Source organism: Coregonus clupeaformis, chromosome 5 (genome assembly GCF_020615455.1).
Source record: "Coregonus clupeaformis isolate EN_2021a chromosome 5, ASM2061545v1, whole genome shotgun sequence".
Classification (NCBI taxonomy): Eukaryota; Metazoa; Chordata; class Actinopteri; order Salmoniformes; family Salmonidae; genus Coregonus; species Coregonus clupeaformis.
Genome location: NC_059196.1, coordinates 30,880,251 through 31,024,429, shown reverse-complemented (window position 1 = coordinate 31,024,429; position 144,179 = coordinate 30,880,251). Strand labels below are relative to the sequence as shown.

Sequence of the window (144,179 nt, the reverse complement as noted above, 5' to 3'; positions counted from 1 at the left end):
TCTCACCCAATGTTCAAGAAAGGCCTTTTTCCCTTTATTCAGATTACAACCTCTCACTTTCAGTTATTTGAAAAGGAAATAATCTCCCAAATGTCACTATTTCTAAAACAAGCCATAGAAAGTTGGTTGCAATTTCAATTTAATCCTCCAGAAACGACAGAACAAATGATGCAACAAATATTGTGGTTAAATTCAAATATACTAATTGACAAAAAACCTTCTTTTTTGATAGAATGTTTAAAAAAGGTATAATCTTCGTAAATGATATCATCGGTAGGACTGGTGGAGTTATGTCGCACATGCAGCTGACAAAAACATATGGAAATGTCTGCTCTACCCAAAATTACAACCAAATAATTGCAGCCTTACCGCAAAAGTGGAAGAGGAAAGTGGAAGGGGGAGAAAGTAAGGAACTTGTCTGTCGGCCTTGCATTAAAGAACATAATTGGTTAAGGAAAACTGTGATAAATAAAAAGTATATCAGTTTCACTTAAGGACCAAAGGATTGACAGCCGTCCCATATAGATTGCAAAATAGTTGGGAAGAGATCTTTGACGATACCGATCCCATGGCATAGTGTTTATGAACTGACACGCAAAAACGACACCGGATTCAAAAATTAGAATCTTTCAATTTAAATTATTATATAAAATTCTTGCTACCAATATAATGTTATTTATATGGGGGATACAATCTTCCCAGCTCTGCATATTTTGCTGTGAAGAGACAGAATCATTAGATCATTTGTTTTGGTTCTGTCCATTTGTAGCTTGTTTTTGGACACAGGTCCAGGAATGGCTAAAGGATTGCAATATTTACCTAGAACTAACCTTGCAGATAGCATTACTGGGTGATCTGAAAAGTCATAGTCAATCAATCAATAATATAATAATACTTTTAGCAAAAATGTTTATTTTTAATTCACAATCTGTAGAAGCAATGAGAATAGAAAGGTTCAGAACTTTTGTAAAACATCACAGTACGGTTGAAATATATATGGCAAATAGAAATCCTATATGGATGGTGTTAAGAGATAGATGGGAGGTATTGAATAGAGTTGAAGGATGGGACTAATAACAAATAACAACAAATAATAACAAAGATAGCTAATAATGTAAGCATACTGTGTCCATAATAAGTATATAGGTTGTATGTTGGGAGCTTTTGGGAAAGAGCACATTTAGAAAGATATGGCATATAGAAGCAAACCGGATGGACATCATGAAAATGATCGGAGAGGTTGAGAGTAGAAGAAGTTCAGGAGCAATAAAAATAAAATAAAAAAATAAAAAATATATATAATAGAATTATTGTAAAATTAACTCTGTCCATAAGGTGTAGATAGTAAGTATAGACCGGAAGTAGAGGCCTGGGCATTGTTGTTCACTCATTTACTCCAAGTAGGGAAAGGATGGTGGGGTTGAAAAGTAATAAAGGGGAGTATATATATAAAAATAAAAATAATAAAAATAAAAACATGGGGGATTGGAAGTGATGCAGACAATTACATTGATAGAAGATACAATCTATTTGCAATATTAAGCTGATCCATTCCCCCCGAAAAAATAAAAATAAAAATAAAATAAAAATAAAAATATTTAAAAAATATATATATAGAAAAAAATATAAAATATATAAAAATAATGGTCCATGTTCTGAATTGTGTCGCTGTACATTTAAAAAGAGCTGAACAGACTACGTCCGTCCTGGCTCGCTCATTAATGTCTTAATCCAATTTACGGATTGCCTCTTATCCGCTCGTCGTCCCCTTACGCCATAGTTTGTACATCTCAATTGTCAGTAGAAACCACATTTGTTTAAGCAAGTCAGCCATATCAGCTATGTTTTTTTTAAAGGCAGTGAATGAGGTTGAATGAACTGTTTCGCTGCCAGACAAGGCTCCACACCTTGTAGTGAACTAGTGGACACTCTGGTCTCTCACACCATGTAGTGAACTAGTGGACACTCGGGTCTCTCACACCATGTAGTGAACTAGTGGACACTTGAACTAGTGGACACTCAGGTCTCTCACACCATGTAGTGAACTAGTGGACACTTGAACTAGTGGACACTCAGGTCTCTCACACCATGTAGTGAACTAGTGGACACTTGAACTAGTGGACACTCTGGTCTCTTACACCTTGTAGTGAACTAGTGGACAAATGGCCAGTAGATGTAGGGGTGGCAGGTAGCTTAGTGGTTAAGAGCGTTGTGCCAGTAACCGAAAGGGCGCTGGTTCTAATCCCTGAGCCGTCTAGGTGAAAAATCTGTCGATGTGCCCTTGTGCAAGGCACTTAACCCTAGTGGCTCTGCATAAGGGTGTCTGCTAAAAACAATGACTAAATGTAGGCTGCATGTTTTCAATCAGTTATTTTTTATAATTATTTATTTTGTTCCCTCTTATTTCTGTATAGTGTGAAATAAAGTGTGATCTAAAATAATTAAATTTAAAAATAAACAAATAAACAAAATAATATAATATTATATATATATATATATATATATATATATATATATATATATATATATATATATATATATATATATATATATATATATTTATATATACACTACCAGTCAAAGGTGTGGACACACCTACTCATTCAAGGATTTTTCTTTAGTTTTACTATTTTTTACATTGTAGAATAATAGTGAAGACATGAAATAACACATTTGGAATCATGTAGTAAAAAAAATAAGTGTTAAACAAATATATTTTATATTTGAGATTCTTCAAATAGCCACCCTTTGCCTTGATGACAGCTTTGCACACTCTTGGCATTCTCTCAACCAGCTTCACCTGGAATGCTTTTCCAACAGTCTTGAAGGAGTTCCCACATATGCTGAGCACTTGTTGGCTGCTTTTCCTTCACTCTGCGGTCCGACTCATCCCAAACCATCTCAATTGGGTTGAGGTCGGGGAATTGTGGAGGCCAGGTCATCTGATGCAGCACTCCATCACTCTCCTTCATGGTAAAATAGCCCTTACACAGCCTGGAGGTGTGTTGGGTCATTGTCCTGTTGAAAAACAAATGACAGCCCCACTAAGCCCAAACCAGATGGGATGGCGTATCGCTGCAGAATGCTATGGTAGCCATGCTGGTTAATTGTGCCTTGAATTCTAAATAAATCACAGACAGTGTCACCAGCAAAGCACCCCCACACCATAACACCTCCTCCTCCATGCCTTACGGTGGGAAATACACATGCGGAGATCATCAGTTCACCCACACCGCGTCTCACAGAAACCAGAAATCTCCAATTTGGACTCCAGACCAAAGGACAAATTTCCACCGGTCTAATGCCCATTGCTCGTGTTTCTTGGCCCAAGCAGGTCTCTTCTTGTTATTTGTGTCCTTTAGTAGTGGTTTCTTTGCAACTATTTGACCATGAAGGCCTGATTCACACAGTCCCCTCTGAACAGTTGATGTTGAGATGTGTCTGTTACTTGAACTCTGTAAAGCATTTATTTGGGCTGCAATTTCTGAGGCTGGTAACTCTAATTAACTTATCCTCTGCAGCAGAGGTAACTCTGGGTATTCCTTTCCTGTGGCGGTCCTCATGAGAGCCAGTTTCATCAAAGCGCTTAATGGTTTTTGCAACTGCACTTGAAGAAACTTTTAAAGTTCTTGAAATGTTCCATATTGACTGACCTTCATGTCTTAAAGTAATGCTGGACTGTCGTTTCTCTAGCCATAATATGGACTTGGTCTTTTACCAAATAGGGCTATCTTCTGTATACCCCCCTACCTTGTCACAACACAACTGATTGGCTTAAACGCATTAAGAAGGAAATAAATTCCACAAATTAACTTTTAAGAAGGCACACCTGTTAATTGAAATGCATTCCAGGTGATTACCTCATGAAGCTGGTTGAGAGAATGCCAAGAGTGTGCAAAGCTGTCATCAAGGAAAAGGGTGGCTATTTTGAAGAATCTCAAATATAAAATATATTTTCATTTGTTTAACACTTTTTTGGTTACTACATGATTCCATATGTGTTATTTCATAGTTTTGATGTCTTCACTATTATTCTACAATGTAGAAATTAGTAAAAATAAAGAAAAATCCTGGAATTCTTGATTTTTTTATTCACTAATGATTCTATGTATAATTCTATGTTTTCAATAACATTACATAGTGACCAGTAGGGTTTGATTTACAGTGAAATAGTAAAACAATATTAATGTTATACAGTAGTGCTTCCTTGCAGAAAGCAGAAAGCATTCGGTTTTAACTGGCACAATTAACTCCTTCTGGACAGCCCTACTTACAGTTTATTTATTTATTGCTTTGGTACTATTTTCACAAGTATGTGGTAAGATTTTACAACTCTCAGTACAAATCTCAAAACAGATTATCAAAAATGCTGTTTATTCACAACTTTAAGCACATTTTCAATTGACTGAGTACAACACACAAATCCCACAGTAACTTTTTCACCAAACCTAATCAGTGTTTCATCTGGAAATACCTTTCACAATGCAACGCTCATAATACTCTTCATTTGATTCTCTCCTCATTTATTGAAATACATTTGACCATCATTTCATCGAACTGCGCTTAATGGTTAATCACTTAACCATTTGGTAAACCTATAGATTTTAAACTGGTTTGTCTACTATATATATGTATTGTGAGAACTACAGAAATAAAATGTGTGTTTGTACAGTATTAACATCTAAATGACATGTATGATACATGATAACCATACATAATTACTATTCGTTATTGCTAACTGATTTAACATAGTGGTAACCACAATTGGTCACCATATAAAAGGATGTGTGTGAACGCTTGCAATTTCTTTAATCATGGAGCAGGATAGACAGCAAGGGAGAGGAAGAAATCAAAGAGCTTGTGGACAAGGGAGGTGGGCATGGGCCCCTTCAAAGAGGTCAAAGAGGTGGGCATTGGCCCCTTCAAAGAGGTCAAAAAGGTGGGCATGGGCCCCTTCAAAGAGGTGGGCATTGGCCCCTTCAAAGAGGTCAAAAAGGTGGGCATGGGGCCCTTCAAAGAGGTCAAAGAGGTGGGCATGGGCCCCATCAAAGAGGTCGCCGGCTTTTGAAGAGGCACCAGGTATCAATGAAACCCATGTATCTGGTGCCTTTAGAGAGAAACAACGACCGGGTGAAACAACTGTGGGCCGAGTATGTTCAGGTACAGCGCTATATACTGTATTACTGTTACTATGTGATGCACAGCTACTTCACAGTATCATATTGGAACTATACTGTAAAAATAACTAACCAAAATATATTTTTAGAGGGTGATGGTGCTTGATGCTGCTGTGAACCATCATAAGTATATCTTTGTTGATGAAGTGGGCTTCAAACTGGCCCAAACTCGGCGCTGTGTGCGGAACCTCATCGGTCAACAGGAGTCTGTACAACGTGTGGGAAACATCTCCATGTGCGCATTTCTGAAGACGGTTTAGTAGAATATAGGGCTGTGGCGGTCATGACATTTTGTCAGCCGGTGATTGTCAAGCAAATAACTGCCGGTCTCACTGTAATTGACCGTTAATTAGCATAAACAAGTTTAGCATCTCCTGGCTTCCACACATAACCTACAAGCCACTGATGCAGACCTTTGGTACACCTAGATTTTAAAAAGTCTAATAAATCCATTTAATATAGCCTACACCATCACAATAAATCCATTCTTTATTTTTGACGGGTCTAAAGAAACATGATATGAAGAAATGTGGTCTATTTCAGAAGAACAGAATAGCATACTCTGAGTTGTCCTTATGTTAGGCCCTGATCTGGCTATGCCAAATGGTTGTGGGCTACACTAGTTCATTTAGCAGACAAGATTTGCTTAGAATTCCGTGGCATTCTTTTTAAATTATTTTTTAGTATGAAGAATACAATTGAACATAGCTTAATAAAATAGAAAGGATCTTTTCTCCAAACGATTTCAAAGGAAGTGCGCACATGCAGCTATTCTGTGTTGAGCGGTTAACAAAGAAACTGGTCCTATATGGTTAATTTAGAGTTTTTTATGTAACTTTGGTTGTGATACAAACATTGGGCTATATGTTTTGATTTTTAATACATTCTAAGGCTGCAAGACGCAACTCTAATGATGATTTGAAAAAAGTCACAAGCTGTACGTTTCAATATGCTTTGTATTGTAGTCACGACAGACAAAGATATATAGTTAAGCAAACTTTACTATGCATGTTGTTAACCAGCACATCGAGGACATGAAGACGATAAGTAACAACTGGTTTCTGTTTCCTGTGGAACATCAATATGAGTAACATCAATATGAGTTAACATCAATATGTTCTCCACCTAACGTTGGCTTGTAGTCCATGTCTGCAATAAACTTCAATGTGAACTGAATGTTTGTTTAATGTCTCTGACTGTCCATTACATTATTTTGTTTAAAAATGTAGATTCACACAAAGTCATTCAGGTGTATAGGTCTTCGGATGGCCCTACCAGACCTTGTGTGGGGAGTGTTGATTACATCTGGAGGTGCTTGACCTGAGACGTTTGGATCTTCTTGTTGAGGTGCAGCGTCCACCTCTAGGTTGTGTTCCGTACCCTGCTGGGTGTCAGCTGGTGCTCTGTCTACTGGCTCTGTGCCAGGCTCCTCAACAGTGGGGAAATCCTCCTCTAGGTCTCTTCCTCGGGTGCCTCCTGAAGACTTGTCCCTGTTCCGTCTTCAGCTCGTAGGGCGTTTGCTCCACAGGTCTGACTACTGTGGCTCTCTGCCACCACTGTTTCTGTCCTGTGAGTAGCTGAACTCTCACCATGTCATCTCAATGCAGCTCTGTAAGATCCTTAGCAGAGGCGTTACGAACCCCGTGGCTTTAAACGTCTAGGGTGGATGGACAAGAGACCCCGTAGCATAATTCATGCAAATTAGAATCGTGACATGGAAACAGTGAGAACAAAAAAAAAAATACACCGACAACCATAAGCTACCGTCAAACATAAAATGTTTATTTTGAACACACGGTAAAGGTTTGGGAAAAAGGGCTGAGCAGGTCCCAAGAAATGGAACAATAGTGTAAAAAAAAACTAAACTGATCTTGCCTGCCTCAAGAACCGCTAAGCTACTGCTAATCATACAAAAATACAGTGGGTGGTCCGCTCTGGTCTAACTAGTGTTTTTAGACAATTTTCTTACTACGGGTAATGTATGCCCAAGGGCAACTTGCTTAAATCCCCCTTTTCCCAGAAACACACAACAAAGTTACCAGCAAATGAGTGAGTACACAAAATACAGGACACCACAGTATCCATACTCACATACGGAAATAGTCTCTCTACAAACACAACTGACTGGCTTTTAAAACAATGGGATGTGTAAGTGAAAAACCAGAAACAGGTGGTGCAATACAGAGGAATGTCCACTGATTGGTCCACCTCAGTAATCAGCAGCCAAACAGATGTCGGACAGGTGGGACACACCAACGACCACCAATCAGGAACATAAAGGACACCTGTGATTAGGGCAGAAGGAGAGGAAAAACACAAAAACACACACAGGATACCTGTATCTGTAACAAGAGGTGTCGTAGTACTTTGCCTGTCTCTGCTGTCTTTCTTTGAACTTCTCCTGCTGACACTTTGTCATCACCAGTCCCAGCGGATTTTCACTCATGATCAGTAGTGTCTTTGTACGTCTTCCCATGAGCGCCATTGCAGGGCTGCTGTCTGTTCCTTGTGACAGGGTATTTCTGTGATCCAGCATGGCCAGGTATGGCTCAGCACCTGCTCTCTTTGCTTTTGCCATTAGTCTTTTGGCTTTTTTTCACTGCCGATTCCACTTTCCCATTACTTTGCGGGTCTCCTGGAGACGATGTTTTGTGTTTAAAGTCCTAAGCCTTGCTGATACTCTCTAGAGGCTTGTGATCTGACTGCACTTCCACAGTTCTAGAGGCTTGTGATCTGACTGCACTTCCACAGTTCTAGAGGCTTGTGATCTGACTGCACTTCCACAGTTCTAGAGGCTTGTGATCTGACTGCACTTCCACAGTTCGTCCATATGTGAATTGGTTGAACTTCTCCATGCCAAACACCACTGCAAGCAGCTTCTTCTCTATCTGTGCATACCCTTTTTCAGTCTCTGTCAGGGCTCTAATAGCATATGTTATTGGTTGCCCTCCCTGCATCAAGGCTGCTCCTAACCCACTTTCTGAAGCATCACATTGTTGTAGTGGTCCTCTGTAGCTCAATTGGTAGAGCACGGCGCTTGTAACACCAGGGTAGTGGATTTGATCCCCGGGACCACCCATACGTAAAAATGTATGCACACATGACTGTAAGTCGCTTTGGATAAAAGCGTCTGCTAAATGGCATATTATTATATTATTAGTACAAGCTGCTCTGTTGGTTGTAGTATTTTATCACAGGGGTCTGTGCAATGGTATCCCTGATTTAATTGAACGGCAGCTTATGTCTCTCTGACCACTCCCACAGTGAGCCCTTGTGTGTTAGCTGTCACAGTGGCTGCAGAACCTGGCTAGGTTGTAGCGTCCCATTGGTGTAGAGAACGTGGTGAGCTAGCTGGATTCCTCCTCCAGTTTCACATGCCAAAATCCGTTTTTTACATCACAAACACACTCTGTTCAGGTCTGGCAGCGCGTCTTCACTAGTGGGAAGTGGGTAATTGCTCCTCTTGAGCACCTTGTTGAGAGGTTTTTGATCAATACACACTGGTAGTTTTCCAAACGGTTTGTGCACTACGATCAGGCTGCTAATCCAATCTGTGCTTTTTTCAACTGCTTTCATCATCCTCCTTTTCTCTAGACCACCAAGCTTCTCTCTGGGTGGTTTATATAGTGCTACTGGCACTCTCCTCTTTGACAGCTGGACAGGCTCCACGTGTTCATCCACTTCCAGCTTCAGTTTGCCGGGTAAGCATCCATCTCCCTGGACTACATCAGCGTACTCCTGTTTTATTTGTTCTTTAGTCCAGGATCCTGTTGTTTTCTCGATGGCCAGGATGTTGTGATGCTGCACTGTAATCAACTCCATTGCCTGGATAGCCTTACTGCCTAGAATGGGCCTGTGCACGTTCTTGTATACTACGATGAACTCAACTCGGTAGGTTTTCTCATCGCGTGGATTGATCACTTTAAGTGTGCACATCCCCAGTGGCGTCAGAGTGCTCTTGTTATACATCACCAATAGCTGACTGCAGGGCTCTATGTGACTGGCTTCTGTGAGGTTTACATTTACATTTTAGTCATTTAGCAGACGCTCTTATCCAGAGCGACTTACAGTTAGTGCATACATTATATATATTTTTTTTCTCCATACTGGCCCCCCGTGGGAATCGAACCCACAACCCTGGCGTTGCAAACACCATGCTCTACCAACTGAGCTACATCCCTGCCGGCCATTCCCTCCCCTACCCTGGACGACGCTGGGCCAATTGTGCGCCGCCCCATGGGTCTCCCGGTCACGGCCGGCTACGACAGAGCCTGGATTCGAACCAGGATCTCTAGTAGCACAGCTGCCTTAGACCACTGCGCCACTCGGGAGACTAGGGATAACATTACAACTAGCACCACAATCTAGCTCAAATCTGACTGACTTTTTGTTGACCAGCATGGTTGCAAAGAGAGCTGCATTGTGGGGTCTGTGGTTTTCTCCTGCGCCACGTTGATGCTCTTTGACTTTGGCCCTAGTGTGATGCAGAGAACATCCTCACCGCTCTCTGAGTCAGCTGATGCATTTTCCATTGCCAGGACTCTGTTTCTCTTGCTGGCCCCTGCACTTTTGCAAACCGTAGAGAAGTGATTGTGTTTTCCACAGGATTTACATTTTTGTACATATGCAGGGCATTTTTCATTTTTTTCTCTCATGTGTCCGTCCACAGTATCTGCATTGTATAATGCTCTGTCCCTCTGTAGGGTCTCCTCTCCCTCTCGGTCTCTCTTTCTGTGTTACTGCATGCACTGCTACAGGGCCTTATGACTTTAGCTCTCTGTCTGGACAGCTCTGCAGCTCTTCCAATCTGTATGCAGAGATCAGTCTCTGTGAGTAAGCGCTCTCTTAAGTGTGGGTCACACGTGCCACACACAATCCTGTCCCTGATAAGAGAGTCTGTGATTACTCCAAAGTAAAGGCCACTAGAGTCCTCAATTCAGTGAGATATTTGTCTAAATTCTCCTCTTGGCCCTGACTTCGCATGGAAAAATTATATCTCTCAATTGTTACATTTTTCTTCGGATCACAAAATGCATCGTGCTGCAATTACTTCCTCAACAAAGAGATTGTTTTTTGTACTGCCCTACACAGTCTCACAAATCTCTCTGCCTTTTTCCCCAATGAGATAATACAGTAGCTTCACTTTGTAGTCATCAGGTTTTTTTCCCATTGTAAGAGCCATGTACACATTTAATTCCTCTTTCCATCTTTTCCAGGTCAGTGCTAAATTACAATCATTAATATTTTTCCTGGAGGTTTCAGTGCATTTTCCATGGCGATATATTTGTAGAATGGAATGTTAGCTACTCATGAATCTGCTTGTGTCCAATAGCAAGTTAGCTTTTAGCATAGAGTCACTCACGATGGCCAGCTAGCGTTGACGTTAGGCGCGATGACTAGCTTGTAAACGCGGCACTTTTCCAAACTGCCGCCTGGGATGTATTCTTAATTTACATCGATGAGATCCAGGTTATTTTGAGTACCGCTGCCACCATGTTTCAACATGCTTTGTGTTGTAGTCACGACAGACAAAGATATATAGTTAAGCAAACTTTACTATGCATGTTGTTAACCAGCACATCAAGTACATGAAGACAGTAAGTAACAATTGGTTTCTGTTTCCTGTGGAACATCAATATGAGTAACATCAATATTGCTATAGCACACACTTCATCAGTCTCATTCACAATTTGACAAGCACTTGATAATATTCTCACCAGGCCTCGAATTTCCCAGCGGCATCCACCTTGTCACGACAGACAAATATATAGTTAATGCCCCATAACAAATCCATGCCTTTTGTGGCCAAAGTGGCTATTGTGCCATTGGGCTGAATATAATTAATTATTATATAATAATTATTTTATATAATAATTATCCCTTCTCCAGGCTGGCGTGCTCCAAAGCACCTCTTACTCACATGGCTCTCTCAGTTGTAGCCAATGCCCTTCACGTGATCGGGTCCTTCTCACAGGCGTTTCAGCTAAGAAGTAGGCTGTGAATGAAGACTGACACATCCAGGAAACAACTGCATGTCCCTCGTATTGAATTCCGAGGCGCGTATTGAAGATGTTCAAACTGCCCACATTTAGCCTACTTGTCGTCAGCCAACAAGATAAGTAGGCCTAACGAACAGCAAAAGCACTAGCCTATGTCAATCTACTATCCCCCATAATACAAAAGTTGACCTATTCTATTCTGTGCAAGAAATAAATACTCCAAACATACTCTGCGACAGCTGTGGGATGCGATAGATCCCAAATTAACACAACCACTCGCATTAATAAACCTTCTAAAAAAGCAATGAGGCTGATCGTTTAGCTTAAAATGTAGATAAACTATTAGGGTATTTTTCCACGTTATAAGCGAAGCGATGCGCACACGGCAGTAGGTATAAGCGTGAATGTTCCAAAATGCAATAAATTAGCATTATAAAGGTGCATTTTTATGGTGAAAATTATCTTTGCCAAACTTGAAACTCACACGCAGCCTATGAATGCCAGTTAGGCTCTACACCCATTGTAAAGCGGATTAATGTGCTCAGTGGCGATTTTAGCATGTACAAATCTTGGTGGGGCAAACTCCCCAAAAAAATATTGGGATGCATGCCCGCAAAGCCACTACACTACATAACACAACACTAAACAATACATTAGTTGCACTATAACGGTGACAAATGGTGCCCACAACCTGTTCGGGCCTACATAAAGCTGTCCCAACAGCAGAGTCCCAACAGCAGTCCCAACACCTTACCACTGCTACACCTGGCTATCAGCGGAGCCTTGTCTGGCAGCAAAACAGTTCATTCAGCCTCATTTACTGCCTTTAAAATAAAACATAGCTGATATGACTGACTTGCTTAAACAAATGTGGTTTCTACTGACAATTGAGATGTACAAACTATGGCATAAGGGGACAACAAGCGGATAAGAGGCAATCCGTAATTTAGATTAAGAAAATTAATGAGCGAGCTAGGACGGACGTAGTCAATATTTGTTCAGCACTTTTGAAATGTACAGCGACACAATTCAGAACATGGGAACAGAACACCTGAATTTTGGAGCTGCTTTACTCAAGAAAGCAAAAAAGAGACCATGTTTGTATGCAGCTTTACTAACTCAATTATTTTATTTTTTACATTGTTTGCAAACTGATATGTGACACGTATTAATGCTAAAATAACAGGCAAAACAGGCAAAAAACAAAACATAATTATTTTTATTTTTTTTGCTAAACAGGTTGGGCTCAAAACAGCTGGGGCTCTGCCCCTTCTACCCTGATGACGGGTCACCACTGAATGTGCTTAATTTTAAGAAGTTATTTGGCCACTTTAGTTGTGATACAAAACTTATCAAAGCATATTGGCCTATGGGCTAGGATACAGAAGGTGTGTGACTATGATTTGAAAAAGTCGCCAAAAAAAGGTATGAGCTGTTTCTTGCCTTAATGCACAAGCTGGGCATCATTCACAAGTGATAATACATCATTCACAAGTGATAGGCTAATATTGTCACCCATCAGACTATTCTTAATTTAATGTTGTCTTTACATATACTAAATAATGTATGTGTGAAATTAGTTTTGATTTAGAATGGACCATTATCATACCAGCCAGGTAGGCTATGTTCCTGTGTTAAAGCGAAGCAATGTGCTTAATATTAGGAAAGCTTATTAATAAAATGTAGTAGGCTTAGCCTATGTAAACCTTATGGGATCCTCCTCTTTTTAATAGAGGCCATCAAAACTCTGTTTTCTCATGCAATTGCATAGCCTATAGAAAGGTTGCGCAACATGAGCTCATGGACTCTCATGAAGTGTTTGATTAGATTTGCGATTTCACATGTGTATTGATGTCAGAGTGATTAGAGGGACAATAGAGTGCTGAGTACCAGGCAGTTAGCAAGTTTGGTAGGCTACTAATGACCATCAGCAGCATCAGAGCTTGGAGAAGCCTAATTACCGGGACTAAACGGTCACGTGGAATTTGACTGCCATCATGACTCATGACCGCTGGTGTGGCGGTAATACGGTCACCATAACAGCCCGATTAGGACGTAGGCCTTAACTTGGATCCTACAACCTGCACACCTCATTGTGTTTCTAAATGAAATTGAGCAGGCCTGTCAAGGTGAAGGGGTCACCTATGTCATTGTGTGGGACAATGTCGGGTTCCACCATGCAGCGGTGGTTCAGTCATGGTTTCGGGCCCATCCCCGATTCGTGACCCTATACCTGCTCCCATACTCTTCTTTCCTCAACCCTATTGAGGAATTAATAATAATAATAATAATAATATGCCATTTAGCAGACGGTTTTATCCAAAGCGACTTACAGTCATGTGCGCATATATTTTTACGTATGGCTGGTCCCGGGGATCGAACCCACTACCCTGGCGTTACAAGCGCCATGCTACAGAGGACCACAATTGTGTTCAGCATGGAGGTGGAAGGTGTACGATCGCCATCCCCATGATTGTGCCACCCTCCTTCTGGCCATCCTGCCGATGCATGAACAATGAGGACATTCACTGTGATGTGGATGAGAATTTATGGCCAAATGCTCAAGACAGTTTTAATGCAAATTAATGCGTGCTAAAAGCTATGTTTATTTTCATTCATTTAATTTGTTTAATTTAATGTTTTACATTTGATTACAAATCAAATCAAATCAAATCAAATTTTATTGGTCACATGCGCCGAATACAACAGGTGCAGACATTACAGTGAAATGCTTACTTACAGCCCTTAACCAACAGTGCATTTATTTTAAACAAAAAAAGTAAGAATAAAACAACAACAAAAAAAGTGTTGAGAAAAAAAGAGCAGAAGTCAAATAAAGTGACAGTAGGGAGGCTATATATACAGTAAAATAAAGTGACAGTAGGGAGGCTATATATACAGGGGGTACCGTTGCAGAGTCAATGTGCGGGGCACCGGCTAGTTGAGGTAGTTGAGGTAATATGTACATGTGGGTAGAGTTAAAGTGACTATGCATAAATACTTAACAGAGTAGCAGCAGCGTAAAAAGGATGGGGTGGGGGGGCAGTGCAAATAGTCCGGGTAGCCATGATTAGCTGTTCAGGAGTCTTATGGCTTGGGGGTAGAAGCTGTTGAGAAGTCTTTTGGACCTAGACTTGGCACTCCGGTACCGCTTGCTGTGCGGTAGCAGAGAGAAAAGTATATGACTAGGGTGGCTGGAGTCTTTGACAATTTTGAGGGCCTTCCTCTGACACCGCCTGGTATAGAGGTCCTGGATGGCAGGGAGCTTTGCCCCAGTGATGTACTGGGCCGTACGCACTACCCTCTGTAGTGCCTTGCGGTCAGAGGCCAAGCAGTTGCCATACCAGGCGGTGATGCAACCAGTCAGGATGCTCTCGATGGTGCAGCTGTAGAATTTTTTGAGGATCTGAGGACCCATGCCAAATCTTTTTAGTCTCCTGAGGGGGGAATAGGCTTTGTCGTGCCCTCTTCACGACTGTCTTGGTGTGTTTGGACCATGATAGTTCGTTGGTGATGTGGACACCAAGGAACTTGAAGCTCTCAACCTGTTCCACTACAGCCCCATCGATGAGAATGGGGGCGTGCTCAGTCCTCTTTTTTTTCCTGTAGTCCACAATCATCTCCTTTGTCTTGGTCACGTTGAGGGAGAGGTTGTTGTCCTGGCACCACACGGCCAGATCTCTGACCTCCTCCCTATAGGCTGTCTCATCGTTGTCGGTGATCAGGCCTACCACTGTTGTGTCGTCGGCAAACTTAATGATGGTGTTGGAGTCGTGCCTGGCCATGCAGTCATGGGTGAACAGAGAGTACAGGAGGGGACTGAGAACGCACCCCTGAGGGGCCCCCGTGTTGAGGATCAGTGTGGCAGATGTGTTGTTACCTACCCTTACCACCTGGGGCGGCCCGTCAGGAAGTCCAGGATCCAGTTGCAGAGGGAGGTGTTTAGTCCCAGGATCCTTAGCTTAGTGATGAGCTTAGAGGGCACTATGGTGTTGAATGCTGAGCTGTAGTCAATGAATAGCATTCTCACGTAGGTGTTCCTCTTGTCCAGGTGGGAAAGGGCAGTGTGGAGTGCGATAGAGATTGCATCATCTGTGGATCTGTTGAGGGCGGTATGCAAATTGGAGTGGGTCTAGGGTTTCTGGGATTATGCTGTTGATGTGAGCCATGACCAGTCTTTCAAAGCACTTCATGGCTACAGACGTCAGTGCTACGGGTCGGTAGTCATTTAGGCAGGTTATCTTAGAGTTCTTGGGCACAGGGACTATGGTGGTCTGCTTGAAACATGTTGGTATTACAGACTCAGTCAGGGACATGTTGAAAATGTCAGTGAAGACACTTGCCAGTTGGTCAGCACATGCTCGGAGTACACGTCCTGGTAATCCGTCTGGCCCTGCGGCCTTGTGAATGTTGACCTGCTTAAAAGTCTTACTCACATCGGCTACGGAGAGCGTGATCACATAGTTGTCCGGAACAGCTGGTGCTCTCATGCATGCTTCAGTGTTGCTTGCCTCGAAGCGAGCATAGAAGTGGTTTAGCTCGTCTGGTAGGCTTGTGTCACTGGGCAGCTCGCGGCTGTGCTTCCCTTTGTAGTCTGTAATAGTTTTCAAGCCCTGCCACATCCGACGAGCGTCAGAGCCAGTGTAGTATGATTCAATCTTAGACCTGTATTGACTCTTTGCCTGTTTGATGGTTCGTCGGAGGTCATAGCGGGATTTCTTATAAGCGTCCGGGTTAGAGTCCCGTTCCTTGAAAGCGGCAGCTCTACCCTTTAGCTCAGACAGTACACCTACTGTATGTTGCAATTATATCTGAAAAATGTAATGTTTTTTTTGCATGTATGATTGATTGATCACACTTTTGATTACACATTGGATAGATGTTATGGAAATTATAGATTTTCTGTCCATTTTGTTGGGTAATGTAAGTGTATTGCCTAATATGAAAACTGTGTAATCTACTGTAATTTACAGTACTGTAGTATATTACTTTCAGGACTTCTAAGGGTGATTTGAAACATGTATATTGCATTGTTTGCTATTGGATTAACTGGTAGTTAAAATGATTAAATTGAAAATATATCATTAGGTTGTGTTTTGATGATTAAACCAATGTTCGCATTACATTTCACAGTAAACTTATATTTTGAATCAATGGTATGAAAAAAATATATAATGTATGCACTCACTAACTGTAAGTCGCTCTGGATAAGAGCGTCTGCTAAATGACTAAAAATGTAAAATGTAAAAAATTATGACAGGTTTTGAATGAAAAATTGGCTGTGTTACAAGTGTGACCAGTTTGGAGTTTTGTACTAAGAGTTGTGAAAATAGTACCAAAGCGATTACAAAAAACTGTAAATTAACCTTTAGTAATCACTTTCATGATGAACTCTTTAGTCTCTTGATGTGTGGTATGTGTGTGTGTGTGGGTGGGTGTCCTGGTGACGAAGAGCTTCCTGTTTGTGTGTGTATACGTGTGTAATAAAGTGTATCATAATATGTGTATCATAATAATGTAGTTACCCTCTCATGAAGTAATGCTTATCTCACCAGCAGGGAACAGTAATGTATATCTCTCCAGTAGGGAACAGTAATGTCTATCTCACCAGTAGGGAACAGTAATGTCTATCTCTCCAGTAGGGAACAGTAATGCTTATCTCACCAGCAGGGAACAGTAATGTCTATCTCACCAGTAGGGAACAGTAACGTCTATCTCTCCAATAGGGAACAGTAATGTATATCTCTCCAGTAGGGAACAGTAATGTATATCTCTCCAGTAGGGAATAGTAATGTCTATCTCACCAGTAGGGAACAGTAATGTCTATCTCACCAGTAGGGAACAGTAATGTCTATCTCTCCAGTAGGGAACAGTAATGTATATCTCTCCAGTAGGGAACAGTAATGTATATCTCTCCAGTAGGGAACAGTAATGTATATCTCTCCAGTAGGGAACAGTAATGTATATCTCACCAGTAGGGAACAGTAATGTCTATCTCTCCAGTAGGGAACAGTAATGTATATCTCTCCAGTAGGGAACAGTAATGTCTATCTCACCAGTAGGGAACAGTAATGTCTATCTCACCAGCAGGGAGCAGTATCACCCATCTCTCCAGCAGATGGCAGTGATATCCCAGTATGACCTACAGTTATACATCAACACATACAGTACTACATTTACATTTTAGTCATTTAGCAGACGCTCTTATCCAGAGCGACTTACAGTTAGTGAATACATATTTTTTTATACTGGCCCCCCGTGGGAATCGAACCCACAACCCTGGCGTTGCAAACGCCATGCTCTATCAACTGAGCTACATCCCTGCCGGCCATTCCCTCCCCTACCCTGGACGACGCTGGGCCAAATGTGTGTCGCCCATGAGTCTCCCGGTTGCGGCCGGCTGCGACAGAGCCTGGATTCGAACCAGGATCTCTAGTGGCACAGTTAGAGACCACTGCGCCACTCAGGAGTACATACTATACCATACTGGACTTATAAACCATTCCAGGTTCCTAACCTGAACCAGAAGGTACAGTATTTAAACAAAATATGATCAGTGCAGCACACAAACTTAATAGGGCACTAAAATGGAAAAGTCATTGTTTAAACCATGGGAAAATAGCAACCATTATTGTCATCTAATTATGTAGAAAATACAGGAGCAACTTCAGAAAATGCACGTCAGCCCACTTTAATTTAGTCTATAAGGGTCACATAAGATGTAATCAAGGTTCAGCTTTGTTCCAAGATGTTGAATTGTGTAAAGCCAACTGTAGCAATTGCAGCCGCAGGCAAATATAATAAATGCAATTAACAGTGGGAATCAGCTGTGATTGTAGTGTCCTTTTAGAGGAGGTCGGTACTGTAGTGTCCTTGTAGAGGAGGTATGTACTGTATGCAAAGCTGAAACACACTGTCCATAGTGTTAGGAAGTTCTGGGAAAAGGGTTTCAGTGGAAAAATTTGTTTGTTTACCTCTTGGATAATTTAGTGTTTGCCCAAATGAATGAGCGAGAGGTATGTTTTGGATATTTCTCACACAGAGATTTAACCATATAATGACCTCTCCTTCACTAGCAGTCTGACAGCAGTGAAATTCTGCGACTGACCCTGACCCTGATGCTGACCAAATCCCTGACCCTAACCCCTAACTTGACCTCTGTTCCGTGAGAGGTCAGATGTACAGTATGGCTCCAATGAGGGTCATTCAGTCAAGATCATCTGTCATCAGTCATAGAGCTCATCCAATCAGATTTACGTCACTATCCAGGCTCCACCCACATTGGTTATATCAGCAACATATCCATCGTTTCCTGAGCTAATGATGATTGGTAGAGTCAGACCCCATTGAACATCATCTACCCTAGAGCTGGTAGAGTAGTCCATCAGACCCCATAGAACATCATCTACCCTAGAGCTGGTAGAGTAGTCCATCAGACCCCATAGAACATCATCTACCCTAGAGCTGGTAGAGTAGTCCATCAGACCCCATAGAACATCACCTACCCTAGAGCTGGTAGAGTAGTCCATCAGACCCCATAGAACATCATCTACCCTAGAGCTGGTAGAGTAGTCCATCAGACCCCATAGAACATCATCTACCCTAGAGCTGGTAGAGTAGTCCATCAGACCCCATATAACATCATCTACCCTAGAGCTGGTAGAGTAGTCCATCAGACCCCATAGAACATCATCTACCCTAGAGCTGGTAGAGTAGTCCATCAGACCCCATAGAACACCATCTACCCTAGAGCTGGTAGAGTAGTCCATCAGACCCCATAGAACATCATCTACCCTAGAGCTGGTAGAGTAGTCCATCAGACCCCATATAACATCACCTACCCTAGAGCTGGTAGAGTAGTCCATCAGACCCCATAGAACATCATCTACCCTAGAGCTGGTAGAGTAGTCCATCAGACCCCATAGAACATCATCTACCCTAGAGCTGGTAGAGTAGTCCATCAGACCCCATAGAACATCATCTACCCTAGAGCTGGTAGAGTACTCCATCAGACCCCATAGAACACCATCTACCCTAGAGCTGGTAGAGTAGTCTATCAGACCCCATAGAACATCATCTACTCTAGAGCTGGTAGAGTAGTCCATCAGACCCCATAGAATATCACCTACCCTAGAGCTGGTAGAGTAGTCCATCAGACCCCATAGAACATCATCTACCCTAGAGCTGGTAGAGTAGTCCATCAGACCCCATAGAACATCATCTACCCTAGAGCTGGTAGAGTAGTCCATCAGACCCCATAGAACATCATCTACCCTAGAGCTGGTAGAGTAGTCCATCAGACCCCATAGAACATCACCTACCCTAGAGCTGGTAGAGTAGTCCATCAGACCCCTATAGAACATCATCTACCCTAGAGCTGGTAGAGTAGTCCATCAGACCCCATATAACATCATCTACCCTAGAGCTGGTAGAGTAGTCCATCAGACCCCATAGAACATCATCTACCCTAGAGCTGGTAGAGTAGTCCATCAGACCCCATAGAACATCACCTACCCTAGAGCTGGTAGAGTAGTCCATCAGACCCCATAGAACATCATCTACCCTAGAGCTTGTAGAGTAGTCCATCAGACCCCATAGAACATCATCTACCCTAGAGCTGGTAGAGTAGTCCATCAGACCCCATAGAACATCATCTACCCTAGAGCTGGTAGAGTAGTCCATCAGACCCCATAGAACATCATCTACCCTAGAGCTGGTAGAGTAGTCCATCAGACCCCATAGAACATCATCTACCCTAGAGCTGGTAGAGTAGTCCATCAGACCCCATAGAACATCATCTACCCTAGAGCTGGTAGAGTAGTCCATCAGACCCCATAGAACACCATCTACCCTAGAGCTTGTAGAGTAGTCCATCAGACCCCATATAACATCATCTACCCTAGAGCTTGTAGAGTAGTCCATCAGACCCCATAGAACATCATCTACCCTAGAGCTGGTAGAGTAGTCCATCAGACCCCATAGAACATCATCTACCCTAGAGCTGGTAGAGTAGTCCATCAGACCCCATATAACATCATCTACCCTAGAGCTTGTAGAGTAGTCCATCAGACCCCATAGAACATCATCTACCCTAGAGCTGGTAGAGTAGTCCATCAGACCCCATAGATCATCATCTACCCTAGAGCTGGTAGAGTAGTCCATCAGACCCCATATAACATCATCTACCCTAGAGCTGGTAGAGTAGTCCATCAGACCCCATAGAACATCATCTACCCTAGAGCTGGTAGAGTAGTCCATCAGACCCCATAGAACATCATCTACCCTAGAGCTGGTAGAGTAGTCCATCAGACCCCATAGAACACCATCTACCCTAGAGCTGGTAGAGTAGTCCATCAGACCCCATAGAACACCATCTACCCTAGAGCTGGTAGAGTAGTCCATCAGACCCCATAGAACATCATCTACCCTAGAGCTGGTAGAGTAGTCCATCAGACCCCATAGAACATCATCTACCCTAGAGCTGGTAGAGTAGTCCATCAGACCCCATAGAACATCACCTACCCTAGAGCTGGTAGAGTAGTCCATCAGACCCCATAGAACATCATCTACCCTAGAGCTGGTAGAGTAGTCCATCAGACCCCATAGAACATCACCTACCCTAGAGCTGGTAGAGTAGTCCATCAGACCCCATAGAACATCACCTACCCTAGAGCTGGTAGAGTAGTCCATCAGACCCCATAGAACATCACCTACCCTAGAGCTGGTAGAGTAGTCCATCAGACCCCATAGAACATCATCTACCCTAGAGCTGGTAGAGTAGTCCATCAGACCCTATAGAACATCATCTACCCTAGAGCTGGTAGAGTAGTCCATCAGACCCCATAGAACATCATGTACCCTAGAGCTGGTAGAGTAGTCCATCAGACCCCATAGAACATCATCTACCCTAGAGCTGGTAGAGTAGTCCATCAGACCCCATAGAACATCACCTACCCTAGAGCTGGTAGAGTAGTCCATCAGACCCCATATAACATCATCTACCCTAGAGCTGGTAGAGTAGTCCATCAGACCCCATAGAACATCATCTACCCTAGAGCTGGTAGAGTACTCCATCAGACCCCATAGAACATCATCTACCCTAGAGCTGGTAGAGTAGTCCATCAGACCCCATAGAACATCACCTACCCTAGAGCTGGTAGAGTAGTCCATCAGACCCCATAGAACATCATCTACCCTAGAGCTGGTATAGTCCATCAGACCCCATATAACATCATCTACCCTAGAGCTGGTAGAGTAGTCCATCAGACCCCATAGAACATCATCTACCCTAGAGCTGGTAGAGTAGTCCATCAGACCCTATAGAACATCATCTACCCTAGAGCTGTTAGAGTAGTCCATCAGACCCTATAGAACATCATCTACCCTAGAGCTGGTAGAGTAGTCCATCAGACCCCATAGAACATCATCTACCCTAGAGCTGGTAGAGTAGTCCATCAGACCCCATAGAACATCATCTACCCATAGCTGGTAGAGTAGTCCATCAGACCCCATAGAACATCATCTACCCTAGAGCTGGTAGAGTAGTCCATCAGACCCCATAGAACATCACCTACCCTAGAGCTGGTAGAGCAGTCCATCAGACCCCATAGAACACCATCTACCCTAGAGCTGGTAGAGTAGTCCATCAGACCCCATAGAACATCATCTACCCTAGAGCTGGTAGAGTAGTCCATCAGACCCCATAGAACATCACCTACCCTATAGCTGGTAGAGTAGTCCATCAGACCCCATAGAACATCATCTACCCTAGAGCTGGTAGAGTAGTCCATCAGACCCCATAGAACATCATCTACCCTAGAGCTGGTAGAGTAGTCCATCAGACCCCATGGAGATTTTAAGAAGAGAACATCATCTACCCTAGAGCTGGTAGAGTAGTCCATCAGACCCCATAGAACATCATCTACCCATAGCTGGTAGAGTAGTCCATCAGACCCCATAGAACATCATCTACCCTAGAGCTGGTAGAGCAGTCCATCAGACCCCATAGAACACCATCTACCCTAGAGCTTGTAGAGTAGTCCATCAGACCCCATATAACATCATCTACCCTAGAGCTTGTAGAGTAGTCCTTCAGACCCCATAGAACATCATCTACCCTAGAGCTGGTAGAGTAGTCTATCAGACCCCATAGAACATAATCTACTCTAGAGCTGGTAGAGTAGTCCATCAGACCCCATAGAACACCATCTACCCTAGAGCTGGTAGAGTAGTCCATCAGACCCCATAGAACACCATCTACCCTAGAGCTGGTAGAGTAGTCCATCAGACCCCATAGAACATCATCTACCCTAGAGCTGGTAGAGTAGTCCATCAGACCCCATAGAGCTGGTTTGATTCAGACGAGGAGAGGGGAAGAGAACATCATCTACCCTAGAGCTGATCTGATGAGTTAAACTGGGGAGTACAGAGAGGAGGATGAGAGGAGGAGAAGGAGGGGATCCTTAATCCACATTCCATGAAATGAATCATTCATTGAGAGATAATCTTTCATTATTGATGTTAGAACTTTCTGAATGTCTTGTAATATGACTTGAGAGATTTCATAAACAGTTATATGTGTTCCTGGCCTTAAGCTGTTCGCAGTCGAAGACAGCCATTGCATAGGCTCTGTAGAACTGTGTAGGGACTGTAGATCTATGTGTTGGGGTGCGAGGGCAACCAAGGAATGTCTCTCCTTCCTCTCCCACATTATCATCTCTTCGCAAGTCTCTTTACCTCCTTTCTTTCACCTGTTCACTGTGGTGAAAGACAATAAGACCATTCACCTGGGCTCAGTGTGTACTGTTCCCCCTGTAGGACTGATAGTGATACCAGGGCCTCCGATGGGGCCTCTAATGGGGCCTCTAATGGGTTCTCTAATTGGTTCTCTAATGGATGGGGCCTCTGATGGCACAGAGAAACTTCCCTGATAATGACCTGAGGCCCTGATATCTTACTGGACCCAGAATGCTGCTACTGTTCTGAACATGGATATCTAAGATAAGCTGATACACTGTATTGTATTAGAGGTAAAAGAGTGAATCTTTGTGATGCAGACTGTCTGGAGATGTAAATGTGGACTGTTGTGGTGGAGCTCTACCCGTTGTGGTGGTTATGCTGTGTAGTAACTCTACCCGTTGTGGTGGTTATACTGTGTAGTAACTCTACCCGTTGTGGTGGTTATGCTGTGTAGTAACTCTACCCGTTGTGGTGGTTATACTGTGTAGTAACTCTACCCGTTGTGGTGGTTATACTGTGTAGTAACTCTACCCGTTGTGGTGGTTATGCTGTGTAGTAACTCTACCCGTTGTGGTGGTTATACTGTGTAGTAACTCTACCCGTTGTGGTGGTTATGCTGTGTAGTAACTCTACCCGTTGTGGTGGTTATACTGTGTAGTAACTCTACCCGTTGTGGTGGTTATACTGTGTAGTAACTCTACCCTCCGTTGTGGTGGTTATACTGTATAGTAACTCTACCCGTTGTGGTGGTTATACTGTGTAGTAACTCTACCCGTTGTGGTGGTTATACTGGGTAGTAACTCTACCCGTTGTGGTGGTTATACTGTGTAGTAACTCTACCCGTTGTGGTGGTTATACTGTGTAGTATCTCTACCCGTTGTGGTGGTTATGCTGTGTAGTAACTCTACCCGTTGTGGTGGTTATGCTGTGTAGTAACTCTACCCGTTGTGGTGGTTATACTGGGTAGTAACTCTACCCGTTGTGGTGGTGCTACTGGGTAGTAACTCTACCCGTTGTGGTGGTTATACTGGGTAGTAACTCTACCCGTTGTGGTGGTTATACTGTGTAGTAACTCTACCCGTTTTGGTGGTTATGCTGTGTAGTAACTCTACCCGTTGTGGTGGTGATGCTGTGTAGTAACTCTACCCGTTGTGGTGGTGCTACTGGGTAGTAACTCTACCCGTTGTGGTGGTTATACTGTGTAGTAACTCTACCCGTTGTGGTGGTTATACTGTGTAGTAACTCTACCCGTTGGGGTGGTGCTACTGGGTAGTAACTCTACCCGTTGTGGTGGTTATACTGTGTAGTAACTCTACCCGTTGTGGTGGTTATACTGTGTAGTAACTCTACCCGTTTTGGTGGTTATACTGTGTAGTAACTCTACCCGTTGTGGTGGTTATACTGGGTAGTAACTCTACCCGTTGTGGTGGTTATGCTGTGTAGTAACTCTACCCGTTGTGGTGGTTATGCTGTGTAGTAACCCTACCCGTTGTGGTGGTTATACTGTGTAGAAACTCTACCCGTTGGGGTGGTGCTACTGGGTAGTAACTCTACCCGTTGTGGTGGTTATACTGTGTAGTAACTCTACCCGTTGTGGTGGTGCTACTGGGTAGTAACTCTACCCGTTGTGGTGGTTATACTGTGTAGTAACTCTACCCGTTGTGGTGGTTATGCTGTGTAGTAACTCTACCCGTTGTGGTGGTTATGCTGTGTAGTAACTCTACCCGTTGTGGTGGTTATACTGTGTAGTAACTCTACCCGTTGTGGTGGTTATACTGGGTAGTAACTCTACCCGTTGTGGTGGTTATACTGTGTAGTAACTCTACCCGTTGTGGTGGTTATACTGGGTAGTAACTCTACCCGTTGTGGTGGTTATACTGGGTAGTAACTCTACCCGTTGTGGTGGTTATACTGTGTAGTAACTCTACCCGTTGTGGTGGTTATACTGGGTAGTAACTCTACCCGTTGTGGTGGTTATACTGGGTAGTAACTCTACCCGTTGTGGTGGTTATACTGTGTAGTAACTCTACCCGTTGTGGTGGTTATGCTGTGTAGTAACTCTACCCGTTGTGGTGGTTATACTGTGTAGTAACTCTACCCGTTGTGGTGGTTATACTGTGTAGTAACTCTACCCGTTGTGGTGGTTATGCTGTGTAGTAACTCTACCCGTTGGGGTGGTGCTACTGGGTAGTAACTCTACCCGTTGTGGTGGTTATGCTGTGTAGTAACTCTACCCGTTGGGGTGGTGCTACTGGGTAGTAACTCTACCCGTTGTGGTGGTGCTACTGGGTAGTAACTCTTCCCGTTGTGGTGGTTATACTGGGTAGTAACTCTACCCGTTGTGGTGGTTATACTGGGTAGTAACTCTACCCGTTGTGGTGGTTATACTGGGTAGTAACTCTACCCATTGTGGTGGTTATACTGGGTAGTAACCCTACCCGTTGTGGTGGTTATACTGTGTAGTAACTCTACCCGTTGTGGTGGTTATACTGTGTAGTAACTCTACCCGTTGTGGTGGTTATACTGTGTAGTAATTCTACCCGTTGTGGTGGTTATACTGTGTAGTAACTCTACCCGTTGTGGTGGTTATACTGTGTAGTAACTCTACCCGTTGTGGTGGTTATACTGTGTAGTAACTCTACCCGTTGTGGTGGTTATACTGTGTAGTAACTCTACCCGTTGTGGTGGTTATACTGTGTAGTAACTCTACCCGTTGTGGTGGTTATACTGTGTAGTAACTCTAGCCGTTGTGGTGGTTATACTGTGTAGTAACTCTACCCGTTGTGGTGGTTATACTGTGTAGTAACTCTACCCGTTGGGGTGGTGCTACTGGGTAGTAACTCTACCCGTTGTGGTGGTGCTACTGGGTAGTAACTCTTCCCGTTGTGGTGGTTATACTGGGTAGTAACTCTACCCGTTGTGGTGGTGCTACTGGGTAGTAACTCTTCCCGTTGTGGTGGTTATACTGTGTAGTAACTCTACCCGTTGGGGTGGTTATGCTGTGTAGTAACTCTACCCGTTGTGGTGGTTATACTGTGTAGTAACTCTACCCGTTGTGGTGGTTATGCTGTGTAGTAACTCTACCCGTTGTGGTGGTTATACTGTGTAGTAACTCTACCCGTTGTGGTGGTTATACTGTGTAGTAACTCTACCTGTTGTGGTGGTTATACTGGGTAGTAACTCTACCCGTTGTGGTGGTTATACTGTGTAGTAACTCTACCCGTTGTGGTGGTTATACTGTGTAGTAACTCTACCCGTTGTGGTGTTTATACTGTGTAGTAACTCTACCCGTTGTGGTGGTTATACTGGGTAGTAACTCTACCCGTTGTGGTGGTGCTACTGGGTAGTAACTCTACCCGTTGTGGTGGTTATGCTGTGTAGTAACTCTACCCGTTGTGGTGGTTATACTGGGTAGTAACTCTACCCGTTGTGGTGGTGCTACTGGGTAGTAACTCTACCCGTTGTGGTGGTTATACTGGGTAGTAACTCTACCCGTTGTGGTGGTTATACTGTGTAGTAACTCTACCCGTTGTGGTGGTTATACTGTGTAGTAACTCTACCCGTTGTGGTGGTGCTACTGGGTAGTAACTCTTCCCGTTGGGGTGGTTATACTGTGTAGTAACTCTACCCGTTGTGGTGGTGCTACTGGGTAGTAACTCTTCCCGTTGGGGTGTGTATGTGTACCGAGGTAGCAGGGCAAGGGGAGCGCTTGTGTCTCTGGGGGGCTCTGTGGTTGAAAGGCAGGGAGATGGAGAGAGGAGGGAGGGAGAGCTGGAGAGAAGAGGGAGAGAGGAGGGAGAGATGGGGAGAGGAGGGAGAGATGGGAAGAGGAAGGAGAGAGGAGGGAGAGATGGGGAGAGATGGGGAGAGGAGGGAGAGAGGAGGGAGAGATGGGGAAAGGAGGGAGCGATGGGGAGAGGAGGGAGAGAGGAGTGAGAGAGGAGGGAGAGATGGGGAGAAGTGGGGAAAGGAGGGAGAGATGGGGAGAGGAGGGAGAGATGGGGAAAGGAGGGAGAGATGGAGAGAGGAGGGAGAGATGCGGAGAGGAGGGAGAGATGGAGAGAGGAGGGAGAGGAGGGAGAGATGGAGAGAGGAGGGAGAGGAGGGAGAGATGGAGAGAGGAGGGAGAGGAGGGAGAGATGGGGAGAGGAGGGAGAGATGGGGAGATGGGGAAAGGAGGGAGAGATGGAGAGATGGGGAGAGGAGGGAGAGATGGAGAGAGGAGGGGCTCCCACAGTGGGTAAGCAGACTGTAGAATGTGCCTGAATCCATTTTAGTGTATGATGACGGACACACACACCCATACACACACAAACACGCACACACACTGACTGGGTGATGAAGGAATCATGTGTAGGGGGTCTGTCAGTGCTGTCAGACTGTCAGACACAATACTAACTCTTCCACCATGAGTAGACACTATGTCATCTTTATTGGTATTGTTGAGTTTATATAGACGTATTTCATTCTGACACATTATAAGAACACATACTAATATTAACAAAGCAATATAGTGAAGATATAGCAGGAAATTAATGTTTTCAAACAGAGGACATTCCCCCTGTTGAATTGAATATCAACGGGCCCTAAATCATGATATGAACATGTGTACGTTCATATTTGGACATCATGTGTTTCTTGGTGTTTTCTATTTTTCCATCATGTGTTTCTTGGTGTTTTCTATTTAGCCATCATGTGTTTCTTGGTGTTTCTCTCTGGTCTCAGGAGGATGATGAAACATTTTGGAGCAAACAGACAGAACAGCAGCCCAAAGCTGGAGGCCAGGATGGCAAAGATCTCTACAGCTACTGTGTACTTCCCAGGAGAGCTGACGTAGGCTGGGATGAAGGAGATCCACACGGCACAGAAGATCAGCATGCTGAAGGTGATGAACTTGGCCTCGTTGAAGTTGTCTGGGAGTTTCCTGGCCAGGAAGGCTAAGAGGAGACAGATAGAGGCCAGCAGGCCGATGTAGCCCAGCACCAGAGAGAAGCCGACCACAGAGCCCACCTCACACTCCAGGACCACTCTCGGCCCCCGACCCTCTCTGCCCCCTCTCTCAGCAGGTCGGGGTGGAGCTAGGGTCAGCCACAGCACACAGATCAGCACCTGTGGAAGGTAAAGTGTTGGAAGGAAATAGCAAGCGCAGTTACCATAACAACAAATAATATGGTCAGTGAAGGAAACAATTACATTCCAATAGAATATAGTAAAAACTAGATGTTCACCTGGATGAGTGTGCAGAGTGAGATACCCATCCTCTGCTGGGCGGGGCTGAAGTATCTCATCAGGTTCTCTCCAGGCAGAGAGGCCCTGAAGGCCACCAGCACCACCACAGTCCTGCTGAGCAGGCAGGAGATGCACAACACAAAGCTTATACCAAACAGGGTGTGTCTCAGCATGCACGTCCATGGCTTCGGCTGGCCAATGAAAACCAGCGCACACAGGAAGCAGAGCTTGAGTGACAGCAGGAGCAGGAAGCTGAGCTCAGAGTTGTTGGCTTTCACCTGGAACGAGACAGAGAAAGATAATTTAGACTGAGTTACATCAGAAATATCCTCCTTATATGACACAATCTCATCTCTGTCCAGTACCTCTATATATGATCATATGATTCAACTCACCAGGGCCGTGTGACGGTGGTAGAGGAAGGTGGCCAGGGCACCGGCTGTGAGTGTTGCCCCGGAAACTGAGATGACGGACAGGATGACACCCATGGTGTCGCTGTAGGAGAGGAAGTCCACCAGCTGGGGTATGCAGGCCGTATGATCAGGGTTGGACCAGAACCGCTCTGGACACCTAATACACTCAACTGACCCTGATAGAGAAGGAAGAAGAAGGAGGAGTCCAAATCAGGACCAGTCAGGATTCAGGAAAAATATGAATTGGAATCAGAACCGTTGATAGACTACCTGTTGTGTTGCTGATCTCTCCCTCAGCGCAGGACAAACAGTCGAAGCAGCACACAGGCCTCCCCTTCTGTACCACATGCCTGGAACCAGGGGGACAGGCAGCACTGCATACAGACACAGGGACCTACCAGAGGATGGAGGGGATGCAGTCATCATCTTCATCATCATCATCGTCAGCATCATTACACACACACACACAGGCAGGCTCGCTGGGCCCCTCTGGAGACTATGTCAGGAATATGACCAAACAAATATCTCACATTCAGTAGCATGTTGATGTCAGAGCTTTGTCTCTAAGCTAACATTCAGTAGCATGTTGATGTCAGAGCTTTCTCTCTGAGCTAACATTCAGTAGCATGTTGATAACAGAGCTGTCTGAGCTAACATTCAGTAGCATGTTGATGACAGAGCTTTCTGTCTGAGCTAACATTCAGTATCAGGTTGATGACAGAGCTTTCTCTCTGAGCTAACATTCAGTAGCATGTTGATAACAGAGCTGTCTGAGCTAACATTCAGTAGCATGTTGATAACAGAGCTGTCTGAGCTAACATTCAGTATCAGGTTGATGACAGAGCTTTCTGTCTGAGCTAACATTCAGTATCATGTTGATGACAGAGCTAAAATTCTCCTGTTATTTGGGTGGTCTTTTTTTGTCTCTTTCTTTGCTGTATGTCTGCCTCATGGTGATATACTAAATAAGTCACTCTCACTCACACAAACACACACACACACACAAACGCACACACACACACACACACACACACACACACACACACACACACACACACACACACACACACACACACACACACACACACACACACACACACACACACACACACACACACACACACACACACACACACTCCTCTCTGCCTCAGAGAAACCAAACTGAACAGTTCTCACCTCATCTCCGCTGCCCCCACCCCACACCACTTTCTCCATATCGATGTGAAACTGGCCTTCCGATCCCTCAGAGGTCAGAAAATGGCCGACCTGGACGAACTCTGCCGTACCCTCGGGGGTCACATGCCAGTTGATGATGTCATAAGAGGCAGGCGGTTCACCATTCATGTCAAAGTGGAAAGATTCCCCCACAGGAGTGCTGAAGTTCACTCCCCTCAGATAATGAACAATCTCAAAGAGAAAAGGGCATTGGAACAGTATTAAGAGTTAGAACCAACTGTGGCTTTGGGCCTTTAGTACTCAAACCTTACAAAGTGTTTTCACTGTATGCTGACTGGAAACATTAGTGCTGTTAACTTGAAAACAGATTAATATGGCATTGTCACCTGGCTGGGCTGAAGCTTCCTGATATCAGGGCACTGTCCATCATTAAAGGCTCCCTCCCCTGGTCGACAGGCCAACATGTCCTGTATGGCGTAAGCGATGGCGTACACAGCCTTGTACACATTATAGCTGGCTCTCAGCTGAGACACGTCAGCGTACTGGCTCTCCCCCTCACCTAGGATTGACACTTTATTTTACTGTGACAACATTGGGAATCAGGACACAAAAACAGAGATTTAGGTGTAAACTCTCCCTCACGTATGACCTCTGACCCAGTACACTGTCGCCTGGACGACTGGGTCACGCTGAGGTCAACCCCCAGAGAACAGCCAAACATCTCCTCCCACAATTCCCTCAGGAAGGGATCAGACTTCTGGTAGTCCCCATCAGGATGGAGGCGTGTTAGGAAAGGCCCCAGGCCGGGAATGACAGCTTTCTTCAGGGCAAAACCGATCGTCCCGGCAAGAGAGGGCAGGTTTTTAGGGGTGGAGAGAGTAGAGTAGGTTACCCAGGCCTCTGAGGCTATCCACTGCCTATCTGTTATGTTCTGACGGACAACCTCTTCCATCAGGGCCTGGAGAATGAGATGGTTAAAAAGATCAAGATAGTTAAGCTGAAATACAAGATTATCAATTAGGAAATGCTTGTGTCTATAAAGGGCATCATTACATGGTAAGACACAAGGACACAGCTACAGCTGTTTAACAAATAATTAACAATACTCTGACCAGTCACTGCTCACCCCTGAATCACCCGTGAATCCTACGAATGTCACCACCACCCTAGCAGTAGATCCTCTGATGGTGTCCACGATGTGCCTGATCTGTCTCTTAGACGGTGCCTTGGGGATGACCATCAGTGAGAGAGAGGGAAGAGAGTCAGAGAAAATCAGAGAGAGGGTTTCTGTTAGATTAGAAGAGAGGGGGGGTCAGAGTAAAAGAGAGAGAGAGAAAGAGAGAGAAAGAGAGCGCAAAAGAAAGTGTATATTGTCGTACCTTGGGGATGACCTCAGAGTAGGCGACACACACCCCAGACCCCTGGAGCTCTTGGAGAAGCACCTGAACCCCAAACTTGCCATAGTCACCATCCCCAGACACCAGCCCCACCCACACCCAGCCCAGCCGACGCAGCAGCCTGGCCATGCCCAGAGCCTGGAAGGCATCGCTGGGTACCGTACGGAAGAACGAGGGGTACCTCCAGTTGTCACTCAAACACGCACAGGTGGCAAAGTAACTCACCTGGGAGAGAGAGAGAGAGAGAGAGAGAGAGAGAGAGAGAGAGAGAGAGAGAGAGAGAGAGAGAGAGAGAGAGAGAGAGAGAGAGAGAGAGAGAGTGTCAAGGATAATTGTTATTTGTAGGAGGCAGAGAGCAGAGAACAGAGGGAGTGGGAAAGTAAACGTTAGAGAGAGAGTCATTTAGATGTATGTAACATGAAGAGCGTCATCATCTCATCACAGCCCAGTCTGTAATCCAACCCTAAGCCTCACCATGGGTAAATCAAATGGCCCGAGGGTCTGTGCCACCACAATGGAAGCTGAGGAGCGGGCATCCCCGATGATGACGGGAACCTCAGGGGTTGCGCCACACTCTGTGCCCGCCACGGAGGCCTCCTGGCCGGTCACCATGGCTAGGGCTGCCCCCAGGGTGGTGCCCTCTGCCAGACATGTGTCAGCAGCCAGGAACCCCAGGGTGAGGTTAGGCAGGAGGGTTGGGTCACGGTTAATTTCCTCCACTGCAAAGATCATAGTCTGGAACCAGCGGTAAGCACGCTGGTTGAAACTGACAGACGGAAGAAACGGGAAGATAGGAGGTAACTGAATACACTGTACACAAGTGAAAACACAATGACACAAAGCTGTTATCACACAAGCTGCGTACATTGTACATGTAGCATTTCCCGTAATGCTCCTGAACTCCTGCTCTGGCAGAGGGGCTTCCACATGGATGGGGAACAGGCCCCCAATGACAACATCTCCTGCCCGATAAACACTGCCGGAGACGGGCTTAGCCATCAGCCGACAAGCCCCCCCTCCATCTCCAGCCAGACCCCAGACAGACCCAGGGACATGGAGGCAGTAGAGCAGCCCCAGCCAGCCACACAGGCACATCACCTGGAGAGAGACAAGGCCGAGGACTGGGAGAGTACCGTCACCTGGAGGAGAGATCAAACCAAGACCTTACAGACAGAACACTGAGTAGATAGAATGACATGAACAAAAAGTGCTATCAATGAAGAGATACACCATACACCACAGACACCTGTCACCAGACATGTATGAAACAACAGTTATAGACACACAAAACCTTGTTCTACCTCTGCCCTACCTAGCAACAGTAAACCTGATCCTGGTAGACAGACAGACAGACAGACAGAGAGAGAGAGGATGGAATGTCTGTCAGTCTGTCATCTCCTTCAGAGAGTGTGAGAGTGAAAGAGGGAGAGGAAGAGGAGAGAAGGGGAGCTGTTGATATAGGGAAAAATGAGCCCCCGGCTAAAAAACAAGTACACAGCCACCAGGGGGTGCTTGTAGGGACGGGAGGGGCAGGATGGTGTTAATTGGGGCTTGTTATTGGAGGATAACTTTGGGAACAGGTAATTGGGGGTAATTGGAGAAAGCCTATGAGGTTGATGTTATTGAAGGTAATGTAATAGCACAGGAGATACAGTATCTGTTCTTCAACAACATCTGATGGCTCCATTGAGGCAGATGTTACATCATACTGTAATATGAATGATTTCCTTAAATTAAAAAGTGAAATTGTGATTAGATGGATTAGAGAAATGCATGGAGAGAAAGAGAGAGAGAGATATAGACAGAGAGAGAGAACGAGAGAGAGAGAGAGAGAGAACTAAAGAAAGAAAGAAAGAAAGAAAGAAAGAAAGAAAGAAAGAAAGAAAGAAAGAAAGAAAGAAAGAAAGAAAGAAAGAAAGAAAGAAAGAAAGAAAGAAAGAAAGAAAGAAAGAAAGAAAGAAAGAGAGAAAAAGAAAGAGAGAGAAAGAGAGAAAAAGAAAGAGAGAGAGAGAGAGAGAGAGAGAAAGAGCGAGAGAGAGAGAGAGAGAGAGAGAGAGAGAGAGAGACAGAGACAGAGACAGAGAGAGAGAGAGAGAGAGAGAGAGAGAGAGAGAGAGAGAAGAGAGGGAGAGATTTTCTTCCTCTAAACATTCAGTGTTCTCTGAGCTGTACCAGTTACAGCAGGTGGTGGTGGGATATAATTGCAAACAGCAAGCTATTCTTAGTGCCTCTCATGACTCTGTAGTCTGTACAGTACAATGGGCAAGAGGAAACTACTTTGATACAGCCAAGGTTGATAGTCAACTGTACACAGCACTGCATGTGTGTGTTTGTGTGTGTGTGAGTGGGAGAGAGAGAGAGAGAGAGAGAGAGAGAGAGAGAGAGAGAGAGAGAGAGAGAGAGAGAGAGAGAGAGAGAGAGAGAGAGAGAGAGAGAGAGAGAGAGAGAGAGAGAGAGAGAGAGAGAAGAGAGAGAGAGAGAGAGAGAGAGAGAGAGAGAGAGAGAGAGAGAGAGGCAGAGAGAGAGAGAGAGAGAGAGAGGCAGAGAGAGAGAGAGAGAGAGAGAGAGAGAGAGAGAGAGAGAGAGAGAGAGAGAGAGAGAGAGAGAGAGAGAGAGAGAGGGAGAGAGAGAGAGAGAGAGAGAGAGATGTTCTTCCTCAAAATGTTCAGTGTTACAGTTACAGCAGGTTGTGCTGTGATATAATTGCATGTAATTGAAGAGTGACTGTGACAATGAAGTTAATCACTTTAATTGTGGTGACGATGTTGGTATTAGTGTGTGTGTGTGTGTGTGTGTGTGTGTGTGTGAGTGTGAGTGTGTGTGTGTGTGTGTGTGTGTGTGTGTGTGTGTGTGTGTGTGTGTGTGTGTGTGTGTGTGTGTGTGTGTGTGTGTGTGTGTGTGTGTGTGAGAGTGTGTGCTTTTGGTTTTACAAGGACAGTAAAACAAGGAAAATACGGACAACTGGGGACATTTCGCCGGACCCCACAAGGAAAAATACTATTTTAGGCTTAAATGTGGTTATATATGGTTTAGGGTTAGATTACAATATGGTTTAGGGTTAGATTGCAATAAGGTTTAGGGTTAGATTACAATAAGGTTTAGGGTTAGATTACAATAAGGTTTAGGGTTAGATTACAATAAGGTTTAGGGTTAGATTACAATAAGATTTAGGGTTAGATTACAATAAGGTTTAGGGATTAGAGTTAGGGATTAGGGGTTCGTTTTAGGGTTAGGAGTTAGGGTCCGTTTAGGGTTGGGGTTTGGAGTTTGGGGTTAGGGTTAACGTTATGGTTAGGGTTAGGTTAAGGTTTAGGGTTAAGGATTAGGGAAACTAGGATGTGTGTGTGTGTGTGTGTGTGTGTGTGTGTGTGTGTGTGTGTGTGTGTGTGTGTGTGTGTGTGTGTGTGTGTGTGTGTGTGTGTGTGTGTCCTGGTGACGAAGAGCTTCCTGTTTCCTCTCATGTTTGCTGTGTTCACATGTTTTGAAATACATTTGCTGTGCCATCCTTCTCACAAGTACTGTGTGTTCAATCATTGAAGTGTGAAATCTCACGTGTGCTACCAATAACTAATGTCCTAAATTCTCACGTGTGCTACCCCATATGCATGTTCTAAAGGGGTGTGTACTCCGGAGACAGAGAGCGCTGCAGCTGGCTGTGGACAGCTAAGTCACGTGAGTGTGAGGAGAGCAGCACATCATGATGTAACACTAGCTAGCTACGTACTTCTCCCTCAGAATTATTTGTTGCCTCTTTCTTTGTTTCAGTCCTACCAATCATCACAGACAACACAGTGAGAGAAAACTGATAAATAATAATAACCCAACAGGTTCAGAGAGGAACGAACCATGTGCTAGTTAGCTAGCTGACGTTTGCCAGAAAGTTGAAGTCAGAGGAGAGAGAGAGAGAGAGGGGCGCGCGGCGGCGCAGAGGTGAGGACAGAGGAACCGATTGGATACGCTAGCTTACTGGCTAGACACAATTATACTGTCAGAATGTCAGGTAAATGGGCAAAATATGGCCTAGGGGGTTGAGGGTTGAGGGTTCTAAACTGACATGACATTTTTTACGATGGTCATACTATGGGTCATTTAGCAATTTCATTAAAAAAAATTGGACTCCTTTAGGTATAAAAAATATATAGATCAAAACTGTATTTGATCAAATATAGATTTTGGCCTTTACTACTAAAGCCCATAGAAACGAATTGAATAACACATTAATTGAATAACACATTAATTGAATAACACATTCATAAATGACGAAAAGGATAGTCATAAAATAAATCATAAAAAACAGAAGTTGGCACATCGACGGTACCGGCTTCAAACAAGTCTCCTGACACTTGTGGGGGTCGTAGAGCAAAACGGAGAACACCAACTCCAGAATTGCAACTATTGTTCACCTAGGATGTTTTGTTGAAGACATTGCAAAGAAAGGAATCAATATTCACAGAATGCACAGCACTCATAAATGCAGTTATAGGGCCTGCAGTGCATGAGGAACTAATAAAGGACATTGGGAATGAGTCTTACTCATTGATTATTGATGAAAGTACTGATGTCACGACTAAGAAGCAGCTGGAACGACCTAGCGAACAGACGCGAACTGGCTGAGTCGATTCAGTGGCTAGCTTTGCACTTGGCTGGCTAACAGTAGCTGCTAGGGGTAAGTTATAACATACATTTGTGTTTTGTTTTTACTTACTGGTAACCAGAGTCGTTCAAGGGAATTCGGGACATGGGTGACTAGTTAACGTTAGCTTGGCTCTCTCTGTGTGTTTGTGCCGTGGGAGGAGTTTTTTTTTTTCGTTGGCAGAGAGCAATGGCTAGCTAGTATGCTAACTATCCTAGCTAACTAACTGGCTGAATAAGTTGACGACGGACTCGCTCAAGCTGTTGGGACTAACCCAGAACTTTACAGAACGTTAGACACGGACACGAATTATCTGCTTGGCGTGTTGACACACTGGTGGTTTGTTGTTACTGAGTATTGGTGCTAAACCGTGTTGTTGGAGGCTGGCATGCTAATTGGCTGTGGCGTCATAGGATTTGGTGCCCTGGACGGTTTTCACGGAAGAATACTGTACCAAGTTAGCTAGCTGAATAAACTAAGTTAGTCTATTCCTAGAAAACATTGAACCGCTGTAGTTTACAACAATTATAGTTTCTGAGGTGGAAGCTGGGAGAGTTATATTTGGGTGTTTCAGTGAAACGTAAGTGAGGGAGGCCCCGCTCTCTCGCTTTCCCAGATGTTTAGTTCATTTCATTCCGATCTCCTTTGCATTATTGTAGCCATTTTCTGTAGCCTGTCAACTATGTCTCTGTCTATCCCTTTTCTCTCCTCTCCGCACAGGCTATACAAACGCCTCACACCGTGTGTCTGCTGCCACTCTAACCTGGTGGTCCCTGCACGCACGACCCACGTGGAGTTCCAGGTCTCCGGCAGCCTCTGGAACTGCCGTTCTGCGGCCAACAAGGCAGTTCATGCTACCCTCCAGTCCCTCGACTTCTTGGCGCTGACGGAAACATGGATTACCACAGAAAACACTGCTACTCCTACTGCTCTCTCCTCGTCTGACCATGTGTTCTCGCATACCCCGAGAGCATCTGGTCAGCGGGGTGGTGGCACAGGAATCCTCATCTCTCCCAAGTGGACATTCTCTCTTTCTCCCCTGACCCATCTGTCTATCTCCTCATTTGAATTCCATGCTGTCACAGTCACTAGCCCTTTCAAGCTTAACATCCTTGTCATTTATCGCCCTCCAGGTTCCCTTGGAGAGTTCATCAATGAGCTTGACGCCTTGATAAGTTCCTTTCCTGAGGATGGCTCACCCCTCACAGTTCTGGGTGACTTTAACGTCCCAATGTCTACCATTGACTCATTTCTTTCTGCCTCCTTCTTTCCACTCCTCTCCTCTTTTGACCTCACCCTCTCAACGTCCCCCCATATTCACAAGGCAGGCAATACGCTTGACCTCATCTTTACTAGATGCTGTTCTTCTACTAATCTCACTGCAACTCCCCTCCAAGTCTCCGACCACTACTTTGTATCCTTTTCTCTCTCGCTCTCCTCCAACACTACTCACTCTGCCCCTACTCAGATGGTAATGCGCCGTTGCAACCTTCGTTCTCTCTCTCCCGCTACTCTCTCCTCTTCCATCCTATCATCTCTTCCCTCTGCTCAATCCTTTTCCCTCCAATCTTCTGATTCTGCCTCCTAAACCCTCCTCTCCTCCCTTTCTGCATCCTTTGACTCTCTATGTCCCCTATCTTCCCGGCCGGCTCGGTCCTCCCCTCCTGCTCCGTGGCTTGACGACTCATTGCGAGCTCACAGAACAGTGCTGCGGGCAGCCGAGCGGAAATGGAGGAAAACTAGACTCCCTGCGGACCTGGCATCTTTTCACTCCCTCCTCTCTACATTTTCTTCCTCTGTTTCTGCTGCTAAAGCCACTTTCTACCACTCTAAATTCCAAGCATCTGCCTCTAACTCTAGGAAGCTCTTTGCCACCTTCTCCTCCCTGCTGAATCCTTCTCCCCCTCCCCCCCCTCCTCCCTCTCTGTGGATGACTTCGTCAACCATTTTGAAAAGAAGGTTGACGACATCCGATCCTCGTTTGTTAAGTCAAATGACACCGCTGGTCCTGCTCACACTGCCCTACCCTATGCTTTGACTTCTTTCTCCCCTCTCTCTCCAGATTAAATCTTGCGACTTGTGACGGCCGGCCGCCCAACAACCTGCCCGCTTGACCCTATCCCCTCCTCTCTTCTCCAGACCATTTCCGGGAGACCTTCTCCCTTACCTCACCTCGCTCATCAACTCATCCTTGACCGCTGGCTATGTCCCTTCCATCTTCAAGAGAGCGAGAGTTGCACCCCTTCTCAAAAAACCTACACTCGATCCCTCCGATGTCAACAACTACAGACCAGTATCCCTTCTTTCTTTTCTCTCCAAAACTCTTGAGCGTGCCGTCTTTAGCCAACTCTCTTGATATCTCACTCAGAATGACCTTCTTGATCCAAACCAGTCAGGTTTCAAGACTGGTCATTCAACTGAGACTGCTCTTCTCTGTGTCACGGAGGCTCTCCGCACTGCTAAAGCTAACTCTCTCTCCTCTGCTCTCGTCCTTCTAGACCTATCTGCTGCCTTTGATACTGTGAACCATCAGATCCTCCTCTCCACCCTCTCCGAGTTGGGCATCTCCGGCGTGGCACACTCTTGGATTGCGTCCTACCTGACAGGTCGCTCCTACCAGGTGGCGTGGCGAGAATCTGTCTTCGCACCACGTGCTCTCACCACTGGTGTCCCCCAGGGCTCAGTTCTAGGCCCTCTCCTATTCTCGCTATACACCAAGTCACTTGGCTCTGTCATATCCTCACATGGCCTCTCCTATCATTGCTACGCAGACGACACACAATTGATCTTCTCCGTTTCCCCTTCTGATAACCAGGTGGCGAATCGCATCTCTGCATGTCTGGCAGACATATCAGTGTGGATGACGGATCACCACCTCAAGCTGAACCTCGGCAAGACGGAGCTTCTCTTCCTCCCGGGGAAGGACTGCCCGTTCCATGATCTTGCCATCATGGTTGACAACTCCTTTGTGTCCTCCTCCCAGAGTGAAAAGAGCCTTGGCGTGACCCTGGACAACACCCTGTCGTTCTCCGCTAACATCAAGGCGGTGACCCGATCCTGTAGGTTCATGCTCTACAACATTCGCAGAGTACGACCCTGCCTTACACAGGAAGCGGCACAGGTCCTAATCCAGGCACTTGTCATCTCCCGTCTGGATTACTGCAACTCACTGTTGGCTGGGCTCCCTGCCTGTGCCATTAAACCCCTACAACTCATCCAGAACGCCGCAGCCCGTCTGGTGTTCAACCTTCCCAAGTTCTCTCACGTCACCCCGCTCCTCCGCACACTCCACTGGCTTCCAGTTGAAGCTCGCATCTGCTACAAGACCATGGTGCTTGCCTACGGAGCTGTGAGGGGAACGGCACCTCCTTACCTTCAGGCTCTGATCAGACCCTACACCCAAACGAGGGCATTGCGTTCATCCACCTCTGGCCTGCTGGCCCCCCTACCTCTGCGGAAGCACAGTTCCCGCTCAGCCCAGTCAAAACTGTTCGCTGCTCTGGCACCCCAATGGTGGAACAAGCTCCCTCATGACGCCAGGACAGCGGAGTCATTCACCACCTTCCGGAGACACTTGAAACCCCACCTCTTTAAGGAATACCTGGGATAGGATAAAGTAATCCTTCTACCCCCCCTACCCCACCCCCCCAAAAAAAATGTTTTTCTTGTAAAGTGGTTGTCCCACTGGCTATCATAAGGTGAACGCACCAATTTGTAAGTCGCTCTGGATAAGAGCATCTGCTAAATGACAAAAATGTAAATGTAAAATAAAATACCACAGCAAGAAACTCTTTCAAATCATAAGCACATTTGGAGGAATAATAAACATTCCAGCTGATGATTCACTGATGCCTTGTTCAAGTTTCTTGATGACAATACATTTCCCAATAACAACTGCATCTAGCCACAGATGGCTGAAACACAATGTTTGACAAAAACAGTCCTGTCTGACAAAATTTCAAGCACAGAATCCGAATATCGTCTGCATTAAATGTGTGTGTCATTCCCTGCAACTCCAAAGCAGTAAATGTTCTTCCACAAAATGTTGAATATATGGTGTCACAGACATATATATCATTTTCCAATGCCATCCAGCGACTGTCAAAATATGAGGACATACAGTGCATTCTGAAAGTATTCAGACCCCTTGACTTTTTCCACATTTTGTTACGTTCCAGCCTTATTCTAAAATTGATTAAATTGTTTTCCCCCCTCATCAATCTACACACAATACCCCATAATGACAAAGCAAAAATAGGTTTTTAGACATTTTTGCAAATGTATTAAAAATAAAAAACTGAAATATGACATTTACATAAGTATTCAGAGCCTTTACTCAGTACTTTGTTGAAGCACCTTTGGCAGTGATTACAGCCTTCAGTCTTCTTGGGTATGATGCTACAAGCTTGGCACAGCTGTATTTGGGGAGTTTCTCACATTCTTCTCTGCAGATCCTCTCAAGCTCTGTCAGGTTGGATATGGAGCGTCGCTGCACAGCTATTTTCAGGTCACTCCAGAGATGTTAGATCGGGTTCTAGTCCAGGCTCTGGCTGGGCCACTCAAGGACATTCAGAGACTTGTCCCGAAGCCACTCCTGCGTTGTCTTGGCTGTGTGCTTAGGGTCGTTGTCCTGTTGGAAGGTGAACCTTTGCCCCAGTCTGAGGTCCTTAGCGCTTTGGAGCAGGTTTTCATCAAGGATCTCTCTGTACTTTGTTCCGTTCATCTTTCCCTCGATCCTGACTAGTCTCCCAGTCCCTGCCACTGAAAAACATCCCCACAGTATGATGCTGCCACCACCATGCTTCACTGTAGAGATGGTGCCAGGTTTCCTCCAGACGTGACGCTTGGCATTCAGGCCAAAGAGTTCAATCTTGGTTTCATCAGACCAGAGAATCTTGTTTCTCATGGTCTGAGAGTCCTTTAGGTGCCTTTTGGCAAACTTCAAGCGGGAATTCATGTGCCTTTTACTGAGGAGTGGCTTCCATCTGGTCACTCTACCATAATGGCCTGATTGGTGGAGTGCTGCAGAGATGGTTGTCCTTCTGGAAGGTTCTCCCATCTCCACAGAGGAACTCTGGAGCTCTGTCAAAGTGACCATCTGGTTCTTGGTCACCTCCCTGTCCAAGGCCCTTCTCCCCCGATTGCTCAGTTAGGCCGGGCGGCCAGCTCTAGGAAGAGTGTTGGCAGTTCAAAACGTCTTCCATTTAAGAATGATGGAGGCCACTGTGTTCTTCGGGACCTTCTGAATACTTAATTATGGGGTATTGTGTGTAGATTGATCAGGAAAAAATATAGATTTTCTCCATTTTAGAATAAGGCTGTAACGTAACAAAATGTGGAAAAATTCAAGGGGTTTGAATACTTTCCGAATGCACTGTAGGACAGACACTTTAATACATACTTCCTTTAGATTTATTTTTTAGCTATCTGTTTTACCATATATGAATATGTTATTCAATGCGTGTCACACCCTGACATAGAGATCTCTAGTTGGTTTGTTCAGGGTGTGAATATCTAGAATGTGTATATCTATGTTGGCCGGGTGTGGTTCCCAATCAGAGGCAGCTGTCGATCGTTGTCTCTGATTGGAGATCATACTTAGGTAGCCATTTTGCCTACCTATGTTGTGGGATCTTGTTTCTGTTTGGCTTGTTGGATATTTAGCCTTTTGAACTTCACGTTCTGTTGGATTTTGTTATTTTGTCTGTGTTTATATAATAAACGACTATGTACGCATACCACGCTGCACCTTGGTCCAATCCTTTACTCAATGAACGTGACAGAAGATCCCACCACCAACGGACCAAGCAGCGTGAACAGGAAGAGCAGACAACATGGACATGGGAGGATATTTTGGACGGTAAGGGATCCTGGACTTGGGAAGAGATCCAGGCACGTATGGATCGCCTTCCTTGGGAGCAAACGGAGACAGCGAGTGAGAAATAACGGCGACTCAAAAGGTCCCGATCACTAAGGAATCCCGAGAGGCAGCCCAAATATTTTTTTTTGGGGGGGGGCACACGGGGTGGTGGGCGATGCAGCAGGAGGCCCTGAAAGACCTGCAGCTCAGCACTCTGAGAGAGGAGAACACCACCTAACGGGGGCTGATAGAGAAGAGGGAGCAGGAGCTCTCCCTTCAGAAGGAGGCGCTGCAGGAGGCCCACAGGGAGAAGGAGTCAGTGGATGCACAGAGAGAGGAGCTGGCTAGGCAACAGGAGGAGCTGAGAGAGGAATTAACCCTAGAGAAAAGGAGAACGCAGTCCTTAGAGCAGAGGCTGGCGGAGCCAGGTTTCAGAGTAGAGCCAACTCCCCGCACTCGTGTTAAGGAGTATGGGACCATACAGGTACCCTGTTATGCTGTGATATGCACTGTATCTCCAGTGTGCATTCACAGCCCGGTGCGCTTGGTGCCCATGCCCCGCTCTTGCCGGGCTAAAATGAGCGTTCAGCCAGGACGGGTTGTTCCTGCTCCTCGCACCAAACCAGTGGTGCGTGTCCCCAGCCCGGTACGCTCCGTACCTGCTCCCCGCACCAAACCAGTGGTGCATGTCCCCAGCCCGGTACGGCCCGTGCCTGCTCCTCGCACCAAACCAGTGGTGCGTGTCGCCAGCCCGGTGCACCCCGTGCCTGCTCCTCGCACCAAACCAGTGGTGCGTGTCCCCAGCCCGGTACGGTCCACTCCAGTGCCAGAGCAGTCCGCTCTACTGGTGCCTAGTCTAGATCCGGTCAGCTGCTCCACTCCAGTGCCAGAGCAGTCCGCTCCACCGGTGCCTAGTCCAGCTCCGGTCAGCTGCTCCACTCCTATGCCAGACCAATCAGCTCCACCGGTGCCTAGTCCATCCCCGGTCAGCTGCTCCAGTCCAGAGCCAGAGCAGTCCGCTCCACCGGGGTCCAATTCAGTTCCGGTCAGCGGCTCCACTCCAGTGCCAGAGCAGTCCGCTCCACCAGTGCCTAGTCCGGGTCCGGTCGTCTACTCTCCCACACCAGGGTCCAGACAGGACTTGGTGCATCGCGGGAGGACTGCAGAGCCAGAACCAGACGTCAACCCCTCTCCAGGGTTGGGGCCTCCCACACCAGGGTCCAGACAGGGCTTGGTGCATCACGGGAGGATTGCCGGTCCAGGCCCAGACGTCAGCCCCTCTCCAGGGTCGGGGCCTCCCACACCAGGGTCCAGACAGGGCTTGGTGCATCGTGGGAGGACTGAGAGGGGAAGCATCGCGCCGGGGTCCAGACCGGACCAGGTGTGCAACGGGGAGCCAGAAAAGGAGAGGACAGTAAGGTTGACGTCACGCCCGGGAGCCGGAGCCGCCACCGAGGCTAAATGTCCACCTGGACCCTCCCCTAAGGAGTCAGGTTTTGCGGCCGGAGTCCGCACCTTTGGAAGGGGGTACTGTCACGCCCTGACATAGAGATCTCTAGTTGGTTTGGTCAGGGTGTGAATATCTAGAATGTGTATATCTATGTTGGCCGGGTGTGGTTCCCAATCAGAGGCAGCTGTCGATCGTTGTCTCTGATTGGGGATCATACTTAGGTAGCCATTTTGCCTACCTATGTTGTGGGATCTTGTTTCTGTTTGGCTTGTTGGATATTTAGCCTTTTGAACGTCACGTTCTGTTGGATTTTGTTATTTTGTCGGTGTTTATAAAATAAATGACTATGTACGCATACCACGCTGCACCTTGGTCCAATCCTTTACTCAGCGAACGTGACAATGTGTTTCTCTTGGCAGTAAGGACAAATTGGGAGACTAGTAAGGACACATTTAAATGTTTTAAATATTTTTTGTATATATATACTTACAGGGGTCCTAAAATTCCAAATCAAATGGCTAAATGAGACTGGGTATGACCATCTTAAAACAATTCCATATGTTAGCTTAGTAGAAACCCAGCCCCGGGCCTTTAGACCTTAGGGATTATCAACTAGATTCAGTTGCGGGCCGATTTTTCTTTGAGTGGATGGTCAGGGTTCTGGAACATAATTACAAATAATTTGTAGACTGCAAATTGACCGCAGAAGCCCAAATGGATATAATATTTGACAAAAATATAATCATTCCAAACCTTGCTTACAATCACATATTAGCAGACACTCTTATTCAGAGTGACTGACAGGAGCAAATAGGGTTACAAGCCTTGCTCAAGGGCACATCGACAGATATTTCATCTAGTCGTTTCTAGGATTCGAACCAGCGACCTTTCAGTTACTGGTCCAACACTCTTAACCACTAGGCTACCTGCTGCGATATGTACAGGTTATCTCCCAATTAGGTGTGGGAATACTTTGGAACATATTTCTAAAATTAAAAAACGCTGAATTGCTGGTGTTTTTACAGTCTTTTATGTAAAATATAAATAGTACCTCAGATTTTGAGAAGACTAGTTAGCATGACTCGTGACTACCGGTGTGGAGGTAACTACTCCCTATTGTTATTAGGTATTCACTGTGTATTTATTAGTATTATTATTATTTATTCCTCAAGTCACTATTTCTATATATTTTTTCTTTAACTGCATTTTTGGAAAAGGACGAGTAAGTAAGCATTTCACTGTTAGTCTGCACCCGTTGTTTACCAAGCATGTGGCAAATAAAATTAGATTCTATTTTATTTGAAGAGGGAGTGATGGGGAGTGGAGAGGTTCCCACAGTGGGTATGCAGACAGTGGAATAAGCCTGTTTTCATTTTGGTGTACGATGAGGGACACAAACTCACACACACACGCTCAAACTCACACACACACACACACACACACACACACACACACTGACTGGGTGATGAAGGAATCATGTGTAGGGGATCTGTCAGTGCTGTCAGACTGTCAGACACAATACTAACTCTTACACCATGAGTAGACACTATGTCATCTTTATTGGTATTGTTGAGTTTATGTAGAGGTATTTCATTCTGACACATTATAAGAACACATACTAATATTAACAAAGTAATATAGTGAAGGAATAGCAGGAAATTAATGTTTTCAAACAGAGGACATTCCCCCTGTTGAATTGAATATCAACGATACCCTAAATCCCGATATGAACATGTGTACGTTCATATGTGTTTATTGGTGGTTTCTATTTTTCCATCATGTGTTTCTTGGTGTTTCTCTCTGGTCTCAGGAGGATGATGAAACACTTTGGAGCAAACAGACAGAACAGCAGCCCAAAGCTGGAGGCCAGGATGGCAAAGATCTCTACAGCTACTGTGAACTTCCCAGGAGAGCTGACGTAGGCTGGGATGAAGGAGATCCACACGGCACAGAAGATCAGCATGCTGAAGGTGATGAACTTGGCCTCGTTGAAGTTGTCTGGGAGTTTCCTGGCCAGGAAGGCTAAGAGGAGACAGAGAGAGGCCAGCAGGCCGATGTAGCCCAGCACCAGAGAGAAGCCGACCACAGAGCCCACCTCACACTCCAGGACCACTCTCGGCCCCCGACCCTCTCTGCCCCCTCTCTCAGCAGGTCGGGGTGGAGCTAGGGTCAGCCACAGCACACAGATCAGCACCTGTGGAAGGGAAAGGGTTGGAAGGAAAAAGCAAGCGCAGTTACCATAAGAAATAATATGGTCAGTAAACAAGTTTCCATCCACAGTTTTTAAGCGAGTAAAGTCATACCGTATAATTTTTTTTACGACAGCTGTGATGGAAACAGGACGTTTCGGTACAATTTTATAAATGCAGACAGATAATTGTTCGTTCGACAAAGTGGGATCTTTTTGAGTCGAGAAATGGTGGTAGAAACAACTTTATTAGCAAATATTGATATAATAACCATCATATCAAAGTAAACTTGGAGTCACTCAATTACGTGGTGTGTGGTCCTCCATGTAGTTTATTAGGCTACAGATAAAATAAGTTATGATGAATTTAGCTAGGACTGTCTGGGAGTGGTCTGAGTGGGGAGGGGAAAACTGAAAACTAGATGTTATTGGCTGAGAGATTCGGAGCTCTCTTTCTTTATGGTCTAGCAAAGTTGATGTCCTCGCCCCCGTGGAAATCGAATTAACATTTATTTACATACACTCAATTCGTATTTGGTAGCATTGCCGTTAAATTGTTTAACTTGGGTCAAACATTTCGGGTAGCTTTCCACAAGCTTCCCACAATAAGTTGGATGAATTTTGGCCCATTCCTCCTGACAGAGCTGGTGTAACTGAGTCAGGTTTTTAGGCCTCCTTGCTCGCATACGGTTTTTCAGTTCTGCCCACACATTTTCTATAAGATTGAGGTCAGGGCTTTGTGATGGCCACTCCAGTACCTTGACTTTGTTGTCCTCAAGCCATTTTGCCACAACTTTGGAAGCATGCTTGGGATTATTGTCCATTTGGAAGACCCATTTGCGACCAAACTATATCTTCCTGACTGATGTCTTGAGATGTTGTTTCAATATATCCACATAATTTTCCTTCCTCATAATGCCATCTATTTTGTGAAGTGCACCAGTCCCTCCTGCAGCAAAGCACCCCCACAGCATGATGCTGCCACCCCCTGTGCTTCACGGTTGGGTGGTGTTCTTCGGCTTGCAAGCTTTCCCCTTTTTCCTCCAAACATATCGATGGTCATTATGGCCAAACAGTTCTATTTTAGTTTAATCAGACCAGAGGACATTTCTCCAAAAAGTACGATCTGTGTCCCCATGTGCAGTTGCAAACCTGTAGTCTGGCTTTTTTATGGCGGTTTTAGAGCAGTGGCTTCTTCCTTGCTGAGCTGCCTTTCAGGTTATGTCGATATAGGGCTCGTTTTACTGTGGATATAGATACTTTTGTACCTGTTTCCTCCAGCATCTTCACAAGGTCCTTTGCTGTTTTTCTGGGATTGATTTGCACTTTTCACACCAAAGTACGTTCATCTCTAGGAGACAGAACGCGTCGGTATGACGGCTGCGTGGTCCCATGGTGTTTATACTTGTGTGCTATTGTTTGACCAGATGAACGTGGTACCTTCAGGCGTTTGGAAATTGCTCCCGAGGATGAACCAGACTTGTGGAGGTTTACAATTTTCTTTCTGAGGTCTTGGCTGATTTCTTTTGATTTTCCCATGATGTCAAGCAAAGAGGCGCTGAGTTTGAAGGTAGGCCTTGAAATACATCCACAGGTACACCTCCAATTGACTCAAAAGACGTCAATTAGCTTATCAGAAGCTTCTAAAGCCATGACATCATTTCCTGGAATTTTCCAAGCTGTTTAAAGGCTGCATCTTGTTATGCCCTCCTCTTCTACAGACTGTGGGACTGGCTTTACTGCCTCTGTGCTCTGCCAGTCTGACGGGTGGTGGGATGGAGAGCGAAATAAAGTGTGAAGGTATTCAACCTAATATAACCTGTCATTAGTCACATAGTTGTAAAGTCACTTGTGGAGCTTGTATTGCACATATTGTGAAGTTTATTTCCATGATAGTTAATGGTCTCCATGCTCCTCTTCACCTGCCTTACTGTTTGTCTGTGGCCTCACTAGGGTTGGAGCTCCACGCCTCCCTGGGGAAAGAGAGGGGAGTGCGCCCCAGCTGGAGGTGCTGCTCCTGAGGGAGATCTGAAGGGGAGACCTGGGTCTTTCACAACTGGGACCAGGCCCACAGAGAAATGGTTGTTATGGAAACAGCTATCCTCCCTTTAGATTTCCAAAACTATGTTTTGCTGTGATCCCTGATACACTCAGACACACACTTTAAGTTCTGGCTGTCTGCTGTTCATTTACTTGACCTTTTCACATGGTCTCCCACTGTAGGCCTACAAGTGTGTTGGTGTGTGGTGTAATTGTTTGTGTGTTTTTCTAGAGATAGTATCCTCTAGAGGTGTGAGAGCCATTTCAGTTTAGAAAATGAGGCCAATGGGGACGTGTGTGTACTCTCCATGTGTCAATCTGTGTGTGTGTGTGTGTGTGTGTGTGTGTGTTTTCTGTCTGAGTGTGTGTGCGTGCGTGCCAATGTGAGGTTAGTCTCATTTTAGAAGCTGTATCCAGTGGGGACTGAGGGTGTATTCACCCCCTGCTCAGTCCATAGCTGCCCTGGCAGATGTAAACATCAAGTCAACACTGCTATTATACAGTAGGATCCAAGGTGACCAGAAGGTCAGTGAGGAGGAACCATGGCGCCAAGAGGTAAGAAACCTCTTCAATACTCTCTCTTCAAAACTATGTAGTGAGTGAGTAAATGAGTGATTTTCTTTGGCTCTGATAAACACTTGTATGTTATGGATGGTATGCTTACCAAGCATCTGTTTCATAATCCCTGGGATAAATATATGACTTTGGACAATAATTGGGTTTTAAATGTACATTTACTAACGAGCTATCGTTACGAGAAACATCCATGATTATAGTTTGGTCATATTCCAAACTAGCTCTCACAAATCAGAATTAGACGTTCATCCATGTTTCCCAAATGTCAAATGTCGAAGCTGTTGCAAACTTGAAATATTTAAGAGTTTAAGGTTAAGTTCAAAATATTGAATTAACTCCAAATGGTTAAGGTAAGGGTTAAGGTTTGGGCTAGGCTTAAAACAAAAATCACAAAAACTTCATTTATACTTTATTTTTGAACCTTTGGAATTAGAGGCAGATGCTTACACCCATCGACAACACCCTCGGAAAACCAAAACCTACTTGAAGTTCACAGCGCTCACTGTTGCCCCTAGTGGCCAGTTTACACATAATCTTCCGACTTCCTCAGACATGGATGGACGTTGAATACTGACTTTTAGCAACTTTGAGGATTTGTGGGCTGTGTTTTATTTTGGTTGAACCCTTTAGAGTCGATCTAAGTAACATAAAAAAAAAATCCTCTTCAAAATCCGTCAGTTTAAGATAGAGATATCTGTATCCACTGTATCTGGCGATGTTGCACTTCCTCATCTGCGATGTTTGTCAGACCATGAGGCATCCCGAATATCGGACTTCTCACAAAATTGTCTGTAGCGTCTGAACGGTTTGACCTACAAACTATTATGACCACTGTATGGAAAGGGGAGACTCTCGTTTTGCTCTACGAACCCCTACAAGTGTCACAGGACGTGTCTGAAGGTAACCGGTACCGGTTTAACAAAAAATAGTGGAAGTATGAAGGTCGTTTTGTGCCTACCCAAAAAAGGGCTTAAATATGTGTAATATATATATATATATATATATATATATATATATATATATATATATATACATATCCTGAACTTTCTTATATCTCCTAGACATAGGACAAACACTTCAAAACCTTGTTTTTATTATTTATTTTTTGACTGTCTTTTCTGCCATTTATGAACGTGTTATTCAATGCGTTTCTCCGGCTATACTAGTGAAGGTGTGTGTGTGTGTGTGTGTGTGTGTGTGCGTGTGTGTGTGTGTGTGTGTTGAGGTGTTCTGATGTGTTCTGTCATGCAGCTTCAGGTCAGGTGGAGTCGTCCTGCAGGCTGTTTCCTGCTCTACTGATGGTGGCCTGGATCGTTGGCTGTGCGGTGGTCATCTACTTAGTCTTCGCCTAGGTATGCTGTGTCTGTGTCTGTGTGTGTGTGTCTGTGTCTGTGTCTGTGTGTGTGTCTGTGTATGTGTATGTGTCTGTGTATGTGTCTGTGTGTGTGTCTGTGTCTGTGTGTGTGTCTGTGTCTGTGTCTGTGTCTGTGTCTGTGTATGTGTCTGTGTGTGTGTCTGTGTCTGTGTATGTGTCTGTGTGTGTGTGTGTGTCTGTGTATGTGTATGTGTCCGTGTGTGTGTCTATGTCTGTGTGTGTGTCTGTGTCTGTGTGTGTGTCTGTGTCTGTGTGTGTGTCTGTGTCTGTGTGTGTGTCTGTGTCTGTGTGTGTGTGTGTGTCTGTGTGTGTGTCTGTGTCTGTGTCTGTGTATGTGTCTGTGTGTGTGTCTGTGTATGTGTCTGTGTGTGTGTCTGTGTCTGTGTGTGTGTCTGTGTCTGTGTGTGTGTGTGTGTGTGTGTCTCTGTGTGTGTATGTGTATGTGTCTGTGTGTGTGTCTGTGTCTGTGTCTGTGTCTGTGTGTGTGTCTGTGTATGTGTCTGTGTATGTGTCTGTGTGTGTGTCTGTGTGTGTGTGTGTGTGTCTGTGTCTGTGTCTTTGTATGTGTCTGTGTGTGTGTCTGTGTATGTGTCTGTGTCTGTGTCTGTGTATGTGTATGTGTCTGTGAGTGTGTCTGTGTCTGTGTCTGTGTGTGTGTCTGTGTATGTGTCTGTGTATGTGTCTGTGTGTGTGTCTGTGTCTGTGTGTGTGTGTGTCTGTGTCTGTGTGTGTGTGTCTGTGTATGTGTCTGTGTCTGTGTCTGTGTCTGTGTATGTGTATGTGTCTGTGTGTGTGTCTGTGTCTGTGTGTCTGTGTGTGTGTCTGTGTCTGTGTGTGTGTCTGTGTGTGTGTCTGTGTCTGTGTCTGTGTCTGTGTCTGTGTATGTGTCTGTGTGTGTGTCTGTGTATGTGTCTGTGTGTGTGTCTGTGTATGTGTCTGTGTGTGTGTCTGTGTCTGTGTATGTGTATGTGTATGTGTATGTGTCTGTGTCTGTGTATGTGTCTGTGTGTGTGTCTGTGTGTGTGTCTGTGTGTGTGTATGTGTCTGTGTGTGTGTCTGTGTCTGTGTATGTGTCTGTGTGTGTGTCTGTGTGTGTGTGTGTGGACGTGTTTAACTATACCAGAAGTCCCCACAAGAAAAGTAAACCAAGAAAAATGTCATCAACTGGGGACCTTTTGTTTGTCCCCACAAGGTCACATGCTATCTCTAGGGGGTTTAGGGTTAAAATTAGGGTTAGGGTACAGGTTAGGGTTAGGGTTAGGGTACAGGTTAGGGTTAGGGTTAGGGTACAGGTTAGGGTTAGGGTTAGGGTACAGGTTAGGGTTAGGGTAAGGGTACAGGTTAGGGTTAGGGTTAGGGTACAGGTTAGGGTTAGGGTACAGGTTAGGGTTAGGGTTAGGGTACAGGTTAGGGTTAGGGTTAGGGTACAGGTTAGGGTTAGGGTACAGGTTAGGGTTAGGGTACAGGTTAGGGTTAGGGTTAGGGTAAGGGTTAGGGTTAGGGTAAGGGTACAGGTTAGGGTTAGGGTTAGGGTACAGGTTAGGGTTAGGGTACAGGTTAGGGTTAGGGTTAGGGTACAGGTTAGGGTTAGGGTAAGGGTACAGGTTAGGGTTAGGGTTAGGGTACAGGTTAGGGTTAGGGTACAGGTTAGGGTTAGGGTACAGGTTAGGGTTAGGGTTAGGGTTAGGGTACAGGTTAGGGTTAGGGTTAGGGTACAGGTTAGGGTTAGGGTTAGGGTACAGGTTAGGGTTAGGGTTAGGGTTAGGGTACAGGTTAGGGTTAGGGTACAGGTTAGGGTTAGGGTTAGGGTTAGGGTACAGGTTAGGGTTAGGGTTAGGGTACAGGTTAGGGTTAGGGTTAGGGTACAGGTTAGGGTTAGGGTTAGGGTACAGGTTAGGGTTAGGGTTAGGGTACAGGTTAGGGTTAGGGTTAGGGTACAGGTTAGGGTTAGGGTTAGGGTACAGGTTAGGGTTAGGGTTAGGGTTAGGGTTAGGGAGTTAGGGTACAGGTTAGGGTTAGGGTTAGGTACAGGTTAGGGTACAGGTTAGGGTTAGGGTACAGGTTAGGGTTAGGGTTAGGGTTAGGGTACAGGTTAGGGTTAGGGTACAGGTTAGGGTTAGGGTTAGGGTACAGGTTAGGGTTAGGGTACAGGTTAGGGTACAGGTTAGGGTTAGGGTTAGGGTACAGGTTAGGGTTAGGGTACAGGTTAGGGTACAGGTTAGGGTTAGGGTACAGGTTAGGGTTAGGGTTAGGGTACAGGTTAGGGTTAGGGTTAGGGTACAGGTTAGGGTTAGGGTTAGGGTACAGGTTAGGGTTAGGGTACAGTAGGGTTAGGTTAGGGTTAGGGTACAGGTTAGGGTTAGGGTTAGGGTTAGGGACAGGTTAGGGTTAGGGTACAGGTTAGGGTTAGGGTTAGGGTACAGGTTAGGGTTAGGAGGTTAGGTTAGGGTACAGGTTAGGGTTAGGTTAGGGTTAGGGTACAGGTTAGGGTTAGGGTTAGGGTACAGGTTAGGGTTAGGGTACAGGTTAGGGTTAGGGTTAGGGTACAGGTTAGGGTTAGGGTTAGGGTACAGGTTAGGGTTAGGGTTAGGGTACAGGTTAGGGTTAGGGTACAGGTAAGGGTTAGGGTTAGGGTAAGGGTTAGGGTTAGGGTACAGGTTAGGGTTAGGGTACAGGTTAGGGTTAGGGTTAGGGTTAGGGTTAGGGTACAGGTTAGGGTTAGGGTTAGGTTAGGGTTAGGGTACAGGTTAGGAGGTTAGGGTTAGGTTAGGGTACAGGTTAGGTACAGGTTAGGGTTAGGGTTAGGGTACAGGTTAGGGTTAGGGTAAGGGTTAGGGTTAGGGTTAGGGTACAGGTTAGGGTTAGGGTACAGGTTAGGGTTAGGGTTAGGGTACAGGTTAGGGTTAGGGTTAGGGTACAGGTTAGGGTTAGGGTTAGGGTAAGGGTTAGGGAAATAGGATTTTGAATGGGACTGAATTGTATGTCCCCACAAGGTTAGCTGTGCAATACTGTATGTGTGTGTGTGTGTGTGTGTGTGTGTACAGTATGTGTGTGTGTATACTGTGTGTGTGTGTGTGTATGTGAAAATGTATGTTACAGAATGGATATAATGAAGTTGGGTATGAACACCTCCCCTCTCTCCCAACAGAAGAGACTCCTAGTCTGTGTGCTTCATGTTGGAACTCACCTCCTGACTACAGGAAGCTGAACAGAAGGCAAAGCAAAGTACCAAGGGAACTGTGTTTTTCTGTCCATTGTGCATGTCCGTAAATAATCAGCAGCATCTACCGCACGCCCAAATTACTCTTAGGCCAATCAGATCAAGCATTACGTTTGTTTAAGTTTTGTGCGTTGGAGCTGCCAAATCGGTGAGAAGCTGCTCTTGTGATCACTGTCATGAAGCCACACCCATCCCAAATCGCGTTAGAGAAGTTCGGAACAAGAGTGTGTCGTCTATATAGAACTAATGAAGCTCAAATAGGAACTCATTACATGTAGTAATAAGGATTTCCATCAGCCTAATCGAGGTGTAGATTACATCACACATTACAGTGTTCCAACTTGTAAAGAAGGCTGCATGGGATTTGTCTTTTAACGCAACTCCGAGCAGCCAATGGCATTGTCCGCTTTAGGGGTGATGATGGGAGCCACTTGTGGATCTGACAGCTCTAACACAGTTCCACATCAGACACTGCCGGCTAGCATGGATCTGGTAGAATCTAGCCCTTGCTGACTGTCAGTGTCAATGTGTGATCTTTATATTGTTTCCCTATCTGTGGCTCACACATGATATTTCATAAAGGATCTGTCTGTACTCAATCTGTACAATCTGTACATAGAGATGGATGTTTCTGTAGTATAAGGCTGTGTTGCCATACAGTAAAACAACCCTTCTGTACCAGATGCCTATGACCCTGAATGCCCCACTATCTTGTGAAATTGTGGCAGCTGTGGTGGTGTAATGAGTGGTGATGAACCCACCATGGTTCAGCTGTGGTTATATAAAGTCCTTGAGTGGTGATGAACCTTCAGCTATCCATTATCACAGTTGTTCTTGTTACATGATGTGCTAAAATTATAGGTTTTGTAACTGTGTGTGTGTGTGTGTGTGTGTGTGTGTGTGTGTGTGTGTGTGTGTGTGTGTGTGTGTGTGTGTGTGTGTGTGTGTGTCACACATTTGGTAATACCCATCTAAAACATCAGATGTGATGATGTGGTTTCCATGGTTACTGAAAGTCCCCCATCAGTTCTTTTTTTTTACTTCCCATAAGCAAGAGTGTGAGCACTTCTCTTGATGGAGGAGGTTACGGATGAAGAGGGAAGAGAATAAAGTTGATGTCTGGCCTTTTAAAAGCACTATTGCTCACAATTATAGTTGTCAGTTACGTTACCAGCAAAATTATTGTAATCAGATAACGATACTTTTGAAGAACTAAATGATTACTTAATGGATTACTTTTAAATTCAGAAAGGATGTTTGAAAAAACTAATATGACACCTTTCGGTTATCTCAATGATATTCAATTAATCAAAACCAATGGGGGGCCCCTGGAGTTCAAGGCCCCTGGAGGTCAGGGCCCCTGGGCAAGTGCCCTTCGTGCCTGGTCGGTAATTCGGCCATAATTACTACAAGTTTAGATAGCTGGCTAGACTAACTTACCAATGAAAACATTTTTGGGCTGACATGGGCTAATTGAGTGACTGACATAACAAGAGGAAAACTGCTGATGCATAACCAACATTTCGAAACTGCACCTTGTGAATTATGTTATTCTAACTCTCAACAGTAAGTTAAAACCCAGACTGAGTTCCTACATTTAAAAAAAAGTATCTAAATAAACTTGGTCGGGGGGCCCTAAGTGACCGCTTATATCGCTTATGTCTAGGGCCGGCCCTGAGTACACCACGTTACTGTGTAATAAAAATACTTCCAGTTGCAGGGCCTCAACACCTACATTGAAGTTCATGTGTTAATTCATGTTTATTACCTTGGATTATTCACACAGGAATGCACACGTCGGTGTATAAACGCCTCAGGCCAAAGCTGTTCCTTCAAAACATAATGTACAGTACGTGTCATAAACACTGTGTTGGTGTTAGGCACCTCAATGAAGGTTAAGTGTGTTGTTCCTATCTGTAACCAGGGTGGAAAGTGCCCCACGGAGTGCTGATCAAGAATCAGCTGAGGTCATCACTTAAAGTCATGTAAAACTACACTGACACAAGAACATAAAACTGATGTCAGGTCTGCCGGGCGTTCTATGGTCTGTCTCCATAAAACTTAGTATGGAGAATGTTGTCTTGATCTTTAGTCCCCATTGATAGGTGTTACCAACTCATGTTACCATTCTCAAACAGTCGTGAGATAACGCTGCCTTTTGAATCATCATAAATTAAAGATTTTAGTTCCTCAAGAGAATTAAGGAAGTGGCAACAGTCATCAGAGGTGTTAGAATAAGTGGGAGTGTTAAAACGTATGGTATTTGGTGCAGTGTTGCTTACAGTGATATTCTGCGAACACAGTCTGCAGAGGCTAAATGAGTGATGACTAGAAAAAAAAAGCTTTGGCAAGTTAATTGATGATCAGATGATTAGCAGGCACTGTGGATCTTGGATATGATCACTAGCTGCACCAGTTTTAAAAACTCAATTCTGCATGCAGTATTTTAACTAGCCACATGGTGTCCCTGTTTTGCCAGACTCCTACATGGTTGCACTGAAGGTTGAGTTACACCAAGAGGAAAGCTTTTTGTTCTGTGTAAGGCAACAGGCCAGGATTCAATCAAAGGCGCGTTACAGAGCAGGCCACTATAACAGGCTTTTAAAAGTAATTTATACTTGAGCTGACGGTAGTGTTTACCATGAATGCGATCTCTGCAAACGTCAGAGAATTTTTTTTTTTTAAAGGCGTATTGTAGGCTGTCTAGTGCGCTGCTCTATAATGTTTCTTGAATTAAAACCTGGCCAGTCATTTAACATGAGCTTTGTAATAATTCCTGGGGGATATGTCATCATGTGGAGTGTCTGTGACCGGCAGTATTCTACTGTCTGTTGTCATGGTTACCATAGCATCAACACCACAGCACCCAGCCATATTGGCCGCAGATGTCCATTTTCAGTCACATACATTGTCAATGATCTGTGTCTACAGTAAGAAACATGACATCATTACACGATGAAAGACACAAATGAGATTGTCCACATTTCATTTCCTACTTTGATGCACGCTGTAAATCATCATAGCAGTCGCGCTCATGGCTCCTCCTGGCTACGATCCCTCCTCCTCTGTTTCCAATGTGCTGTCTGTCTGTCTGTCTGTCTGTCTGTCTGTCTGTCTGTCTGTCTGTCTGTCTGTCTGTCTGTCTGTCAGTGTGATCACAGTGTTTACTTCATAGTAATGGTTGAGGTCATGGCTCCTCTCCTCTGTGTCTCTCTCTTCTGACATCTGTCCCTACTGCCGGCCTGCCTGCCTGCCTGCCTGCCTGCCTGCCTGCCTGTCTGTCTGTGCTGTAAACGGCAGCTTTTTCTCACTAGTCATTTAAACCCTACCGGTCCCCCACTTTCTGTGAAGAAAGCATCCCTGGCTGAAAGACAGACTGCAGTCAAGACGTGTAGTCTAGCTGTAGGTAAGTATGAGAGTGAGAGGCCCTGTGTCCTGCTGTGAGACATCGATTCAGACGGAGGTTACATTGGGTGATTATGCTTGGCCTTCCTTTTATAATATGTGCACTTCAACGTAGGTATGCACACTTCAACGTAAGTGGGTTCTCCACAACAAGTGTAAAGTAAAGTGTCTCTTTCCAAGCAAATCGGCACTCCAGAGTAAGTGTACACTTCACTGTGGTCTGTATTCTAAAGAGTAAATATTCCTGCTGAAGTAAATATGCACTTCACACCCAACAGTAAATGTGCACCACCTCCCACGCAGTAAATACGTGCCCATGTCAGTTTGTGCGCCTGGGCCAGTATGTGTGTGTGTGTGTGTGTGTGTGCCAGTATGTGTGTGTGTGTGAGTGTGCGTCACTGTGTGTGTGTGTGTATGTGTGTGTGTGTGTGTGTGAGTCACTGTGTGTGTGTGTGTGTGTGAGTCACTGTGTGTGTGTGTGTGTGTGTGAGTGTGCGTCACTGTGTGTGTGTGTGTGCCTGCGTCGGTTCCCTCTCACATCCCAGTGTGATGTCTAAAACACCAGGAGCTGTCACACGACGGCTGCCAGGGCATTCCAAACATTCTGTGAGCGCTAGCCACACACAGACCACAGACCCCACTCTGAGGAACACCCAGAGGCCACCCTACAGGGACAACACACCAACACACCAACACACCACCCCTCTCCAGAGGCCACCCTACAGGGACAACACACCAACACACCACTGGAGAGGAACACCCAGAGGCCACCCTACAGGGACAACACACCAACACACCACTGGAGAGAACACCCAGAGGCCACCCTACAGGGACAACACACCAACACACCACTGGAGAGGAACGCCCAGAGGCCACCCTACAGGGACAACACACCAACACACCACTGGAGAGGAACACCCAGAGGCCACCCTACAGGGACAACACACCAACACACCACTGGAGAGGAACACCCAGAGGCCACCCTACAGGGACAACACACCAACACACCACTGGAGAGGAACACCCAGAGGCCACCCTACAGGGACAACACACCAACACACCACTGGAGAGGAACCCCAAGAGGCCACCCTACAGGGACAACACACCAACACACCACTGGAGAGGAACACCCAGAGGCCACCCTACAGGGACAACACACCAACACACCACCCCTCTCCAGAGGCCACCCTACAGGGACAACACACCAACACACCACCCCTCTCCAGAGGCCACCCTACAGGGACAACACACCAACACACCACCCCTCTCCAGAGGCCACCCTACAGGGACAACACACCAACACACCAACAAACCAACACACCACTGGAGACGAACACCCAGAGGCCACCCTACAGGGACAACACACCAACACACCAACAAACCAACACACCACTGGAAAGGAACACCCAGAGGCCACCCTACAGGGACAACACACCAACACACCAACACACCAACACACCACTGGAGAGGAACACCCAGAGGCCACCCTACAGGGACAACACACCAACACACCACTGGAGAGGAACACCCAGAGGCCACCCTACAGGGACAACACACCAACACACCACTGGAGAGGAACACCCAGAGGCCACCCTACAGGGACAACACACCAACACACCACTGGAGAGGAACACCCAGAGGCCACCCTACAGGGACAACACACCAACACACCACTGGAGAGGAACACCCAGAGGCCACCCTACAGGGACAACACACCAACACACCAACACACCACTGGAGAGGAACACCCAGAGGCCACCCTACAGGGACAACACACCAACACACCAACACACCACTGGAGAGGAACACCCAGAGGCCACCCTACAGGGACAACACACCAACACACCACTGGAGAGGAACACCCAGAGGCCACCCTACAGGGACAACACACCAACACACCACTGGAGAGGAACACCCAGAGGCCACCCTACAGGGACAGCACACCAACACACCACCCCTCTCCAGAGGCCACCCTACAGGGACAACACACCAACACACCACCCCTCTCCAGAGGCCACCCTACAGGGACAACACACCAACACACCACTGGAGAGGAACACCCAGAGGCCACCCTACAGGGACAACACACCAACACACCACTGGAGAGGAACACCCAGAGGCCACCCTACAGGGACAACACACCAACAAACCAACACACCACTGGAGAGGAACACCCAGAGGCCACCCTACAGGGACAACACACCACTGGAGAGGAACACCCAGAGGCCACCCTACAGGGACAACACACCAACACACCACTGGAGAGGAACACCCAGAGGCTGGAATGATGACGAGAGGAGGGAGGGTGTGGCCAAGGGGCAAAGGGGCATAAAAACATGAGGTAGTTAACCTCCCACCTCTGCCCTTTGGAAGAATTTAGGGGAAGGAGGAGGCAGGGGAGACATGGACATTGTATCGGTGACTGGAAAGTTCCCACCCGTCATGGTTCAACCTGATGCTGACCACCTGTCTTCCTCTCATCCCCTAAACTGGACATTACACTGGACTGAATGTTATGTTGATTTACTTAATTCTCAACCATCATCCCAGCTGGTTTATTATCATCTGTCTGTTACTGCTGACTACAGGGCTGACCACATGGCTGACTACATGGCTGACCACAGGGCTGACTACATGGCTGACTAAATGGCTGACCACAGGGCTGACCACAGGGCTGACTACATTGCTGACTACAGGGCTGGCCACAGGGCTGACCACAGGGCTGACTACAGGGCTGACCACAGGGCTGACTACATGGCTGACCACAGGGCTGACTACATGGCTGACTACAGGGCTGACCACAGGGCTGACCACAGGGCTGACTACATGGCTGACCACAGTGCTGACGACATGGCTGACTAAATGGCTGACCACAGTGCTGACCACAGGGCTGACTACATGGCTGACCACAGTGTTGACTACATGGCTGACCACAGTGCTGACGACATGGCTGACTAAATGGCTGACCACTGGGCTGACCACAGTGCTGACCACAGGGCTGACCTACTCTGCTGACCACAGTGCTGACCACAGTGCCAACCACAGTGCTGGCCACAGTGCTGAGCACAGTGCTGACCACAGTGCTGACCACAGGGCTGACCACAGTGCTGACCACAGGGCTGACCACAGTGCTGACCACAGTGCTGACCACAGGGCCGACCACAGTGCTGGCCACAGGGCTGACCACAGGGCTGACCACAGTATAATAAAGGTCAAACAGACACTGTGACAATCTGTCCAGATCTGACCATCTACGCTTCCTTTTTCACTCTCTCTTAGTTCCTCTGTTTAGTCCAGTGTAAAGTCCCTTGAATACTACCTCTGAATACTACATCTGAATACTACCACTGAATACTACCACTGATTATTACTGTTGAATGCTACAACTGAATACTACCGTTGATCATTACCACTGAAACTCTCAACGCTCTGAGTTGCAAACATGAAAATGGACTGGGACTGTGTCTACCAGCCCCAACCAAACTACTCTGACTTGGTCACAGTGACTCAGCAAGCCAAATGGCAGGCAGCTTGCCGGGAACATGCTGAGGTGTTGTAATGCTAGCTGTGATGCTAGGTAGCGTAGCCACTAATAGCACTGAAGGTGTGAGTGGGAATGGTGTGGAAACGCTGCTGCTGCCATAGGGTTGCGGGTGGTGTTAACCTACAGCAAGCTACCAAGCAGTGAGAGAGAGAGAGAGAGAGAGAGAGAGAGAGAGAGAGAGAGAGAGAGAGAGAGAGAGAGAGAGAGAGAGAGCTACATATAGTAAGAGAGAGAGAGAGAGAGAGAGAGCTACATATAGTGAGAGAGAGAGAGAGAGAGAGACGAGAGAGAGAGAGAGAGAGAGCTACATATTGTAAGAGAGAGAGAGAGAGGGAGGGAGAGACAGAAGGATGAGGGTCAGAGGTCGAGTCACGTAGAGATATGCTGAAGTTCACTGATTGCTGACCTGGGTATGAAGGGAGGGCTGGAGGTTCATATTTCATTCTCTCTCTGCTGGCTGTCAAAACTGTGCCAATAAATGTATTGCTAGGGCTGCTATCTCCCTGTCTCTTTCTGTATCTCTTGCTCTTTATTTCTGGCTCTTTTTCTTTCGGTATATATATTTTTCTCTCTGCATTTCTCCCTTTATCTACCTCTTTTCATGTATCTCTCTCTCTCTGTCAGGCTCTCTTCTCTGTAAGTGTATCTCTCTCCCTCTCATGTGTCAGTGTCTCTCTCTGCAGGCTGTCTCCTGAGTGCCAACAAATGTGCTTCTAATCAGGTGCAGGACAGTCTGGGGTATATTTAACATGTCCCCGGGGCGGCCATTAAGATACCCGCTCCACAAACCAGGCTCAGGGGAGGGAGGGCTCACACTGTGAAATTATGGGCGCGTTCCTCTGCCCAGGCGTTGCTGACACATGCCAGATCTTACAATTCCTGGATAGCTGTTTTACGTATCAGCTAACCACACCAATAATGTTACAGCAATCTGTCAGTAGAAGACACAGTCGATGACATGGCACGAAACCATTGGTTGATGCATGCAACGTCTGAGCAGGGGACACGACCCACGTCTCTCAACACAGCCAAAACGCCCTAAACACTCACCTAGTGTCAATGGTGAACAACTTGTTGTAGATGGACGCAGTCCTGGAGTCATGTCTCTCCCTAGGACTTAAATGAACAAACGATGTCACAATCAAGCCAAAACCAATGACTTAGGTCAACGGTACAACACTTCGCTCGTATTGTGACTGTTGACAAGACGGGATGGTATAACAGTTGAGGAATGACTTAAGTCAGTTCTGGATGGTCAGTCCTGCTGGTTTTTGTTTGTCCCTTCCTGCACACTTCATTTCTGAATTAAGGTCATTGATTGGCTAAGGGCTCTGTACACACACACACCTGGTTGGCCAGGTCTAAACCAATCAAAAGAGGTGGATGAGAGCCAGCATCCAGGGCAGGAGGAAGTAGCTGTGTAGCCCTGCTTTGAATCACATAGGACCTCCTCAACCAAACACAAGGTAAGCCTATGCCAGCGCCACCATTGTAGATGGCACAACGAGCTTATAGGGAAGAGCAGTGTTGGATCTCACAGAGCTGGGCCGTCTCAGAGATGAGGGAAAAGCCAAGGAAGGCCCTGTGTTGCCTGGCAGTGCTAACTGGCTGTACGTTATGTCCATGTCCATCCACTGGTTTCCATCTCAGATAGACCCTGGAGGCACAGTAACACACCCTATGTCTCTCTACCTAGCTCTCATGTACCACACACACACACAATAAGTCATAAACATACCACTTTCTCTTTAAAGGATTAAATTATTACAATTAAAAAAAAAGTCAGTTCATTATGGTCATCGTGATTTTTTTTTTATTACAAAGTATGTAAATAACTGAGGTATATCCGTCTGTCCTTCTACAGGTGAGATGGTTGTGTATATGGGTAAGGGAGGAAGGAGACCATGCACAGAGAAAGCTGTGTGAGTGGACATGGCAACATAAAACGGGTGACATTTTGAGAAACGGTGTGTTTTTGAGTCGCATGACACATTGTGGACTGAACCTCATTTTCCCTTACAAAATAAAATCTAAGGATACAGTGTGTTTCAACCTGGATTTACCTATCACCTTAACAGGCACAAAGATTGAATCTGCTTTTCCCCAGAATGGAATAAAGAGCCAAAAACTAAACACTTAGTACATCTGTCCCTTAAAGACACCATGCTAATGATCAAATCAACAAGGAGAACACGTTTGATTTGTTTGCCGTGTCTGTGTGAAAAGAGAGAGCGAGAGAGAGCGAATCAGAAGGGGGGGTCCAGCTACAAACCAGACTTCCTCTGCATCCCACCCCCCCCACACACACACACACAAAACAGCAGTAGCACCATGGTTCATGTAAGGCTTCCTCAGTTTGTTGAAAAATGTAGTGGTCACATTCGGACAAAAACACACACATATCACAAATACCCACACACACCCCGAACCCCAGAGGAGGCTGGTGGGAGGAGCTATAAGAGGACGGGCTCATTGTAATGCTTGGAATGGAACCAATGGAACGGAGTCAAACACGTTGTTTCCATGTGTTTGATACCATTCCATTGATTCCATTCTAGCCATTACAATGAGTCCATCCTCCTATAGCTCCTCCCACCAGCCTCCTCTGTTGGACACAGAGCAGTTTGAATAGAGGTCACATTCTTACTGTAAAATAAAAATATGAATATGTTTGGTGTATGTCAATTCCTGACCAGCTAGGTCACCCAACTGATTGCAAGGCAAGAACTTCATTTTGGTTTTATGCTTGTAGACATAAATAGTTGGCACCCATTTTGAAACATTTAACATATACAGAACAACATTTATGCAATTCTTATTATACTCATTGATATATATATATTTTCAGTCAAATCAAATGTGATTTTCTTAAATATACAATAAAATAGAATCCCCCTAGTGTGACTGTATTGATTACTGTCAATGTATATTCATCTAGAACGTATTGATATACAGTATACATTCTGGTTAATATTGAGGCCCACTTCATAGAGTAAAACAAATAGCATTTTTGGACTTACAGAGACAGTTTAGAATAAGTGGATATTTTCCTGTGATTCAAGATGCTCAAATTAGTCTCACATTTTGTATACAAACAAAATAATGAATCATAAGTGAAATGCAGAGGGAAAAAAGTATAATTGAAAAGTACATTTAACGAACACAACAAAAAAAAAGATTGTGAATTGCCGTGACTGTATCCAGTGAAAGCAGTGACTTGGCTGATTGGGTGAAGAGTCTGGGAGCTGGCTATGAACAGCACTCTGTAGTCCCTTGAATGAAGCTGGTTGTTCTGTACGGTCAGTGTAGCAGTCCTGGTCCCACCCTGCAGTGAACTGGGGGACATCGACCATACCCCTGTCCCAGACTAGTGCTGTAACAGTCGGGGGGAAAGGTGACCTCAGGGCAGGCGAGCGTCAGGACTACAGTATCACCAGACTTGGCAGGTCTTCTCAGGCAACATGTAGCTGTTCTTGGGACAGTTGAAGGCCTTGGCAAACTCAGGGAAGTTTTGGAGGGACCCCAGGACCCTGGACAGGAAACAGGAAACGGTCATCACTGGCCAGAATTACTTGGCAATCCCCACACTTGGTGTCCCAGGTCTAAACCAGAGACACTGAGGGCCACAAATAGTTCATATGGACAGAGATGGTGTGAGTAAAAGAGGAAGTGGCATTGAGTTGAGATGGACAGAGATGGGGTGAGTGGAAGAGGAAGTGGCATTGAGTTGAGATGGAGTGAGTGGAAGAGGAAGTGGCATTGAGTGATACAGGAGAGGATGGCATGAGAGATGGTATGAGAGATGGCATGAGAGACGGCATGAGAGACGGCATGAGAGACGGTACCTGAACTTCCCTGGACTGTGTACATCTACTTTGATGGAGTTGACAGCTTGTTCTGGTCGATGTGTTCCACACCACACCTGGAGGAAGAGACGGGAGTGAGAGAGGGTGTGACATCCATCCACTTATCCATCCATCCACCCATCCATCCATCCACTTATCCATCCATCCATCCATCCATCCACTTATCCATCCATCCATCCATCCATCCACTTATCCATCCATTTATCTATCCATCCATCCATCCATCCACTTATCCATCCATCCATCCACTTATCCATCCATCCATCCATCCACTTATCCATCCATCCATCCATCCACTTATCCATCCATCCATCCACTTATCCATCCATCCATCCACTTATCCATCCATCCATCCATCCACTTATCCATCCATCCATCCATCCATCCACTTATCCATCCATCCACTTATCCATCCATCCACTTATCCATCCACTTATCCATCCATCCATCCATCCATCCAGTCTGACCTGGGCGAAGTTGAGAAAGAAGAGTTGTTGATGGTTGAGGTTTATTCCAGGCAGGAGAGGCTCATTCCCATTCTTCTCCACATAGTTCTGGTAGGCCTGAAATCATTAAAACACCACTTTAATCCTCTCTGGCCTGAAATCATTACAACACCACTTTAATCATCTCTGGCCTGAAATCATTACAACACCACTTTAATCTGACTACATAAGAGTTAACCTTCACACCCTTCAACTTTTTCCACATTTTGTTGTGTTGCAAAGTGGATAAAAATTGTTGTCATTTTTTGTCAACAATCTAGACAAAATACCCTGTAATGTCAAAGTGGAAGACAAATTCTAACAAAAAAAGTATGAAAAATAAAACACTAATACATCTTGATGAAATAAGTATTCACCCCCGTGTCAATACATGTTAGAATCACCTTTGGCAGCGATTACATCTGTGAGTCTTTCTGGGTAAGTCACTAAAAGCTTTCCATACCTGGATTGTACAATATTTGCACATTATTATTTAAAAAATTTGTCAAGCTCTCAAGTTGGTTGTTGATCATTGCTAGACAGCCATTTTCAAGTCTTGCCATAGATTTTCACGCCGATTTAAGTCAAAACTGTAACTATGCCACTCAGGAACATTCAGTGTCATCTTGGTAAGCAACTTGTGTATATTTGGCCTTGTGTTATAGGTAGGGTTGGGCGGTATCCAGATATACATATCCTCATACCATCCTGTTCTCATCCCGGGATTTACGGTTTTACCGGCTTAAAAACGCAAAACAGCCCATTGGGCGTCTATTATCATTATGCTAACAAAATTAGCACAAGTAATAGCTAAATATGCTAACAAGCGCAAACAAAAATAAACAAATTGCAAAGACAGGCAATCAAGCTCATAAAGTTATTAATGTATTGCTAGGAGACACCGAATGTCATTTTTCGTGAGTTTGAACGAGAGACATTGTGCAAATGAACAAAGTTTTGAAGCATGCTTGTCTGAAGGTAGAACAGTACTGCTCTGGGGCAGTATGTGTACACGCTGTGTCTGTGTGGAGTCTGGAGTCATGTTATTACTTTAGTGCCTTGCTGCAAACAGGATGCATGTTTTGGAATATTTTTATTCTTTACAGGCTTCCTTCTTTTTCACTCTTTCAGGTTAGTATTGTGGAGTAACTACAATGTTGATCCATCCTCAATGTTCTCCTATTACAGCCATTAAACTCTAACTGTTTTGAAGTTACCATTGGCCTCATGGGGAAATTCATTTGGCCCTAATCTATGGATTTCACATGACTGGGAATACAGATAGATACTTTATTTAACGCCAACAACATCAGATGAGTACATACATCTCAGACTCTCCCACTTTCTTAGAAAATGATTAAAGTAAACTGAAGTGTCCTTCATCCCTCTGGACACTAACCTGAGACACCCGGTTGGCCAATCACGTCGCTCAACACTCACACCATGCTCCGGGAGCATGTCTAATGGTCCAATCAGAGAGCTGGCAGGAGGACATGGTAATTACTACTATAACTGGCAGATGGCAATTACCCACAAGTCCAGCCGATCTCATTTAATCTCACAACAGGTCACTCAGATTTATAGCTAATCCTCAAATGCTAAAACAATGTACATGCGAGGGAAAAATTGAGAAAAACATGGTCTAACAACAGGTTACTGGAATCGATTTTTCGCCTGGGGTAAAGGACTCGTCTTCAGATTGTGTGTGCGTGTTTTTTTGCTGTAAAGTCTGTCTTTCCGCAGTGTGCATCCCTACCTGGTATGACTGGCGGATCCCACCGTTGTCTGCAATGTTCTCTCCCAGAGTGTTATTCCCGTTGAGCTGCTTACAGAAAAGAAATACACAGATCAATACAGGCTATATTGATCTACAGTGAGCTCCAAAAGTATTGGGACGGTGACATTTGTTTTGTTGTTTTGGCTCTGTACTCCAGCACTTTGGATTTGAAATGATACAATGAGACGTGCAGACTGTCTGCTTTAATTTGAGGCCATTTCCATCGATATCGGGTGAACCGTTTAGAAATTACAACACTTTTTGTACATAGTCCCTCCATTTTAGGGGAGCAAAAGTATTAGGACTAATTCCCTTATATGTGTATTAAAGTAGTCCAAAGTTTAGTGTTTGGTCCCATATTCATAGCACGCAATGACCACATCAAGCTTGTGACGCTACACATTCGTTGGATGCATTTTCTGTTTGTTTCGGTTGTGTTTCAGATTATTTTGTGCCCAGTAGAAATGAATGGTAAATAATGTACCGTGTCATTTTGGAGTAATATTTTATTGTAAATAAGAATACAATGTGTTTCGAAACACTTCTATATTAATGTGGATGCTACCGTGATTACTGATAATCCTGAATGAATCGTGAATAATGATGAGGGAAAAAAGTTAGACGCCCAGGACATGCTAACCTCTCACCATTACAATAACTTGGGAGCTTAGCATTTTGGGGGGGTATGATATTTAATAATAATAATAATAATAATAATAATAATATGCCATTTAGCAGACGCTTTTATCCAAAGCGACTTACAGTCATGCGTGCATACATTTTTGTGTATGGGTGGTCCCGGGGATCGAACCCACTACCTTGGCGTTACAAGCGCCGTGCTCTACCAGTTGTGTGTCTAACTTTCTCACTCATCATTATTCACGATTCATTCAGGATTAATCAGTAATCACGGTAGCATCCACATTAAATATATTCTATTCTTCTTTACAATACAAATTACTCCAAAATGACAATACATTATTTACCATTCCATATCAGATTTCACACTGCTGGCAACATTTTCTCAGATGATGAAAAATACTATTGTTCACGGCAACAAGTCAAGGGAGGACAGGAAATGAGCAGACGTGATTAGACAAAAGAGGGGTAGAAATGTGAACCGAGTGTGTGTTTCCTGGAGGAGGAGAGAAGAAGAGAGAAAACAGATGCAAAGGAGGAGAGGAGAGGAGAGGAGAGCATACATTCAGTCCGTTGGCCAGGTCCCAGGAGAAGTTTCCATACTGGTCCACCATGCACTTAGACAGCTCCACAAAGTTCTGGGTGGAGCTTGGCGTCCACCAGTCCTTCAGGTCACCATCTTTATCATAGTTACGACCTGGCAACCAAACAAACCATTTCTGCTTAGGACAGCTGACCAGCTAGTCCACATGTCATGAAACAACACTTTGAATTGGACTGTCCATTCTAATAAAGCGAATTCTATGTGCACAGCCTCTTACCGTTGTCATCAAACCCGTGAGTGATCTCATGTCCGATCACCATGCCGATACCGCCAAAGTTCAGAGACTTGGTCTGGCCCTTACCGAAGAACGGAGGCTGTAGGATGCCTGCTGGAAACACTGAGAGGATAGGAGGAGGAGGAGGCGAGAGAAAAAGAAAGGATCTCACATCATATATCAGAGGTGACGGGAGGTGACAGTAGAGGTGACGGGAGGTGACAGTAGAGATGACGGGAGGTGACAGTAGAGGTGACGGGAGGTGACGGTTGTGACAGTAGCGGTGACGCGAGGTGACAGGAGGTGACAGTAGACGTGACGGGAGAGGTGATGGGAGGTGACGGGAAGTGACAGTAGAGATGACGGGAGGTGACAGTAGAGGTGATGGGAGGTGACAGATGTGACGCAAGGTGACAGATGTGACGCAAGGTGACAGATGTGACGCGAGGTGACAGAAGTGACAGTAGAGGTGATGGGCGGTGACAGTAGAGGTGACGGGACACGATGGGAGATGACAGTAGAGGTGACGGGAGGTGACGTTAGGTGACAGTAGACGTGACGTGACAGTAGACGAAACGGGAGGTGACAGTAGAGATGACGGGAGGTGACAGTAGAGGTGACGGGACATGATGGGAGATGACAGTAGAGGTGACGGGAGGTGACGTAGAGATGACGGGAGGTGACAGTAGAGGTGACGGGAGGTGACAGTAGAGGTGACAGGAAGTGACAGTAGAGGTGACAGGAAGTGACAGTAGAGGTGACGGGTAGTGACAGTAGAGATGACGCGAGGTGACAGTAGAGGTGACGGGAGAAGACAGTAGAGGTGACGGGAGAAGACAGTAGAGGTGACGGGAGAAGACAGTAGAGGTGACGGGAGAAGACAGTAGAGGTGACGGGAGAAGACAGTAGAGGTGACGGGAGAAGACAGTAGAGGTGACAGTAGAGGTGACGGGAGGTGACAGTAGAGGTGACGGGAGGTGACAGTAGAGGTGACGGGAGGTGACAGTAGAGGTGACGGGAGAAGACAGTAGAGGTGACGGGAGAAGACAGTAGAGGTGACGGGAGAGGTGACAGGAGGTGACAGTAGATGTGATGCGAGGTGACAGGAGGTGACAGTAGATGTGATGCGAGGTGATGGGAGGTGACAGTAGAGGTGACGAGAGAAGACAATAGAGGTGACGGTAGAGGTGACGGGACATGACAGTAGAGGTGACGCGAGGTGACGGAGGTGACAGTAGAGGTGATGGTAGAGGTGAAGGGAAGTGACAGTAGAGATGACGGGAGGTGACAGTAGAGATGACGCGAGGTGACGCGAGGTGACAGTAGAGGTGACGCGAGGTGACAGTAGAGGTGACGCGAGGTGACGCGAGGTGACAGTAGAGGTGACGCGAGGTGACAGTAGAGGTGACAGTAGAGGTGACGGTAGACGTGACAGTAGAGGAGATAGGAGGTGACAGTAGAAGTGACGGGAGATGACAGAGGTGATGAAGGTGACGTGGAGGTGACGGTAGAGATGACGGGAAGTGACAGTAGAGATGACGGGAGGTGACGGTAGAGGTATCGGGAGGTGACAGTAGAAGTGACGGGAGATGACAGAGGTGATGAAGGTGACGGTAGAGGTGATGGGGGGTGACAGTAGAGGTGACGGGAGGTGACAGATGTGACGCGAGGTGACAGATGTGACAGAAGTGACAGATGTGACAGAAGTGACAGTAGAGGTGATGGGCGGTGACAGTAGAGGTGACGTTAGGTGACAGTAGATGTGACGTGACAGTAGACGAAACGGGAGGTGACAGTAGAGATGACGGGAGATGACGTAGAGATGATGGGAGGTGACGGGAGGTTACGGGAGATGACTGTAGGTGACAGTAGAGGTGACGGGACATGACGGGAGATGACAGTAGAGATGATGGAGGTGACCGTAGAGATGACAGTAAAGGTGACGGGAAGTGACAGTAGAGATGACGGTTATGACAGCGATGACGGGAAGTGACAGTAGAAATTACGGGAGGTGACAGTAGAGGTGACGGAGGTGACAGGAGGTGACAGTAGAGGTGACAGTAGAGGTGACGCGAGGTGACAGTAGAGGTGACGCGAGGTGACAGTAGACATGACGGGAGATGACAGTAGAGATGATGGAGGTGACCGTAGAGGTGACAGTAGAGATGACAGTAAAGGTGACGGGAAGTGACAGTAGAGATGACGTTATGACAGCGATGACGGGAAGTGACAGTAGAAATGACGGGAGGTGACAGTAGAGGTGACGGAGGTGACAGTAGAGTTGACGCGAGGTGACAGTAGAGGTGACGGGAGAAGACAGTAGAGGTGACGGTAGAGGTGACAGTAGAGGTGACAGTAGAGGTGATGGGAGATGACGGTAGAGGTGACGGGAGGTGACGGTGAGTGACAGTAGAGATGACGGGGGATGACAGTAGAGGTGACGGGAGATGACAGTAGAGATGACAGTAGAGGTGACGGGAGGTGACAGTAGAGGTGATGGGAGGTGACAGTAGAGGTGACAGTAGAGATGACGGGGGTGACAGTAGAGGTGACGGGGGATGACAGTAGAGGTGACAGTAGAGGTGACCGGAGGTGACAGTAGAGGTGATGGGAGGTAACAGTAGAGGTGACGGGAGGTGACAGTAGAGGTGATGGGAGGTAACAGTAGAGGTGATGGGGGATGACAGTAGAGATAACAGTAGAGGTGATGGGAGGTAACAGTAGAGGTGATGGGAGGTAACAGTAGAGGTGATGGGAGGTAACAGTAGAGGTGATGGGGGATGACAGTAGAGATAACAGTAGAGGTGATGGGAAGTAACAGTAGAGGTGATGGGAGGTAACAGTAGAGGTGATGGGGGATGACAGTAGAGGTAACAGTAGAGGTGATGGGAGGTAACAGTAGAGGTGATGGGAGGTAACAGTAGAGGTAACAGTAGAGGTGATGGGAGGTAACAGTAGAGGTGATGGGAGGTAACAGTAGAGGTGATGGGAGGTAACAGTAGAGGTGATGGGAGGTAACAGTAGAGGTGATGGGGGATGACAGTAGAGATAACAGTAGAGGTGATGGGAGGTAACAGTAGAGGTGATGGGGGATGACAGTAGAGGTGACCGGAGGTGACAGTAGAGGTGATGGGAGGTGACAGTAGAGGTGATAGTAGAGATGACGGGGGTGACAGTAGAGGTGACGGGGGATGACAGTAGAGGTGACCGGAGGTGACAGTAGAGGTGATGGGAGGTAACAGTAGAGGTGACAGTAGGTGACGGGAGGTGACAGTAGAGATAACAGTAGAGGTGATGGGAGGTAACAGTAGAGGTGATGGGGGATGACAGTAGAGGTGACCGGAGGTGACAGTAGAGGTGATGGGAGGTAACAGTAGAGATAACAGTAGAGGTGATGGGAGGTAACAGTAGAGGTGATGGGGGATGACAGTAGAGGTGATGGGGGATGACAGTAGAGGTGATGGGAGGTAACAGTAGAGATAACAGTAGAGGTGATGGGAGGTAACAGTAGAGGTGATGGGGGATGACAGTAGAGATAACAGTAGAGGTGATGGGAGGTAACAGTAGAGGTGATGGGAGATAACAGTAGAGGTGATGGGAGATAACAGTAGAGGTGATGGGGGATGACAGTAGAGATAACAGTAGAGGTGATGGGAGATAACAGTAGAGGTGATGGGAGATAACAGTAGAGGTGATGGGGGATGACAGTAGAGGTGATGGGGGATGACAGTAGAGATAACAGTAGAGGTGATGGGAGGTAACAGTAGAGGTGATGGGAGGTAACAGTAGAGGTGATGGGAGGTAACAGTAGAGGTGATGGGAGGTAACAGTAGAGGTGATGGGAGGTAACAGTAGAGGTGATGGGGGATGACAGTAGAGATAACAGTAGAGGTGATGGGAGGTAACAGTAGAGGTGATGGGAGGTAACAGTAGAGGTGATGGGGGATGACAGTAGAGATAACAGTAGAGGTGATGGGAGGTAACAGTAGAGGTGATGGGAGGTAACAGTAGAGGTGATGGGAGGTAACAGTAGAGGTGATGGGGGATGACAGTAGAGATAACAGTAGAGGTGATGGGAGGTAACAGTAGAGGTGATGGGAGGTAACAGTAGAGGTGATGGGGGATGACAGTAGAGGTAACAGTAGAGGTGATGGGAGGTAACAGTAGAGGTGACGGGAGGTAACAGTAGAGGTGATGGGAGGTAACAGTAGAGGTGATGGGGGATGACAGTAGAGATAACAGTAGAGGTGATGGGAGGTAACAGTAGAGGTGATGGGAGGTAACAGTAGAGGTGATGGGGGATGACAGTAGAGATAACAGTAGAGGTGATGGGAGATAACAGTAGAGGTGATGGGAGGTGACGGTAGAGGTGACGGGGAATGACAGTAGTGGTGACAGTAGAGGTGACCGGAGGTGACGGGAGGTAACAGTAGAGGTGATGGGAGGTAACAGTAGAGGTGATGGGAGGTAACAGTAGAGGTGATGGGAGTTACAGTAGAGGTGATGGGAGTTACAGTAGAGGTGATGGGGAATGACAGTAGTGGTGACAGTAGAGGTGACCGGAGGTGACGGGAGGTGACAGTAGGTGACGGGAGGTAACAGTAGAGGTTATTGGAGTTACAGTAGAGGTTATTGGAGGTGTGTCTGTTACCTATTTGGTTTTTGCTTGAAGAGTAGAAGGCATTGACAATGGCTGCTCCTGTTACCCATCTGAGGATGAGACAGGAAAATGTTTCACATTAATAATTAATGAAAGAGTTCATAATTCATCTGAAGTTAATAACTACTCTAATCTTAGTGCTGTGGCTGCTATTTTAGCCAGCGCTGACAATGGGTTTTGGAAAGGGAGGATCTTACTCTTCTTTGTTGACTTTGACCCGTAGCTTCCTCAGACGTTTCTTCTGTACATACTCCAGGTTCTGAAGGATGTTCTCAAAGTACTCCTCTGCATTGTAGCTCAACTAGCACCCCCACACACACACATTGCATTGGTGTCAATGGCAGATAAAATAGTTTGAACCCTGTATCCACTGTATCACGTCCACTGATGAAATGCATAATATTGATCTTTCAACACTCACATTTTTATACTCGTTGTTCAGGTAGGTGTCATTTTTGATGTTGTCGGAGTAACCAATCCGCTCTCGGATAGCTTGTGCCTATTGAGGATTGGACAGTTTGAGGGTGATAGCGACACTTGTAATGGTTTTAACAGAGACCGGTAAAACAGAGACCGGTAAAACGTTCAGCTGGAGGTCAACAGGTAGAAATCAATGGCAGGTGAGTCTCACCTTCTCCTCAGCAGCCTTCTTGGTCTCTACATCCATCCATCTTAGGTGGTCTAAGTTACTGATGAACACCTCCCGGATCACAGCGATCATCTCTTCCATCTAACACACACACACACACACACACAGATCAGCATATACTGATAATTTCACTATTGTGGATCTCAGACCAGGTTCCTCTGAAACAGAATGTGATAGACGTCTCCTTTCAGAATTTAAAAAAAAAATATTTTACCTTTATTTAACTAGGCAAGTCAGTTAAGAACAAATTCTTATTTACAATGACGACGCTGGGCCAATTGCGCGCCGCCCTATGGGACTCCCAATCACGGCTGGTTGTGATACAGCCTGGAATCGAACCAGGGGGTCTGTAGTGACGCCTCAAGCACTGAGATGCAGTGCCTTAGACCAATGCGCCACTCAGGAGAATGTTAAGGAAATAAATGCTTTAGAGTGAGCATTGAAATGTTATGATTGTCATCATGAGTTTAAAATAGCTGGGTACGTATGAGGGGCCTGACTGAACGTTTGATAGCAAATATGTGTGTTTGGATTATGATTTGTGTGAGCGTAAGCTCAATGGTATGAGACCCTATTGTGTCAGCCAACAGGTCATCTGAACAGGCTTACGCACACACACACACACACACACACAGTGCATGCTGCCTCTGCATGCTGCGGTTCATTCGGACAGTTAAGACTCACAAGAGGGGAAATATGCAGTGAGGCACACATTTAACAAAGGGTAGCCATGCAATCAGACACCTGTACACACAGTCGTATTTAAACACACACACACTCCTGCGACATGTGGTGGAGATGAGGGTGTGAAAGGAGCTTCAGGAGTTACAGTGGCCAGTGGCGCCAGGGGTTACAGTGGCCAGTGGCTCCAGGGGTTACAGTGGCTTCAGGAGTTACAGTGGCCAGTGGCGCCAGGGGTTACAGTGGCCAGTGGCGCCAGGGGTTACAGTGGCCAGTGGCGCCAGGGGTTACAGTGGCCAGTGGCTCCAGGGGTTACAGTGGCCAGTGGCGCCAGGGGTTACAGTGGCCAGTGGCTCCAGGGGTTACAGTGGCGCCAGGGGTTACAGTGGCCAGTGGCGCCAGGGGTTACAGTGGCCAGTGGCGCCAGGGGTTACAGTGGCCAGTGGCTCCAGGGGTTACAGTGGCCAGTGGCTCCAGGGGTTACAGTGGCCAGTGGCGCCAGGGGTTACAGTGGCCAGTGGCGCCAGGGGTTACAGTGGCCAGTGGCGCCAGGGGTTACAGTGGCCAGTGGCGCCAGGGGTTACAGTGGCCAGTGGCTCCAGGGGTTACAGTGGCCAGTGGCTCCAGGGGTTACAGTGGCCAGTGGCGCCAGGGGTTACAGTGGCCAGTGGCGCCAGGGGTTACAGTGGCGCCAGGGGTTACAGTGGCCAGTGGCGCCAGGGGTTACAGTGGCGCCAGGGGTTACAGTGGCCAGTGGCTCCAGGGGTTACAGTGGCCAGTGGCGCCAGGGGGTTACAGTGGCCAGTGGCGCCAGGGGTTACAGTGGCCAGTGGCGCCAGGGGTTACAGTGGCCAGTGGCGCCAGGGTTACAGTGGCCAGTGGGGCCAGGGGTTACAGTGGCCAGTGGCGCCAGGGGTTACAGTGGCCAGTGGCGCCAGGGGTTACAGTGGCCAGTGGCGCCAGGGGTTACAGTGGCCAGTGGCGCCAGGGGTTACAGTGGCCAGTGGCGCCAGGGGTTACAGTGGCCAGTGGCTCCAGGGGTTACAGTGGCCAGTGGGGCCAGGGGTTACAGTGGCCAGTGGCTCCAGGGGTTACAGTGGCCAGTGGCTCCAGGGGTTACAGTGGCCAGTGGCTCCAGGGGTTACAGTGGCTCCAGGGGTTACAGTGGCCAGTGGCTCCAGGGGTTACAGTGGCCAGTGGCTCCAGGGGTTACAGTGGCGCCAGGGGTTACAGTGGCCAGTGGCTCCAGGGGTTACAGTGGCCAGTGGCTCCAGGGGTTACAGTGGCCAGTGGCGCCAGGGGTTACAGTGGCCAGTGGCGCCAGGGGTTACAGTGGCCAATGGCGCCAGGGGTTACAGTGGCCAGTGGGGCCAGGGGTTACAGTGGCCAGTGGCGCCAGGGGTTACAGTGGCCAGTGGCGCCAGGGGTTACAGTGGCGCCAGGGGTTACAGTGGCCAGTGGCGCCAGGGGTTACAGTGGCCAGTGGCGCCAGGGGTTACAGTGGCCAGTGGGGCCAGGGGTTACAGTGGCCAGTGGCTCCAGGGGTTACAGTGGCCAGTGGCGCCAGGGGTTACAGTGGCCAGTGGCGCCAGGGGTTACAGTGGCCAGTGGCGCCAGGGGTTACAGTGGCCAGTGGCGCCAGGGGTTACAGTGGCCAGTGGCCCAGGGGTTACAGTGGCCAGTGGCGCCAGGGGTTACAGTGGCCAGTAAAGCCAGGGGTTACAGTGGCCAGTGGGGCCAGGGGTTACAGTGGCCAGTGGCTCCAGGGGTTACAGTGGCCAGTGGCTCCAGGGGTTACAGTGGCCAGTGGCGCCAGGGGTTACAGTGGCCAGTGGCGCCAGGGGTTACAGTGGCGCCAGGGGTTACAGTGGCCAGTGGCGCCAGGGGTTACAGTGGCCAGTGGCGCCAGGGGGTTACAGTGGCCAGTGGGGCCAGGGGTTACAGTGGCCAGTGGCTCCAGGGGTTACAGTGGCCAGTGGCGCCAGGGGTTACAGTGGCCAGTGGCGCCAGGGGTTACAGTGGCCAGTGGCGCCAGGGGTTACAGTGGCCAGTGGCGCCAGGGGGTTACAGTGGCCAGTGGCCCAGGGGTTACAGTGGCCAGTGGCGCCAGGGGTTACAGTGGCCAGTAAAGCCAGGGGTTACAGTGGCCAGTGGGGCCAGGGGTTACAGTGGCCAGTGGCTCCAGGGGTTACAGTGGCCAGTGGCGCCAGGGGTTACAGTGGCCAGTGGCGCCAGGGGTTACAGTGGCCAGTGGCGCCAGGGGTTACAGTGGCCAGTGGCGCCAGGGGTTACAGTGGCCAGTGGCCCAGGGGTTACAGTGGCCAGTGGCGCCAGGGGGTTACAGTGGCCAGTAAAGCCAGGGGTTACAGTGGCCAGTGGGGCCAGGGGTTACAGTGGCCAGTGGCTCCAGGGGTTACAGTGGCCAGTGGCTCCAGGGGTTACAGTGGCCAGTGGCGCCAGGGGTTACAGTGGCCAGTGGCGCCAGGGGTTACAGTGGCCAGTGGCGCCAGGGGTTACAGTGGCCAGTGGCGCCAGGGGTTACAGTGGCCAGTGGCGCCAGGGGTTACAGTGGCCAGTGGGGCCAGGGGTTACAGTGGCCAGTGGCGCCAGGGGTTACAGTGGCCAGTGGCGCCAGGGGTTACAGTGGCGCCAGGGGTTACAGTGGCCAGTGGCGCCAGGGGTTACAGTGGCCAGTGGCGCCAGGGGTTACAGTGGCCAGTGTGTGAGAAGACCAGCACAATAACAGATGAGTAATATCCATCCACACACGAGATTGACGGTGTGTGAGGCTCAGCATTGTAACAGGCAGTTAGGAGACACTACGCCACTGCTGCTGTAGCATAAGTAAACACATAAGGCTGGGATACACACAAACACACTCCGCAGTGTCACACACACACACTCTCCCCCCACCCCCTTGTTAACCTCACCAGTTCTTTGCTCTCCCCAGAGAAGGCCTCCTCTACGTACAGTCTTCCCACAGCGTTGTCCATATTGTTGTTGACATAAATGGCACACTGCCGCCACACCGCAGCCTCCGACGTGGTACCGTACAGCGCCTGCAAGGGGGGGGGGGCAACGCAGCATGGCTCACACTGATGACATCACACACCAGAGCGATAGTGAGATGTAGGAAGAAAGGGTTGAGTAGAGAGGAGGGAGGGAGAATGAAAGGAGGAGTAGATAGTGTGTGTACCTTACGGAAGGCTTTCCTGGTGTCCCTGTACTGCCTGCTCAGACCCACCACCATGTTCATGACAAAACGCCACACCATGTAGTTCTGCAGGTCTCTGGAAACAACAACATGGAAGTACTACACCAGCAACTATAGTTGATCTACAATGTACTAGATTAGAACGTTTGTTTAACTGATGCTTATCATCACATTATAATTCTGTGCTTTTCTCAATGTTCTCACCTCTCAGTGTACTTGGCTAGGACAGGGTGGAGTCAATGTTCTCACCTCTCAGTGTACTTGGCTAGGACAGGGTGGAGTCAATGTTCTCACCTCTCAGTGTACTTGGCTAGGACAGGGTGGAGTCAATGTTCTCACCTCTCAGTGTACTTGGCTAGGACAGGGTGGAGTCAATGTTCTCACCTCTCAGTGTACTTGGCTAGGACAGGGTGGAGTCAATGTTCTCACCTCTTAGTGTACTTGGCTAGGACAGGGTGGAGTCAATGTTCTCACCTCTTAGTGTACTTGGCTAGGACAGGGTTGAGTCGTCTGTAGTAGTTAGGTGCGTAGTTGATGACACGCTCTGTGTCAGGCACAGTGACGCCGACCGTCCCCATGATCTTCCTGGTGAAGTAACTCCAGTCAAAAACCTGAGAGGAGGGGTTTATCATCAGACATAGTTAACAGAGCAGACAACACACGCACAGCATGCACACACCCACACAGAGTCGCTTACTTGTGTGTCCACCTCCAGGCTGAAGTTAGCATTGAGAACACCCAGCTCCATGTTGTTGTAGAGGAGAACTGGGTTGTTACGGTCCTCTGGAGTATCAGTGGCCTGGAGGGGGGGCAATTTGCCAATTCAGTACTCAACACCATTAACTGTATGTATATCAAATAATGATAACTTTGTATATCATTTCTATACGTTTTGTTTGACGATCTGCCCTCTGGTTGTCACAGAGCACAATAGTCAAAACAGGCACTGCTGGCCACATCATAAATGCCTGTCTGTCAATAAACACACACACACACTGCAGTGTATGTCCAGGCACACCTCCAACAGCAACAAATAGCCTTTTTGGAGGCCCAGGGGTCCTAAGACTGTACATTTCAGTACCAGAACAGCCTGGGTGTATTGTAAAAGGCAGCAGTTGTAGCACTGAGCAATGGGACCTATTGACCTGTTACAAATCTGTTTAGAAAGAGCGCATGGGCTCAGGGCTTGGTTAACACACCAACTGGTAGGAACCAGCGCCGCTTGGTTAACACACCAACTGGTAAGAACCAGCGCCGCTTGGTTAACACACCAACTGGTAAGAACCAGCGCCGCTTGGTTAACACACCAACTGGTAAGAACCAGCGCCGCTTGGTTAACACACCAACTGGTAAGAACCAGCGCCGCTTGGTTAACACACCAACTGGTAAGAACCAGAGCAACACAGTGATGGAGAGGTGGTAAGGGCTGAAGTCTGGCTTCATAAACACAGTGATGGAGAGGTGGTAAGGGCTGAAGTCTGGCTTCATAAACACAGTGATGGAGAGGTGGTAAGGGCTGAAGTCTGGCTTCATAAACACAGTGATGGAGAGGTGGTAAGGGCTGAAGTCTGGCTTCATAAACACAGTGATGGAGAGGTGGTAAGGGCTGAAGTCTGGCTTCATAAACACAGTGATGGAGAGGTGGTAAGGGCTGAAGTCTGGCTTCATAAACACAGTGATGGAGAGGTGGTAAGGGCTGAAGTCTGGCTTCATAAACACAGTGATGGAGAGGTGGTAAGGGCTGAAGTCTGGCTTCATAAACACAGTGATGGAGAGGTGGTAAGGGCTGAAGTCTGGCTTCATAAACATCACTATCTTTCACTCATCTTTCCAGTCATTTGTTACTAAACTAAAGCAGATCACTAGTAAAGCAGGTGTTCCTAGAGTAGAAGTGTTGAACTTACGTTGGCAATCTCCTTCTCCAGCTCAATAACCCTGGTGACCTCCTCTCTGATCTGGGTCTCGTTGACCACCAGGCTGCGGTCGGTACGGATCAGCTTGGCTACATCTATCATGAACTGTTCATATGCTCTACATGGCTGGGAGGACACACACACACAGACACATTAAAAACATGTATTGTAGTATCAACAGAAAAAAGCAGTCATAAGTAGTTGGGTGGCTGAGGGAGAATGAGATATACTGTTTTCACATCACTGTAAATATAAATTAGGCTCTATGATCTTCTGTTTGGTATTAAGAGACAGGAAGAGAACACCATAGGAGATTCACTCTAATCCAAAATGAACCTCAAAGCACCAAACACACACACCTATCCCCTCCAGGCCAAGCTTGGCAAGTACAGAATAGCAATCAGTGGTGGTACTTAGTAAAGTGAAACCATACGGGAGAATGTCCACCTCAAACACATCTGGTTTGGGTTGGGTTGTGACCAAATCTGTCCCATCTCACTTCTATGATTTGAATGATCACATTGCTCAAGAGGGTCTCTCTCACACAGAGAGACACACACACACACAATAAACACCCACAAACTAACATACACACACATCCATCCACTCACACCCCAGCTAGTCACATTGACACGAATAACAGTAAAATACGTTGAAACACGGGATATACTGGGGTTGATTGTTTTTCCATAACGTAGACCTCCTCAGGCAAACAGGTTTATCTGGAGGTCTGTGTAACACACACTAAGGCAGGAGGTTCAGAACCCATTAGAGCATGTCTATGCTGATGATTAGTTCAATCATTAAACTAAACTAATATCCTCAGGTTCAAACCTCACAGCTTTAGACTTCTTCACATCTAGTTCTGAAGTTCATTAACCCACACTGGAGGTTTGGATCCGGTGCCAGCATAATGATCTAGAGAGGATGTTGATCTTATGCTAAACTGATGCAGAGGGCTTGGAGTCTATGCTGTTGTGGTTGTTATGTGTTCTGGATGGATGGACCAGCGAGCAGAACAACAGGAAACCCAGAACCCGACATACCCGGCCAGATAACTAATTTCCTACTACAGCTCCAGACAGAGAAATAGTGTCGATATCGTCGATGTATGTGGGTGTGCATGTGTGTGCGTGCTTAGCGGGCAAAGGCCTACCTCTGCATAAGGCCCAGTGCAGGTATAGTAATCTCTGGATAAGAGGCCAAGACTGGTTTGCTGGTCAAACTGGCAGGAGAAAGAAAAAATAATAATAATAATCAGGTCACAAGCAGCCATTCATTCAACAGCACGAGAAAGCCAATACACTCACTGAACCATAAACGCCTGGACCATAAAGCCTATCCATAACATTCATGGGTCAGAAACCTGCATCGTTTGATAGTTGTGATGACTGGAAAACTGAACAGGACACTTAAGGAATACAGTGGCTCATTCGTGGACATGTAATAAGGTTTGGTAAGTACATGTAGATGGATGTGTGTCACGAGTCAGAGCATGTATCGATGCTGTAGGAGGTTCAGAGAGTTCAGTGTGTGAATACTTAACACTGCTAAAAGGTTAGGATTTAAGGTATACAATAGAGTCACAGTAGTTTATTGAGCAAATAGGTACACTAAATCCCTACCTGAGAGAGGGTTAAAGGGTGCATGTGAAGGGGTATAGGTGTGTTCATGTGTCTGTAATTATCATCAAATCTAAATTTTATTTGTCACGTGTGCCGAATACAACAGGTGTAGACCTTACAGTGAAATGCTTACTTACAAGCCCTTAACCAACAATGCAGTTTTAAGAAAGAATACCAAAATACCAACAAAAAACACAATATTAGAATACAATAAAATAATACATAATAAAAGTAACAAATTATTAAAAGAGCATGTGTCTGTAACTATCATGTGATGGGGTATAGCTGTGTCCATGTGTCTGTAACTATCATGTGATGGGGTATAGCTGTGTCCATGTGTCTGTAACTATCATGTGATGGGGTATAGCTGTGTCCATGTGTCTGTAACTATCATGTGATGGGGTATAGCTGTCTCCATGTGTCTGTAACTATCATGTGATGGGGTATAGCTGTCTCCATGTGTCTGTAACTATCATGTGATGGGGTATAGCTGTCTCCATGTGTCTGTAACTATCATGTGATGGGGTATAGCTGTGTCCATCTGTGCATGTGACCACTATATATGCACACCTACATGAATGATGTGTGAATTGGAGTCTTTGTCATCAGTGCCGATAAAAAAATTAACCAAGACATGAGTTCCGTATTTCTCATTTAGTCTGGCAATGGCATCCTCCAACTTCCATTTGTTACCTAAGTAGGAGAGGAGAGAGGAAGAGAGGACAGAGGAGGATTGAATTGGATTGGGTTGTGGATAGGTAAACAAAAAATGGGTGTAGGAAACAGTGGTAGAAGTGTATAGTGTAGTTTACCATAGTCAGTCTCCCAGTTGTCTGTAGCTATTGGCCACTCAAATACATTAGGGAGCATGTCTAGTAGAGGAGCTCCGCCCCTTTTCTCAATCTGACCTTCAGAGGGGGGAAAAAAACACACACGAAGTGACCAAGGTTAACTCACAGCTTAAAAGGTAGACAACTAATTGGACTGAAATGACTGTCTGTCTGTCTGTCTGTCTGACTGAATTTAAATGTAATTGAACACCAACAAAACAGACCAGCAGACTCACTCTCATTGGTGCAGGATCTGTAGAGGGTCTTGGCTTTAGTGAGGGCACTGGCCTCCCCCTCCACGGTTCTCTCCAGAACATCTACAAGGGGGAGATCAGTTCAGCTGCGAGTGTTGTGAGTGACATGGAGCATGTGAGCTGTGTTTTGGAGGACAGAGAATGTCCCCCTCAGAGAGACCGTAACAGGTCTCTCCAGACCAGACAGAAGCCAGCCAGACCCCAGGCCATGGAGACGTATGTCTGCTGGCACCACTGCTTTTCACCACATAGAAAACATTGAGAAACATCACAGAAAAAGCAGGGTAAAAACAACGCTTTAAATCTGAGGTCATTCCCACATGCACTAGTAGCGGTAATAATAATAATAAATGCCATTTAGCAGACGCTTTTTTATCCAAAGCGACTTACAGTCATGTGTGCATACATTTTTTTGTGTATGGGTGGTCCCGGGGATCGAACCCACTACCCTGGCGTTACAAGCGCCGTGCTCTACCAGCTGAGCTACAGAGGACCACAGTAGGAAGAAGCCCATTTGCCAGAGTTAGGGCAAATCTCTCTCTCTCTCTCTCTCTCTCTCTCTCCCCCTCTTTTCCATGATTCCCTCTTCTCCTGCTCTTTTTATCACACCCTCTTCTGGTTAGGGCAGAACCCCTGCTGTCTCATTGCCTAGTGTGCACACAATGTATCTGCTCATGTAATCTTAATGAAGCTCTGGGTTAGGAACTCTTCATAGGGTGCTTCCTGCCAAAGGGCACAGATCGTGTGTGTGATTGGATTAACAACTGACTGGTGTGTGCGTGCGTTTGGATTAAAGACCACCTGATGCTCGTGAGGCACACACAAACTTAAATAATGTGACCTTATCTGGCCCCAACATCAGGCCCCATCCTGATAAAAAAAAAAAGGAACTGAACAGGAAGTGTGTCTCCCCAGAGCCAATCCTCCATGTAAATGTCCGTCAGACCCAGGCAATATACTGTATAATAAGAGCTGTACATTATTCAACACAGACCACTGCAGAGTCTATGCCCTCACATCCACCACACGGACTCAACTAGGGTACAGAACACTGGGAACAACTGCAGTATTGCCGACAAGCTGAACACGGAGCACAGATCCGTCTGACTTGACTTCTGACTTAGTGCTGTTTGACCCTCTATGATGTCATGTCTGACTTAGAGACATTCTGTCTAACCCTTTGTAATGTCATAAGATGCCTGACAGACAAACACGCGGTAAAGAGATCAAATTGTTTTGGTTGGCTTTGATTGAAGTGCCATGGAAACGCTTGGGAAAAGATCCTGTGCGGCAAAGATCCCGAGTCTCTTCATTGCCCCCCAGCAAAATTAGCCTACATGTATGCTATTGTTTTAAAATGTGTATTTCACACCATGTGGTGGTTAAAATCGGAGTATAATGCTTGTATGGATGTCAAACCCAATACATGTGTCAGTCACCAATCTACTGCATTACAGTTAAAAACAACTGACCACCACCACCGATTTCTGTACGCTAGCAGCTTATACGAATGGGGAGTTAGCATTTAGCAGTCACTTCTAAATCTGAAAAAAAGGGACAACTTCTTAATGTTATGCAGCGAAAACAGCCATATATATATATCCAAATCGGACTTTAGTAACAACATAGTGGGTCTGTAACAATACAATAAAATCATGACAGACTTTACGAATATCCACTTTGTTAGATCAGGTTTGTTGAATGTGCTCCAATCCGGCATCCTTCTATCCTGCGTTCCATTGACCTCTTTACTGCATCTATTGGTCGCTTTCCCCTGCTTAGACGTTGTATGCATCAACCAATGGTTGCGTGCCACACCAACGACTGTGTCATCGACTGACGGATTGCTATAAACATATGTGGTTAGCTGCACGTAAAACACCTATCCAGGCATTGTAAGGTCTGGCATGGGTCATCAATGCCTGGGCAGAGGAACGCGCCCATTCTCTCACATCCTTTGTGATGTCATAAGATGTCTGACTGAAAAACATTCTGGGTGTGTTTGAGAGGTAAGCCTAAAGGAAGCCCAAGTGTGTGTCCGTGTGTGTGTGTGTGTGTGTTGGAGTGTCAGTATAGTATGTGTGGGTGTGTGCTTAGGGTCCAGTGAGTGTACATCGAGCATGTGCAAGAGAGTCAGCGCAAAGAATTATAATAAATAAAAATTAAATACCAAGCGGTGATGCAACCAGTCAGGATGCTCTCAATGGTGCAGCTGTACAAATCTTTTCAGCCTCCTGAGGCGTCATGCTCTCTTCACGACTGTGTGTGTTTGGACCATGATGTGGACACCAAGGAACTTGAAGCTCTCGACCCGCTCCACTACAGCCCTGTCAATGTGAATGGGGGTGTACTCAGCCATCCTTTTCCTGTAGTCCACAATCAGCTCCTTTGTTTTGCTCACGTTGAGGGAGAGGTTGTTGTCCTGGCACCACACTGCCAGGTCACTGACCTCCTCCCTATAGGCGGTCTCATCATCGTCGGTGATCAGGCCTACCGTCGTCGTGTCATCGGCTAACTTAATGATGGTGTTGGAGTCGTGTTTGGCCACGTAGTCGTGGGTGAACAAGGAGTACAGGAGGACATTAAGCATGAACCCGAGGGGCCCCCATGTTGTGGGTCAGTATGGCGGATGTGTTGTGGCCTACCCTCACCACCTGGGGCAACCTGTCAGGAAGTCCAGGATCCAGTTGCAGAGGGAGGTGTTTAGTCCCAGGGTCCTTTAGCTTATTGATGAGCTTTGGAGGGCACTATGGTGTTGAATGCTGAGCTGTAGTCACCGAACAGCATTCTCACGTAGGTGTTCCTTTGGTCCAGGTGGGGAAGGGCAGTGTGGAGTGCAATAGAGATTGCATGATCTGTGGATCTGTTGGGGCATTATGCGAATTGGAGTGGGTCCAGGGTGTCTGGGATAATGGTGTTGATGTGAGCCATGACCAGACTTTCAAAGCATTTCACAGCTACAGATGTGAGTGCTACAGGGCGGAAGTCATTTAGGCAGGTTACCTTGGTGTTTTTGGACACAGGGACTATGGTGGTCGGCTTGAAACATGTAGGTTTTACAGACTGGGTCAGGGAGGGGTTGAAAATGTCAGTGTAGACACTTGCCAGCTGGTCAGCGCATGCTATGCGTCCTGGTAATCAGTCTGTGAATGTTATCCTGTTTAAAAAGGTCTTACTCACATTGGCTAAGGAGAGAGTGATCACACAGTCATCCCGAACAGCTGGTGCTCTCATGCATGGTTCAGTGTTGCTTGCCTCGAAGCGAGCATAGAAGGCATTTAGCTCATCTGGTAGGCTCGCGTCACTGGGCAGCTCGTGACTGTGTTTCCCTTTGTGACCCGACGAGGGTCAGAGCCGGTGATGTAGGATTTAATCTTAGTCCTTTATTGACGCTTTGCCTGTTTGATGGTTCGTCTGAGGGCGCAGCAGGATTTCTTATAAGCGTCCGGATTGGTGTCCCGCTCCTTCAAAGAGGCAACTCTAGCCATTAGCTCAGTGCAGATGTTGCCTGTAATCCATGGCTTCTGGTTGGGATATGTACTTACGGTCACTGTGGGGACGACGTCATCAATGCACTTAATGAAGCCGGTGACTGATGTGGTATACTCCTTAATGCCATCAGATGAATCCTGGAACATATTCCAGTCTGTGCTAGCGACAAATAGTGCCTCCCACAATGCAGGTAAAAAACTGCATGACCTTTGATCACATTATTTTTGTAAAGTTCATGCAGTCGACATGTAGGCGCAAGTCAGACCATTTTTTATAACCGTAATGCAACACACTTTGAAAGGCGGTGACCACTTGACAGAAGTGATCCGCTAGAACGCGCCCTCTGTCGAACCCTCTGATGTCACTGCTGTCTGTCTGACAGACATTTTGTCTGACCCTTTGTGATGTCACTGACAGACATTGGGCTTATTTGACATGGCAGCCGACAGTGCAGGCGACTGACTTACAAATCACCTAGCATCATGAATACCTACTCAGTATTTGTAGATCAGTCAGTCACCAATGCATCATGGATTTGATGCTCTCGAACACGGCCATTGTGTGACCCTCTGATGTCACTGCCGTCTGATTGACAGACCCCGCTGAACCTTGTGATGTCACAGCTGTCTGTCTGTCTGTCTGTCGACACAGTGTCTCAATGTAATGTCTGTCTTTCCCAGATTTCCCATAAGCAGTGAGTAGATCTGTTTCCCTTTAATGTCTGTCACAGCAGTCATACAGTGCAGTATCACTTAGACCTTCCCACAGAGATCACAACCACGTCACCTCCCATTTCCTCACCTCCATCCCTCTCCCTTTCTCTAAGTTTATCCACATCTTTCTACATTTCTCTCTTTTGGACTTGCACCAGCCTCTCTCCCTCCTTCCCATTTCCCCCTCGGCACATTTTACATTTTAGTCATTTAGCAGACGCTCTTATCCAGAGCGACTTACAGGAGCAATTAGGGTTAAGTGCCTTGCTTAAGGGCACATCGACAGATTTTTCACCTAGTCGGCTCGGGGATTAGAACCAGCGACCTTTCAGTTACTGGCACAACGCTCTTACCCACTAAGCTACCTGCCATCCTCTGGCACAAACAAGGTATAATTAAAAAGCTCACAGTCAATTGGGCAAATTATTACAGAGTATGCCATACCTGAAACAAAGAGAGAGGTGGAAAACTGTCCCTCCCACACACAGCTGTGGTTAAGAGCCAAGAGCAGTGCCTCATTAACCCCATCAAAACAGTTTGTGCATATATTATGACAAGATGTTGTACTTTTTGTTAGTTTTGGTGTTCGGCATGAGTTTTTTCAGCTGTTCAAGCACACAATTGTTTTAAAATTAAGGCTCTAGTTTTAACTGAAATGTTTTTTTCAGCTCAGATTTACTCAAGAGCTGTGTGTTGCCGCTTTCCATGTCTGTAACTTGTGAGGTGTGGAAACACTGTTGCTTTTATGAATTTTGTCTTGCTGCTTTTTGTTCTATGTTGCTCGGTCTGTATGCTACGTCTTGTTTGTCCTATGTTGCTATGTCTGTATGCTATGTCTTGTTCTATGTTGTTATTGTCTATATTGTAATTGTTTTTAATAACCTGCCCAGGGACTGCGGTTGAAAATTAGCCGGCTGGCTAAAACCGGCACTTTTACTGAAACGTTGATTAATGTGCACTGTCCCTGTAAAAATAAACTCAAACTCAAGAGGCGTGCAATGCAGCGTAGGCTTAGCCTATAGGCCTAGTGTATTAATTTGGGTCACAGTGCAGACCAAACCGAGTTCTCTTTGGGAACTTGTTGTCATTAAATGAGAGATGAGTAGTTTTCATGCACATTCTTTATCTTGAGAAATACTGGACCAAACATCTTAGTTAGATTTAAAATTGCACGACTAAGACCTCCTCAGCAGAAACGTCTAAATTATTATTTATCTTTAGATTAATTCACACTATTTTGAGGAAGTGTATACTGGCTATGTTGTTATTACGGTGTCTCAAGGAGGGACAAACGGTAATATTGCCACTCCTTTTATTTAAGCGAAGGTCTTTTAAGGGAGTATGCGAGCCACAGACGTTCGCGTCGCCATAGCCAAGCGGACCGAACCTAGTACGTGGGCGCCTTTAGGAATTTTTTATTGCAGTGGAGAACAATGTGAGGCATTTATGAGGGGCCGCAAACCCACGCACACACTTAGGCCTACACACATAGAGATACAGTACAGATACAGTACAGGTTATTTACTGCTGTTAACACCGGATGTGAGTGGCTGTCCAGGTGTGGCCAGCGCAGCGCCCTGCAGGCAGCTGTTAAAAGATACAGGATATGTTGACCAGGCAGGACACTTGACCTCAGGACCATGGAGCCTGACTGACTAGTTACCATGGAGCCTGACTGACTAGTTACCATGGAGCCTGACTGACTAGTTACCATGGAGCCTGACTGACTAGTTACCATGGAGCCTGACTGACTAGTTACCATGGAGCCTGACTGACTAGTTAATACAGGATGTGATAGAAACCAGAAAACCCCCACAGACATGGCAGCACATACATCTCTGTCAGTCAGGATTTGAAACGTAATATTCTTCCTTTGGCACAAAGCGCGTTTCATCACTCAATTTGATCCGGCCTGAAAAACACCACGTGGATTCAATGTGCCACAGCAGAAGACTAGACCATCAGGACAGGAAGGACAAACTAACACAACCTTATTTTGCACCTCTTACCTTTTCATAACAGTTAAGGTTAAGACAAAATTCCTGTGAATTTTGTCTTAACCTTAACTGTTATTCGATGACACATACCCGTCTGTTAACAGGGTGGGATTTTTTTGGGACAGCATTGTTCTGGTGATAATGACGTGTGATAGAGAAAGTGTGGAGACTGATTACTGTAATTCAAATCAGAGACATAAACCTGAGAATCAAACACTCACACACACCAATTTAATCAGGCTTTGGCAGTGGACAATCATGCCTATTCACTCAGACAAATTTGGACCCCCCAAGAGTACTCTACCGCTGATTTACAGTACGCTTTAAAAAGCCATACAAGTTAACCACAGATACTTGAGACTTGAAGAGATAGAAAGAGAGGAGGAGAGGCGGAGGAGAAGCAGTGAAGAAGCAGTGAAGAAGCAGTGGAGAAGCAGTGGAGAAGCAGTGGAGAAGCAGTGGAGAAGCGGAGGAGAAGCAGTGGAGAAGCGGAGGAGAAGCAGTGGAGAAGCGGAGGAGAAGCGGAGGAGAAGCAGTGGAGAAGCGGAGGAGAAGCAGTGGAGAAGCGGAGGAGAAGCAGTGGAGAAGCGGAGGAGAAGCAGTGGAGAAGCAGTGGAGAAGCAGTGAAGAAGCAGAGGAGAAGCAGTGGAGACCATAACAGAGGGAGGCGGATGAGAAGAAGAGGAGAGACAGATCTAACTAAGATGTTTGGTGCAGTATTTCTCAATGAAAAAATGTGCATGAAAACGAGTCGTCTCTCGTTGAATAACAACAAAGACTTTATTGAAGAATCCCTACTGTTGACCAATAACGTAGACTTCGGCTAGCTTCCAGAAAAAATGTGTGCCCGAACAGCCGAAAGAACCCTCACCGAAGTCCAAAATGAATAATACTGTATATAATAATACTGTGCACGAACTCTTGCGAACTGTTTTGGCTGGGAAGCAATCTCCATCGCACTCCACACTGCCCTTTACCACCTGGACAAAAGGAACACCTATGTGAGAATGCTGTTCGGTGACTACAGCTCAGCGTTCAACACCATAGTGCCCTCAAAGCTCATCACTAAGCTAAGGTCCCTGGGACTAAACACCTCCCTCTGCAACTGGATCCTGGACTTCCTGACGGGCTGCCCCCAGGTGGTAAGGGTAGGCAACAACACATCTGCCACGCTGATCCTCAACAAAGGGGGCCCCTCAGAGATGCGTGCCTAGTCCCAACCTGTACTCCCTGTTCACTCACGACTGCGTGGCCACACACGACTCCAACACCATCATTAAGTTTGCCGACGACACAACGGTGGTAGGCCTGATCACCGACAATGATGACACAGCCTACAGGGAGGAGGTCAGAGACCTGGCAGTGTGGTGCCAGGACAACAACCTCTCCCTCAACGTGAGCAAGACAAAAGAGCTGATCGTGGACTACAGGAAAAGGGGTCAGAGCACGCCCCCATTCACATCGACGGGGCTGTAGTGGAGCGGGTCGAGAGCTTCAAGTTCCTTGGTGTCCACATCACCAACAAACTATTATTGTCCAAACACACCAAGACAGTCAAGAAGAGGGCACGATAACACCTATTCCCCCTCAGGAGACTGAAAAGATTGGCATGGGTCCTCAGATCCTCAAAAAGTTATACAGCTGCACCACTGAAAGCATCCTGACTGGTTGCATCACCGCTTGGTATGGCAACTGCTCTGCCTCTGACCACAAGGCACTACAGAGGGTAGTGCGTACGACCCAGTACATTACTGGGGCCAAGCGTCCTGCCATCCAGGACCTCTATACCAGGCTATGTCAGAGGAAGGCCCTAAAAATTGTCAAGGACTCCAGCCACCCTAGTCATAGACAGTTCTCTCTGCTACCTCACGGCAAGCGGTACCGGTGTGCCAAGTCAAGGTCCAAAAGGCTCCTTAACAGCTTCTATCCCCGAGCCATTAGACTGCTAAACAATTAATCAAATGGCTACCCAGACTATTTGCGTCGACCCACTTTTTTACGCTGGTGCTACTTGCTGTTTATCATCTAAGCATTGTCACTCTATCCCTACCTACATGTACATAATACCTCAACTAACCTGTACCTCCGCACATTTTTACATTTTAGTCATTTAGTAGAGGATCTTATCCAGGGCGACTTAGAGGAGCAATTAGGGTTACGTGTCTTGCTGAAGGGCACATCAACAGATTTTCCGGCTCGGGATTCGAACCAACAACCTTTAGGTTACTGACCGAACACTCTTAACCGCTAGGCTACCTGCCCCATGTATATAGCCTCGTTATTGTGATTCTTATTTTCTTACTTTAGTTTATTTAATTTTTATTATAATTTTTTTTGCAAATATTTTCTTACTTTAAAAAAAAATTCTGCATTGTTGGTTAAGGGCTTGTAAGTAAGAATTTCACGGTAAGGTCTACAGCTGTTGTATTCGGCGCATGTGACAAATAAAATTTGATTCGATTTGACACACATGCAGGGACATAGATAGACCTCCCAGCCCCCCACCTCCACCCACCCCTCCAGGTGTAAGGGTGCCTTCCTGTAAATCCACTGTCAAGATGGTGTTAAAGGCCTCCGACTATTCTAAGGCCAGGATTTCATCAGATGGCACTTTGTCCTCTACGCACCTTTTAAAAGAAATGTTACTGCGTTGGCTGAGACTGCATTCACAGTAAACGCTGCAGATAGATGCCCCCATTAACACCGGTGACTATTCCTAGAGCCCCCATCTTTCCCTGAAGGACAAGCTGCTTTAACCCCAGTAAATCCTCCAACAACACCAAACCTAGCCTCACTTCCACCTCCCTGGCCAACAGATCCAAAACTAGCCCCCTCTCACACCTCCCTGGCCAACAGATCCAAAACTAGCCCCCTCTCACACCTCCCTGGCCAACAGATCCAAAACTAGCCCCCCTCTCACACCTCCCTGGCCAACAGATCCAAAACTAGCCCTCACTCACTCACACCTCCCTGGCAAACTCACTGAATTCAAACCACGCCACGCTACAAAACTTCTCTGACCTGGACACACATTCAGCTTCCTAGCAAAATAGTATGAGTCTGTGTGTGTCTCTAACCTTTGAGGACCACCTCCAGTTCATCTCGTAGGATGTCGAAGGTGCTGTACCGGGAGCTTGTCTCTGGGATGATGTTCTTCTTCAACCAGCCTCCACAGGCGTACTGGTAGAAGTTGTCACACGGGTCCACATTGGCATCCATGTTCTCTATCAGACGAGATGCTGCAGACAGACAAATACAGCTCATATTCTACCTGTGTGTGTGTGTGTGTGTGTGTTAGTGTATTTACCTGACTGAGTGCAGGTGTGTGTGTGTGTGTGTTAGTGTATTTACCTGACTGAGTGCAGGTGTGTGTGTGTGTTAGTGTATTTACCTGACTGAGTGCAGGTGTGTGTGTGTGTGTGTGTGTTAGTGTATTTACCTGACTGAGTGCAGGTGTGTGTGTGTGTGTGTGTGTTAGTGTATTTACCTGACTGAGTGCAGTCCGCCGTGGTGCAGACAGCATCTAAAAAGGGAGAAAAAAACATAAACCAGACTGTTTATTCATCACACTGGCATCTTGAAGGAGAATTGTGTTTTTTTTTACAACCAAATGTCAATGTTTGATGTAAATGGCATGTTATAGAAGTGTCCAGACACTTTTCTTTGCGATTTCACTTGTTTTCAAGCGACTTGAGCAATACCTCTTCGTCCATTCTAGCAGCAGGCTACACAGAGAATGGAACAGCTGGATAGGGGAAACGGCTCGAGTCGCACAAAATGGAATATAATGTTGCGGATAAAGTTCAGAATGACAATTTCATGTGTACAACATCTAAAAGACCTGCATCACTATACTGAGAGCATTTCTAAAAGGACATATCAAGGGGTTTATGGATCATTTGTTCATGTTTTTTCAGAGCCCCCGTACCGCACAATGAGGAAGTGAAATCGCTGGTTGGGGTACGTTTTTCAAAAACAAGTGAAATCAACAAACAAAAAAGTGTCCGGACCCTTCTATGAAACATGCCATTTACATCAATAATAGAGATTTGGTTGTGAAAAAACTAACTTCTCCTTTAAGCACTCTAAACGTATATTACATAATCTAGAACAGGGTTGCCCAAACCTGTTCCTGGAGAGCTACCCTCCTGTAGGTTTTCGCTCCAACCCCAGGTGTTACTAACCTGATTCATCTTAGCAACCTGCTAATTATTAGAATCAGGTGTGCTAGATTAGGGTTGGAGCAAAAACCTTCAGGATGGTAGCGCTCCAGGAACAGAATAAATTGAAGATGGATCACATTGTCATAATCCTCAAGATAATACAGGAAGTATATGCACATCTCAGTGAATGGAACTGAATTAAATATTTGACTTGGTTGAATGAACATTTGGCTCCTGAGCGCAATTCATGGTTTATTTGTAATGAATGTTTGGCATAATCTACGTCTAATCCTTGTTGATCCCCTTCTAGGAAATAACCAGGAGGGAAACCATGAACTGTGCTTTGGTTTCCTGTAGTGTAATGAAAGGATTACAATAGAACAGCGTTTCCCAAACTCTGTCCTGGGGCCCCATCTTGGTGCACATTTAGGTTTTTGCCCTAGCACTACACAGCTGATTAAAATAACCAACTCATCATCAAGCTTTGGGAAAAAAAAAAAAACATTTCTTTCTCTTTCCTTTTCTCTACTAAATATGCTAATGTTGATAAATTCAAATTGAACACAGATAAGTAGTTTTAAAATGTGAATTAAATGGTGGGTGGGCTCCAAATCAGACTTGGAGTAAATATTTACCCTTTTAGGCTGTTTTCTCATTGGCTGCGTCTACACAGGCTGATTTTCTTTTCTCACTAATTGATCTTTTGACCAATCAGATTAGCGCTGAAGAAAATCTGATGTGAAAAGATCTGCTGTGATTTGTCAAAAGAGCAATTAGTATAACAAAATATCAGAATTGGGCTGCCTGTGTAAACAGTTAGTGCTATGTCGAATCCAAGGGACATCCCTACCCTAAACTAACCCTTTTAAATGTGAACTTCAATGGGGTAGGGATGTCCCAAGGATCCCAGATATCAAGGATCAGCCTTCTGTGGCAAATTTGTTTTGAAATGCCACAAAATGATGACCCCCCCCACACACACACACACACTGTACTGTCCTCCATAGGCTGTGTTCAACCGTAATTAGACAGACAACCAAACTCCATTAAAAAAAAAACATGTCAAGAGTCAGGATTAACCTTTCTCCAAACCTCCAGTATTTAATGAATCGGTGTGAAACTTCAGAGAATACTGAATAAATGCAATGAATGTTCAGCTCAGACATTACCCATGGTGCAACATAATGTACAATAGAATGCTCAGGTAAAAGCTGTATCCAATAAGCATATTGAAATGAACAAGGTTCTAAATTCAAACACTGCCCAAATAGACCCATATGCTAGCATAAGGCATGAAGAGATCACATATAGCAAGTGACACTGTCCGCTACATAGTCCCGCTGTGGAATGTTACAGCATAGCCACGCACAATTACATAGAAAAAAAACAAATGTCTCTCCTCTGTCACGAATGTTGTCTAACATTATATTTTAACTTATTCTGCTGATTGTTCGTGGGGTTCGTCCTTCAGTGGGTTGAAATTTGAGACAGACTATCCAGAGGAAAGTATAATTAAACTGACGTCAAAACACAAGCCTCTGTGTGTGGCAATCAAGATTTGTTTGCTCATGACCAAAGGCACCTGCACAAGAGGATGGTACACACAGGTGATGCATCCTAACTGCAGTCTTGCAGGCGTTTACGTGGTTTTGCGCATGTGTCAGGTGATAGAAATGTTAACTCCAGTCCCGGCGGGTAAATAATACTTTCCTGTGGATATTTTGTTTCAAATTTCAACCCACTGAAGGCCCAACTGCACAGACAACCCCGTTAGAGTAAGTTCAAATGTCATTATATTCAACATTCTGGCTTGTAAGGAAACTTTCCACGTTTTTTGCAGTGCTTTGTTTCAGACTGTATCCCAATAATTGGTATCACAGTGTGATTTATTAGGCAAGCTGCTAAACAGCAATGACCAGGCAGGCTAGCAGGGCTATCAATGCAAACAACTGACATTGAACCCAAATGACATCATCATCTGTAAAAAAAAAAACTTCTGATATAGCAAGATGAACATACAGACAATGTGTTATACTTACGGACAATGCTTTCGCAGGCAGACACAACAAGGATGGCAAGAGATAACCTGGAGTACATGTTACTGTGAGGAAATGTGGTCAACTGATCCCAATGCACCACAGAACAAAGTACCATAGAATAAATGCAGTTGACAGGCTGTAATAAAACAAAGAGCGAGCAGGTGGCGCTAAATCGCAAAGCGCATACAAACACCATAATGAGGCAGAACATACACAGTGACGCACGCACACAGAGGGGTCGCGGAGGCTCCTCCCTGTTTGCATCCTTCCTGCTGTGACCGTTTAAAAATGTATCCACTATAGTAGGCCGGGCAAGATTTCTGGACTGTTATCAAAAATCAATAAACCGTAGCGCGTTTTGGGGCTCATTCAGTAGCTTTTTACCTTATTTTTTTTTCTTAAAGGGCAATTCCACCACTTTTCGACCTCATTTTCATTATCTCCAGCACAATACCAGTGTTTACCACAGGCGGCTGGTGTCACCTTAATTGGGGAGGATGGGCTCATAGTAATAATATAATATTAATATAATATATGCCATTTAGCGATTTATGACTTATAGTCATGAGTGCATCCATTTTAAGTTAGTCCCGGGAATTGAACCGACTATCCTGGCGTTGCAAAAGCCATGCTCTACCATCACACTACCAGCATCATGCTTGACCATTGGTATGAGGTTCTTGCTGTGGTATGCAGTGTTTGGTTTTCGCCAGACATAATGGGTCCCATGTCGTCCAAAACAATAATCCAAAACACACAATGAAGTCAATATGAAAATGACTAAAAAGCAACACATTTGATGTTTTGGAATGGCCTAGTCAAAGTCCAGACCTAATCCCAATTGAGATGTTGTGGTAGAACTTGAAACGAGCAGAGTTCATGCTTGAAAACCCCCACAAAAGTTCTGCATGGAAGGGTGGGACAGAAGTCCTCCACAGCGACGTGAGAGACTGATCAATAACTACAGGAAGCGTTTGGTTGCAGTCATTGCAGCTAAAGGTGGCACAACCAGTTATTGAGCGTAAGGGGGCAATTACTTTTTCACACAGGGGAATTGGGTGTTGCATAACTTTGTTTATGAAATAAATGAAATAAGTATGTAATTGTTGTGTTATCTTTTCACTCAGGTTACCTTGATCTAATATTAGGTTTTGGTTGAAGATCCGTTAACATTTAGTATCCCAAATTTGCAAAAGTAGAGATAATTAGAAAGGGGGTAAATATTTTTTCACATCACTGTACATCTACCTCTGTGCCAAATTTGGTTCACTTTTAAGTCCACGTTTTCAGCTTAGCCCCGCACCACTAGTGTAATTTTTATTTTATTTTTTCTCTCAGATTTTGTGCACAAATTTGTTTACATCCCTGTTAAAATATTTACTAAATAAACTAAAGTAAAAAGAAAAAGAAAAAAAAAGTAACACAACAAAATAACAATAACGAGGCTATATACAGGAGGTACCGGTACCGAGTCAATGTGCGGGGGTACAGGTTAGTCGAGGTTTCCCACTCACAAATTATTGCAATAATGGCATCTATTTAGAGAATTTAAAAAATGCTCTCAAAGCCAGTTTAACCAGGTGCTCTAGAGCTTCCATAGCGACCGTGCAGCAGGCCGAACGTTCGCAGTCACTAACTATAGCTCTGACATCACTGATGAGCAGGAAGAGACTATCTAACTACTGCTGGACAATATGGACCAATCCATATCGAGATAAATTGATCCATTTTTTTGTTCTAGACAATTTCTTTCCAGTGCCAAGTATGACAACTAAGATGGTAGCCTTTGATTCCAAAAGTAAGCTTTTTCTTCTAACATATCCAGGAAATGCTGATTTATATTTTGATGTGCAACCTGTCAAAATAGGATCCAGAATTATCCTACTTATTTTTTTTGCTCCATCTCTATCTATGAATATTATCCACCACCTGAGGAAGTGGGAACTCAAAACACTTAGCTACATTTCTAAATGTAAATATTATATTGTTGCTATATAGCCTTGTTGGCTAATTGATTAATCTATCAGTAAATGTAGGCTTATGTCCTACAAAAACGTTCCAGCAATAGGCCTAGGCTACCTATTCACTGCAAATGGCGCGCTCTGCTCCACTCTGTGTGTGCATCAAAACCATACCAGGCTACAGCCTACTGCGGTTGTTGAGTGGTGCTCACAGAAAGCTCTCTGTAACTAGAACAACAGTAGTTGCTTTGAAAACCGCATTTGTCCCACAATTGCATTTGAGCAAAGGTCATATGCTTGTGCTTCTCATAATGCATCTCTCCCTCCTCTGTGCGCACAGTGGTCAGAGAGAGTGAGAGTGGCTCGCTCACACGGCAGCCGACAGTGAAACAGGAACAGGCTGATACTCTCATAGCAGGAATCAACATAATGGATAGGGTATTACTGGTGTTGACCAAACCATGGTTTTAATCTACAGGAACAATATGTAGCAAAATCACAGAAAATTACCGACATACGCTAAATGCTTCAGCAAGGAGAAGACAATGTCGGTGTCTGTAATTTTCGGTCTATCTGAGACTTGTCAGAACCTGGACTATGGGACGCAGGGGGGAAAGGGGGAGGTTAGAGCGAGAGGACAGGTTACTTTTCTATCCTCAAGGAGAGAGAGAGAGACAAATAGTTAGACTGATGTTTACTGTTAAACTCCATACTACCGTTGTTTTCAATTTCATAAAGCCGTTTGTGTTTCTTAACCAGGCAAAGCTAAATAGTAGGCTGGTGACTGGTGGTTACGGGGAAGCAAGGGGGAAGCTTGCCTGATGTTTTGCCTATGTTGCCTGCTGTCCTTTCCACTGCTAGAGAACAGAACCCTCGCTGCTCTGCGCACCCAGTGCTAATATTCAGCTTATCACTGCAGCCTATCCAGTCCAGGTACAAATAGTTACAAGAAGACCGGTCCGAGTCCGAGTCACCAATTATCGAGAAGGCGAGTCCAAGTCCGATTCACCAATGGTCAAGTCCAAGTCGAGTCACAAGTCATGAAAATCAGGATGAGTCGGACTCAAGTACTATAACACTGGGAAACAGTACTGGTAGTCGTCAGTAGTATAACTAAGCAATAAGGCATGAGGGGGTGTGGTATATGTCCAATATACCACGGCTAAGGGCTGTTCTTAGGCACAACACAACACTTAGCCGTGGTATATTGGCCATATACCACAAACCCCAGAGGCGCCTTATTACTATTATAAACTGATTACCAATGTAATTAGAGCAGTAAAAATAAATGTTTTGTCATACCAGTGGTATACAGTCTGATATACCATGGCTGTCAGCCAATCAGCATTCAGGTCTCGAACTACCCGGTTTATAATCTTTAATATATTATATATATATATATAGCATAAACAATATTGACTTGTGTGTTAAAAACTGTAACCTGCACTTGCATGCCGATGATACTGTTGTGTATGCTATTGCCCCCACGGTTGACCAGGCTCTATCTGAACTACAGTCTGCCCTCATTGTATTACATAAAAACTTTATTGCCCTGAAATTAGTGTTGAATGCAGGTAAAACGAAGTATATTTTGTTCTCTAGAGCACATAAAAATAACTTTGATGATTTAAACACATGTACTTTGGATGGTGTCCATATTGATAGTGTCCGTGCTTACAAATATCTGGACGTCTGGATAGATGAAAAGCTGTCTTTTAAAAAGCATATAGTTGAGTTAGTAAAGAAGCTGAGAATAGAAATGGTCTTCTTCCATAGAAACAGGTCCTGCCTCGCGCTAAATAGTAGAAAGCAGATTATTCAGTCAACGTTCCTATCGGTCCGAGACTATGGCGACATCTATATAAACGCAACTGCCACTTCATTAAGGCCGTTAGATGCCGTTTATCATAGCGCACTGCACTTTATTACGGGTGACAGTTTTAGTGCTCATCACTGCATTCTCTACCAGGAAGTTGGTTGTCCCTCTACGATGTCACGTAGGTTGATACATTGCTATGTTTTCATTTATAAAGCCCTTTTACAAAAAAAAGTCCCACTGTACCTAATGTCTTTACTAAACTTTAGACATACGAGTTACCACAACAGGGATGGTTAGCTCTGGAAATTCCTTTGGTCTCTACTGAGTTAGGTTAAATCAGCTTTTAGTTTACTTGCACCTTATTTGTGGAAAAATCTTCAAAATGTTCTTAAAATTTGATGTTTTGGTGTCTCTATTACTGTGTTTATCTTTCTGCTGGCATTTTGTATTTATATTGATGTGAGTATTTTCTGTAATTTATGTAATTTGGGGCTCATTTGTAAAAATAGACTTTGGTCTCCCTGATATGACTCCCTGATAAAATAAAGGTTAAATAAATAAATTGAACCTTGTGTAGCTTAGTTGGTAGAGCATGGCATTTGCAACGCCAGGGTTGTGGGTTCGATTCCCACGGGGGGCCAGTATGAAAATGTATGCCCTCACTAACTGTAAGTCGTTCTGGATAAGAGTGTCCGCTAAAATGACTTAAATGTAAATGTAATACATTTAAAAAATAGTCGAACTCTACTGAAGGAAACAGTACCACTGGTCAGACAGTAGTCATCAGTGGTAGAACTCTACTGAAGGAAACAGTACCGCTGGTCAGACAGTAGTCATCAGTGGTAGAACTCTACTGAAGGAAACAGTACTGCTGGTCAGACAGTAGTCATCAGTGGTAGAACTCTACTGAAGGAAACAGTACCGCTGGTCAGACAGTAGTCGTCAGTGGTAGAACTCTACTGAAGGAAACAGTACTGCTGGTCAGACAGTAGTCGTCAGTGGTAGAACTCTACTGAAGGAAACAGTACTGCTGGTCAGACAGTAGTCATCAGTGGTAGAACTCTACTGAAGGAAACAGTACCGCTGGTCAGACAGTAGTCATCAGTGGTAGAACTCTACTGAAGGAAACAGTAACGCTGGTCAGACAGTAGTCGTCAGTGGTAGAACTCTACTGAAGGAAACAGTACTGCTGGTCAGACAGTAGTCGTCAGTGGTAGAACTCTACTGAAGGAAACAGTACTGCTGGTCAGACAGTAGTCATCAGTGGTAGAACTCTACTGAAGGAAACAGTACTGCTGGTCAGACAGTAGTCATCAGTGGTAGAACTCTACTGAAGGAAACAGTACCGCTGGTCAGACAGTAGTCGTCAGTGGTAGAACTCTACTGAAGGAAACAGTACTGCTGGTCAGACAGTAGTCATCAGTGGTAGAACTCTACTGAAGGAAACAGTACCGCTGGTCAGACAGTAGTCGTCAGTGGTAGAACTCTACTGAAGGAAACAGTACTGCTGGTCAGACAGTAGTCATCAGTGGTAGAACTCTACTGAAGGAAACAGTACTGCTGGTCAGACAGTAGTCATCAGTGGTAGAACTCTACTGAAGGAAACAGTACTGCTGGTCAGACAGTAGTCATCAGTGGTAGAACTCTACTGAAGGAAACAGTACTGCTGGTCAGACAGTAGTCATCAGTGGTAGAACTCTACTGAAGGAAACAGTACTGCTGGTCAGACAGTAGTCATCAGTGGTAGAACTCTACTGAAGGAAACAGTACCGCTGGTCAGACAGTAGTCATCAGTGGTAGAACTCTACTGAAGGAAACAGTACCGCTGGTCAGACAGTAGTCATCAGTGGTAGAACTCTACTGAAGGAAACAGTACCGCTGGTCAGACAGTAGTCATCAGTGGTAGAACTCTACTGAAGGAAACAGTACCGCTGGTCAGACAGTAGTCGTCAGTGGTAGAACTCTACTGAAGGAAACAGTACTGCTGGTCAGACAGTAGTCGTCAGTGGTAGAACTCTACTGAAGGAAACAGTACCGCTGGTCAGACAGTAGTCGTCAGTGGTAGAACTCTACTGAAGGAAACAGTACTGCTGGTCAGACAGTAGTCATCAGTGGTAGAACTCTACTGAAGGAAACAGTACCGCTGGTCAGACAGTAGTCATCAGTGGTAGAACTCTACTGAAGGATACAGTACTGCTGGTCAGACAGTAGTCGTCAGTGGTAGAACTCTACTGAAGGAAACAGTACTGCTGGTCAGACAGTAGTCGTCAGTGGTAGAACTCTACTGAAGGAAACAGTACCGCTGGTCAGACAGTAGTCATCAGTGGTAGAACTCTACTGAAGGATACAGTACTGCTGGTCAGACAGTAGTCGTCAGTGGTAGAACTCTACTGAAGGAAACAGTACCGCTGGTCAGACAGTAGTCGTCAGTGGTAGAACTCTACTGAAGGAAACAGTACTGCTGGTCAGACAGTAGTCGTCAGTGGTAGAACTCTACTGAAGGAAACAGTACCGCTGGTCAGACAGTAGTCATCAGTGGTAGAACTCTACTGAAGGATACAGTACTGCTGGTCAGACAGTAGTCGTCAGTGGTAGAACTCTACTGAAGGAAACAGTACCGCTGGTCAGACAGTAGTCGTCAGTGGTAGAACTCTACTGAAGGAAACAGTACTGCTGGTCAGACAGTAGTCGTCAGTGGTAGAACTCTACTGAAGGAAACAGTACTGCTGGTCAGACAGTAGTCATCAGTGGTAGAACTCTACTGAAGGAAACAGTACCGCTGGTCAGACAGTAGTCGTCAGTGGTAGAACTCTACTGAAGGAAACAGTACCGCTGGTCAGACAGTAGTCGTCAGTGGTAGAACTCTACTGAAGGAAACAGTACTGCTGGTCAGACAGTAGTCGTCAGTGGTAGAACTCTACTGAAGGAAACAGTACCGCTGGTCAGACAGTAGTCATCAGTGGTAGAACTCTACTGAAGGAAACAGTACTGCTGGTCAGACAGTAGTCATCAGTGGTAGAACTCTACTGAAGGAAACAGTACTGCTGGTCAGACAGTAGTCGTCAGTGGTAGAACTCTACTGAAGGAAACAGTACTGCTGGTCAGACAGTAGTCGTCAGTGGTAGAACTCTACTGAAGGAAACAGTACTGCTGGTCAGACAGTAGTCGTCAGTGGTAGAACTCTACTGAAGGAAACAGTACCGCTGGTCAGACAGTAGTCGTCAGTGGTAGAACTCTACTGAAGGAAACAGTACTGCTGGTCAGACAGTAGTCATCAGTGGTAGAACTCTACTGAAGGAAACAGTACTGCTGGTCAGACAGTAGTCGTCAGTGGTAGAACTCTACTGAAGGAAACAGTACTGCTGGTCAGACAGTAGTCGTCAGTGGTAGAACTCTACTGAAGGAAACAGTACTGCTGGTCAGACAGTAGTCATCAGTGGTAGAACTCTACTGAAGGAAACAGTACTGCTGGTCAGACAGTAGTCGTCAGTGGTAGAACTCTACTGAAGGAAACAGTACTGCTGGTCAGACAGTAGTCGTCAGTGGTGGAACTCTACTGAAGGAAACAGTACTGGTTGTTGAAAAGTAGCCATCTCAAAGCACTTGAGAGACATTGACCCTAGCTATAGGAAAGACCTTAAAATGACTAAAACCAAATCTAAACTGTGTATAAATGATAATGGACCTATGTTCATACAGTTTCTTGACTGTCTAGCTCGTTAATAATCACTAGACACTCAGGGAGCATCGAAAATTGCAAAAATGATGGATAGAGGACTATTCTTTGCAAGTTTTGACGGCAAGGAAATTGAAGACCGAATGTGGCAACCGGGGCAAAATGAGTTCGACACCCCTGCTTTAATTCATCAACTCATTATTTTACTGTCACATAATCAATACCCAACACTTTATGACTGCTGTAAAGCTGCTGGGATATCTTAATAAAGTGGTGCCTTTCAAAACCCATCAGTTATATCTCACTATCAATCATGAATCACCAACAGACACATCACCTGTTGCACACTGTCACGTTTGTAATAATCTATTGACAGTCATGTACTGCCCATGTTGAGTTATCCATAGTCATGGATTAGTAAACATGAAGGCGTCATGTCTCCGTCTTCTGTAACTAAACCAGTGTGAACAATGGCCTGGTTCTATTTTATTCCCAAAACCCCATTCCTAGCTCCTATCACTTCAGTGTTTAATGGCCTGTAAAGGACTAGGAAGACTCCACCTCCAATGTCCATAAGCTCTCAACACGCTTTACGTGAATAGATCTACGCGTTGGGTGGAATGTTTTGTTGTTGTTGCAATGCGCACCTTTTGGTAACACGATACCTCGCTGTTCCAGGTTTTCTTGTTGTCTTCTCATTTGTGGTGAAAGCAAAATAAGTCTCTCTTGTTGACTTGTTGTCTTCCCTTGCTAGCAAGTTGGCTAAACACTGCAAGCTAGCCGGCCTTTTATCTTCCAAAAAAAAAAAGGTTTGATTTAATGTTTCAAAATAGCCTAGAGTAACGTTAACACTTCTAAACAAAGACTCTTCTTTTTGGGGGATTCTAATAAGGCTACAATTTTTTTATTTTTTTATTGTTTGAACAGTCGCTGAGATTATATTTGGTTATCAAAGCAAAACAGGCTACTTATTTAATGTCAAGCTAAACCAAGACAGCAATCTTGAAGTTGAAGTGATTTTGAAGTTGATTAGCTTCCCATATCACCATGTGAAATAATCAGATTTATAATTCAATAATATGCCCTGGCAAATATTCTTATACCTATATCCCAGTTTGATATGCAGCTTGAATGTATCAATAGCCTGGAATCACTAGTTATCACTTCTAAACAAAACACATTTTTGTAGGGATTCTATTAAGGCTACAAGGTTGCTTGGTTTATTGTTTGAACACTCGCTGAGATCATATTGATTTATCAATGCAAAATGGGCTACTTTGATGCATAGCCTATAGCCTATAAATCAGATCAAGGAACCAAGCGAGCGTCACCGCCTACACAACACTGCCCCCACGGTTATGCAAAGGAATGATACGGTGCGTTACAATTTTAATGTGACACAGGAGTACCTCAAATGTCAGGGCACGCTACAAGGAGCCGACCCTTTTGTGACAAAAAATCTACACTCTGCTATGTTCTGAATCGTCCATCTCCGTAGGGTATAGATTGGTCTTAAGTAGACCTTCTGCCATAGGGCCTACAGTACATCAATCATAGCCCCTGATCACCAAAGGGGTAGGGTCATAAGGGAAGTCGCTAGGGACTGAAATTGAACATTACCTGTAGCAACAAAGACATTTACACACTTGGCCATTAATTAACCTCCCTTTCCATGCCTCATTGATTGTCCCGCTGTACTGGCCATCCAAAACAACACTCAAGAGGCCTCTAGCAGCCTGTTGAAAGCCCTGCTCCTTAGTGGAGTGGGTTTCAGTATTCAGGCCACTATACGCTTCAACGCTCCCCTTGAGCTGACAAACTTTAAGGGGGCAATCTGCAGTTTGAACAATAATAAAGCTGACTCCCCGCTACACTGTTTTGGTAAAAAGCTGTGGGATAGGGGCTGGAGAAATGTAACAACTCTCAAATTCATGGGCAGAGCTATGGATGCTAAGGACTGACCATCCATGATATCAAAATTATCATTTTAACCATGTTTTAGGCTATTCTGTGTTTGTTTACAACTTAAATGTTTACAAACAAAGGAGCAAAACAATCTTATATTTTGTGTCCCGATGGGGTACGACAGTTGACTCAAGCTAATGAGGCATCTATAAGTTATATTCTTCAAGAATCAATGGGTAAATATCGTTAATATAAAAGTCAAAAAATGTATGTAGCAACGCATATTGCCCCTTTAAGTCTGAAACCCACATATTAAATGTGCCATAACATTTGACTTAACAGTATGTTTTAGGGTTCTGGCTGCCAGAAAGTTGGCTACACAAGCGCACAAGATTGCAACCGTAAGAATAGTAAACTCATCTGTGATTTTTTTCATTAATCATATCTCCCGAGTGGCGCAGTGGTCTAAGGCACTGCATCGCAGTGCTAGCTGTGCCACTAGAGATCCTGGTTCAAATCCAGGCTCTGTCGTAGCCGGCCGCGACCGGGAGACACATGGGGCGGCGCACAATTGGCCCAGGGTAGGGGAGGGAATGGCCGCCAGGGATGTAGCTCAGTTGGTAGAGCATGGCGTTTGCAACGCCAGGGTTGTGGGTTCGATTCTCACGGGGGGCCAGTATGAAAAATAAAAAAATTATGTATGCACTCACTAATTGTAAGTCGCTCTGGATAAGAGTGTCTGCTAAATGACAAAAATGTAAATATCACCATAACATTTGTTGAGGCTAAATGCACTTTACATAACGTTTTAATTCCATTTGATTTGTCTGACTGACTGTCTAACTGATTAACAGATTCATTGCTTGCTTGATTGATTGGCATATTGATTGCTCTGTGAGTTTCTCCACTCACCGCTGTCAGTCCGCTGTGTGGCGAAGAGGACGATGAGGGCCACTATGACGATGAAGAGGAGGGAGACGACGGTGAGCAGGCCGATCTCCAGGGAGGTCCAGCGGGGCTTCTTAGCCGACTTAGGGGGGACGGTCTCTGCCATGCTCAACACTCCTTCAGCTGCTGGCTGTAATGACTCACCTGGAGGGGAGGGGAGACAGGAGACAAGGAAGGTTTTAACTCTGAAATAATATAATAATAATAATAATAATATGCCATTTAGCAGACGCTTTTATCCAAAGCGACTTACAGTCATAATAATCTCCTTGAAGAATATAAACCAACTAAACATGATATCTAATAGAAAGATGTGGCAACAACTCAGCCGTAAAACTAAAAGGACAACCCTCCTCAACACCACGATAAAGGACAACCCTCCTCAACACCACGATAAAGGACAACCCTCCTCAACACCACGATAAAGGACAACCCTCCTCAACACCACGATAAAGGACAACCCTCCTCAACACCACGATAAAGGACAACCCTCCTCAACACCACGATAAAGCACAACCCTCCTCAACACCACGATAAAGGACAACCCTCCTCAACACCACGATAAAGGACAACCCTCCTCAACACCACGATAAAGCACAACCCTCCTCAACACCACGATAAAGGACAACCCTCCTCAACACCACGATAAAGGACAACCCTCCTCAACACCACGATAAAGGACAACCCTCCTCAACACCACGATAAAGGACAACCCTCCCCAACACCATGATGAAGAGAGAAGTGGAAGGGAAAAGAAGAGAAATAGAGAGAGAGGAATAGAGAGAGAGAAATAGAGAGAGGTATAGATAGAGAGAACTAGAGAGAGAGATATATAGAGAGAGAAATAGAGAGAGAGAAATAGAGAGAGAGGTATAGAGAGAGAGAGAAATAGAGAGAGAAAAATTGGACAATTCTAAGAGAAAGACATGGAAAGGGAGAGGGGTCGCACAGTAAGGTACAAACCTTATAAAAGCCCACAAAATGGTCCAGATGAAAATATACTACCCTACCTGTAATATGTGCAGCAGAAAGAATACAAGGCTCCAGAACCAGAAAAGAGAAAGAGAGAATGTTCCTCTCACCAAGTTATAGTTCAACTCCTCAGCAAAGTGCACTTAGCAAGTAGTAAACTCTTCCTCAACAGGCAATTAATCCTTGATCCCCGATTGTCAAGTACACACACACACACACCACACACACTTTTACAAGCTGGTTGAGATGAGAGCACCCAACCAGGGGACAAAGTCTCTCTGCCTCCCTTTCAACCACAACAACATCACACACACACACACACACACACACACACACACACACCACACACACACAGACACACAGGTGCGTGATGTCTACTTGAAGTACGGCTTTTAGAACGGTTGAATACGTAGATGGAACAACACTGTTCTACATCTGTAATCTGGTCCTATTAGGCACCTACTGTTACATTAGGAGGACAGATAACTGGCCATTACAGCCGGGGAGCAGAGAAGACCAGACACTCTGACACCACTTTTGCTGTAACTCATGATAATTGAGATGCTAACTGTTAGAACACTTATGCATCCACACCTATTCCATCATCCCAGTCGGCTCCAGTTCAATGATTGACAGCCAGGAGTGGCATGTCACTGCAGCTATATTTTACCTGGAAAAAAATACATTCCATACAAGATATAGGCTGATAATACACAGACAGAGAGACAGACCGACCGACAGACCGACCGACAGACCGACCAGGAAGACCAGAAAGACCAGACAGACCAGAAAGACCACACAGACCGAGATCGAGACCGACAGAGACAGAGAGACACCGATAGAGAGATATGGAGGGATGAGGGTCACTGGGTATTCTGAAAAGAGAAGTGGAGAGAGGAAGAGAGGCAGAGGAAGAGAGAGGAAGAGGGGCAGAGAGAGAGAGAGGCAGAGAGAGAGGCAGAGAGAGAGAGAGGCAGAGAGAGAGAGAGAGAGAGAGAGAGAGAGAGAGAGAGAGAGAGAGAGAGAGAGAGAGAGAGAGAGAGAGAGAGAGAGAGAGAGAGAGAGAGAGGCAGAGAGTGAGAGGCAGAGAGAGAGAGGCAGAGAGAGAGAGAGAGAGGCAGAGAGAGCGAGAGAGAGGCAGAGAGAGAGGCAGAGAGAGAGGCAGAGAGAGAGAGAGGCAGAGGAAGAGAGAGAGGAAGATCAGTGTTATGTTTGACCTACTAATCAGAGCTTACTGTTACTCTAGCCTGCAGACTGCACAGCACATGAAACTGTTTCAACACACACACACACACACACACACACACACACACACACACACGGAAAGGGATTACATTTGGTGACGACAGCAGCCATGTGTGCTTTCACAATGTCACACCACGAGGTGTATGTTGGAGGGGGCGGGGTCTCCATATGGGGGTGTTGCATGAGGTGTGTGTGTGTGTGTGTGTGTGTGTGTGTGTGTGTGTGTGTGTGTGTGTGTGTGCGAGAGAGCCATAATCCTGCCACGCACGTCAAGTCTAAGCACTAGGATAGAATGACTTCTGACATATGCAAGAGAGAGAGAGATGTAAGAAGAGAGATGGTAGGTAACATGTAGGAGTGAGACAGTGTGGGATCTTACTGTAGGAGTGAGACAGTGTTACCTCTTACTGTAGGAGTGAGACAGTGTGACCTCTTACTGTAGGAGTGAGACAGTGTGACCTCTTACTGTAGGAGTGAGACAGTGTGACCTCTTACTGTAGGAGTGAGACAGTATTACCTCTTACTGTAGGAGTGAGACAGTGTGACCTCTTACTATAGGAGTGAGACAGTGTGACCTCTTACCGTAGGAGTGAGACAGTGTTACCTCTTACTGTAGGAGTGACACAGTGTGACCTCTTACTGTAGGAGTGAGACAGTGTGACCTCTTACCGTAGGAGTGAGACAGTGTGACCTCTTACTGTAGGAGTGAGACAGTGTTACCTCTTACTGTAGGAGTGAGACAGTATTACCTCTTACTGTAGGAGTGAGACAGTGTTACCTCTTACTGTAGGAGTGAGACAGTGTGACCTCTTACTGTAGGGGTGAGACAGTGTGACCTCTTACTGTAGGAGTGAGACAGTGACCTCTTACTGTAGGAGTGAGACAGTGTGACTTCTTACTGTAGGAGTGAGACAGTGTGACCTCTTACTGTAGGAGTGAGACAGTGTGAGATCTTACTATAGGAGTGAGACAGTGTGAGATCTTACTGTAGGAGTGAGACAGTGTGAGATCTTACTATAGGAGTGAGACAGTGTGAGATCTTACTATAGGAGTGAGACAGTGTGAGATCTTACTGTAGGAGTGAGACAGTGTGAGATCTTACTTTAGGAGTGAGACAGTGTGACCTCTTACTGTAGGAGTGAGACAGTGTGACCTCTTACTATAGGAGTGAGACAGTGTGAGATCTTACTTTAGGAGTGAGACAGTGTGACCTCTTAATGTAGGAGTGAGACAGTGTGACCTCTTACTGTAGGAGTGAGACAGTGTGACCTCTTACTGTAGGAGTGAGACAGTGTGACCTCTTACTGTAGGAGTGAGACAGTGTGACCTCTTACTGTAAGAGTGAGACAGTGTGACCTCTTACTGTAGAAGTGAGACAGTGTGACCTCTTACTGTAGGAGTGAGACAGTGTGACCTCTTACTGTAGGAGTGAGACAGTGTGACCTCTTACTGTAGGAGTGAGACAGTGACCTCTACTGTAGGAGTGAGACAGTGTTACCTCTTACTGTAGGAGTGAGACAGTGTTACCTCTTACTGTAGAAGTGAGACAGTGTGACCTCTTACTGTAGGAGTGAGACAGTGTGACCTCTTACTGTAGGAGTGAGACAGTGTGACCTCTTACTGTAGGAGTGAGACAGTGACCTCTTACTGTAGGAGTGAGACAGTGTTACCTCTTACTGTAGGAGTGAGACAGTGACCTCTTACTGTAGGAGTGAGACAGTGACCTCTTACTGTAGGAGTGAGACAGTGTGACCTCTTACTGTAGGAGTGAGACAGTGTTTACTCTTACCGTAGGAGTGAGACAGTGTGACCTCTTACTGTAGGAGTGAGACAGTGTGACCTCTTACTGTAGGAGTGAGACAGTGTGACCTCTTACTATAGGAGTGAGACAGTGTGACCTCTTACTGTAGGAGTGAGACAGTGTGACCTCTTACTGTAGGAGTGAGACAGTGTTTACTCTTACCGTAGGAGTGAGACAGTGTGACTTCTTACTGTAGGAGTGAGACAGTGTTACCTCTTACTGTAGGAGTGAGACAGTGTGACCTCTTACTGTAGGAGTGAGACAGTGTGACCTCTTACTGTAGGAGTGAGACAGTGTGACCTCTTACTGTAGGAGTGAGACAGTGTGACCTCTTACTGTAGGAGTGAGACAGTGTACCCTCTTACTGTAGGAGTGAGACAGTGTGACCTCTTACCGTAGGAGTGAGACAGTGTGACCTCTTACCGTAGGAGTGAGACAGTGTGACCTCTTACTGTAGGAGTGAGACAGTATTAACTCTTACTGTAGGAGTGAGACAGTGTGACCTCTTACTGTAGGAGTGAGACAGTATTAACTCTTACTGTAGGAGTGAGACAGTGTGACATCTTACTGTAAGAGTGAGACAGTATTACCTCTTACTGTAGGAGTGAGACAGTGTTACCTCTTACTGTAGGAGTGAGACAGTGTGACCTCTTACTGTAGGAGTGAGACAGTGTGACCTCTTACTGTAGGAGTGAGACAGTGTGACCTCTTACTGTAGGAGTGAGACAGTGTGACCTCCTACTGTAGGAGTGAGACAGTGTGACCTCTTACTGTAGGAGTGAGACAGTGTGACCTCTTACTGTAGGAGTGAGTTGTAGGGATCACTTGTAGTAGGCCTATGTCTCTCACACACACACACACACACACACACACACACAGAAACACACACACACACTGTCTCACACATATTGTTTCGCACACACCTCTGTTCGTGTGTGATGCATGGGGTCTCCAGATGGGTTTAAGACTCCACACACACACACACAAACACACAGGCTTTGTTTATGATTGTTGTCTGTTACTCTGATGAATCTGAAACATCGCAATCCCCTGAGACCTCACAAACCCCTTCAAAATGAAACTCATGTTTCACTGTAACCACAACACACACACGTAACTTAACTTAAGCCTGAAGTTATGGTTCCTCTAAGACATTATTGTTTACCATCAAAATGTCCAGATGATACCAAAATTAAATTACTGAAATGCATCCTTCAAATAATGGCTAAACACTATAAAACCATGTGGTCTGGCGGCTATCCTTCGCAGAACCCAACCCCCTATTGGGAATCATTACAATGGAGACAGCACATATGTCCATGACTGCCCCCAACACAACAACTCAAATTGTGTTTTATTTATAGAAATGTCAGCGCTGGTATCAAATATGTCCACATATATATCTTTTTTAAAGATCCATCCCAAACACATTCTAGTCTGTGCAAAGCATGTCCGAAGGGTAAACTAGTCATATTAAAACATGTATTTTGTGTGCAAAAATCTGTCTAAAATGATGACATCAATAAACACATTATCATATCTGGCGAGAGAGACTGAATGGCCTAGAAGGGAATGGAGGTGAAAGCACATAGGCGACTGAATGAATGTCCTAACTGTTGCACATCAAACAAGAGTAAAGAAAACTCCGTGGGATGACATGATGATCAACCGGTGAATGCCACTTGTCTCACACACAGACCAAGCATCAAAGAGCAATATTTAGAATAGCTTTGACACGCGTAACCGACTTACCAGGTGTCTCTGAAAATTTTCGGTCGATGATGTATATGGGCATTACATCAACCAATCAAACGTCCATCAAACGTCAATCAGATGAGCGGAGAAAATACGACCAGGAAATTGATGTTGGTGAGAATGTAGGCTTCCTGTTTAGATTAGTTTATTAGGATCCCCATTAGCTACTGCACATGCAGCAGCTTCTCTTCGGTTCTCGCTGCCTGTCTGTGGGTTTCAAGAACAATCCGCCTCTGTCTTCCTTTGCTGGCACAGAATGTGCACACAAGCTTATCTCGCCTACCTGTTAACGCCACGAGCATACAACATCCCCAAGCCAGAGTCCAAGATAGTTGTATTTCTATTGTATCTCTACTGAACGGACGCTTGAGCGAGAAATGTAGGATAAATCAACGGAAAAGTCTAATGACCGGGGAGTGAACGTGTGACCTGTCAGTGAAGTATCCCGGTGAAGTTCCCCACTTAGCGGTTACCGATACGTTGCCTCTCTATAAGGCAGCGCTTAGAAGAGAGCCTGTCAACGAAGCTCGAGCTGCGAGCAGATGAGGAGCGCGCCACAAGTCGCTCCTAAATAGCTGGGCGACCGGATTTCGCCATGAGCGAATAGGCTGCCTAGACCGCAGTTCGGTCAGTCACTGATATGATGATGGTTGCCTCTTGCATTATTCGTTGATCAAACTCCCCTATCTCAATATCTTGCAAGTTGCAACAAACCTTGGGTCAGGGGGGCAGGCTAAAATTGACGTTAATTGACTCATCCTCAGTCTATAACCATGTTTCCATTCACAGTTTTTATGTGAGTGAGGTATAAAAATGACAGCTGTGATGGAAACAGGTAGTTTCGGTACAATTGTATAAATGCCAACAAATAATTTGTTCGTTCGACATGGTGGGATCTTTTTAGGTTGGTAAAATTAATTATGCGATAAATGGTGGTGGAAACGCCTTTAGGTGCAAATATTGATATAATAACCATCATACAGTATCAAAGTAAACTTGGAGTCACTCGATTACATGTTGTGGGGTCCTCCCACTCAGGAAACCATGCAGTTTATTAGGCTTTATGATGAACTTCCCAGGGTGATGAAAGTGCATGGTGATCTTGATGCTCCTTTCCAATAAATGGCAAGGGTATTATTCTGGTGACTTGATGATTGATTATTGTCTGCCGTTTGACAATTAAAAATGTTCTCGCTCTTATCCATAATAATCTCATCATGTAGACTAGCCTACCCGCACTGTATATGAAAGGTGTTGGCTAGAGCTCAGGTGCCAAGACCAGAGTTGGCACGTTGCTATTTAACGCAACAGTTTTTTGTGACAAAACTATCAGCAGAGTGGAAAATGTGATGGAAACACATTTACTTTTTATTCGGTACATTAAAACTTAAACGAAATGTATTTTTATGTGCACTACGTCATCACACACAGCCTTTTATCCGCAACAAGTCCGTTTGGTGGAAACACAACACTAGTGGAAAAATGCTCATATTTTGTTTCAGATTTTTGAATACTCACATGAAAAGCTGTCGCCAATTGAATGGAAACCTAGCTTATGACGGTGATATGTGGTTGTCTCACCTAGCTATGTGGTTGTCTCACCTAGCTATCTGTAAATTGCTCTGGATAAGAACATCTGCTAAATAACTAAAGTGGAGATCTGGCTTATGAGGCCTATACTACCTGGTCTTTATAATGGATGAATAGCTTACAAATGCAGACAGTCATTTAAATTGAGGAATCACAAAGTTGTCACACTGGACACATAGCCCACTTTTAAAACCACATTGCTGCACAATCTGCAAAGTGCTAGGGTACAATTTTTTATTTATTGATATCAGTTGATGTAGGCTACTTTGCATTGCTCTTAGAGTTAGTGTGCCTCTTGTCTGAATAAAATACTTAGTTATAATTTAGTTATTTGTCAGAAGCTCTTATCCAGAGCGATTTACAGATAGCTAGGTGAGACAACCACATATCACCGTCATAAACTAGGTTTCCATCCAATTGGTGACAGATTTTCATGTGAATATTCTAATATCCGCATAAAAACAATATGAGCATTTTCCCACCAGAGATGTGTTTCCATTAAATGGACTTGTTGCGGATGAAAGGCTGTGTGTGATGACGTAGTGCACATAAAAATACCCTTTGCAGTTAAATTCCCATGTACCGAAAAAAAAAAAAAAAAAAAGTTAAATTGGTAAAAATGTTGCATTATATACATAGCCTCGGGAAGTAGGGGTGCTGAGGTTACCGCAGAAACCCCTGATAAATCACAATTAAAATATAATGAATACAAAAAAATATCCTTTATTACTCCTGTATGAGCGGGGAGGAGCAAAAAACTGGTCAGCAGAGCGGAAGATCATCATAACTTATTTCATCTGTAGCCTAATAAACTGCATGCTTTCCCGACGAGTCGTAGTGGGAGGACCACACATCATGTCATCGCGTGACTCCAAGTTGACTTCGATATTATGGTTATTATATGAATGTTTGCGCATAAAAACGTTTCCACCGACGTTTCTCGCTAATTCATTTTGCACAAAAAGATCCCACCTTGTCTAGCTTTTTTTTTTTTGTCGGACATTTGGAATGTTCTGTTTTCATCAGGCCTCTCCTGTCGTTTTTGATCCGACATGTACTTTACTCGCATAAAATATTTGGATGGACACCTGATTATAGTAATACATTTTTCCTCAATAAAAGAAAGTGATTGCCCCATCATTCTCTCCTGCATAGCAACACATATAATCTGACCATAACTCTATCCTCCTGATTCCTGCTTATAAGCAAAAACTAAAGCAGGAAGCACCAGTGACTCGGTTAATAAAAAAGTGGTCAGATGACGCAGATGCTAAGCTACAGGACTGTTTTGCTAGCACAGACTGGAACATGTTCCGGGATTCTTCAGACAGCATTGAGGAGTACACCACATCAGCCACTGGCTTCATCAATAAGTGCATCGATGATGTCGTCCCCACAGTGACCGTACGTACATACCCCAACCAGAAGCCATGGATTACAGGAAACATCCGCACTGAGCTAAAGGGTAGAGCTGCCGCTTTCAAGGAACGGGACTCTAACCCGGACGCTTATAAGAAATCCCGCTATGACCTCCAACGAACTATCAAACAGGCAAAGAGTCAATACAGGACTAAGATTGAATCGTACTACACTGGCTCTGACGCTCGTCGGATGTGGCAGGGCTTGAAAACTATTACAGACTACAAAGGGAAGCACAGCCGCGAGCTGCCCAGTGACACAAGCCTACCAGACGAGCTAAACCACTTCTATGCTCGCTTCGAGGCAAGCAACACTGAAGCATGCATGAGAGCACCAGCTGTTCCGGATGACTATGTGATCACGCTCTCCGTAGCCGATGTGAGTAAGACTTTTAAGCAGGTCAACATTCACAAGGCCGCAGGGCCAGACGGATTACCAGGACGTGTACTCCGAGCATGTGCTGACCAACTGGCAAGTGTCTTCACTGACATTTTCAACATGTCCCTGACTGAGTCTGTAATACCAACATGTTTCAAGCAGACCACCATAGTCCCCGTGCCCAAGAACTCTAAGATAACCTGCCTAAATGACTACCGACCCGTAGCACTGACGTCTGTAGCCATGAAGTGCTTTGAAAGGCTGGTCATGGCTCACATCAACAGCATTATCCCAGAAACCCTAGACCCACTCTAATTTGCATACCGCCCCAACAGATCCACAGATGATGCAATCTCTATTGCACTCCACACTGCCCTTTCCCACCTGGACAAGAGGAACACCTACGTGAGAATGCTATTCATTGACTACAGCTCAGCATTCAACACCATAGTGCCCTCTAAGCTCATCACTAAGCTAAGGATCCTGGGACTAAACACCTCCCTCTGCAACTGGATCCTGGACTTCCTGACGGGCCGCCCCCAGGTGGTAAGGGTAGGTAACAACACATCTGCCACACTGATCCTCAATACGGGGGCCCCTCAGGGGTGCGTGCTCAGTCCCCTCCTGTACTCTCTGTTCACCCATGACTGCATGGCCAGGCACGACTCCAACACCATCATTAAGTTTGCCGACGACACAACAGTGGTAGGCCTGATCACCGACAATGATGAGACAGCCTATAGGGAGGAGGTCAGAGACCTGGCCGTGTGGTGCCAGGACAACAACCTCTCCCTCAACGTGACCAAGACAAAGGAGATGATTGTGGACTACAGGAAAAAAAAGAGGACTGAGCACGCCCCCATTCTCATCGACGGGGCTGTAGTGGAACAGGTTGAGAGCTTCAAGTTCCTTGGTGTCCACATCACCAACGAACTATCATGGTCCAAACACACCAAGACAGTCGTGAAGAGGGCACGACAAAGCCTATTCCCCCTCAGGAGACTGAAAAAGATTTGGCATGGGTCCTCAGATCCTCAAAAAATTCTACAGCTGCACCATCGAGAGCATCCTGACTGGTTGCATCACCGCCTGGTATGGCAACTGCTTGGCCTCCGACCGCAAGGCACTACAGAGGGTGGTGCGTACGGCCCAGTACATCACTGGGGCCAAGCTTCCTGCCATCCAGGACCTCTATACCAGGCGGTGTCAGAGGAAGGCCCTCAAAATTGTCAAAGACTCCAGCCACCCTAGTCATAGACTGTTCTCTCTGCTACCGCACGGCAAGCGGTACCGGAGTGCCAAGTCTAGGTCCAAAAGACTTCTCAACAGCTTCTACCCCCAAGCCATAAGACTCCTGAACAGCTAATCATGGCTACCCGGACTATTTGCACTGCCCCCCACCCCATCCTTTTTACGCTGCTGCTACTCTGTTAATTATTTATGCATAGTCACTTTAACTCTACCCACATGTACATATTACCTCAACTACCTCAACTAGCCGGTGCCCCCGCACATTGACTCTGCAACGGTACCCCCCTGTATATATAGCCTCCCTACTGTCACTTTATTTTACTTCTGCTCTTTTTTTCTCTCAACACTTTTTTTTGTTGTTGTTTTATTTTTACTTTTTTTGTAAAAAATAAATGCACTGTTGGTTAAGGGCTGTAAGTAAGCATTTCACTGTAATGTCTGCACCTGTTGTATTCGGCGCATGTGACCAATAAAATTTGATTTGATTTGATTTGGGAATCACAAGCGTGGAATGACCCCATCATTCTCTCCTGCATAACAACACATCTAATCACAAGCGTGGAATGACCCTGTGTTCCTCATCTGTTCCTCTGTGCCCATGTCCTCATTCATAGACTCTTTCTCATACATGAGATGACCCTAATACTATGATTAGTCTCTGATGCATACAGCCCTTATCAGACTGATGATGTCATCCTCTGTTCCTTTCAGTTTGATAGAGACAGGTTATACTGTAGAGGACATGTTTGAAACGTATCATTGGCTGTAACTTTCCCTGTTCTCTGTACTTGAAAACATGTCCACTTCTTGATAAGACCGATCAGCTCTGTTCTGTTTTAGTGAAATGATTAGATATGGAAACACATTGTGAATAGACAACATGACAGAGAGACAGTGTTGATTCTGTAGCAACAGTCAGTGTTTGTAGAACCCAGTAACTAATATCCAGTTAAAAGTCTGACACACCTGTGCGTCAATCTAAGTAACCTAATAGAAAATCTGGCAGTTTAACCTAGAGATATCTTTACATATTTATTTATTTTATACCTAAAGGGGTCATACAATTCTAAATCAAATAGCTAAATGATCCATGGTATGACCATCTTAAAACAATTCCATATGTTAGCTTAGTAATCTGGCAGTTTAACCTAGAGATATCTTTACATATTTATTTATTTTATACCTAAAGGGGTCATACAATTCTAAATCAAATAGCTAAATGATCCATGGTATGACCATCTTAAAACAATTCCATATGTTAGCTTAGTAATCTGGCAGTTTAACCTAGAGATATCTTTACATATTTATTTATTTTATACCTAAAGGGGTCATACAATTCTAAATCAAATAGCTACATGATCCATGGTATGACCATCTTAAAACAATTCCATATGTTAGCTTAGTAGACCCCCCCCCAGTATCCAGTTAGAGGCCTAATGAACCCTATAGTATATGGCCATCCCCAGAAACAATCCAGAGTTCACCAAAGGGTCGTGCCATACCAATTAACTTAGCAAACAAATGAGGTCTCAGAGCCATCCGGGTGAGAGTCTTGACATGGGTGTGAGAGGAAGGAAGAGTATTTGGATACATATGTAGTGAACTGACAGAGTAAATGACCACTCCACTTTTGGCCTGAGGGTATTAAGAAGAATTAGGACTCTTATGTTTGACATTTAACATCGTTTTATTTTATTTTACATAGGGGTGATGTTTTATGATTCACATGACGTGGGCCCCAGACACTGGTCTAAAGTCAGCTTTGTGTTGCCCTAACTAATGATTAAGGTTATGATATGGGGAGGATAAGCTTATCCCAGGTCTGTGCTGAAGTCAGTCCAAACACAGCTCACTCACTATTTCTGCCGGAGAGACTCTCCTTCCTTCTCTCTCACTCTCTCTCTCTCTCTCTCTCTCTCTCTCTCTCTCTCTCTCTCTCTCTCTCTCTCTCTCTCTCTCTCTCTCTCTCTCTGTCTGTCTGTCTGTCTGTCTGTCTGTCTGTCTGTCTGTCTGTCTGTCTGTCTGTCTGTCTGTCTGTCTGTCTGTCTGTCTGTCCGTCTGTCTCGCTCTCGCTCTTTCTCTCTCTTTATCCCCCCCCATGAAAGGAAGTTAGGCTAGCGAGCAAACATTTTAGCCAGGTAGCCTAGGACAACAAAAACTAAAAGTGTGTACTGTATAACAGAGTGATAAACAATTTAGTCAGCATGAAAGAGGAGGATGGCATTGGCATTTCTTTAGAAGTAGGGTGAGTCACTCCTACAGGAGGGTAGCTCTCCAGGAACAGGGTTGGAGAGTCCTCAGATAGAGAATAGGAAAGTCAGTTCGTCAAATTTCTGCCCTGCTAGAGCTGCCCAGGTCAACTGTAAGTGCTGTTTTTGTGAAGTAGAAACATCTAGGAGCAACAACGGCTCAGCCGGTGAAGTGGTAGGCCACACAAGCTCACAGAACGGGACTGCCGAGTTCCAAACTGCCTCTGGAAACAACGTCAACACAAGAACTGTTCGTCGGGAGCTTCATGAAATTGGTTTCCATGGCCGAGCAGCCACACACAAGTCTAAGATTAACATGCGCAATGCCAAGCATCGGCTGGAGTGGTGTAAAGCACCTTTGGGATGTATTGGAATGCCGACTGTGAGCCGTGCCTAATCACCCAACATCAGTGCCCGACCTCACTAATGTGGCTGAATGGAATCAAGTCCCCACTACAATGTTCCAACATCTAGTGGAAAGCCTTCCCAGAAGAGTGGAGGATGTTATAGCAGCAAAGTGGGGACCAACTCTATATTAATGCCCATTATGGAATGAGATGTTCGACGAGCAGGTGTCCACATACTTTAAGTCCATCCCAAAGGAAGCTGTGTGCTAGAAGTCACATACACACACACACATACACACACAAGCACACGCACACACACGCACACACACACACACATACGAATACATGCACGCAAACACACACACTTCTCTCCCATGTTGGCTGTGCCACCTCTGTACCCTCTTCAGCTGGCACAGTCCTATCATGACCACATAAGTGGGTATCTGCTCTCTCTCTCTCACCCCCCCCACACACCCACACACACACACACACACACACACACATACATACAGTGGGGAAAAAAAGTATTTAGTCAGCCACCAATTGTGCAAGTTCTCCCACTTAAAAAGATGAGAGAGGCCTGTAATTTTCATCATAGGTACACGTCAACTATGACAGACAAAATGAGAAAAAAAATTCCAGAAAATCACATTGTAGGATTTTTAATGAATTTATTTGCAAATTATGGTGGAAAATAAGTATTTGGTCAATTACGAAAGTTTCTGAATACTTTGTTATATACCCTTTGTTGGCAATGACACACGTCAAACGTTTTCTGTAAGTCTTCACAAGGTTTTCACACACTGTTGCTGGTATTTTGGCCCATTCCTCCATGCAGATCTTCTCTAGAGCAGTGATGTTTTGGGGCTGTCGCTGGGCAACACGGACTTTCAACTCCCTCCAAAGATTTTCTATGGGGTTGAGATCTGGAGACTGGCTAGGCCACTCCAGGACCTTGAAATGCTTCTTACGAAGCCACTCCTTCGTTGCCCGGGCGGTGTGTTTGGGATCATTGTCATGCTGAAAGACCCAGCCACGTTTCATCTTCAATGCCCTTGCTGATGGAAGGAGGTTTTCACTCAAAATCTCACGATACATGGCCCCATTCATTCTTTCCTTTACACGGATCAGTCGTCCTGGTCCCTTTGCAGAAAAACAGCCCCAAAGCATGATGTTTCCACCCCCATGCTTCACAGTAGGTATGGTGTTCTTTGGATGCAACTCAGCATTCTTTGTCCTCCAAACACGACGAGTTGAGTTTTTACCAAAAAGTTATATTTTGGTTTCATCTGACCATATGACATTCTCCCAATCCTCTAGCAAACTTCAGACGGGCTTGGACATGTACTGGCTTAAGCAGGGGAACACATCTGGCACTGCAAGATTTGAGTCCCTGGCGGCGTAGTGTGTTACTGATGGTAGGCTTTGTTACTTTGGTCCCAGCTCTCTGCAGGTCATTCACTAGGTCCCCCCGTGTGGTTCTGGGATTTTTGCTCACCGTTCTTGTGATCATTTTGACCCCACGGGGTGAGATCTTGCGTGGAGCCCCAGATCGAGGGAGATTATCAGTGGTCTTGTATGTCTTCCATTTCCTAATAATTGCTCCCACAGTTGATTTCTTTAAACCAAGCTGCTTACCTATTGCAGATTCAGTCTTCCCAGCCTGGTGCAGGTCTACAATTTTGTTTCTGGTGTCCTTTGACAGCTCTTTGGTCTTGGCCATAGTGGAGTTTGGAGTGTGACTGTTTGAGGTTGTGGACAGGTGTCTTTTATACTGATAACAAGTTCAAACAGGTGCCATTAATACAGGTAACGAGTGGAGGACAGAGGAGCCTCTTAAAGAAGAAGTTACAGGTCTGTGAGAGCCAGAAATCTTGCTTGTTTGTAGGTGACCAAATACTTATTTTCCACCATAATTTGCAAATAAATTCATTAAAAATTCTACAATGTGATTTTCTGGAATTTTTTCTCTCAATTGGTCTGTCATAGTTGACGTGTACCTATGATGAAAATTACAGGCCTCTCTCATCTTTTTAAATGGGAGAACTTGCACAATTGGTGGCTGACTAAATACTTTTTTTCCCCACTGTACACACACAAACACTCCCTTCCTTCTCACACACTGGTACCCTAATGGGTGGAGGGTGTTGAGGTCAAGCTGATTTACCTAACAGCTGGAGGGTGTTGAGGTCAAGCTGATTTGCCTAACAGCTGGAGGTTGTTGAGGTCAATTTTCCTTCAGACTACCTTTGATCTCAGACCATGGGAGAGATACAGTAGCTAGGCTCGAAGACCAGGGTTTGGGAGAGATACAGTAGCTAGGCTCGAAGACCAGGGTTTGGGAGAGATACAGTAGCTAGGCTCGAAGACCAGCGTTTGGGAGAGATACAGTAGCTAGGCTCGAAGACCAGGGTTTGGGAGAGATACAGTAGCTAGGCTCGAAGACCAGGGTTTGGGAGAGATACAGTAGCTAGGCTCGAAGACCAGGGTTTGGGAGAGATACAGTAGCTAGGCTCGAAGACCAGGGTTTGGGAGAGATACAGTAGCTAGGCTCGAAGACCAGGGTTTGATAGTTGGGCAACAGATAGGAGTTCTGTGTTTGTTGGTTGGGGAATCTAAATTCCAATCAATTCTGGGAATCAATTTCTCTATGGAGAAATCCCATGTTCCAATCTATTGAACTGACAAGAATTGAAATTGAACAACATTGATTTGTGTATAAGTATTCTACTTTTCAATTTTTAAACTAAACCGACTATTTTGTGGTAATTGTTCCCCACATGCCATATGTTGTTTTGTAGCAGTATTTGGCTCCGTTTGTTTGTTTGAAAATACTTCCAATGGTATTTTCTTATTTTTGCTGCATTTTAGAAAATTCTGCCTGCATGGAATACATCCTGGCCAATATTTAATTGTAATTTTAATTATATATTTTTTTAAATATTTTTTTTAGGGGGTAGATCAGCTTTGGACATTAGACTGGTGGAAATCTGTCCTTTGGTCTGATGAGTCCAAATTTGAGATTTTTGGCTCCAACCGCCATGTCTTTGTGAGACGCAGAGTAGGTGAACGGATGATCTCCGCATGTGTGGTTCCCACTGTGAAGCATGGAGGAGGAGGTGTGATGGTGTGGAGGTGCTTTGATGGTGACACTGTCTGTGATTTATTTAGAATTCAAGGCACACTTAGACAGCATGGCTACCACAGCATTCTGCAGCGATACGCCATCCCATCTGGTTTGCGCTTAGTGGGACTATCATTTGTTTTTCAACAGGACAATGACCCAAAACACATCTCCAGGCTGTGAAAGGGCTATTTGACATCAGATGACCTGGCACACCTCCACAATCACCCGACCTTAACCCAATTGAGATGGTTTGAGATGATTTGGAATGAGTTGGACCGCAGAGTGAAGGAAAAGCAGCCAACAAGTGCTCAGCATATGTGGGAACTCATGAAGCTGGTTTAGAGAATGCCAAGAGTGTGCAAAGATGTCAACAAGGCAAAGGGTGGCTACTTTGAAGAATCTAAAATATAAAATATATTTTGATTTGTTTAACACTTTTTTGGTTACTACATGATTCCGTATCTGTTATTTCATAGTTTTGATGTCTTCACTATTATACTACAATGTAGAAAATAGTCAAAATGAAGAAGAACCCTTGAAAGAGTAGGTGTGTCAAAACTGTTGACTGGTACTGTATGTAAATGTGATATTCCATATATTTCTAAAAACCTGTTTTTGCTTTGTCATTATGGGGTATTGTGTGTAGATTGATGAGAATAAATAAACAATGTAATAAATGTTAGAATAAGGCTGTAACGTAATAAAATGTGAAGGGGTCTGAGTACTTTCCGAAGGCACTACTATATATATTTTTTAATTTTTAATTTGTGTTCCTTTATTATTTTCCCCTAATCCTACCACCCCTCCCCTAATTGGAGTAAACTAATGTGTGTGTGTGTGTGTGTGTGTGTGCGTGCGTGCGTGTGTGTTGGTCTGGACCCAGGGGAATGTACTCTGATAGTTTTCCTCTTGACATGCCTCTCAGAGAGTGTGTTCTTTAGCCCTGGCACAGACCACCAGCCACTCTAACACTGATAAAACACACAGGGACAAAACAAACCCACTGCCCCCTGGGTAAAGACATGACCTGAGAGAGGTTAAAATGTGTGTGTGTGTGTCTACCTGAAAGGGGGTTAGGGGTTAAAGGGTGCATTTCATGGGTGAGCAGCCAGGTTACTCAAGGTCCAAGGCAAAATTCAACGTCCGTCCAGGTACCCAGGATGTTGGGAGATGACATGGGGCAGTGAGCGCTATTACCATCAAGTGGGCTTGCGGCTTGCTAAGGTGTTGTGAATAGGGGTGGCTGATGGGTAATAAGCCGTCTCCGAGGATCAGGTGTTCAGTCCCAGTGCTAGGCACTCTTAGTATTGTTTTTTGTTTCAACCCAAACCTTAACCTTAACCCTTACCTTAACCTTAACCCTTACCTTAACCATTCGGAACTAATGCCTAAATTTAACCTTCGAAATGTGTCTTTCATGGATAAACGTTAGATTCTGAAGTGAGACTGTGAGAGCCTGCCATGATCATGGTTCTAATTAGATATGACACAGAACCAGATACTCACTTCAGCTCATTTCCTCATAGACAATAAATGTGATTCAACACCAATGTCACCCGGCCTCTGGTACTGACGATCATCACTGTGAATCATAGGTTGTCATACTATGGCTAGGTTGCTTGATCTGGTTCAAATGAGTTTTTCCCTCCCATTGACTCATTTACATTACATTTTACATTTTAGTCATTTAGCAGACGCTCTTATCCAGAGCGACTTACAGGAGCAATTAGGGTTAAGTGCCTTGCTCAAGGGCACATTTACGTCATTTAGCAGACGCTCTTATCCAGAGCGACTTACAGGAGCAATTAGGGTTAAGTGCCTTGCTCAAGGGCACATTTACGTCATTTAGCAGACGCTCTTATCCAGAGCGACTACAAATTGGTGGGATAACCACTTTACAATTATACTTTTTTTTTTTTTTTGGGGGTAGAAGGATTACTTTATCCTATCCCAGGTGTTCCTTAAAGAGGTGGGGTTTCAAATGTCTCCGGAAGGTGGTGAGTGACTCCGCTGTCCTGGCGTCGTGAGGGAGCTTGTTCCACCATTGGGGTGCCAGAGCAGCGAACAGCTTTGACTGGGCTGAGCGGGAACTATGCTTCCGCAGAGGAAGGGGGAGCCAGCAGGCCAGAGGTGGATGAACGCAATGCCCTCGCCTGGGTGTAGGGACTGATCAGAGCCTGAAGGTACGGAGGTGCCGTTCCCCTCACTGCTCCATAGGCAAGCACCATGGTCTTGTAACGGATGCGAGCTTCAACTGGAAGCCAGTGGAGTGTGCGGAGGAGGGGGGTGACGTGAGAGAACTTGGGAAGGTTGAACACCAGACGGGCTGCGGCATTCTGGATGAGTTGTAGGGGTTTAATGGCACAGGCAGGAGCCCAGCCAACAGCGAGTTGCAGTAATCCAGACGGGAGATGACAAGTGCCTGGATTAGGACCTGTGCCGCTTCCTGTGTAAGGCAGGGTCGTACTCTCCGAATGTTGTAGAGCATGAACCTGCAGGATCGGGTCACCGCCTTGATGTTGGCGGAGAACGACAGGGTGTTGTCCAGGGTCACGCCAAGGCTCTTCGCACTCTGGGAGGAGGACACAACGGAGTTGTCAACCGTGATGGCGAGATCATGGAACGGGCAGTCCTTCCCGGGAGGAAGAGCAGCTCCGTCTTGCCAGGGTTCAGCTTGAGGTGGTGATCCGTCATCCATACTGATATGTCGGCCAGACATGCAGAGATGCGATTCGCCACCTGGTTATCAGAAGGGGGAAAGGAGAAGATTAGTTGTGTATCGTCAGCGTAGCAATGATAGGAGAGGCCATGTGAGGATATGACAGAGCCAAGTGACTTGGTGTATAGGGAGAAAAGGAGAGGGCCTAGAACTGAGCCCTGGGGGACACCAGTGGTGAGAGCACGTGGTGCGGAGACAGCTTCTCGCCACGCCACTTGGTAGGAGCGACCGGTCAGGTAGGACGCAATCCAGGAGTGAGCCGCGCCGGAGATGCCCAGCTCGGAGAGGGTGGAGAGGAGGATCTGATGGTTCACAGTATCAAAGGCAGCAGACAGGTCTAGAAGGACAAGAGCAGAGGAGAGAGAGTTAGCTTTAGCAGTGCGGAGAGCCTCCGTGACACAGAGAAGAGCAGTCTCAGTTGAATGACCAGTCCTGAAACCTGACTGGTTTGGATCAAGAAGGTCATTCTGAGAGAGATAGCAAGAGAGTTGGCTAAAGACGGCACGCTCAATAGTTTTGGAAAGAAAAGAAAGAAGGGATACTGGTCTGTAGTTGTTGACATCAGTGGGATCGAGTGTTGGTTTTTTGAGAAGGGGTGCAACTCTCGCTCTCTTGAAGACGGAAGGGACATGGCCAGCGGTCAAGGATGAGTTGATCAGCGAGGTGAGGTAGGGGAGAAGGTCACCGGAGATGGTCTGGAGAAGAGAGGAGGGGATGGGGTCAAGCGGGCAGGTTGTTGGGCGGCCTGCAGTCACTGAGTCGCAAGATTTTATCTGGAGAGAGAGGGAGAAAGAAGTCAAAGCATAGGGTAGAGCAGTGTGAGCAGGACCAGCAGTGTCATTAGACTTAACAAACGAGGATCGGATGTCGTCAACCTTCTTTTCAAAGTGGTTGACAAAGTCATCCACAGAGAGGGAGGAGGGGGGGAGGATTCAGCAGTGAGGAGAATGTGGCAAAGAGCTTCCTAGGGTTAGAGGCAGATGCTTGGAATTTAGAGTGGTAGAAAGTGGCCTTAGCAGCAGAAACAGATGAAGAAAATGTAGAGAGGAGGGAGTGAAAAGATGCCAGGTCGGCAGGGAGTTTAGTTTTCTTCCATTTCCGCTCAGCTGCCCGGAGCTCTGTTCTGTGAGCTCGCAATGAGTCATCAAGCCACAGAGCTGGAGGGGAGGACCGAGCCGGCCGGGAGGATAGGGGACACAGTGAGTCAAAGGATGCAGAAAGGGAGGAGAGGAGGGGTTGAGGAGGCAGAATCAGGAGATTGGAGGAGAAGGATTGAGCAGAGGGAAGAGATGATAGGATGGAAGAGGAGAGAGTAGTGGGAGAGAGAGAGCGAAGGTTGCGGCGGCGCGTTACCATCTGTGTAGGGGCAGAGTGAGTAGTGTTGGAGGAGAGCGAGAGAAAAGGATACAAAGTAGTGGTCGGAGACATGGAGGGGAATTGCAGTGAGATTAGTAGAAGAGCAACATCTAGTAAAGATGAAGTCAAGCGTATTGCCTGCCTTGTGGAGTGGGGGGATGGTGAGAGGGTGAGGTCAAAAGAGGAGAGGAGTGGAAAGAAGGAGGCAGAGAGAAATGAGTCAAATGTAGACGTGGGGAGGTTGAAATCCCCCAAGACTGTGAAGGGTGAGCCATCCTCAGGAAAGGAACTTATCAAGGCGTCAAGCTCCTCTGGAGGCTCTCTGGGGGCTCAAGTCATAGGTTTCTGCAGAGCACTTTGTAACATGTCTTAGGAAAGATCTCTGTCCAAATCTAAAGTGATTGTTTGTGTGTGTGTATTCCTTCCCACCACAGTTCCCTGAGAGGGGAGTACGTCTGCAGTCATCTGAGGCTTTGTTACTCTCCTGCTGAGAAACTGACCCCACCATCAGACCACCACGGACATTCCTCTCTCTGGTGCTCTGTCTCAATCTCCTTCTCTCTGAATCATTCTCTCTCTCTCTCTCTCTCTCTCTCTCTCTCTCTCTCTCTCTCTCTCTCTCTCTCTCTCTCTCTCTCTCTCTCTCTCTCTCTCTCTCTCTCTCTCTCACTCACTTTGTGTCTCTCTCTCACTTTCTCTCTCTCTCTCTCTGTCTCTCTCTCTCTCTCTCTCTCTCTCTCTCTCTCACACTCACTCACTTTGTCTCTCTCTCTCACTTTCTCTCTCTAATAGAGATGTTGCAGTCAATCAGTATCTCCCTCCGTCTTCTCTGTCCCTCTTTGAAAGATGGATGGAGAGCGAGAGACTGAAAGGGAGAGGATAGAATGGGATAAATAGATACAGTGGGATTGATAAAACTGAATCATTGCCAGAGATAAAATCACAGTATTCATGACCCCGTGTCCCATGTAAAACCACTGCCCTCTAGTGCACCAAAGTGAAACTACAGCAATTTATTTTCTTTCCAATAAGCACCTCTTGCAGAGAATAATTTATTTGAAATCCTTCCCGTGGAAACATTTTAGAACCAGGCCAGAATTCTAAAAGGGGTCAAACATTAAATATTCAACCCTGTCTGAATTGATATACACTAAAGGTTCAAGACCCAGCAAAAAAATTAAATAATAATGTTTTGATTCATTCTTTTGAACACACACTTAAACTATTTTTAACAGAGTATGTCAATACTTCCCCAACTGCGTGTGTTTTGGACAGGACTCCCAGTGATAGTAGTCTGTTGATCTAGAAGGGCTTTTAAAAAGGTTCCTGGGACCGGGAGGCAATGTGTGGATGACAACATGTCAGTCAGATGATCTCCTCTCCTGATTCTGGAGCACTAGGAGGTAACTCTACTCACTAGTTACTTTGGATTGGGTTGGACTTATTAAAGTCCAAACCTTGTGATATGTGCTGATGCATATTAGATTATGCTTTTTCTCTATTTCAGAGGGAGTGGGGTTTTCAGTTCATGATTCTCATTTTCTCCTTTGATTGGAGCCTATTTTGAGAGCGCTAAATGGCTGCGCCTGTAGGAGTCAGTAGCAGTGTTAAGTAGGCTAGAGTAGCAGTCAGCTACTCACACTGTGTGTGCACTAGCTACTGTTTGTGTTTGAATGATAATTGCAGCTGGGGAGTGAGAGATACACCCTGAGGAGAAGGATAGCGCCAGGTGCATGTGTGTGCTAATTATTAATTTCTAGTCTGCTCATTAAAGAGGAGAGACAGCATACAGCGATATGCACCCACAGAGATACACACACACACACACACACACACACACACACACACACACACACACCACATCGTGAGCTCAACAGATGGTTCCTTAAAATCCCCTTCTCTCCTCTCTCCTCTCCTCTTCTCTACCCCTCATTGATTCTGCATCAGAAAGTGATCCGTGTCTAGTTTCTCAAAATAGAATAGAATCCTATTTGTCACGGTTCAGACAGACGACAAGAGGACCACAATTGCGTCACACCAGAAAGTTTATTTAAACTTAAGGGGAAAGGGATGTAGGGAGTGAGTGAAGACTCCAGGGGTTATCCCGTCCGATGTGCTGGGTCTGTGCCTCCCCCCAGTGGCAGCGATGCGTCCGATGACGCCGGTGGTTGGTGGTCCAGAAGTCCTGGGGGGGGGAGGAAACACAGACACAACGGGGCGGAATGAAACCAGGCAGCAGTACAGTTCAAGGGAAATCCAAAATACGTAGTAGCAAGGCAGAAGGCTGGTCAGAGTTACCGGGATTGAAGAGTAGTCAGGAGTCGTAATGGCAGAAGCAGGTCTGGATCTCCTGAGGCAGAAGAGTATCCAAAAACCAGGCAGGTCCGGGGTCACAAAACCAGGGTGAGCCAGAAGCGCGAGCAAACAGGTTCCGGGTGTGAGCTTTGCAGACGATCTGACACCGGAGAGCTGAAAGACAGGGCCTTAAATACTGGGAGAGGTAAGTGGGTAATGCAGCGCAGCTGGCAGAGTAATTAGAGCCGAGCAGAGCAGGGACAGGTGGAGCTAGTTAGGCTGAGTAGAGAGAGGGAGGTGAGCAGAGTGGAAGATAGTGGAAACAAATTAAGGTGGTAACCCGGGTGGAGTGAGAGGGCTCATGACAGAACCCCCCCCAAAGGACGGCCCCAGAAGTCCCAAGAGCAACACCACGCCGGGCGGGAGGAGGGGAGCCGGAGGAGGGCTAGGAACTCCTCCGAACGGTCCGAGTGAACGTCCTCATCCTCGGAGGAAGCCGGAGGGCCGTGGTCGGGAGATGGGACAGGTCCCGAGACAGGATCAGGCACAGGACAGGAAGCCGAGCGGGCCGGACGGTTAGGGACCCCTCTGGGGCGGCCCCTACGGATTGCAGGTTGATCCGGATGCCGTTGGTGGAAAGCGGTGATGAGAGTCCTATCCACAATCCGACTAGCTGGCACCCAGGTCCTTTCCTCAGGTCCATAGCCCTCCCAGTCAATGAGGTACTGGAGACCCCTACCCCTCCGTCTGGACCGAAGCAGGCGGCGGACGGTGTAAACCAGACCACCATCGACGAGCCGTGGAGGAGGAGGACCAGGCGCAGCAGGGACCAGCGGACTCTCATGGATGGGCTTAATCTTAGACACATGGAAAGTGGGGTGCACCCTCAGGGAATTAGGCAGTTGGAGCCGGACAGCAGTTGGGCTAATCACTCTTATGATAGGGAATGGGCCAATGAACCGAGGTGCCAGCTTCTGCGACTCCACCCTGAGTGGCAGGTTCTTCGATGACAACCACACCCTTTGACCAACATGGTAGGTGGGAGCAGGAATTCTCCGACGGTTGGCCCCGGTAGTGTAGCTGGCAACGGACCTGAGGAGTGTGGCTCGGGCTTGTGACCAGGTGCGGCGACATCGACGGGCAAAAGCAAGTGCAGATGGGCAAGTAACCTCCTCCTCCTGGCTGGCAAATAGAGGAGGCTGGTATCCATAAACACATTGGAAAGGGGACATACCGATGGCAGAGCAGGTCAGAGAATTGTGTGCGTACTCCACCCATGTCAATTGCTGCGACCAGGAGTGGGGGTTGCGTGAAGTCATGCATCGCAGTGCCTTCTCGAGCTCCTGATTAGCCCGCTCTGACTGCCCATTGGATTGGGGATGGAATCCGGAAGTCAGACTGACTGTGGCTCCCAGCAGGTGACAGAACTCCTTCCAAAAAGCGGAGGAGAATTGTGGACCACGGTCAGAAACAACATCCCTTGGCAGTCCGTGGATCCGGAAGACGTGTTCCAGGACCACCTGGGCGGTCTCCTTGGCGGTTGGGAGCTTGGGGAGGGGAATGAAGTGTGCCATCTTGCTGAAACGGTCAACGATGGTGAGAATGACGGTCATGCCACTTGAAGGGGGCAGCCCCGTGACAAAGTCAAGGGCGATGTGAGACCAGGGACGTCTGGGCACAGGCAGGGGCTGCAGCAATCCGGCTGGGGGCTGGCAGGACGACTTGTGTTGGTTGCAGATGGGGCAGGCTTGGACGAATTCCCGTACATCCTTCCTCAGAGAGGGCCACCAGAACCTCTGGGCGAGCAGGTTGTAAGTGCGGGTGGAGCCAGGGTGACAAGCTAGGCGGGAGTCATGTCCCCACTGAATGACCTGGGACCTCAGGTCTTCGGGGACAAAAAGGCGGTCAGCTGGGCAAGTGCTGGGACCTGGCTGGTTACGGAGAGCCTCCAGCACCTGTTCCTCAACAGCCCAGGTCAGAGCTGCAACGATGCAGGGACTTGGCAGAATCGACACAGGGTCCTTGGAGGGGTCAGGAGCGGAGTTAGTAGGTACTGGCCGAGGGGGTGAGTGCGGCGGCAAGCAGGCAGGTTCGGTGGCAGTCCTCTCCCCACTCCCTGATCACCCCGGGTCACCCAGTCGAGCTGAGGGTTGTGCCGGCGGAGCCATGGGTAACCCAGGATGAGGGGTTGGCCTGGAGAGGGGAGCAGGTGAAACTGGATAGTTTCTTGATGGTTTCCGGACAGACCCATCGAGACCGGGGCCGTGACATGAGTGACCGATCCGAGTAAGTGTCCGTCCAGTGCCCGGGCAGGAATAGGAGGTGTCAAACGGAGGTTCTCCAGTCCCAGTTGGCGTGCCAGCTTGATGTCCATTATGTTGGCTTCGGCGCCAGAATCCACCAGAGCAGCCAGGGTGTGAGTTGAGTCAGGGAGGCGGAGGTGAACTTGCAGCAGGGGTTTGCGGTCGGAGGACTGGATGGTCATTGAACTCAACCGGACTCCCCCTATGCCCGGTGAGCTTCGGCCCTTTAAAGGGCAGGTTACCACACGATGTCCATCACCTCCACAATAGAGGCAGAGGTTTGAGGTGAAGCTGTCGCTGGCGCTCTGCAGGAGTGAGAGAGGCTCGCCCAATCTCCATAGGCTCAGACTGATCAAGCTGACCTGGGTGAGTGGCAGTAGATGACAGGAACCCAGTCGGATCTCTCCGAATGCCGGTAGTAGGTGGACCTTGGCGCCCCCTCTCACGACGACGGGTCTGTATCCTACTGTCGATCCTGACAGTCAGTGCGATGGCTTCATCAAGAGTGGAAGGCAGTTCCTGGGAGACCAACTCGTCCTTGATATAGTCAGCCAAACTATGGAAGAACGCGTCCACCAACGATGGTGTGTTCCAAGAACTTCGTCTAGCCAGGGTTCGGAAGTCGATGGAATGGTCTGCGACAGTACGTCTGCCTTGTCGAATACTGAACAGTTCACGAGACGCCTCTGCGGTTGGTGAATCCAGGTCAAACACCTTCAGCATCTCCTCAGCAAACAGGTCGAAGGTTGCACATGCGGGGGTTTGACGTTCGAACTCTGCTGTTCCCCAGAGTCGAGCTCGGCCCGTCAGGTGAGTGATGGCATACCCAACCTTAGCCCCCTCCGTGGCGAAGGTCCTTGGCTGCAAGGAGAACTGAAGTCGGCAGCTAGTCAGGAATGGCCGGACCTGGGTTGAATCGCCGTTGAACCGCTCGGGGTTTCCAATCTTGGGTTCCGGAGCAGCGGCTGCAATGACCGGGGCAGGTAACTCGGGGGGCAGGGCTGGTGGGCAGACTGGCTGGGGTCAGGTTGGTGAGGAGTTGAATGATCATGGCGAGTTGTTGTTGCTGCTGCTGGGACTGCTGCTGGTGCTGCTGGAACTGCTGATGCTGTTGGTAGCCTGACCTGAAGCAGAGAGGTGATGTCGCCGCTCATGCGGCCTAGCTCTCTCTCAGTGTGTTCCAGGCGTAGCATGGCGGTGGGTTGCTCAGGTTCTTCGGTTTCCATGTCGGGGGAAGTGTGCGCTGGGTCCATGATGTTCAGATCGTACTGTCACGGTTCAGACAGACGACAAGAGGACCACAATTGCGTCACACCAGAAAGTTTATTTAAACTTAAGGGGAAAGGGATGTAGGGAGTGAGTGAAGACTCCAGGGGTTATCCCGTCCGATGTGCTGGGTCTGTGCCTCCCCCCAGTGGCAGCGATGCGTCCGATGACGCCGGTGGTTGGTGGTCCAGAAGTCCTGGGGGGAGAAACACAGACACAACGGGGCGGAATGAAACCAGGCAGCAGTACAGTTCAAGGGAAATCCAAAATACGTAGTAGCAAGGCAGAAGGCTGGTCAGAGTTACCGGGATTGAAGAGTAGTCAGGAGTCGTAATGGCAGAAGCAGGTCTGGATCTCCTGAGGCAGAAGAGTATCCAAAAACCAGGCAGGTCCGGGGTCACAAAACCAGGGTGAGCCAGAAGCGCGAGCAAACAGGTTCCGGGTGTGAGCTTTGCAGACGATCTGACACCGGAGAGCTGAAAGACAGGGCCTTAAATACTGGGAGAGGTAAGTGGGTAATGCAGCGCAGCTGGCAGAGTAATTAGAGCCGAGCAGAGCAGGGACAGGTGGAGCTAGTTAGGCTGAGTAGAGAGAGGGAGGTGAGCAGAGTGGAAGATAGTGGAAACAAATTAAGGTGGTAACCCGGTGGAGTGAGAGGGCTCATGACACTATTATTGGGTAGCTAGGACAGAATGGACATGGTAGTGTATCGGGGGGCTCCCTCATAGAATTACAATGATCTTTAATTCTGCTGCGTCTTCTTCCAGGTCAAGAGTTCAACATTCTGTTCAGTTCTTGACTATTATTTCATTTTCCTTGATTCCATTAAGCAGGGAGCGCAGCAGGAATCCATTATGGTGATCAGTGCTGATTCTAAAGTGGATTGTTTATACAGGGCCGGAACTCAACACTGTGAGGAAATGGTAAGCTAGCTACGGTATCTAGCCACCAACGTCAATGAAGGGTCCCCCAACCCAGAGACACAGCCATTTTATATATATTTTATTGTAATCTACACTGTACTATGTATTAGACCTAGATATTGTGTGTATGTACTGATATGTAGGCTATGTGTGACGTTTTAAATGTATTTCAGTCCTTGACTCATAATGTTCTGTACTATGTATTATGTCAAGTTTCTGATGCTTTTGCAGTGGCTAATGGGGATCCTAATACAGTGCCTTTTTCCACATTTTGGTAGGTTACAGCCTTATTCTAAAATTGATTAAATCGTTTTTTTTCCCGGCAGGGATGTAGCTCAGTTGGTAGAGCATGGCGTTTGCAATGCCAGGGTTGTGGGTTCGATTCCCACCGGTGGCCAGTATAAAAAAATGATGTCTGCACTCACTAACTGTAAGTCGCTCTGGATAAGAGCGTCTGCTAAATGACTAAAATGTAAATGTAGCACTCTGTTAACTGCTGTCATCCTTTGGAAACTATTCAGACCCCTTGACCTTTTCAACATTTTGTTATGTTACAGCCTTCTTCTAAAATTGATTAAATAAAACAATTTCCTCAGCAATCTACACACGGTACCCCATAATGGCAAAGTGAAAACAGATTACAGAAATACCTTACTTACATAAGTATTCAGACCATTTACTATGACACTCTAAATTGAGCTCAGGTGCATCCTGTTTCCATTTATCATCCTTGAGATGTTTCTACAACTTCATTGGAGTCCACCTGTGGTAAATTCAATTGATTGGACATGATTTGGAAAGGCACACACCTGTCTATATAAAGGTCCCACAGTTGACAGTGCATGTCAGAGCAAAAACCAAGCCATGAGGTCCATGGAATTGTCCGTAGAGCTCCGAGACAGGATTGTGTCGAGGCACAGATCTGGGGAAGGGTACCAAAACATTTCTGCAGCATTGACGGTCCACAAGAACACAGTGGCCTCCATCATTCTTAAATGGAAGAAGAACCACCAAGACTCTTCTTAGAGCTGGCCGCCCGGCCAAACTGAGCAGTCGGGGTAGAAAGGCCTTGGTCAGGGAGGTGACCAAGAACCCGATGGTCACTCTGACAGAGCTCTAGAGTTCCTCTGTGGAGATGGGAGAACTTTCCAGAAGGACAACCATCTCTGCAGCACTCCACCAATCAGGCCTTTATGGTAGAGTGGCCAGACGGAAGCCACTCCTCAGTAAAAGGCACATGACAGCCCACTTGGAGTTTGCCAAAAGGCACCTAAAAGCCTCTCAGAACATGAGAAACAAGATTGAACTCTTTGGCCTGAATGCCAAGCGTCACGTCTGGAGGAAACCAGGCACCATCCCTACGGTGAAGCATGGTTGTGGCAGTATCATGCTGTGGGGATGTTTTTCAGCGGCAGGGACTGGGAGACAAGTCAGGATCGAAGGGAAAGATGAACAGAGAAAAGTACAGAGAGATCCTTGATGAAAACCTGCTCCAGAGCACTCAGGACCTCAGACTGGGGCGAAGGTTCACCTTCCAACAGTACAACGTCCCTAAGCACACAGCTGAGACAATGCAGGAGTGGCTTCGGGTCTCTGAATGTCCTTGAGTGGCCCAGCCAGAGTCCGGACTTGAACCTGATCAAACATCTCTGGAGAGACCTGAAAATAGCTGTGCAGCGACGCTCCTCATCCAACCTGACAGAGCTTGAGAGGATCTGCAGAAAAGAATGGGAGAAACTCCCCAAATACAGGTGTGCCAAGCTTGTAGCGTCATACCTAAGAAGCCTCTAAGCTGTAATCGCTGCTAAAGGTGCTTCAACACAGTACTGAGTAAAGGGTCTGATCACTTATCTAAATGTGATACAAATGTTTTGCAAACATTTCTAAAATCCTATTTTTGCTTTGTCATTATGGGGTATTGTGTGTAGATTGATGAGGGGAAAAAACTATTTAATCAATTTTAGAATAAGGCTGTAACGTAACAAAATGTGGAAAAGGTCAAGGGGTCTGAATACTTTCCGAATGCTATGTATAAACACACAATATACACACTCTCACACAAAACCCACATACACTACATACACACTCGCATACCGACACACACACAGATATACACACATTTACACATACACACACACACTTTCACACTCATAATTTGCTGCTGCTACTCTGTTCTTTATTTTACTCTTATTATTATCTATCCTGATGCCTAGTCACTTTACCCTGCCTTCATGTACATATCTACCTCAAATACCTTATTATTATCTATCCTGATGCCTAGTCACTTTACCCTGCCTTGATGTACATATCTACCTCAAATACCTTATTATTATCTATCCTGATGCCTAGTCACTTTACCCTGCCTTGATGTACATATCTACCTCAAATACCTTATTATTATCTATCCTGATGCCTAGTCACTTTACCCTGCCTTCATGTACATATCTACCTCAAATACCTTATTATTATCTATCCTGATGCCTAGTCACTTTACCCTGCCTTCATGTACATATCTACCTCAAATACCTTATTATTATCTATCCTGATGCCTAGTCACTTTACCCTGCCTTCATGTACATATCTACCTCAAATACCTTATTATTATCTATCCTGATGCCTAGTCACTTTACCCTGCCTTCATGTACATATCTACCTCAAATACCTTATTATTATCTATCCTGATGCCTAGTCACTTTACCCTGCCTTGATGTACATATCTACCTCAAATACCTTATTATTATCTATCCTGATGCCTAGTCACTTTACCCTGCCTTCATGTACATATCTACCTCAAATACCTTATTATTATCTATCCTGATGCCTAGTCACTTTACCCTGCCTTCATGTACATATCTACCTCAAATACCTTATTATTATCTATCCTGATGCCTAGTCACTTTACCCTGCCTTCATGTACATATCTACCTCAAATACCTTATTATTATCTATCCTGATGCCTAGTCACTTTATCCTGCCTTCATGTACATATCTACCTCAAATACCTTATTATTATCTATCCTGATGCCTAGTCACTTTACCCTGCCTTCATGTACATATCTACCTCAAATACCTTATTATTATCTATCCTGATGCCTAGTCACTTTACCCTGCCTTCATGTACATATCTACCTCAAATACCTTATTATTATCTATCCTGATGCCTAGTCACTTTACCCTGCCTTCATGTACATATCTACCTCAAATACCTTATTATTATCTATCCTGATGCCTAGTCACTTTACCCTGCCTTCATGTACATATCTACCTCAAATACCTCATACCTCTTGCACATTGATCTGGTACTGGTACTCCCTGTATACAGCTCCACATTGATCTGGTACTGGTACTCCCTGTATATACTGTAGCTCCATTCTTGTATATTTTATTCCTATTGTGTTACTATTTTAAACTCTGCATCGTTGGGAAGGGCTCATAAGCAAGTATTTCACGGTAAGTCTACACTTTTTGTATTCGGTGCATGTGACAAATAACATTTGATTTTATTGTATTGATTTTATTTAGCCTCTGTGTAAAAGCAGGTGACAGGTTTGAAACACCAGTCCAATAGCCCCCTCTGGTGGCAGCTCTCACCTAGGAAAGTATGTGTTTCATGATAATAAAGTGGGTGCTTATATGTGTCCTACTTCACACAACTCTCCCTGAGATACCCTCGGAGAGTGGGGTCACGGCCAGGGAGCAATTAGGGTTAAGTGATTTGCTCAAGGGCACATCGACAGATTTTTCACCTCGTCGGCTCGGGGATTCGAACAAGCAACCTTTTGGTTACTGGCACAACACTCTTACCGCTAGGTTACCTGCCACTGTGTCTGTGTGTGTGTGTGTGTGTGTGTTCCTTTCTCCTCCTCCTTCTCATGCAGTCTCCCACAGTGACCTTCAATCAGTGTCTCCGTGGTAACAGGTCCTCAGTGTTAACCAGGAAGTAGACGAGTGCTGATGCGTCATTCTGAGTGTCACCTTGGAGTGCCACACTAAAGGCGTCCAGATATGTATGTTAAGTCTGTTTCAACATACATACTGTATGTTCAGGTCAATATTATCATTGTTTGTCCTTCTTGAGCTACCGTAGCAGCAATATACCAAGGAACACTTCCACAAAATAGGCCGAATTAATCGAAGAGAATCAATAAATCTGTAATACATTTTGAGGGTTTTGCCGAGGAGATCTTAGTCGCGCAATTTTACATCTATCTAAGATGTTTGGTGCAGTAATTCTCAAGTGAAAACATGTAAATGAAAAACTAGTCCTCTCTCGTTGAATGACAACAAACACTTCAGTGAAGAATCTCGTCCATAGTTCCCACTCCTACTAGGAGTAGTACTGTTGACCAATCACAGACGAAGGGGCGTAGACTTCGGCTACCGAACTTAGACTTGCCTATAAAAAGATGGTGTGTGCACGAACTGCGGTAAAACAAATCCCTGCAGAAGACCGAAACGAACCAAAACGTCACAAAATATGCACAATCTGTTTTGACTTGGAAGCATACGGTAAGTTTCACATGCAGACACCTCCTCTCTTTCTCTTTCGCACATATACACAAGCATGGAAACTGAGCACACAGACACACATTCAATATGAAGCCTCAGAACAGAGACACATTGATTGCACACAGACACACACCTATACAAACACAGGGACATACAGAAGCCCCAGACACACACATGTACAGACACACACATGTACAGACACACACATGTACAGACACACACATGTACACTCACTCAATTGGAGTAACTTTGGGCCATCTCTACCCATAATTATCTGTGAAGAGCCGCTATCTGAACTATTCTCTCTCTCTCTCTCTCTCTCTCTCTATCATCTCTCTCTCTCTCTCTCTCTATCATCTCTCTCACTCTCTCTATCATCTCTCTCTCTATCATCTCTCTCTTTCTCTCTATCATCTCTCTCTCTATCATCTCTCTCTCTCTCTCACTCTCTCTCTCCCACTCTCTCTATCATCTCTCTCTCTCTCTATCATCGCTCTCTCTCTCTCTCCCACTCTCTCTATCATCTCTCTCTCTCTCTATCATCTCTCTCTCTCTCTCTCTCTCTCTCTCTCTCTCTTTCACACACGCACACAAATGGTGCTACTGCCACAGAGGAGGAGGCTGGGCTAATGCAATGTCACTTCAAAGCTCAAATAAGCAAGACACACACACACACGTGTGCACACATTTTTTATATACAGTATATTCACTTTTTTTAAATTAAATGCAAGTGCTGATTTACACATTGTGTCCATAGATGTGCCTACACAACTACCCTACTCTTTAGTCCAATTGTTAAGATTTTTCCACCAAGACTGCAATATAATACTATCCAACTAATGCATCCTATTGTCATTAGAACATCTGCTGATTCTCAAGAAGTGTGGAGGTTGTTAGCCCAAGTAGCAGAGGGTGGTGGTTGTTAGCCCAAGTAGCAGAGTGTGGTGGTTGTTAGCCCAAGTAGCAGAGTGTGGTGGTTGTTAGCCCAAGTAGCAGAAGTGTGGTGGTTGTTAGCCCAAGTAGCAGAGGGTGGTGGTTGTTAGCCCAAGTAGAAGAGTGTGGTGGTTGTTAGCCCAAGTAGCAGAAGTGTGGTGGTTGTTAGCCCAAGTAGCAGAGTGTGGTGGTTGTTAGCCCAAGTAGAAGAGTGTGGTGGTTGTTAGCCCAAGTAGCAGAGTGTGGTGGTTGTTAGCCCAAGTAGCAGAGTGGGGTGGTTGTTAGCCCAAGTAGCAGAGTGAGGGGTGTAAGTGCTACAGACTGGGCGTCATTCATAGCATTGGCCACGTTCATAGCCCTGTTTCTGTTGCAGAGACTTCCCTCACAGCAGGACACAGAGCTGGAGTCAGAACCGGAGTCAGAACCGGAGTCAGAACCGGAGTCAGAACCGGAGTCAGAACCGGAGTCAAAACCAGAACCACACAGATTCCTGGAGACACAGCCTCGAAGAATCACAGACCGACCATTACTAGCTGTCACTACGGAGAAAATATTTCAACATTAAAAATATTATCAAAAATAATACAATATGAATAAAATGTACAGATAATTCATACAAACTTAAGATTGATTATAATTATAATTATATTAATAACAATTACAAGGACTATAGTGAAGCACGAACACAGGCAAACACAAATGTTGTGCATGTACTGTACCTGTGTCGTTAAAACAGCGATCTTGAACTCCCTAACAGGTCACAGCCTGATCACAAACGTAATCTTCTGGATCAGTGCAAGAGGCACACTGAAGTCCATTGTGGGGGTCATCTGAAAAAACAACAGGACAACTCATGTAAGGATCAGACAAAAAAAATCTAATTCAACAAAGAACAAAGAAGTTCAAAGTTCAAAGTACAGAACAATATTTACCAGAAAAAGTGTCATTGTTGCAGCCAGATGAGTTGCAGCATGAAGAAGTGAATTGTTGGAAACCGATGTTCAAAATCGTTTTGGGGCTTGACTGACAAAGATTGTCATCCATGCATCCCTTCACGATCCTCTCATTGATACTTGAATCATAATCATGTTTTAATAAGTTATTACTTGATACATACCCACTTATTACAATAATTGGGCATCATAACTGACGGGGAGACGTCTGTCTGTAATAAAGAGAAGCTCTGCTTTTTTGACACCACACTCCACAAAGCAAGTCCTGCAGGCTCTAGTTTTACTTATCTTGATTATTGTCCAGTCATGTGGTCAAGTGCTGCATAGAAAGACCTAGTTAAGCTGCAGCTGGCCCAGAACAGAGTAGCATGTCTTGCTCTTCATTGTATTCAGAGGGCTAATATTAATACTAAGCATGCCAGTCTTTCTTGGCTGAGAGTTGAGGAAAGACTGACTGCGTCAATTCTTGTTTTTATAAGAAACATTAATGTGTTGGAAATTCCAAATTGTTTGCATAGTCAACTTACACACAGCACTGACACACACACTTACCCCACCAGACATGCCACCAGGGGTCTTTTCACAGTTCCCAGGTCCAGAACAAATTCAAGTAAACATACAGTATTATACAGAGCCATGAGTGCATGGAACTCCCTTCCATCTTATATAGTGCAAGTGAACAGCAAACCAGGATAAAAAAAACAAATAAAGCAACACCTCACGGCACAGCGCCTCTCCCCCATGTGACCTACTTGTTGTGTGTATGTACTGACATGTACGTGTAACTGATAGATTCACACACATACACTACATGTTAATGTTTTTAAATATATGTAAATTGTAAAGTCTATTTTCTTTCTGTAATGTATTTTTTGTTATGTGCCGAACCCCAGTAAAACTAGCTGTCGCCTTGGCGTCGGCTAACGAGGATCCTAATAAATCTAATTAAACTGCAAACATAATTAATGAAAAACATTCCAGTCCCAGATTTCATTCTGAGCTGAAGCAGTGATTAACAGTACAACTCAGTTTCCAGGACAGTTTACACTGTACAGCCTCAAAAGAATGAAAAACAAGATGGCAACATGATCTGCAAATAGATATATGTTTGTTCCATTTTCCTAGACCATGAGGGTATATCATATTTACATTTCCTTCTGGGTCAGAAACATTTATTGTTAAAGTCTACTTATCAGATAATTTCTCCCACTTAATGAGCTATAACCTTACAGCACCTTCAATAGAAAACTATCATATAAATGTCTCATACACAAGCTGAGAAATGTTGCATGACAACTGTAGCTCAGTTGGTAGAGCATGGCGCTTGCAACGCCAGGGTTGTGGGTTCGATTCCCACGGGGGGCCAGTATGAAAAATGTATGCACTCACTAACTGTAAGTCGCTCTGGATAAGAGCGTCTGCTAAATGACTAAAAATGTAAAATAAATAAAAGCTGAATAATGCCTGACAAGCATAGATATATTTGGTTCTTGAAATTGTGTTGAATTGCTGGAAAACAGTGTATTCAATTGCTGGAGGACTGTGTGTTTGTGCATGAGTTTCAGTATGTGTTTTGAGTCATTGTTCAAGCATACAGTATGTTTTTTATCCTCTTCATACTATGTAAAGACATTCTAAAAGACTGGACATCTATGGTCTAAAAGACTGGACATCTATAGTCTAAAAGACTGGACATCTATAGTCTAGACTGGACATCTATAGTCTAAAAGACTGGACATCTATAGTCTAGACTGGACATCTATAGTCTAGACTGGACATCTATAGTCTAAAAGACTGGACATCTATAGTCTAAAAGACTGGATATCTATAGTCTAAAAGACTGGACATCTATAGTCTAGACTGGACATCTATAGTCTAAAAGACTGGACATCTATAGTCTAGACTGGACATCTATAGTCTAGACTGGACATCTATAGTCTAAAAGACTGGACATCTATAGTCTAGACTGGACATCTATAGTCTAAAAGACTGGACATCTATAGTCTAAAAGACTGGACATCTATAGTCTAAAAGACTGGACATCTATAGTCTAAAAGACTGGACATAATAGTCTAGACTGGACATCTATAGTCTAAAAAACTGGACATATATGGCCTTCATGACACACACAAAGTTAAATTTACACACTGATACATATATGTGGTCCTCTGTAGCTCAGCTGGTAGAGCACGGCGCTTGTAACGCCAAGGTAGTGGGTTCGATCCCCGGGACCACCCATACACAAAAAAAATGTATGCACGCATGACTGTAAGTCGCTTTGGATAAAAGCGTCTGCTAAATGGCATATTATTATTATATATGCATGCATGCATACACACACACACACACACACGGTGCTACTGCCACAGAGCTGCATGAAAATTGAGATGACCTGAAATGAAGTATGGAACAGCCACAGAGAGAAAGTACACACACGCAGAACTTATACACTCTTTCTGAGCCCTGTCTCAAGTGCTTGTAAGCCTGTGTGTGTGTGTGTGTGTGTGTGTGTGTGTGTGTGCGTGTGCGTGTGCGGACGTGTTTAACCAGAAGTCCCCACAAGAATAGTAAACCAAGAAAAAGTTCACCAACTGGGGACATTTTGTTGGTCCCCTCAAGGTCACATGCTATTTCTAGGGGGTTTAGGGTTAAGGTTAGAATTAGTATTAGGGATAGAATTAGGGTTAGGACCTAGGGTTAGGTTTAGGGTTAAGGTTAAGTTTTTGGGTTGAGGTTAGGGTTAAGGTTAAGGTTAAGGTTAGGGTTAGGGTTAGGGTTAGGGTAAGGGTACAGGTTTAGGGAAAATAGGATTTTGAATTGGACTGAATTATATGTCCCCACAAGGTTAGCTGCGCAAGACTGTGTGTGTGTGTGTGTGTGACAGAGACAGGATGACTGTGTTAGAGTGCTTTATCTTGCATGAGCAGTGTGTGATCCCCTACTTAAGGGTGGCACCTTTGAGCTCTCGATTTTCATCTTGATATTATTCTGGAATAGAGAGGATGTGGCTGGGAGGAGGCTGGGCTGATGCAATCTCACTTCAAAGCTCAAATCAGCAAGAACACACACACACAGTGAAGCTCTAACTAGGGGTAATTTGCAGTGACAGGTTTCTCATTAGATGTAAAGATGTCTTAAGGGAGACTTAATGATCTCACCACCCATCGTCATCTACAGTGCCTTCAGAAAGTATTCACACCCCTTGACTTTATCCACATTTTGTTGTGTTACCGCCTGAATTTAAAATGGATTCAATTGAGATGTGTGTCTCTGGCCTACACACAATACCCCATAATGTCGAAGTGGAATTATGTTTTTTTCTAAATTAATTTAAAATGAAAAGCTTAGTCAATAAGTAGTCAACCCCGTTGTTACGGCAAGCCTAAAATGAGCTTAACAAGTCGCATAATAACTTCCATGGACTCTGTGTGCAATAATAGTGTTTAACGTGATTTCTGAATGACTACCTCATCTCTGTACCCCACACATACAATTATCTGTTAGGTCCCTCAGTCGAGCAGTGAATTTCAAACACAGATTCAACCACAAAGACCAGGGAGGTTTTCCAATGCCTCGCAAAGAACGGCACCTGTTGGTAGATGGGTAAAAAAAAAAAAAGCAGACATTGAATCTCCTTTGAGCATGGTGAAGTGATTAATAACACTTTGGATGGTGTATCAATACACCAAGTCCCTACAAAGATACAGGCATCCTTCCTAACTCAGTTGCCGGAGAGGAAAGAAACCGCTCAAGGATTTCACCATGAGGCCAATGGTGACTTTAAAACAATTACAGAGTTGAATGGCGGTGACAGGAGAACACTGAGGATGGATCAACAACCTTGTAGTTTCAAATCAAATCAAATGTTATTTGCCACATGCGCCGAACACAACAGGTGTAGACATTACAGTGAAATGCTTACTTACAAGCCCTTAACCAACAATGCAGTTTTTTTTTTTAAGTAAAAGAAAAAAGTGTTAGGTAAAAAAATGTAAGCGAATAATTAAAGAGCAGAAGTAAAATAAAATAAAAATAACAGTAGGGAGGCTATATATACAGGGGGTACCGGTACAGAGTCAATGTGCGGGGGCACCGGCTAGTCGAGGTAATTGAGGTAATATGTACATGTGGGTAGAGTTAAAGTGACTATGCATAAATAATCAACAGAGTAGCAGCAGCATAAAAGAGGGGGATGGGGTGGGGTGGGGTGGGGGGGCAGTGCAAATAGTCTGGGTAGCCATGATTAGCTGTTCAGGAGTATTATGGCTTGGGGGTAGAAGCTGTTGAGAAGCCTTTTGGACCTAGACTTGGCGCTCCGGTACCGCTTGCCGTGCGGTAGCAGAGAGAACAGTCTATGACTAGGGTGGCTGGAGTCTTTGACAATTTTGAGGGCCTTCCGCTGACACCGCCTGGTTTAGAGGTCCTGGATGGCAGGAAGCTTGGCCCCAGTGATGTACTGAGCCGTACGCACTACCCTCTGTAGTGCCTTGCGGTCGGAGGCCGAGCAGTTGCCATACCAGGCGGTGATGCAACCAGTCAGGATGCTCTCGATGGTGCAGCTGTATAACTTTTTGAGGATCTGAGGACCCATGCCAAATCTTTTCAGTCTCCTGAAGGGGAATAGGCTTTGTCGTGCCTTCTTCACGACTGTCTTGGTGTGTTTGGACCATGATAGTTTGTTGGTGATGTGGACACCAAGGAACTTGAAGCTCTCAACCTGTTCCACTACAGCCCCATTGATGAGAATGGGGGCGTGCTCAGTCCTCTTTTTTTTCCTGTAGTCCACAATCATCGCCTTTGTCTTAATCACGTTGAGGGAGAGGTTGTTATCCTGGCACCACACGGCCAGGTCGCCGACCTCCTCCCTATAGGCTGTCTCATCATTATCGGCGATCAGGCCTACCACTGTTGTGTTGTCGGCAAACGTAATGATGGTGTTGGAGTCGTGCCTGGCCATGCAGTCATGGGTGAACAGGGAGTACAGGAGGGGACTGAGCATGCACCCCCTGAGGGGCCCCCGTGTTGAGGATCAGCGTGGCAGATGTGTTGTTACCTACCCTTACCACCTGGGGGCGGCCCGTCAGGAAGTCCAGGATCCAGTTGCAGAGGGAGGTGTTTAGTCCCAGGATCCTTAGCTTAGTGATGAGCTTTGAGGGCACTATGGTGTTGAACGCTGAGCTGTAGTCAATGAATAACATTCTCACGTAGGTGTTCATCTTGTCTAGGTGGGAAAGGGCAGAGTGGAGTGCAATAGAGATTACATCATCTGTGGATCTGTTTGGACGGTATGCAAATTGGAGTGGGTCTAGGGTTTCTGGGATAATGGTGTTGATGTGAGCCATGACCAGTCTTTCAAAGCATTTCATGGCTACAGACGTGAGTGCTACGGGTCGGTAGTCATTTAGACAGGTTATCTTAGTGTCCTTGGGCACAGGGACTATGGTGGTCTGCTTGAAACATGTTGGTATTACAGACTCAGTCAGGGACATGTTGAAAATGTCAGTGAAGACACTTGCCAGTTGGTCAGCGCATGCTCGGAGTACACATCCTGGTAATCCGTCCGACCCTGTGGCCTTGTGAATGTTGACCTGCTTAAAAGTCTCACTCACATCGGCTACGGAGAGCGTGATCACATAGTCATCTGGAACAGCTGATGCTCTCATGCATGCCTCAGTGTTGCTTGCCTCGAAGCGAGCATAGAAGTGATTTAGCTCATCTGGTAGGCTTGTGTCACTGGGCAGCTCGCGGCTGTGCTTCCCTTTGTAATCTGTAATAGTTTTCAAGCCCTGCCACATCCAACGAGCGTCAAAGCCGGTGTAGTACGATGCAATCTTAGTCCTGTATTGACTATTTTCCTGTTTGATGGTTCGTCGGAGGGCATAGCGGGATTTCTTATAAGCGTCCGGGTTAGAGTCCCGCTCCTTGAAAGCGGCAGCTCTACCCTTTAGCTCAGTGCGGATGTTGCCTGTAATCCATGGCTTCTGGTTGGGGTATGTACGTACGGTAACTGTGGGGACGACGTCATCGTTGCACTTATTGATGAAGCCAGTGACTGATGTGGTGTACTCCTCAATGCTATCTGAAGAATCCCGGAACACATTCCAGTCTGTGCTAGCAAAACAGTCCTGTAGCTTAGCATCTGCGTCACTTGACCACTTCATTATTGACCGAGGCACTGGTTCATCCTGCTTTAGTTTTTCCTTATAAGTAGGAATCAGGAGGATATAATTATGGTCAGATTTGCCAAATGGGGGCAAGGGAGGGCTTTGTATGCGTCTCTGTGTGTGGAGTAAAGGTGGTCTATAGTTTTTTTCCTCTGGTTGCACATTTAACATGTTGGTAGAAATTAGGTAGAACGGATTTAAGTTTCCCTGCATTTAAGTCCCCCGCCACTAGGAACGCTGCCTGTTTTCCTGTTTACTTATGGCCTTATACAGCTCATTGAGTGCAATCTTAGTTCCAGCATCGGTTTGTGGTGGTAGATAGACAGCTACATTTCTCCACAATACTAACCTAAGTGAAAAGAAAGATGCCTGTACAGAATACAAAACACGCATCCTGTTTACATTTTAGTCATTTAGCAGACGCTCTTATCCAGAGCGACTTACAGTTAGTGAGTGCATACATCATAATTATTATTATTTATTTTTTAATGTTTTAATTTTATTTATACTGGCCCCCCATGGGAAGCGAACCCACAACCCTGGCGTTGCAAACGCCATGCTCTACCAACCGAGCTACATCCCTGCCGGCCATTCCCTCCCCTACCCTGGACGACGCTGGGCCAATTGTGCGCCGCCCCATGGGTCTAAAGTAACACTGCAAAAAATTTGTGAAAATAAATTAACTTTTGGTCCTGAATACAAAGTGTTCTCTTTGGGGCAAATCCACTCTCCCATATTTTCAAGCATAGTGGTGGCTGCATTATGTTATGGGAATGCTTGTAATCGTTGACTGGGGAGTTTTCAGGATTAAAAAAAACAGAATAGAGCTAAGCACAGGCAAAATCCTAGAGGAAAACCTGGTTCAGTCTGCTTTCCAACAGACACTGGGAGATTAATTCACCTTTCAGCAGGACGATATCCTAAAACACAAGGCCAAATCTACACTGGAGTTGCTTACCAAGAAGGCCGTGAATGTTCCTGAGTGGCCGAGTTACAGTTTTAACTTAAATCTACTTGAAAATCTATGGCAAGACCTGAAATCGGTTGTCTAGCAGTTATCAACAACCAATTTGACAGAG

The 144,179-nt window shown here is 45.8% G+C and overlaps 3 protein-coding genes and 2 long non-coding RNA genes across 19 annotated transcripts; 2 read left to right on the top strand and 3 right to left on the bottom strand.

Moving 5' to 3' along the window:
* Positions 1-27,561: 27,561 nt before the first annotated feature.
* LOC121567169 (extracellular calcium-sensing receptor-like) lies at positions 27,562-32,225 on the bottom strand. The gene is made up of 11 exons (XM_041877102.2): positions 31,996-32,225; positions 31,605-31,896; positions 31,113-31,355; positions 30,860-30,958; positions 30,376-30,691; positions 30,120-30,292; positions 29,734-29,964; positions 28,828-28,951; positions 28,540-28,733; positions 28,144-28,422; positions 27,562-28,024 (listed from the first exon to the last, which is right to left on the bottom strand). The coding sequence occupies exons 1-11, from the start codon at positions 32,223-32,225 to the stop codon at positions 27,596-27,598; spliced, it is 2,610 nt and encodes an 869-aa protein (XP_041733036.2). The 3' UTR covers positions 27,562-27,595.
* A 12,613-nt stretch (positions 32,226-44,838) lies between these two features.
* LOC121567170 (vomeronasal type-2 receptor 26-like) lies at positions 44,839-59,908 on the bottom strand. Its single transcript, XM_041877103.2, has 2 exons — positions 59,828-59,908; positions 44,839-45,267 (listed from the first exon to the last, which is right to left on the bottom strand). Exons 1-2 carry the CDS (start codon positions 59,855-59,857, stop codon positions 44,839-44,841), a joined length of 459 nt encoding a protein of 152 aa, XP_041733037.2. The 5' UTR covers positions 59,858-59,908.
* LOC121567171 lies at positions 47,768-53,080 on the top strand. Its single transcript, XR_006001061.1, has 3 exons — positions 47,768-47,856; positions 49,129-49,229; positions 52,401-53,080. It is a non-coding gene; the product is annotated as an uncharacterized LOC121567171 (long non-coding RNA).
* Positions 59,909-61,964: 2,056 nt separating the features above from the next.
* Positions 61,965-109,838, bottom strand: LOC121566838 (neprilysin-like). Of its 5 annotated transcripts, none has more exons than XM_041876716.2 (23): positions 109,316-109,838; positions 103,510-103,689; positions 90,522-90,557; positions 90,112-90,273; positions 80,815-80,895; positions 80,561-80,656; positions 80,323-80,441; positions 79,280-79,348; positions 78,115-78,249; positions 76,908-77,009; positions 76,685-76,821; positions 76,193-76,286; positions 75,927-76,055; positions 72,298-72,396; positions 72,088-72,165; positions 71,864-71,967; positions 71,658-71,716; positions 67,010-67,129; positions 66,752-66,885; positions 65,529-65,594; positions 63,755-63,850; positions 63,267-63,343; positions 61,965-62,951 (listed from the first exon to the last, which is right to left on the bottom strand). In XM_041876716.2, exons 1-23 carry the CDS (start codon positions 109,356-109,358, stop codon positions 62,852-62,854), a joined length of 2,316 nt encoding a protein of 771 aa, XP_041732650.1. In that variant the 5' UTR covers positions 109,359-109,838; the 3' UTR covers positions 61,965-62,851. The 5 variants fall into 5 exon arrangements, with proteins under 5 accessions (XP_041732650.1, XP_041732652.1, XP_041732651.1 ...); XM_041876718.2 differs by lacking the exon at positions 109,316-109,838 and adding an exon at positions 104,628-104,720; XM_041876717.2 differs by lacking the exon at positions 109,316-109,838 and adding an exon at positions 104,556-104,642.
* On the top strand, positions 67,147-71,588 carry LOC121566839. Of its 11 annotated transcripts, none has more exons than XR_006658365.1 (9): positions 67,147-67,397; positions 67,764-67,770; positions 69,706-69,776; positions 69,833-70,076; positions 70,542-70,675; positions 70,754-70,863; positions 70,976-71,107; positions 71,186-71,363; positions 71,430-71,495. It is a non-coding gene; the product is annotated as an uncharacterized LOC121566839 (long non-coding RNA). The 11 variants fall into 11 exon arrangements; XR_006658364.1 differs by having other exon boundaries at positions 69,833-70,088; positions 70,554-70,675; XR_006658366.1 differs by having other exon boundaries at positions 69,833-70,088; positions 70,554-70,697.
* Positions 109,839-144,179: the final 34,341 nt, after the last annotated feature.

What these genes read in the sequence shown, in the direction of transcription:
- LOC121567169 (XM_041877102.2), bottom strand. Translation starts at nt 32,225, where the DNA reads ATGTGCCTGTGTGGCTGGCTGGGGCTGCTCTACTGCCTCCATGTCCCT. An exon ending in GGAAATGCTACATGTACAAT is followed by an intron (nt 31,897 to 31,995) that starts GTACGCAGCTTG and finishes TCCGTCTGTCAG; the next exon opens with TTTCAACCAGCGTGCTTACC. An exon ending in GGAAGCTTCAGCCCAGCCAG is followed by an intron (nt 29,965 to 30,119) that starts GTGACAATGCCA and finishes TTTCTCTTTGAG; the next exon opens with ATTGTTCATTATCTGAGGGG.
- LOC121567170 (XM_041877103.2), bottom strand. Translation starts at nt 59,857, where the DNA reads ATGAACCTCCAGCCCTCCCTTCATACCCAG. An exon ending in AGCCCTCCCTTCATACCCAG is followed by an intron (nt 45,268 to 59,827) that starts GTCAGCAATCAG and finishes TCCCTTCCACAG; the next exon opens with GTGCTGATCTGTGTGCTGTG.
- LOC121566838 (XM_041876716.2), bottom strand. Translation starts at nt 109,358, where the DNA reads ATGCCCATATACATCATCGACCGAAAATTTTCAGAGACACCTG. An exon ending in CAGATCCTGCACCAATGAGA is followed by an intron (nt 80,657 to 80,814) that starts GTGAGTCTGCTG and finishes CCCCCTCTGAAG; the next exon opens with GTCAGATTGAGAAAAGGGGC. An exon ending in CCAGGAAAGCCTTCCGTAAG is followed by an intron (nt 76,056 to 76,192) that starts GTACACACACTA and finishes CCCCCCTTGCAG; the next exon opens with GCGCTGTACGGTACCACGTC.